At 44.1% G+C, this 144,179-nt stretch overlaps 3 protein-coding genes across 3 annotated transcripts; 2 read left to right on the forward strand and 1 right to left on the reverse strand.

The window, feature by feature from the left end:
- Window positions 1–7,485: 7,485 nt before the first annotated feature.
- On the forward strand, window positions 7,486–47,960 carry RGL3 (ral guanine nucleotide dissociation stimulator like 3). The gene is made up of 17 exons (XM_060759777.2): window positions 7,486–7,569; window positions 16,522–16,626; window positions 17,894–18,108; window positions 21,064–21,281; window positions 26,099–26,229; window positions 29,334–29,549; window positions 32,673–32,776; window positions 33,666–33,750; window positions 34,723–34,815; window positions 36,754–36,831; window positions 37,642–37,674; window positions 37,843–37,964; window positions 39,482–39,571; window positions 41,539–41,683; window positions 45,189–45,338; window positions 46,883–47,009; window positions 47,109–47,960. Exons 1-17 carry the CDS (start codon window positions 7,546–7,548, stop codon window positions 47,678–47,680), a joined length of 2,508 nt encoding a protein of 835 aa, XP_060615760.2. The 5' UTR covers window positions 7,486–7,545; the 3' UTR covers window positions 47,681–47,960.
- Window positions 47,961–63,169: 15,209 nt separating this feature from the next.
- On the forward strand, window positions 63,170–88,117 carry EPOR (erythropoietin receptor). Its single transcript, XM_060763554.2, has 8 exons — window positions 63,170–63,449; window positions 74,849–74,990; window positions 75,415–75,596; window positions 77,314–77,465; window positions 78,056–78,203; window positions 81,819–81,906; window positions 82,183–82,270; window positions 86,194–88,117. Exons 1-8 carry the CDS (start codon window positions 63,269–63,271, stop codon window positions 86,758–86,760), a joined length of 1,548 nt encoding a protein of 515 aa, XP_060619537.2. The 5' UTR covers window positions 63,170–63,268; the 3' UTR covers window positions 86,761–88,117.
- A 9,279-nt stretch (window positions 88,118–97,396) lies between these two features.
- SWSAP1 (SWIM-type zinc finger 7 associated protein 1) lies at window positions 97,397–104,960 on the reverse strand. The gene is made up of 2 exons (XM_060763553.2): window positions 104,628–104,960; window positions 97,397–98,962 (listed from the first exon to the last, which is right to left on the reverse strand). The coding sequence occupies exons 1-2, from the start codon at window positions 104,862–104,864 to the stop codon at window positions 98,417–98,419; spliced, it is 783 nt and encodes a 260-aa protein (XP_060619536.2). The 5' UTR covers window positions 104,865–104,960; the 3' UTR covers window positions 97,397–98,416.
- Between the last annotated feature and the right edge of the window lie 39,219 nt (window positions 104,961–144,179).

Consider the following 144,179-nt stretch of genomic DNA (forward strand, 5'->3'; position numbering starts at 1 on the left):
ACCCCACCAACGATAAAATTGGGCCAAAACTCCCATACAGAACCCCCATGTGGGCCACAGCAACCCGTGGCAGGGGACAGCTAGTTCTAAATAATTTAGGAGTTCACTCCCCGTCCTACAGATACTGATGTATACAGCTGTCACTATCATCAGTCACCTCACTGGAATAGTGTCAAATTAATGCATTGTAAAATCCCGTACATCTATGGGTGAGAGAGTACTCTTCCTCCTCTGACTGCTCTTGCCAAGCTTGCAGTGAATTCGACATAACACTAACACAGATAAGCAACCCATTTGTCTTTGACTTGCAGATCACATGTTTCAATCTTGATACAGACAAAACATGTTCACAGCAAATCAGAAAGTGCAGTCTTGACTCTTAAGCTACTGGGTTACTGCTTTTTTCTCTCTCTCCAATATCACCTTGTAGCTGTAATTGCAGAAAACTTGTAGAACTGCTTCATTTGCTTGTGGTTTCCTTGGCGCTGTTGGGGGCACTTGATTCTGAAGCTTCTGGCCAAAAGGACTTCTAACTCCACACCCCTCTCCAACAGGTCATGTTTTGTACAGCCCTAGATGAGAATCCTAAATTCTTTATTTGTAGCAAGTAGGTTGTGTGGAGTAGAATCTGGCATAAGGTGGAAACACAATTGGGCGGGGGCGGGGAGAAAAAACTCAAGTAGAAAATTATACTGAGCGGAGGAGAAGAGAGAATTTAACCATTTGTTGCACTCCAAGCCAGGAAACACCTCTTTACTTAACCACCACACTCCAGTCCGCAAGGCTGGAGTGTATTTCACTCACAAAAAGAGAGTCTTCAACCTCAGCAAGATGGAGTGGATGAGGGATTTGAGGACATCCAACCCCAAACTGGGAAAGAAGTCGTCCAGGAATACCTGGCCGCTCTTAATGAGTTCAAGTCCCCAGGGCCAGATCAACTACACCCCAGAGTATTGAAGGAACTAGCGGAAGTCATTTCGGAACCATTGGCAACCATCTTTGAGAGTTCTTGGAGAACGGGAGAAGTTCCAGCAGATTGGAGGAGGGCCAATGTGGTCCCAATCTTCAAGAAGGGAAAAAAGGACGACCCAAACAACTACCGTCCGGTCAGCCTCACGTCGATACCGGGCAAGATTTTGGAAAAGATTGTTAAGGAAGCTGTCTGCAAACACTTAGAAACAAATGCAGTCATCGCTAATAGTCAACATGGATTTATCAAAAACAAGTCATGCCAGACTAATCTGATCTCTTTCTTCGATAGAGTTACAAGCTGGGTAGATGCGGGAAATGCCATGGATGTAGCGTACCTGGATTTCAGTAAGGCCTTCGACAAGGTCCCCCATGACCTTCTGGCAAGGAAACTAGTCCAATGTGGGCTAGGCAAAACTACGGTGAGGTGGATCTGTAATTGGTTAAGTGGACGAACACAGAGAGTGCTCACTAATGCTTCCTCCTCATCTTGGAAAGAAGTGACAAGTGGAGTGCCACAAGTGGGGTTCCGTCCTGGGCCCGGTCCTGTTCAACATCTTTATTAATTACTTAGATGAAGGGCTAGAAGGTATGCTCATCAAGTTTGCAGATGACACCAAATTGGGAGGGATAGCCAATAGTCCAGAGGACAGGAGCAGAATTCAAAACGATCTTGACAGATTAGAGAGATGGGCCAAAACTAACAAAATGAAGTTCAACAGTGACAAATGCAAGATACTCCACTTTGGCCGGAAAAACGAAATGCAAACATACAGAATGGGGGACAATGCCTGGCTCGAGAGCAGTACGTGTGAAAGAGATCTTGGAGTCCTCGTGGACAACAAGTTAAACATGAGCCAACAATGTGATGTGGCGGCAAAAAAAGCCAATGGGATTTTGGCCTGCATTAATAGGAGCATAGTGTCTAGATCTAGGGAAGTAATGCTACCCCTCTATTCCGCTTTGGTTAGACCACACTTGGAATATTGTGTCCAATTCTGGGCACCACAATTCAAGAGAGATATTGACAAGCTGGAATGTGTCCAGAGGAGGGCGACTAAAATGATCAAGGGTCTGGAGAACAAGCCCTATGAGAAGCGGCTCAAGGAGCTGGGCATGTTTAGCCTGAAGAAGAGAAGGCTGAGAGGAGATATGATAGCCATGTATAAATATTTGAGAGAAAATCACAGGGAGGAGGGAGCAAGCTTGTTTTCTGCTTCCTTGGAGACTAGGACGCGGAACAATGGCTTCAAACTACAAGAAAGGAGATTCCATCTGAACATGAGGAAGAACTTCCTGACTGTGAGAGCCGTTCAGCAGTGGAACTCTCTGCCCCGGAGTGTGGTGGAGGCTCCTTCTTTGGAAGCTTTTAAACAGAAGCTGGATGGCCATCTGTCAGGGGTGATTTGAATGCAATATTCCTGCTTCTTGGCAGGGGGTTGGACTGGATGGCCCATGAGGTCTCTTCCAACTCTTTGATTCTATGATTCTAGTAAGAGCAGTTGTCTCAGTTACCAACATTGAGCAGACTGGCTAGGACCTCTTTGACTGAGGGTGTGAAGGGCCCCTCCCTAAACTACAAACCACTGAATTCTGCAGGAAGCAGCCACAGGATTTCAAAGGGGATGCATACTCTTTGAACCTTATCACATTGGGATACAGCCTGTTTATATCAGTATGCATCCTGTATTTTTTTAGGCTGGCTCCTCCCAATGTGTTTGAATTCAACCCGTTACTCGCCGATACATCACACAGTCCTAGACACTTGGGAAGTGTCCGATGTGTGATCCAATTCAACAGCCAGCAGAGTGTCTGCTGTGGACTCATCTAGTTGCGTTTCAAATAACAATAATAATAATAATAATAATAATAATAATAGATTGGTTATGATTCCACTATGAGACGAAGCGGATTATTTAGTGTAACTTTATAATTGTTGTATTGTTAATATATTGTTCTGTAATTGCCTTTTGTAAATTGCCTTTTTATGTATGTTGTACACCGCCATGAGTCGCCCTAAAGGGCTGAGAATGGCGGTTAACAAATGCACCAAATAAATAAATAAATAAATAAATAAGTAATCCAATATAACAGCCAGCAGAGTGATCTTGTTTGCTGTGGACTCATCTTGTTGTGTTTCTAATAATAATAATAATTTATTTATTTATTTATTTATTTGCTACATTTGTATATCGCCCCTCTCACCCTGCAGGTGACTCGAGGTGGTTCACAATAATAATAATAATAATAATAATAATAATAATAATAATAATTTATAATCCACCCTCTCTCCCTGAAGGGACTGAATTAATCCAGATTATCTGATTTGAACTGGATTATATGGCAGCGTACACTCATATAAGTAACATAGGGTTTTCTCCTGACAATAAATCCAGTTGTGTCTGACCCTGGAGGAGGGGTGCTCATCTCCATTTCTAAGCTGAAGAGCTGGCGTTGTCTATAGACACCTCCAAGGTCATGTGGCCATCATGACTGCATGGAGTGCCATTACGTTCCCTATTGATCTATTCACATCTGCAAATTTTCAAACTGCTAGATTTGCAGAAGCTGGGCCTAACAGCAGGAGTTCAAGGGGCTCCTCAGATTCGGACCTTTTGATCAGCAAGTTCAGCAGCTCAGCGGTTTAACCCACTGTGCCACCGGGGGCTCCTGTAGATTCGTATAATCCATTTCAAAGAAGATAATGTGGGTTATCTGATTTGATAATCTGGATGATATAGCAGTGCAGAAGGGGCTTATATCCCAATGTGATACCTATTCTTTAAGCTCTAGTGCAGGGGTCTTCAAACTTTTTAAGCAGAGGGCCAGGTCACAGTCCCTCAAACTGTTGGAGGGCCGGACTATAATTTGAAAAAAACATGAATGAATTCCTATGCACACTGCACATATCTTATTTGTAGTGCAAAAAACACTTAAAAACAATACAACATTTAAAATGAAGAACAACTTTAACAAATATAAACTTATTAGTATTTTAATGGGAAGTGTGGGCCTGGTTTTGGCTGATGAGATAGGGTTGTTGTTGTTGTTGTTGTGTGCTTTCAAGTTGTTTCAGACTTAGGTTGACCTTGAGCGAGGACTGGGCAAATGACCTAGAAGGGCTGTATCCGGCCCCTGGGCCTTAGTTTGAGGACCCCTGCTCTAGTGTGACGGTGCATTATCTAGGCCAGGGATCCATAAACTTTTTAAACAGATGGCCAGGTCACAGTCCCTCAAACTGTTGGAGGACCGGATTACAATTTGAAAAAAGCATGAATGAATTCCTATGGACACTGCACATATCTTATTTGTAGTGGAAAAGACATTTAAAAAGAATACAATAATTAAAATGAAGTACAATTTTAACAAGTATAAACTTATTAGTATTTCAATGGGAAGTGTGGGCCTGCTTTTGGCTGATGAGATAGGATTGTTGTTGTTGTTATTGTGTGTTTTCAATGACAACGTCATCTGTGTGCATTCAGAAGAAGACCTACAAGCCACTCAAAACACTTTCACAGAAGCATACGAGAAGCTCAGCCTGTCATTGAACAACGAGAAAACTAAAGTGCTCTTCCAGCAGTCACCAGATAATCCCTCTCTAATGCCAGAAATACAGCTTAATGGTGTAACATTAGGAATTGTTGACCATTTCCGCTATCTTGGCAGCCACCTCTCCACCAAAGTCAACATTGACACTGAACTACAACACCACCTGAGCTTTGCGAGTGTAGCATTTTTCCGAATGAAGCAGAGAGTGTTTGAGGACCGGGACATCCTTAGGGATACCAAGGTGCTTGTTTATAAAGCTATTGTCCTCCCAACCCTGTTATATGCCTGCAAGATGTGGACTGTCTACAGACGTCACATGCAACTCCTGGAACGATTTCATCAGCGCTGCCTCCGGAAAATCCTGCAAATCTCTTGGGAAGACTAGTGAACAAATATCAGTGTGCTGGAAGAAGCAAAGACTGCCAGCATTGAAGTGATGATCCTCCGCCATAAATTCCTCTGTCCGGATGCCTGACCACCGTCTCCCAAAGCAGTTGCTTTACTCCAAACTCAAGAACGGAAAACAGAATGTTGGTGGACCGGAAAAGAGATTTAAAGAGGGCTCAAAGCCAACCTTTAAAACTCTGGCATAGACACTGAGAACTGGGAAGCCCTGGCCCTTGACCACTCCAGCTGGAGGTCAGCTGTGACCAGCAGTGCTGCAGAATTTGAAGAGGTACGAATGGAGGGAGAAAGGGAGAAATGTTAAAAGAGGAAGGCAGGACAAGCCAACCCTGACTGGGGCCGCCTTTCACCCGGAAACTAATGCCCTCACTGCGGGAGAAGATGCAGAACAAGAATAGGGCTCCACAGTCACCTACGGACCCATCAGAACACTTTTTTTTTTGTCGTGTCAGGAGCAACTTAAGAAACTGCAAGTCGCTTCTGGTGTGAAAGAATTGGCTTTCTGCAAGGTCGTTGCCCAAGCAATGCCTGGATGATTTGATGTTTTTGTCATCCTTGTGGGAGGCTTCTCTCATGTCCCTGCATGAGGAGCTGGAGCTGATAGAGGGAGCTCATCCACCTCTCCCCAGATTTGAACCTGCAACCTGTCGGTCTTCAGTCCTGCCGGCACAGGGGTTTTACCCGCTGCGCCACTGGGGGGCTCACTGATCCTGGAAGACTATTCTACTCAGCCAACGAGGGATTGCCTAAGTAAGTAAGAAGTAAGTAATAACCTGGGGGTCCAGTTACTCGATAGCAGTGTAGGTAGGGTTTTTTTCCCAGTTACTGGTATTGTTTTGCGACATATCTACAAAATGAAATCAGTCACCTAAGGATCCACCGCATACTGCACACTGACCCTGGAGGACCATCATCCGCGGACAAGGAGGGATCACCTAAGTAAGTTTTCAAGTTGTGTCAGACTTAGGTTGACCGTGAGCAGGCCCATAGCCAGGATTTTGATTTGGGGGGGGGGCTGAGTTTGATTCGGGGGGGTGAGTTTGATGGGGGGGCTGAGTCTAGGTGAAAGAGGGTCTACCCTAGCCAGGCCCGTAGCCAGGATTTCGTTTTGGGGGGGGGGGGGCTAAAAAAAATTCAGGGTTTTTTTGGGGGGGGGGGCTGAGTTTCGGGGGGGGGGCTGAGTGTGAGTGAAAGAGGGTCTACCCTAGCAAACCTTTTGTATCATTTCCCCAATACCCCCCTGCATATGGGATATATTGAGTAGGGTGATCAGATCATGATATGAATAAACATAACAGTTTAAATAATGCACCAGTAAGGCCTTCTAGCAAACCACCAGGCCTGTAGCGAGGGGGTGGTTTTAGGGGTTCAAACCCCCCCCCCCGAAATGTTTCAGATTTTTTTTAAAAAAAACTGGTTTACTCATGAATTTTAACTGGTTAACCAAATCCCCATGCTAAGTCTATGAGATGCAAAAAATCAAGATTCCCTCCAGAACTGCAAGCACTATCTCAGGCAAATATTGGCAATTTATTCACACTGTCATTACTTGCAGCAATAGCCGATGTAGTGAAGCAACCAAGTTGGGGGTGTGTGTGTTGAATGCTCTCATTAAGGAGGCCAGACTTGGTGGAGGTGGTTGACAGGGGTGGAGCTGCAGGCTATTGAAGGTTGCTCTGCCCCCTGCTGTGCTCTTTGCTTCAGCGTGAGCTAGGAGGCAGGTTTCAACCCCCCCCCCCCCCCCGAAATTTTCAACTCTCCCCAAAATGTTAAACCCCCCCCCCCCCCGAAATTTTCAACCTCCCTCCCCCGCAAAATTGTCAACCCTCCCCGAAATTTTTTTCTGGCTACGGCCCTGCAAACCACCATGAGAATTTCGGGGGGGGGGGGCTGAAGCCCCTCAAGCCCCCCCCCTCCCCAGCTACATGCCTGACCCTAGCAAACCTTTTGCATCGTTACCCCAATACCCCCCTGCATATGGGATATATTGAGTATGGTGATGAGTTCATGATATGAATAAACATAACAGTTTAAATAATGTACCAGTAAGGCCTTCTCGCAGACCACCATGAGAATTTCGGGGGGGGGGGGGCTGAAGCCCCTATAGCCCCCCCCCCCCTACATGCCTGACCCTGAGCGAGGGCCAGGTAAATGACCTTGGAGGGACATATTCGGCCCCCGGGCCATAGTTTGAGGACACCTGATCTAGTCAGTTAGAGGTGTAGAATGAATGCAGTTAGACAGTAGTTTTGCAGCACGTTTTCTCTGTCAAAATGCTCCAAATCTCAGAATTGCATGCAAGGAGACATTCTCAAGTGGTGTCAAGTTGGGTAGATGCAGTCACCCTTGAAGTCTCCTTCTTTGCATGTGTGCTTTCCAGTCCTTAGCTACCAGGAGGTGGGTTTTGTGTGTGTGTGATCAAGATATTGCCCTTTCCTTTACCTGAGTGAGGCTGGGAGAGTGTGACCCGGCGGGCTTCCATGGCCAAGGGAGGCATGGGGAGGTGGGGGGGGGGGATAGTCCTAGGCCCCTCCCCTCCCTCCAAAGGCCGGCCTCCCCGCCTTGCAAAGTGCCCCTGGCTCCCGTTGCAAGGAGCCAAGGCAAAGGTGGACTCCGAAGATGGGCAAAGCGGAGCTGGCAATGGTACGGAGTAGGACGGGGTGGGTGGGTGGTTGGGTGTGCGTTTGTGTAGGGGGGCAGTTTCCCTCTTGATCGGGGCAAGAGATGGGGAGAGGGAAAGTGGGCTTCAACGAACAACAACAACAGCTACTCTGCTTCTGCTTCTTCTTCGTCATCGTTTTCCTCCTCTTCTTCCTCATCTTTTTTCTCCTCCTCTCCCCTTTCTTTCCCCCCTCCTCTTCTTCTTCTTCCTCCTGCTCCTCCTCTTCCTTTCTTCCTCCTCCTCCTCTTTCTCCTCCTCCTCCTTTCTTCTTCTTCTTCCTTCTCTTCTTCTTTCTCCTGCTCCTCTTTTCCTTCTCCCTTCTTCTTCCTTTCTTCTCCTTCTTCCTCCCCCTCCTGCTCCTATTTTCCTCCTCCACTGCCTTTCTTCTTCCTCTTCCTTTCTTCTCCTTCTCCTTCTCCTTCTCCTTCTCCTTCTCCTCCTCCTCCTCCTCCGGCTCCCTCCTCCTCTTTTCTTTTTCTTCTTCCTCTTCTTCCTCCTCCTCCTCCTTTCCTTCCCTTCCCTTCTTCTTCCTCCTGCTCCTATTTTCCTTCTCCTTTCTTCTTCCTCCTCTTCTTCCTCCTCCTCCTCCTCCGGCTGCTCCTCTTCTTCCTCCTGCTCCTCATATTTTTCCTCCTCCTCTTCCTTTTTCCTCCTCTTCCTCCTGCTCCTTCTTTTCCTCCACTTTTTTCTTCCTCCTCCTCCTCCTCCTCCTCCTCCTTTCTTCTTCTTCCTCTTCCCCTTTTCTCTTCTCTTCTTCCTTCTTCTTCTTCCTACCGCTCCTCTTTTCCTTCTCTTTTCTTCTTCCTCTTCCCTTCTTCTTCTTCTTTTTCTTCCTGCTCCTATTTTCCTCTTCCACTGCCTTTCTTCCTTTCTTCCTCCTCTTTTTTTACCTCCTCCTCTTTTCTTTTTCTTCTTCCTCTTCTTCCTCTTCTTTTCCTTTCCTTCCCTTCTTCTTCCTCCTGCTCCTATTTTCCTTCTCCTTCTTCCTCCTGCTCCTATTTTCCTTCTCCTATTTTCCTTCTCCTTCTTCTTCCTCCTCCTGCTGCTCCTCTTCTTCCTCCTGCTCCTCATATTTTTCCTCCTCCTCTTCCTTTTTTCCTCCTCCTCTTCCTCCTGCTCCTCCTTTTCCTCTACTTCCTTTCTTCTTCTTCCTCCTCCTCCTTTCTTCTTCTTCCTCTTCCCTTTTTCTCTTCTCTTCTTCCTCCTCCTCCTCCTCCTCCTTCTTCCTACTGCTCCTTTTTCCTTCTTTCTTCTTCCTTTTCCCTTCTTCTTCTTCTTCCTCCTGCTCCTATTTTCCTCCTCCACTGCCTTTCTTCCTTTCTTCCTCCTCTTATTTTCCGCCTCCTTTTTTACCTCCTCCTCTTTTCTTTTTCTTCTTCCTCTTCTTCCTCCTCCTCTTCCTTTCCTTTCCTTCCCTTCTTCTTCCTCCTGCTCCTATTTTCCTTCTCCTTTCTCCTCTTCCTCTCTTCTTCTTCTTCCTCCTCCTGCTCCTCATATTTTTCCTCCTCCTCTTCCTTTTTTCCTCCTTCTCCTCCCGCTCCTCCTTTCCCCCCACTTCCTTTCCTCCTCCTCCTCCTTTCTTCTTCTTCCTCTTCTTCCTCTTCCTTTTTTCTCTTCTCTTCTTCTTCCTTCTTCTTCTTCTTCTTCTTCTTCCTACTGCTCCTCTTTTCCTTCTCTTTTCTTCTTTGTCTTCCCTTCTTCTTCTTCTTCCTGCTCCTCCTCTTCGCCTCCTCCTCTTCTTCTTCCTACCCCTCCTATTTTTCATATATTGTATCCATTTTTAAAGCTTTCCCAAAGTCCACAAAGTATGATTAGAAATCCCTTCTTGTTTTCCACACGTCTAAGATGTATTGACAACATCTTTATATATATCTTAGACAATTTCTCAGGATTTATATACCTACAATGCACCATTTTATATTAAAAAGCTATCTTTAAAATCATAACATAAAATGCATTTAAAGTTTGTATCCACATAGGTTCCCATTCTTCTAGCTTTTTAAACCCAAATTCTTAATAATAACAACAATAATAACACTTTATTTATATTCCGCCTTTCCCACCCTGAAGGGGACCCAGGGCGGATCACAGTTCTCATAAACAGCAAACATTCAATGCCGTTTTGTATACACGAGACAGACAGAATAGAAGGAGGTGTGTTGTTTTGACTCAATGTCCAGCTTTTTGGTGCCATGGAAGGTTGGGCTCAAATCCAGCCACAGGGGGTTCTGTTGCTCCATCCTCTGTGACAAAGAGCCATCAGGACTTCCTCCTTCCTTTTGGTCACCCAGCATTTTCTAATCTTCTTTCTTTATGGTATCATAAAACACCTCCCCGCTTTTAGCTGTATCTAATTTCTCTAATTATAGCTAAACTATTTTTGAACTGCTTGGGTAAACAGTAAGCTGGGCTGACAGTCAGCAGCTCATGCTGACCCAGGGCTTTGGGCTTGCAACCTTTTGGTTGATAGATCTTGTAACTGCTGATGATTTACCAGCTGTGTTAAATCCCATATTCAATCTTTAACCTGTTCTTTTTCCATATTAAATTTCAACAGAAGTGCAAACATTTTAACAATAAAATGGTTCATCATCCATGCCTAATTGCTTTTCCAACTCTGATATATCTGGTCCAAACCACATCCCTTATTATGTATTTTAAAATTCTTAAACAAAGGTAAATACAATACCTCTCTGATAAGTATTGGTTGTTATGTTTAATTTTATATGCATTTTGAGATTTCACCGATAAATCTTGATAAGTTCACCAGTTTTCTTTTCCTGTCATTTGTCTTCTGTAAAAAAAAAAGAAAAAAGGACATACTCAACTTTTATATTTAGTCCCGATTGTTGTTACAGCATGGCTCTTAAAATCTAAATTCACTTGAATTTTATTATACTGTAAATATCTGTATCCTGCAAATGTCAGGCCATGTCCATCCAACTAATAAGATTTTATTTCTTAATATTTTCTACTCTTCCAACTGTTATGATTCCAACTCTGTAAACCACTTTGAGTCCCTCCAGGAGTGAGAAAAGTGGTATAAAAACACTGCAAACAAATAAACAAACAAACAAATATATGTATTGTCGAAGGCTTTCATGGCTGGAATCACTAGGTTCTTGTGGGTTTTTTCGGGCTATAGGGCCATGTTCTAGAGGCATTTCTCCTGACGTTTCGCCTGCATCTATGGCAAGCATCCTCAGAGGTAGTGAGGTGCATCCTCACTACCTCTGAGGATGCTTGCCATAGATGCAGGTGAAACCTCAGGAGAAATGCCTCTAGAACATGGCCCTATAGCCTGAAAAAACCCTCAAGATCCTAAACAAATATATGATCATCCATCTGATCCAGGCATTTTCCCTTTTAAACCTTATTAATAACTTTTGTAAGTTCTCTACTAGTTATAGTTCCATTCATAATTTGGTTTTGCTTCTTTCTAGTCTCAGGCAAATGTTGTTTTTACAAATACCCATCTATTTAATAATAATAATAATAATAATAATAATAATAATAATAATCGACCCCGGCCTAATTTACCTGTCTGAATGCATCTCCCCCTATGAACCACCGCAGAGATTAAGATCTTCTGGGGAGGCCCTGCTCTCGGTCCCACCACCATCACAGGTGCGTTTGGCAGGGTTGAGAGACAGGGCCTTCTCAGTAATTGCCCCTTGGATATGGAACTCCCTTCCTAATGAGAAAAGGCCAGCCCCCTCCCTCTTGTCCATTAGAGGGATGATAAAAACCTGGCTGTGGGACCGAGCCTTTGGGACTGTGCAATGAGGCAGTGAAAGGAACCCTTAGCATGCCAATCATATTTGACAGGGTTGTTGAGAGAGTTTTAACTAGTGGATTTTAACGTTGAGATATGTGACTTTAATGCTTTTGTATATATGTCTTTTCCTTTTGATTATTTAGCTCCTGCACATGTGCGCATATCAGGATCAGCGGAGGGGCATATGCTCAGACTAAAATAAGGATACATAGGGCAAAGTAGAACCAGGGATAGAAAGTGTCAGGAAATCCATGTAAGAAGATACATTTTAGTTCAAAAGATACATTTTCTTTTGGAAGACTGGATATTTAATTGTCCTTGGAGAGACCTCTGGTCACAGGCTGGGTTCCATGGGATATGTGCTAGTTCTAATCAACACATACTAAAGAGCATGGGCTCTGCAGAATATGTACTGGATTGGAATTTGCACAGAAGAAAGATCCTTAGGGAAGCCCTCGGTGGCATATTCAGCTACATGGGATATGCACTCAATCTTGGACTGGTACAGATTAAGAAGACCAGGCTACCTGGGTCATGCACCAATTCAGACTACCGCAGATTAAAGGAGGAGGAGGAGGACAACTTTATTTTTCTACCCCGCCTCCATCTCCCCGAAAGGACTCGGGGTGGCTTACATGGGGCCCAAGCCCAGGCAGAATACAATTAAAATAAAGCAATAACAATTAAAACAGCATAAAAATAGCATAAAACAACATAACAAAAATAGCTAGCAACAACAATAACAGCAGACTAATTTTGGAGGGGAGGGAGGAAAACCACTATGTGAACTAGTTAAAGGATAAAGTGGTTTAGTAAGATAGATGACAATGTATTATGGCATAGGAAAAATCATGGAAACAGAGCAAATTAACAGGATCAGTTAATATAATATAAGACATCAGATTGAATGACAATTTAAGTCATTATACAGGCCATTTGTCATAGGAGTCGTCAATCGAAAGCATGACGAAACATCCACGTCTTTGATTCCTTACGGAATGTGGCTAGGGAGGGTGCCAGCCTAATCTCCCTGGGGAGGGAGTTCCAGAGACGGGGGGCCACCACCGAGAATGCCCTCTCTCTCATCCCCACCAACCGGGCCTGAGATGGGGGTGGGAGCGAGACAAGAGCATCCCCGGAAGATCTTAAGGACTGCGTGGGCTCGTAAGGGAGGAGGAGGTCACGCAGATTGGCAGGTCCTGAACCGTTTAGAGCTTTATAGGTGGTAACCTGCACATTGTATTGGGACCGGAAACTTATCGGCAGCCAGTGGAGCTGTTTAAACAGGAGGGTTGACCACTCTCTGTAACTTGCTCCAGTTAACAATCTGGCTGCCGATCTTTGCACCAGCTGTAGTTTCCGAGCTGTGTCTAAAAGTGTAAATGTGGAAAAAATGACTTTTTGGGGAAGATTAGCTGCTGCAAGTCATGAGGAGGGCTTCATGTAAAAGAAAGGATGCCGCTTTATTTCCTTCTGGCATAATGTCCTTGGAAAACAATAAATCTTTTGGGGTGGAGGAGTCCTGTGTTCACTAACAATACTGTGGTTTAGTGAAAACACCTGAAATTACTTCATGTAATTTCATATACCAATCATTCAGAGGTGGCACAGTCACTGATCCTAAGGTATTTATTTTTCTGTTACAAGAATAACACTGCAAGAGTGTGTTTCCAATTGATACAGAGCCATAGCGTTTAACAAAACATCAACGAGGAAAGACATTCTTCAGAACTATTGTGCTATGGTGGTTTTGATATGTATGTAAATATACACACACTGTCTAATGACAGCTAATGGAGATGTAGGGGTTGGCTTTGCCTGGCACAGATCAGGCAGGATGTGGGTGGTGGTGGTGGTAGATTTCCATCTCTTGTTAGACCGGTCAGGCCACTCAGCCCAGTAGGAAATGTCAGGGAAGGTCACAGGAGAGAAGTAGAAATGACTGGATAGGGGTAAGGAGACCAAGTGTGCAGAGATCCTGTTCCTGGGGCTCATTTGGGATTACTTTTCCACTTTTTCCCCCCTGTGTCCTTAGGCCCTGCTTTTTCCAGAATTGGAAGGAGATTCGACTTGGATCCTGATTGGTGTCCCAATGTTATTGTCAGGGAATAAGGATAGAGTTACAAGCTGGATAGATGAGGGGAATGCCGTGGATGTAGCGTACCTGGATTTCAGTAAGGCCTTTGACAAGGTCCATCATGACCTTCTGGAAAACAAACTAGTCCAATGTGGGCTAGGCAAAACTATGGTGAGGTGGATCTGTAATTGGTTAAATGGACGAACCCAGAGGGTGATTCTCCCCAAGCCTTCCTCTTCATCCTGGAAAGAAATGACAAGTGGAGTGCCGCAGCGTTCGGTCCTGGGCCCGGTCCTCTTAAACATCTTTATTAATGACTTAGATGAAGGCATGATCATCAAGTTTGCAGACGACACCAAATTGGGAGGGATAGCCAATACTCCAGAGGGCAGGAGCAGAATTCAAAACGATCTTGACAGACTAGAGAGATGGGCCAAAACTAACAAAATGAAGTTCAACAGTGACAAATGCAAGATACTCCACTTTGGCAGGAAAAACGAAATGCAAAGATACAGAATGGGGGACAATGCCTGGCTCGAGAGCAGTACGTGTGAAAAAGATCTTGGAGTCCTCGTGGACAACAAGTTAAACATGAGCCAACAATGTGATGTGGTGGCAAAAAAAGCCAATGGGATTTTGGCCTGCATCAATAGGAGCATAGTGTCCAGATCTAGGGAAGTAATGCTACCCAAGCTCTATTCTGCTTTGGTCAGACCACACCTGGAATATTGTGTCCAATTCTGAGCACCACAATTCAAGAGAGATATTGACAAGCTGGATTGTGTCCAGAGGAGGGCGACTAAAATTATCAAGGGTCTGGAGAACAAGCCCTATGATGAGCGGCTTAAGGAGCTTAATGTTTAGCCTGAAGAAGAGAAGGCTGAGAGGAGATATGATAGCCATGTATAAATATGTGAGAGGAAGCCACAGGGAGGAGGGAGCAAGCTTGTTTTCTGCTTCCTTGGAGACTAGGACACGGAACAATGGCTTCAAACTACAAGAGAGGAGATTCCATCTGAACATGAGGAAGAATTTCCTGACTGTGAGAGCCATTCAGCAGTGGAACTCTCTGCCCTGGAGTGTGGTGGAGGCTCCTTCTTTGGAAGCTTTTAAACAGAGGCTGGATGGCCATCTGTCGGGGGTGATTTGAATGCAATATTCCTGCTTCTGAGCAGGGGGTTGGACTGGATGGCCCATGAGGTCTCTTCCAACTCTATGATTCTATGATTCTAAGGAAGCAATCACCTGTGAGGTGCTTCCTTTACTCAAATCCAAGCTGCTGTCTTGTGTATTGATAACATTAGTAACAGGACACTTGCCTCCTCTCTTGTATGCCTGTAAACAGTAGTCCATGTGAAATTTAAACAGGTTGATGCTTTTGCTAGACAGGTGGGAGGGGGAGCTTCATAAATGCTGCAGTAGCAAAATCTGAAATGCAGGGAAGTCCCTATAAGTCATGCTCCAATGACTCTTCAGTCATTCCACATTTTCACCTGATTTTAAAATGCCCCTATGTGATCAAGATGGCAAAATTTACGTTACGTAACAAAAATTTAAAAATGTTCTGTTCCTGGTTTGAAAGTGCTATTTCCTGTTTAATTATGTGGTACTTACTATGAAAGTTACTATGATACTTCATCTTGTTGATGGGAAGCTCCCCACCGGAGTGGAAATCATCTATCGGACAGATGGCAAGCTATTTAACCTCAGCAGACAGAAAGCCAAAACAGGTTACGACAACATATGTTACAGAACTCCAATATGCTGATGACTATGTCGTCTGTGCACATTCAGAAGAAGACCTACAAGCCACTCTAAACACCTTCACAGAAGCATACGAGAAGTTTGGTTTGTCATTGAACATTGAGAAAACCAAAGTGCTCTTCCAGCAGTCACCAGCCAATCCCTCTCCAATGCCAGAGATACAGCTTAATGGTGTAACATTAGAAAATGTTGACCATTTCCGCTACTTTGGCAGCCACCTCTCCACAAAAGTCAACATTGATACCAAAATACAACACCGCCTGAACTCTGCGATGGTCATGTCAGGGGTGCTTTGAATGTAATTTTCCTGCTTCTAGGTAGGGAGTTGGACTGGATGGCCCACAAGGTCCCTTCCAACACTATGATTCTATGTCCTGTCCCCAAGTTTTTCTTGTTTTGTTTTCTAAGCTCAGGACATTTGAGACTGATGGCAATCTTGTCCATTCAGGCCACCTTCCCAGCATGATGTCCATTCATTAAAGTGAATACACCGGAAAAGTTTTGTGTACATCTCCCACTGAAAAGGGATGCAAACACATTGTAGTATTCACTTTGTTTGTTTTTTAAAAGAATGGATTTTAATCTTAAGAATTTCCCTATCTTCAATTTTCTTTCCCCCTCCCTGCTGGCTTATATTTTAAATACTTTTAATATTACATGATTTTTTAAAAAATTAGACTGTATAGAGATGGGTAGATTTCAGGCTTTCTGGCAGCTGTTTTACATCAGAGTTGTACTCTTTTTTTTTTTTTGATGTCAGGAACGACTTGAGAAACTGCAAGTTGGTTCTGGTGTGAGAGAGTTGGCCGTCTGCTAGGATGTTGCCCAGGGGACGCCCGGATGTATTGATGTTTTTATCATCCTTGTGGGAGGCTCCTCTCATGTCCCCTCATGAGGAGCTGGAGCTGATAGAGGGAGCTCATCCGCTGCTCCCTGGATTCGAACCTGCGACCTGTCGGTCTTCAGTCCTGCCGGCACAGGAGTTTAACCCACTGCGCCACCGGGGGCTCCAGAGTTGTACTAATCAGACCAGGCACAAAATGATAGCTTGTGGTGCAGAATGCAGATAGCAATAGGGATTGGACTGGATGGCCCATGTGGTCTCTTCTCTGTCTATACTAGATGCCCAAGATAGCTAAAGCTATAAATTTGAGTAATTGTGACAATACACATTAAAAATATGTTTTGGGTGGTTCCAAGGTGTGCTTCCAACTCAACTGATTTAGGCATTGTCCCACTCTGCCATGTTTGTTTCTTCATTGCAAGACCCAAGCCCAGGTCTCTTTGCTCTGTTCAATTCTCTGACTTTTCCAGACACCGCTACAACAGTGGGGCGACGAGGTGGAAGATGGGGCTATATACAGCATCATCCTTCAGCGAGTGAAATCAGAACCTACAGCCAACAGACCTCATCAGTTGGTATGTGCCACCTTCCTCCAGGGAACAAATTGTGGGCCCCTTTCTCCAATACCAAACTGGGTTTGAACTGACTAAGAACTTGCACAGTGGTGTTCCCCACCCGCTCAACTGGAGAATTCTGGGTGTAGTTATCAAGTTATCAAAAATGTAACATTTCCCAAGTTCTAAAACTGACGAGCAGTGAGTTGGAATGGAGAATGCTCTTCTGAGGCCCCTTCTACACAGTTGTATAAAATCCAGATTGAACTGGCAGTTTAGACTCAGGGCCCTTCCACACAGCCCGATATCCCGGAATATCAAGGCAGAAAATCCCACATTATCTGAGTGTGGACTCAGATAACGCCGCTCAAAGCAGCTATTGTGGGATTTTCTACCTTGATATTCTGGGATATTGGGCAGTGTGGTACTTACTTTGAAAATAGTTGCTTTACTCCCCAAACTTCATTTTTGTGGCTGCCACAAACTATGTTGAAGTGGTTGAGACTCAGTGAGATATTCACTGAAAAACTATAGCAAAATGTGATGAAGGATTTCCCACAAAAACAAAGTATTTGCAGTTTAAGAAACGTTTCTCATGTTTTAATGATAAAACCAATTAGGAAATGACATTTATAATCCAGGAACAAAAATTGTGCTACATAGTGTTATTTGAGGAACACCCCTAGTGTTGGACCCAACTTCCTATGGGTATCAAGCAACACTGTCATTTGGGCACCAAAATTTCACAATCGCATGTTCCCTCAAATGGACTGGAGATTCCCATAAATATCAACGGATGCCATGAATATCATATGCATTTTTTCAGACAATTAATCTGATTTCAAAGATTAGATTTTTAATAGCCCAGAATGAATCTCCCACACATGAAAACAGGCAGTGGCTATGCTGAATATAAGCAACTTACTTCTATGCCATTGGGATATCTCCATAGAAAGTAAACAGAGGATTGATCTATGTATTGTCGAAGGCTTTCATTGCTGGAATCACTCAGTTCTTGTGGGTTTTTTCGGGCTATATGGCCATGTTCTAGAAGCATTTCTCCTGACGTTTCACCCTGGTCATTCCACAGATATATAAACCCCCTTTTTTCCCAGCTCCAGCAGACCTCACCTCTGAGGAAGCTTGCCATAGATGCAGGCGAAACGTCAGGAGAAATGCTTCTAGAACATGGCCATATAGCCCGAAAAAACCCACAAGAACTGAGAGGATTGATCTCATGTGGTCACTGTGTAGCTTCGCCTCCATCACCACTGTGCTTTCCCTACAGGATGACCCCAGTCCCCCAGAGTGTCCCTTTGTACAGTACCGCACTTGCAAGAGACGCGTGTTGAGGGCTGCCACGCTCCCGAGGCTACTGAAGTGGCTGGTGTCTGCCAATGTGGAGGGCGACGGAGACTGCATAGCCAGCTTCCTGGCCACTTACAAGGCCTTTGCCACCCCCACCCATGTTCTGGAGCTGCTGCTGCCCCTGGGACCAGACAAGTAAGGCAATGGGTATGGGAGGCTGGGTGGCATATCACGCACAGTGGAAAGAAGTCAGAAGGTTGAACACTTTGATAATTTGGGCCGGGCCGTTTAGGGCTTTATAGGCTAAAAACAAGCACTTTGAATGGTGCCCGGTAGCAAACTGGCAGCCAGTGTTGTCGTAACATGGGAATTGTATGCTCCCTTTATGCTGCCCCAGTTATTAACCTGGTTGCCTCTCATTGGACTATTTGAAGCTTCCGACAGGCCCGTAACCAGGATTTTGATTCGAGGGGAGCCGAGTTTGATTAGGGGGGCCTGAGTCTGAGTGAAAGAGGGTCTACCCTAGCAAACCTTTTGTATCGTTATCCCAATACCCCCATGCTTATCGGATATATTGAGCATGGTGATGAGATCATGATATGAATAAACATAACAGTTTAAATAATGTACCAGTAAGGCCTTCTCGCGGACCACCATGAGAATTTCGGCCGGGGGGGGGGGGGGGGGGGAAGCCTGGCTTCCGAGCAGTCTTCAAAGGCAACCCCATGTAGAGTGCGTTGCAGTAGTCTATCCTTGATGTAGTTTTACAAAGCATTTAGCCTTGACTGCCGAAGAGTACTGGTGCCTTCCTGAACTATAATTCCATAGCATTGAGATATGACAATTAAACACTCTCAAATTACATTAATTCTACAATGTACATCAGAGGTCCTCAAGCTTTTTAAACAGAGGGCCAGTGAACTGTTGGGGGCAGGACTATAGTTTGGAAAAAAAATGAACAAATCACTATGCATGTTGCACATATCTCACTTGTATTGCAAACAAATACATAGGTTGACCCTGAGCGAGGGCCGGGTAAATGACCTTGGAGGGCCATATCTGCCCCTCGGGCCTTAGTTTGAGGACCCCTGATATAGTGGATTGAATGACAGAGTAGGACTCCAGAAGACCGGAGTTTGAATCCCTCCTCAGTTATTGTGTGGCCTTGGGCAAGTAGCACTCAATCACCCTCAGAAGGTGGCAATGGCAACCCCTTGGAGGAAATCCTGCCAAGAAAAACCCACGACAGAGCAATAAGCCTTCAAAAAATCTCAAAATCAAAAATGACTGGAAGGCATACAGGCGTAATGTTTGTAAAGGTTTAACTGTCATGGCTGGTTGATTTTCCCTCTTGACAGCTCAAAGCATTTTACTGCTTGAAATGGAGCAGGAAATGGCATCCACCCACTCATCCACATTAAGATCCACAGAGCCCGAGGACAGATATGGATTTTTGGCACCTTCCCCGGCAGAAAATCCCTCAAATACTTTCCCCCATCTCTAGTATTGGAAGCTATTTTAATGCATAAAACACCGGACACCCATTTACAATAATCAAACTCTGCTGCTTGAGGTAGCATCCTAAAAGTAGTCTCAGTCCTACCTGGATTTTGTGAGGTTCTGTGATTTTTTTTTTCTAATTCTGTCTGACTGTACTGGTGTTCCTTTGTCTTTCCAGAGCTAGGATGTATAATTGCTTAGACCATCTAAGGGCCCTTCGACACAGCCCTATATCCCAGAATATCAAGGCAGAAAATCCCACATTATCTGAGTGTGGGCTCAGATAACCCAGTTCAAAGCAGATACTGTGGGATTTCCTGCCTTGATATTCTGGGATATAGGGCTGTGTGGAAGGGCCTTAAATTATGATAATAGTGTCATTTTTAGGCACAAATTTGCCTAAACTACTGCTCACATTCCCAACCACACTCACCTGCCTGTAATAGTCAGGTCTTATCTACATTGCCATATAATGCGGTGTGAAACTGCATTATATGGTCAGTGAAGATTCATATTGATTGCATTGAACTGCGTCATATTTATTTATTTATGGTGGAGCACAGCATATATACGGCAAACGTTCAATGCCAGAACACAAATTCTTATATACATACATAAACATGAAAAACATTTATCAAAATATTAAAATACACCATTTAAAACCATTCTAGTCATCCACGTCAAATCTAATTGGCCTGGTAATGCTTTATTGCCCTGTCCTGAAAGTTTGGTCCCACAGCCAAGTTTTTACCATCCTTCTAAAGGACAGGAAAGAGGGGGCCGACCTGATCTCACCAGGAAGGGAGTTCCATAGCTGGGGAGCAATCACCGAGAAGGCCCTGTCTCTCATCCCCACCAATCGTGCCTGTGACATATGAGTCTCCACTTGTTAGATACCCTAAATTGGGTCTTCTTAGGTCCACATCACGGGAACACGTAAGGAAGGAGACAGTCCCAAAAAAGATAAAAAAACAAGGTTTATTTTAGTTTCTTCATGAAGAGGACGGACAGCCTGGCAGCATACGCAGATGCTACCCTTCAAGTGACTACCGCGCCCCTCCTCTTTTTCTACTGACTTTTATACTCAAGTAATAGGTCATGGAAAGTACTCTCTTTCCAGCCCCCTCTCCCTTGACCTTTTGATGGAAAGTACCTTCTTGTACCTGCAGGCTCTGCACTTAACCACAATCTTTGATCTTAACCACAACACAACTTCCGACCTCTACATGTCACATCTTGTTTCTTAAAAACATTTTCTTCCGTGTTGCTCCTTTTCTACAGAGAAAGGGTATATTTCTCTTTTGCTGTTAATTTCATTCAAAGCCCTTTGCTTAGCATTTGCAAATTTCACTCAAAGACCCTTTCACACTGAGCATATGCAGTATGTAGTTTCAAATTGCATTGTCAGACAGTGTGGATACAGCCAGTGTTACCCATGGCCAAACAGTTTGGGATAACTTTTTTATTGTTCATTGTTTTTATGTTTTTAAATGTACTGTAATGGTTCTTTTTTGCTTTTTATCAATGTATGTATTTTATATATGGCATCAAATTGTGCCGACGTGAAGGCCAGAGATAGCGGGCACAGAACTGAGACAGGAAAGGTGATGGAGAGAGTAAGAACTGATTGCATTTCTCTTCTGGCCATAGGGGAGTGATACAGATCTTGGAGCTCTGGCTACAGGATTACCCTGAGGATTTCTGGGATCCCCCTGAACATTTCAACTTGAAACAAATATTGCATTTTCTGCACCACTCTGCGCCAGCTTCTGCCGCATGTGCTCTGGCCGAAGAACTGCTGCAAACCCAACAGGAACAGAGGAAGGAGGAAGACGTGAGAAGACGAACAACAGGAATGGAGACTGACGGTAGGGATCTAGAATCATGGTTACGTTGGATGTTTACCCGCCTAGTGAGGAGGAGATGCCTTCCTGGCTTTTGGACATGTAGAGATATGCCAAGCAATTACTCTGGGACTAATGTTTCATAGGTACTAAAGAAATGCCCATAAGGAAAAGCATGCCTTAGAATCCTTGCAGTGTTGCCTGTTGCTTGATGCTTAGGTAGGAGGAAGTTTATTTATTTGTTTATTTATTATTCGAACTTATATGCCCCTGGGGCTCAGAACGGCTTACAAGAATGGCTAAAATCTAACACAATTTAAAAACAATTTAAAACAATTTAAAAACAGCAGTATTAAAAATCAAAGGGAAACAGGTATGTCTTACATGCCCTGCGGAAAGCTGATAAGTCCCGCAAGGCACGGCCTTCAGGTGGCAGAGTATTCCAGAGCGATGGTGCCACTGCTGTAAAGGCTCTGCGTCTGGTTGCTGTTAGATGCAAGATCTTGACACTGGGAATTTCCAACAAATCTTGGTCCTCAGACCAGAGGGATCTCTGGGGTTGGTAGGGGGTGAGGCGGTCCCTCAGGTACATGAGCCCCAGACCATGCAAGGCCTTAAAGGTGAGTACCATCACTTTGAAAGTGATCCAGTGCTCAATTGGTAACCAATGCAACTGTAGTAAGATTGGTGTTATGTGGCATCTCATCGGAATTCCCGCAAGAAGCCGAGCAGCTGCATTGTGTACCAACTTGAGCTTCCGGATCACCGACAGAGGAAGGCCAATGTAGAGGGCGTTACAGTAGTCCAGTCTTGAGATGACCGTGGCCTGGATCACTGTAGCTAGGTTGTCCCTGGACAGGTAGGGGGCCAGCCGTCTAGCCTGCCACAGATGAAAAAAGGCGGTTCTGCTAACGGTGGAGACCTGGGCCTCCATTGTCAGCAGAGGGTCCAAAAGGACTCCCAGACTCTTTACCAGCGATGACGGGCGTAGCGCCTCACCATCCAGGGTAGGCAGATGGATATCCCCACTGCCCAGTTGACCCAGCCATAGGATCTCCATCTTTGCTGGATTCACCCTCAACCTGCTGGCACGCAGCCATCCAGTAATGGCCTCGAGGCACATCTTGGTTTGATTCAGGATTTTCTATAACACTAGCCATCCCCTGCCACACGTTGCTGTGTTTTGTTTGTGTATATATGTGTATATGTGTGTGTATATATTTGTGTACATGTGTATATATGTGTGTTTGTGTATGTGTGTGTGTGTGTGTGTGTGTGTGTGTGGTTTTGAGCATGTATTGTAATATATTTTTTGATTTTTGGCTTTTTAAGTCTCTTCTATTGGGGTCCCTTTCAAATCTAGGATACTATATCTCTCTCTGTGTGAATAATATCTATCTATCTATCTATCTATCTATCTATCTATCTATCTATCTATCTATATCTATGGCTGGAGGGCTCTTTGTCAGAAGGACTTTGATTACGTTTTCTTGCCCTGATGAAGGGAGTTGGATTAGATGACCTTGAGTATTATCTCTTGGTCATGGGGGTTCTGTGTGGGAAGTTTGCCCCAATTTTGTCGTTGGTGGGGTTCAGAATGCTCTTTGATTGTAGGTGAACTATACATCCCAGTAACTACAACTCCCAAATGTCAAGGTCTATTTCCCCCAAACGCCATCTGTGTTCATATTTGGGCATACTGAGTATCCCTACTAAGTTTGGTCCAGATCCATCATTGTTTGAGTCCACAGTGCTGTCTGGATGTAGGTGAACTACAATTCCCAAACTCAAGGTCAATGCCCATCAATCCCTTCTAGTGTTTTCTGTCGGTCTTGGGAGTCCTGTGTGCCATGTTTGGTTCAATTCCATAATTGGTGGAGTTCAGAAAGCTCTTTGATTGTAGGTGAGCTATAAATCCAGGTAACTATAACTCCCACATGACAAAATCAATTTTTTGAGTGATGGTTACTCCTTGGGTAGTTAGGTGTCTTGTGGCCAAATTGGCGGCAATTCATCAAGTGGTTTTTGAGTTATGTTAATCCCACAAACGAACATTACATTTTTATTTATATAGATAGAATGTGTGTGTATGTGTGTGTGTGTTTGTGTGTGTGTGTGAGAAAAAGAGAGAGAGAGAGAAATAATTCTGGCCCTTTTAACTACCAAAATTGTCCGATCTGTCTCAGTTAAACCAACAAAATATCCTGATTCAGTAACACCATGATAAAGATTAGGCTTACACGCTCTTGTACATTATATAATTATAGCACTATGGCTCTCCTGTAACTGCTGTGGTTGCAAGCTAGGTAATCCTGGGACGTGTAATTTAGGGAGGATCACTTAGCACTCAAAGCCAGAGAACTCCTCTACTGCCTCCCCAAAATATAAATCCTAGGATTTCACAGGATCAGTCAGGTTAATGTGGAACCATACTGTGTGTAATGTGATAGAGCTCTTGAATTATCATATTTTATTTCCCAAATTAGATGATGTAAATTAGCATATCATTAGAAGCTGTGCTCCCTTTAGAAAACTGTGAGCAATCGCTGTTGATTGGACTGTATTCTCTAAGGCAGGGGTTCTCAGACATTTAAAGCTGCAGAGCCCTTTTTGAAGGAAAAGTTTCTCCTAGACTAGAGCTTCCAAAAATGTTTGGACACAGGAGCTGCCTTGCATTTTAAAATTTGACAGATGGGCCAGGCCAGTGGCAGATGGGTGAAGAACGTTTGTGTGAACTAATTGAAAAAAAATTACAGATTCTTATGTATACATATTGTTTGTAGTGCAAAGAAAGAAAGAACAATACAGTACTGTTTTATTGTTTTAATGATTGTTTTATTGCTCATGGATGCATTTTTTAATTTGATTTATGTCTAATAGTAGTGCATAATTGTAATTGTTTATACTGGCATGGAATTTTTGCCATTACTTATGTGTAAACCGCTTTGAGTCCCCCTCAGGGTGAGAAAAGCGGTATACAAATACTATAAATAAATAATAATAAATAAATAAATGTATTTACAGTATTTATATTCCACCCTTCTCACCCCGCAGGGGACTCATTGCGGTTTACAGTGTACATATACATGGCAAACATTCAATGCCATAGACACACAACATATATAGACAGACACACAGAAGCCATTTAACATTCCAACTTTTCATGAGGGTATTCTGGCCTCCAGGGGAGCTGTTGCTTCACCATCCATTTGTGACACTGATGAAGTACTTCCTCATACTTTGCATGCTTGCTGGAGATTTTTATGGTGTCGTAAATTAGCCTCCCCGCATAAGCAGTACCTAAATTTCCTACTTGACAGATGCAACTGTCTTTCGGGCTGCAAAGGTTGACAGCAAGCTACACAAATTGGTCGGACACTCACTCCGACCTGGGCTGGCTTCGAACTCATTACCCTTTGGTCAGTAGTGATCGTAATGCAGCTGGCTCCCAGCCAGCTGTGCCACAGCTGAAGAACAATTTTAACCAACATAAACTTACTGATGAAGTACTTCCTCATTCTTTGCATGCTTGCTGGAGATTTTTATGGTGTCGTAAATTAGCCTCCCCGCATAAGCCGTACCTAAATTTCCTACTTGACAGATGCAACTGTCTTTCGGGCTGCAAAGGTCGGCAGCAAGCTACACAAATTGGTCGGACACTCACTCTGACCCGGGCTGGCTTCGAAGTCATGACCTTTCGGTCAGTAGTGATCTTAATGCAGCTGACTCCCAGCCAGCTGCGCCACAGCTGAAGAACAATTTTAACCAACATAAACTTACTGATGAAGTACTTCCCCATTCTTTGCATTCTTGCTGGAGATTTTTATGGTGTCGTAAATTAGCCTCCCTGCATAAGCAGTACCTAAATTTCCTACTTGACAGATGCAACTGTCTTTCGGGCTGCAAAGGTTGACAGCAAGCTACACAAATTGGTCGGACACTCACTCCGACCCGAGCTGGCTTCGAAGTCATGACCTTTCGGTCAGTAGTGATCTTAATGCAACTGACTCCCAGCCAGTTGCGCCACAGCTGAAGAACAATTTTAACCAACATAAACTTACCGTAACAGTATTTTATTTATTATTTATTATTTATTTCGAGAGCTTCTACCCCGTCCTTCTCAACCTCCTAGGGGGGACTCAGGGCAGCTTACAAAAGGCACAATTCGATGCCTAACAGTTCACAAAATACAATATAACAACAACAATTATAACTAGTTAAAACAATAAAATTAATACAATAGCAGCAATAAAATCATCTTGTGGTCAACGTTCGCCAATTCATAAATCCATAGTCCATCCAGCATTATCATTGTCCTTTCCTACTCTGGACATCATTGTCCTTTATCCATCTGCCAGCTTACCCAAAAACCTGGTCTCATATCCAGGTTTTTAACTTCCTTCTGAAAGAGAGGAGGGATGTTGATGACCTAATTTCCCCGGGGAGTGCATTCCACAGGCGAGGGGCTACCACCGAGAAGGCCCTGTCCCTAAGTGGAAGATCCCAGGGGCTGCCCAGCCTTTGCAATAATAATAATAATAATAATAATAATAATAATAATAATAATAATAGCAGCAACCCAGAGGCTATCCAGTCCAACCTCCTTCTGCCTTCAGAAAAAGCACACCCAAAGCACCCCAACAGATGGCCACCCAGCCTTTGAAACAACAACAATAACAATACCAATAATAATAAGAGGAACAACTCTAGGGAACATATAGTACAACTTCCTTCTGCCTTGCAGGAAAAGCACAAAGTGGCAGCGGGGAGGCCTTGCAGGGATTTCTCTTAAGGTGTCATTTGTCCCCTATTGCCCATACTCTCGTTTTATGGCACCACAGGAGAACCTGCAGAAATGAGACTGCCACAGGTGACTGGAGAAGCAGTTGGGGCAGTGGGATGTGAAGACATGCCAACCTTGCTGGCCTTTTCCGTGGATGAAGCGGCTGAGCAGCTAACCCTAATGGATGCTGTAAGTAAGATCCCAAGGAACAGGGACTGAAAAGAGACGAAACTTGATATGAAGCTAGCTTTGCTTGTATGGATTAGACCTCAAAACCTGGGTTCAGCTTCCAAACCTAAAAACTAAACTGTAATGGCTGATAGATATCAGGCTTCCAAGCCATTCTTTCAAGTATGTACCCTTTTTCAGAGAAGTAAATTGATGACTGTGTAATGGAATCATGGAATTGGAAGGGACCACATGGGCCATCTAGTCCACCCCTGCCATGCAGGAATGTATAACTAAGGGTGCATCTACACCGCAGAATGAATGTCGTTTAACACCACTTTAACTGACATGGCTGAATGCTATGGAATCCTATCATTGATGAGGCACCAGCACTCTTTGGCAGAGAAAGTTAAAGGCCTTAAAAAACTACAACTCTAGGATTCGATAGCATAGATCCATGCTAATTAAAGTGATGCCAAGCTGCATTTATTCTACAGTATAGATGCACCCTAAGCCACACCATGTAATCTCTATTTAAAGACTTCCAAAGAAGGAGATTCCATCACCAGAGTACAAGCAGTCCCCAAGTTACGAACAAGATAGTTTCTGTAGGTTTGTTCTTAAGTCGAATTTGTATGTAAGTTGGAACAGATACATTTTTGAAGTTTAACTCCAGACACACACATACATGTCCAAAGCTCTTATTTATATACTAGCCGTCCCCTGCCACGTATTGCTGTGGCCCACATGGGGTTCTGTGTGGGAGGTTTGGCCCAATTCTATCGTTGGTGGGGTTCAGAATGCTCTGTGATTGTAGGTGAACTATAAATCCCAGCAACTACAACTCCCAAATGTCAAGATTCTATTTTCCCCCAAACTCCACCAGTGTTCACATTTAGGTATATTGAGTCTTCGTGTAGTTTGGTCCAGACCCATCATTGTTTGAGTCCACAGTGATCTCTGGATGTAGGTGAACTACAACTCCAAAACCAAAGGACACTGCCCACCAAACCCTTCCAGTATTTTCTGTTGGTCATGGGAGAACTGTGTGCCAAGTTTGGTTCAATTTGGCGGAGTTCAGAATGCTCTTTGATTGTAGGTGAACTATAAATCCCAGCAACTACAACTCCCAAATGACAAATTCAATTTTTTTTAGTGAAGGACATACATTGTTAGGTGTCTTGTGTCCAAATGTAGTGTCAATTCATCCAGTGGTTTTTGAGTTATGTTAATCCCGCAAACGAACACTACATTTTTATTTTTATTTTTATTTTTATATTTTTATTTTTATTTTTATTTTTATTTTTATTTTTATTTTTATTTTTATTTTTATTTATTTAGATAGATAGATAGATAGATAGATAGATAGATAGATAGATAGATAGATAGAGTAGCTTTGGATAGCATAGGGAAGGATTAACCCCCTTGCGTTGTTTGTTTTGCTGTCTGTGCCCCTGTTCAGAAGGTGTCACACCTCTTTTTGTCCTTGTGATAATTGGATTTTGAAAAATTTGGCTTGTTGTGGAAACAAAGATTGGCAAGAAAGCTTCAGAGGAGACACCTTTCCCCCCTGATAACTCCTCCAGGAGTAAATTTCTTTTCCTAGAGGTAGATTCCTCTCACTTCCTCTTATCTCATTCCTGCTTGTAACTGACTAATTTGTATGTTGGATGTTTGTAGTTCGGGGACTGCCCGTATTGCACTTTCAGACTGATCCTACTGCCAGAAAATTATTGCTAACTAGCTGTACCCGCCACGTGTTGCAGTGACCAACCTTCCTCTTTTCCCTCTTTCTTTCCCTCCTTCCTTTGCTCCCTCTTTCTTTCCTTCCTTCCTTCCTTCCTTTTCTTTCCTTCTCTACCTCTTTCCTTCCTTCCCCCCTTTTCTTTATCTTCTTCTTTCTCTCCTCTCTTCTTTCTCTACCTCTTTCCTTCCTTCCTTCACTTTTTGCTTCCATCCATCCTTCTCTCTTTCCTTCCCTCCCTCTTTCTATCCTTCTTCCCCTCCTTCCTTTGATCCCTCTTTCCTTCCCTTTTTTCTTTCTCTCCTTCCTTCCTTCCTTCCTTCCTTCCTTCCTTCCTTCCTTCTCTACCTTTCTTCACCCCCCTTTTTCTTTTTCTTCCTCTTTCTCTCCTTTCTTCATTCTCTACCTCTTTCCTTCCTTCCTCCGCTCTTTGCTTCCATGCTTCCTCCACTCTTTCCTTCTTTCTTTCCTTCTCTCTTTGTTTCTTTCTTTTTTCCCTCCCGTTCCTTCCCTACCTCTTCCTTCCCTTTTTCTGTGTCGTCATTTAGCTTTTTGTCATTTAGCTTTTTTGGGTTTTTAAGTCCTTTCCACTGTTTTTTTTTTGGGGGGGGGGGGGGGTTATGAGTGAGGGTCACTTTTTGATCTGTTACGGGTATAGTGTCCAAATTTTGTGTCAATTCATCCAATAGTTTTTGAGTTATGTTAATCCCACAAATGAACATTACATTTTTATTTATATAGATATTTAGGTGGAATCTATATCCTAGTAATTTGAATCCATTGGGCCATGTTCTTTTGCAGAAACAGACACTACGCTCACTCCATTTTCTATGTGAAATCCCTTCTGGTATTCAAAGATGGCTATCATATCACCTTCAGTCTTTTCTTCTCTACCTATGCATACACATTTCCCTAGGCTATACATCATAGACATTACAGCAGTGCTCCTGGTGCCCTTCAGATGTAAGAGACTGCAGCTCATGTCATCCCAGTTCATGCTGGTTGGGATGATGGGAAGGGTACTAGTTTGAAGAGTGCCATCCTATAGAGATCTGAACTTGGGCTGTGAAGACTCTCTGTCTTTGCAATGGCTTGATTTGGGGTGCAATCTGATGGCCCTAGAATCATAAAATCATGGAAGAGACCTCATGGGCCATCCAGTCCAATCCCCTGCCAAGAAGCAGGAAAATTGCATTTAAAGCACCCTCGACAGATAGCCATCCAGCCTCTGTTTAAGAGCCTCCAAGGAAGGCACCTCCACCACACTCCGGGGCAGAGAGTTCCACTGCTGAACGGCACTCACAGTCAGGAAGTTCTTCCTAATGTTCAGATAGAATCTCCTTTCTTGTCCAGATGGAATCTCCTTCTCCTCCTTTCCCAGAATCTCTTTAGAGCAGTAAGGCTCTTCCACTGCCTGGGCTGCGTTTGGTCTCAGCGAGACAAAAAGGAAAATCAGCACATTGCTCCCAGTGTCCGTGCTACTGTGGCCCAGTTCAATGCCGTCACCAACTGTGTCATAGCATCTGTGCTCGGAGACCTGGCACTGCGAAGTCCCCAGCGTGCACAACTATTGGAGAAATGGATCTGTATCGCCCAGGTAGGTCTGGCACAGCAGCAGAGGGGCGGGTGATGTGAGTCATCAAGGATCAGGAATATTCAATTTAGGAAGAGAAAGAAATATAGCAAATGTGAAACTTTAAAAAAAAAATCAGGAGTATCCCATGCTACTTTAGGGGTTTCTAGGATTTGTGTTCTGAAAAATTAATTTTAACTAGCTATGAATAAGCCTAATCTTGGGGAGCAAGGGAATATCAAGCTTTGGAATGATTCTTTGCAATTTTTGTGACACATCTTCTATGATCTGTAAATGATCCAAGCAGGGAATGTTGTGGTGGTATAAGCTTTCCTGATGGTAAAGTTTAAGCCGTAAGTGGAAAGTATAGCCCAAAATGCATGGGGCAGGAACAACGTATTCCCTCTTAGGATACTTCCCACTCAGGCCCGTAGCCAGGATTTTGATTCGGGGAGGGGCATTGAGTTTGGGGGGGGGGGGGCTCAGGATCTACCCTAGCAAACCTTTGTATCATTATCCCAATACCCCCATGCATATGGGATATATTGAGCATGGTGATCAGATCATGATATGAATAAACATAACAGTTTAAATAATATACCAGTAATGCCTTCTCACGGACTACCCTGAGAATTTGGGGGGGGGGGGGGGCTAAAGCCCCTCAAGCCCCCCCTGGCTACGGCGTACCTGTCTGAACGTATCTCCTTCTACGTCCCACCTTGGAGCTTAAGATCGTCTGGGGAGGCCCTGCTTTCAGCCCCGCCTTTGTCTCAAACACGCTTGGTGGGGACGAGGGACAGGGCCTTCTCGGTAGTGGCCCCCCGCCTGTGGAATTTGCTCCCTGAGGAAATTAGGTCATCGTCATCCCTCCTCACCTTTAGAAAAAAGGTTAAAACGTGGCTGTGGGACCAGTCCTTCGGGCAATCAGGTTAAAAGACAATTGATAATGTTTGACTATGGCATGGAAAAGGATTTGGATAAGTTAAGCAGAGTATTCATTAGCAGATGGCTAGCTAAACAGCCACCAGACGGGCAATAGCTAATCAGAGTGTAAGTATACTGTTTTAATCTTTATTTATTAATGTTCATGTTAATTGTTATATTTGTTATTCTGTATTCCGTATTTTATGATGCCAATTGTAAGCTGCCCTGAGTCCCCCCTGGGGTTGAGAAGGGCGGGGTAGAAATGTTTGAAATAAATAAATAATAAATAAATACGGGCCTGTTCCCACTCATGATTTAACATAGAGAGGGAATGAACAGATGACCTTTCTTCAACCCAGTTTTTCACAATGAGCGGATATTCACAATGAGTGACTCTGATGGAGATCATATTGACATGTCATTGTGATGTGTGGTGATAACATAGTTACAGTGTTTTAAATGCAAAATCTGAATCAACAGCTACTTGGTAACTCAGTGTTTATGTAAATATATGTAATTCATTCAGTATATCTATTGTAGTTACAACATTCATACATCTAGGGCTAACATAAGTCAAATAGTAAGCACATTGAATGGTCTTAAAATGAGTATTAACTGGTTAAAGAATTGTAATTTAGTCAGGACGTGTCTTTAGCTGAACCAACACTTTTCAAACTGGCCCAACAGTACAAAAGCTATATTGACATTCTCAAGGAGGGAAGCAAACCCAAGCATATGTGCCTTCATACTGTTCATCAGCTTATGGTAACCCCATGATTTATTGAAGGCAATAAATATTCATATTTGGTTTGCCCCTACTTACCTCTGAATTAAAACGTACAGCTCCTGTTTTTCCTGGGCAGTGCATCAGCCAAGTAATAACCAGATTAGCTTTTAGCATCATAGGGGATCAACTTTCTCCAGGGCATTTAGTCCTATGAAGAAAAACTACAATTTACGTATTAAGTAAAAACAAACAAATACACTATGTAACAACGATTTCTGTAAATGCCATTTCCGTGTTGGTTCTACCATAAAACATAGAAAAAGTTTATTGAACTGCAGGACATCCTGCAGCACATTTTGCTATAGTTTTTCAATGAATATCTCATAGAGTCTCGACCAATTCCACATAGTTTGTGGCAACCATAAAAACAAAGTTTCTGGAGTATAATAACTACTTTCAAAGTAAGCATCAAACAATTAAACAGGAAATAACACTTTTCAAAGCAGAAACAGAAAATGTTTAACATTTTGTTACATAGTGTTATTATTAGAATGATTAGGTGATCTTAATTTGTTTTTAATTGTTAACATACCAGAAATTAAATCACCTATCTAACCAATGTTCCTCCCAGTCCTAATACCCTCCATTAACATTGGTTTAATTTTATTTATTTTTGTCGTGTCAGGAATGACTTGAGAAACTGCAAGTCGCTTCTGGTGTGAGAGAATTGGCTGTCTGCAAGGACATTGCAGGGAATGCCCAGATGTTTTGATGTTTTATCATCCTTGTGGGAGGCTTCTCTCATGTCCCCGCATGAGGAGCTGGAGCTGATAGACGGAGCTCATCCGCCACTCCCCGGATTTGAACCTGCGACCTGTCGGTCTTCAGTCCTGCCACAAAGGGGTTTAACCCACAGGGGGCCTCCTCTGCTATAGATGATATAGTAATATTATATTATATTATATTATATTATATTATTATAATATAATATAATATTATTATATTATATTAAATTATAGGGGTCGTGGTGGTGTAGCGGGTTAAACTGCTAAGCTGCAGAACTTGCTGACTGAAAGGTCGGCAGTTAGAATCTGTGGGATGGGGTGAGCTCCTGTTGTTAGCTCCAGCTTCTGCCAACATAGCAGTTGGAAAACATGCAAATGTGAGTAGATCAATAGGTACTGCTCTGGCGGGAAGGTTAATGGTGCTCCATCAGTCATGCCAGCCACATGGCCTAGGAGGTGTCTACGGACAACGCTGGCTCTTCGGCTTAACCCACTGTGCCTCCGGGGGCTCCTATTGGTTTAATTAATTAATCAGCTAATCAAACCAAACAGGTTGTCAACTGTGCTTCAAACGAAAGGGCTTTTCCTACACTACAATTCAATATGTTCAATGATTATCATGTAAACCTTGTAGAGAATCCCACCCTATTTTACTAAGTGATATCTATTGTTCCCTGTCCGAAAACCTGAAATGCTACCTTGGCCCTCCAGCGGTGCCGGGACCTCCGCAACTTCTCCTCACTCCATGCCATCCTGTCTGCTCTGCAATCCAACTCCATCTACCGACTGAAGCGTACCTGGGCTGCTGTCAACAAGTGAGAAACAGAGGAAATGTTGGGCAAAGTATCCTAGGATATACTCTGCTTCTCCATCTAAAGCAGTGGTTCTCAACTTGTGGGTCCCCAGATGTTTTGGCCTTCAACTCACAAAAATCCCAACAGCTGGTAAACTGGCTGGAATTTCTGGGAGTTGTAGGCCAAAATACCTGGGAACCCATAGGATGAGTACCACTGACCTAGAGCAAGCTCCAGAATCCAGTTTTGCAACCATACTGAGTTTAAACTTTTAATTATATAGTACGATGTGTACAAAGTACAGTTATCTTGTTAGTTACTCGGTCATTAAACATGAAGATGACACAAATTAGATTTGAGATCCCTGGCTCCATCATGCAAAGCCTTTTCATTACCATTTATATTTGCAGTCAGACTTCTTAACAGGAAGTGAAGATGCTGAAATCTATATATATATATTTACATATGGTTTCAAGCACTCTTAATTCATTTTCAGGAATTTACTGACTTATCTTCACAGCCAGCAACTTAAAACTGGCTGTAAAGATTGGTTCCTTGTCTTTGGCAAGAAATAGATCAGCTTCTGTTAAAGGTCAACAAATAAAGCACTTGAACACCTAGTGAAGTGGACATGTTGGTAAAGGTGGGACAAAAAGGTCCGCTGCGGAAATGGAGCCCCGCAGAGTCCCACCAGAAGTGGGCTCCTGTGGGGTTCCATTTCCACGGTGCATGGAAATGGAACCAAAAATCCGTCTGATGAGGTCCTTAGAGATACACAACCTGTATTCTTCACAACTGAAGTAATACATCTGGCTGCCTAAAGAGGTCACTAGACGTCTAGCATCATTATATCCAGGTTGTGAAAAATAGACATTATAATCCCACTGATGAAGTTCTGTTTATCCCACAGAGACTCTCGGGGAGCCTTCCGAAAGCTCTCACAGATCTTTTCCGAAGATGATAATCACTTGAATTGCCGAGAGATCCTGCTGCAGGTAGTTGAAATGTGTCTGTTTTATGGCTCTCTACAGCTGCAATACACCATCGGCCTTCTTCTTGGGTGCACCACCTACCTTCTCTTGAGAACTTGTGATGTTAGTGAGAACAGTTGCAGCTGGCTCTGGACAAGTTTCAGGCTTTCCTCTGATTTAGCTTAAACTGGAGCAAGGTCATATTAAGCTGGATCAGCCATGTGCACCAATCAATGTAGACGCACCCTTTGATTAAGGCAGAATCTAGTGTATTGTCAAAGGCTTTCATGGCCGGAATCACTGGGTTGTTGTAGGGATTTTTCGGGCTATGTGGCCATGTTCTGGAGACATTCTCTTGTGATGTTTCGCCTGCATCTATGGCAAGCATCACTCACTACCTCTGAGGATGCTTGCCATAGATGCAGGCAAAACGACAGGAGATAATGCCTCTAGAACATGGCCATATAGCCCGAAAAAACCACTACAAGTGGTTTGAGCACTGGGCTATAACTCTGGAGAACAGAATTTAACACCCCGCCCCCTGGCCATGAAACTGATAGGGTGACCTTGGCCAAGTTACACTATCATCCTCAGAAACCCCCATTTTTGTTTTTTGGGGGTTTTTTGTCGTGTCAGGAGAGACTTGAGAATCTGCAAGTCACTTCTGGTGTGAGAGAATTGGCCGTCTGCAAGGACGTTGCCCTGGAGACTCCTGATGATTTGATGTTTTATCATCCTTGTGGGAGGCTTCTCTCATGTCCCTGCATAAGGAGCTGGAGCTGGTAGAGGGAGCTCATCCGCCTCTCCCCGGATTCGAACCTGCGACCTGTTGGTCTTCAGTCCTGCCGGCACAGGGGTTTAACCCACTGCGCCACTGGGGGCTCCTAGAAACCCCCATGATGGAGTTGCTATAAGTCGGCAATGAAGGCACACAACAACAAATGTCTGATATTGCCTCAAGTTTGCCTTTTGATTCTCTTGTTTTGTTTCCAACAGGAATGTGGGCTTCAGGGCTCGTGTGATGGTTGTCACAGTCCTCAAATGTCTACACAAGCATCTCTGAAGCTAAAACTTCAAACCAAGCCATTGGTAAGAACTATTTCTCCCAGTCCAGTGTGAACATCCAAACTGGTCCTTTGAGTCCAAGGGGTAAGTTGCATGAAAGGGTTTGGTGTACCCATTAGATTGACAGTCATTGTGACGTGCAATATGTGAACTACAGGGTAAGGCAGCATAATTTCCTTTTTAAAAATGCGCACCATTCAGTCGGTGGAAGACATAGCGGAGCGGTGGTCTCGTTCGAGAGGCAGGAGAATATAGTGTTTTGTCCTGACACAGTTCAGTCGCCATCATGCGTTGGAACAGTGAGGAGCGTGCTTTTGCCATTGAGGCCTACTTTTCGAGCGGATTTGGAGTGGCCGGCCCGCCCTCCAGATTTGGCCCCTTATGATTTTTTTCTATGAGGTTTTTTGAAATCCCGTGTTTATGTGAACCGTCCAAGGACCCTACAAGATTTGAAGACCAACATCCAGGAAGAAATTGCCAATATAACGCCTGCTATGCTGGCAAGAGTCATGACAAACCGTGACAGCAGCTGCTGGAAATGCAAAGCACACACTGGTTCCTTTCTACCTATGTGGTGGAACTGTGTTAAAGCTAGAGATTTCTGGAAGGATATTCATAAAATAATACAACAAGTTTTGAAAATAAGATTTAAGTACAAACCATAATACTTTTTATTAGGTATTTTGACTTTGTTTTAGACCAAAACTAAGACAAACTTTTGATCTACAAGATGACAGCAGCAAGATTAACGTATGCAAAACTATGGAAACAAGAAATCACTCCAACCAGAAGACTATGGGCACTAAGACTATTACATATAATGAATATGGACATATTGACATATCAAATCTCATGTCACTCCCCAAATCCCAAAAAAGAAAACGGACTGGACACCCCTGAAATGTTTTTTGAAAAATGAAAATCTGGAAATAATAGTAGAAGAAGCTATTATATGAATGACACAGAATGACTGAATTCAAACTTTAAAAGGACTAGCACTATTTAAAAAACTCTCTTTTACTTTTACCTTAGACTAGCCGTCCCCTGCCACGCATTGCTGTGGGCCACATGGGGATTCTGTGTGGGAGGTTTGGCCCAATTCTATCGTTGGTGGGGTTCAGAATGCTCTGTGACTGTAGGTGAACTACAACTCCCAAATGTTGTAGTTTGGGAGTTTGGGACTACTCCCAAATGTCAAGATTCTATTTTCTCCAAACTCCACCAGTGTTCACATTTGGGCATACTGAGTATTTGTGTAGAGTTTGGCCCAGATCCATCATTATTTGAGTCCTCAGTGATCTCTGGGTGTAGGTGAACTACAACTCCAAAACTCAAGGTGAGTACCACCAAACCCTTCTAGTATTTTCTATTGGTCATGGGAGAACAGTGTGCCAAGTTTGGTTCAATTCCATCGTTGTTGGGGTTCAGAATGCTCTTTGATTGTAGGTGAACTATAAATCCCAGCAACTACAATTCCAAATAACAAATTCCATTTTTTTAAGTGAAGGACATAGATTGCTTTGTCAGGTGTCTTGTGTCTAAATTTGGGGCCAATTTGTCCAGGGGTTTTTGAGTTCTGTGAATATCACAAACGAACATTACATTTTTATTTATATAGCTATTAATTCTTCAAGGCGAAGATAGGAAGAACTAAATTTCTGTTCCACACTTGCTCTATTTTAGGAATTTTTTCTTTTTTTTCCTTTTCTTTTCTCTCTCTTCTTCTTCTTTTAGAAATTAGTTTCTGACTTTATTTCCCACTTTTCTATACTCATGAAATGTCCCCACTCTTTTATTGTATCACTACAGATTTTTTTTCCTTCAGAATAAAAATTATAATTCAAAAAAATCTTGATCATAAATAAATCTCATCTCTTAAAATGAGGTTGGAATTGCAATGAGATGGTGTGCTGGGGAGAAGAAAAGGAACAAGTGAGTAAATCCATTTGTGGTTTCTTCAAGGCTCCCACCATCCCATACCTGGGCACCTTTTTAACTGATCTCATCATGCTGGACACGGCACTGCCAGATTTTGTGGAGGTGAGTATATATATGTGTGTGTGTGTGTGTTGATGGGAAATGGTTGCTATAGTGCAAAAAGTAACATTTAGTTGGAGCAGACATGGACAATCTTCGGCCCTCTGGGTGTTTTGGACTTCAACTCCCACAATTTCTAACAGCCGGTAAGCTGGCTGGGATTTCTGGGAGTTCAAGTCCCAAACACTTAGAGCAGGGGTCCTCAAACTACGGCCCGGGGGCCGAATACGGCCCTCCAAGGCCATTTACCCGGCCCTCACTCAGGGTCAAACTTAGTCTGAAACGACTTGAAAGCACACAACAACAACAACAACAACAATCCTATCTAATCAGCCAAAAGCAGGCCCACACTTCCTAATGAAATACTAATAAGTTTATATTTAAAATTGTTCTTCATTTTAATTATTGTCTTGTTCTAAAGTGTTTTTTGCACTACAAATAAGATACGTGCACTGTGCATAGGAATTCATTCATATTTTTTTTCAAATTATAATTCGGCCCTCCAACAGTTTGAGGGACTGTGACCTGGCCCTCTGTTTAAAAGGTTTGTGGACCCCTGACTTAGAGGGCCGAAGTTTGCCCGTGCCTGTCTTAGAGAAAGGAGAGGATCTGTTTGTGGGATTACAATTGTGGGCTAGAGATGAATTGCATTGCTGATCTTAAAATGCCTACATGGATACAAATATTGTTAAGAAAAAGAATATAAATGGGGTAAAAGAAGGAGAATGCAAGCTGGAAAAAAGTAGGGGAAGAAGAGAAATAACAACTGTTTAAAAGGACCATCACAATCTTTTTACTTCTCCAATTCTTCAGGGCAACCTCATCAACTTTGAGAAAAGACGCAAGGTAAATGTTAAGCTAAAGCACCTGACACTTGGTGGCAGTTTGTGGGGGCCCGTAATCTCTTTGGGAACAGTAGGGCATGAAAGTGGGCAATAGAGGAAAGCCTAAATGCCAGGAATCAGAAAGGGACTTCAGTGCCCATCCACCTTGCTGGTTTGTCTTCTTCCTCAGGAAGCCGCCATCCTCTTCTTGATCCATCAGCTGCAGGAGTCATGCCAAGGGTACAGCCTCCATCCAAACCCTTCCTTCTGCAAGGCTTTTCATCAGCACCTACAGCTTTCAGAGGAACAGAGGTAGGGAAGAGAAGAAAATGCTTCACTGAAAAAGAAATCATTAATGACAATTTTCAAGCCAAAAAGGAGGAGCCCAGTAGCTCTGAGGGCCAATTTCACCTGTGAAGATGTGAACTCAACGATGGACAGGGTATAGGGATTTTAGCTTTGAAGATCCCCACCGCTATCACCAATTGCGAGGAGGTGCTTGTGTGTTGCTGAGGTTGGCAACGGCAGGCCGTAATATTGGAAGTATTTTACCTCAGGCACTTTTTAATCTCACCGCTGCCACCAATTGTACAGATGTGGATGTTATGGAGGGAATTTACCTCAGGCCTCATTTGTGTAGAAGAGTATATTATGGAGGAGGCCAATTCTTATTAGTAAATTAAGGTAACTGCCACCAACGTGAGGTATTTGAGGTACCACCGATGAGATCTGGCTCTACAGACACAGATTAGTTGAGATGAGACGGTTTTCAACAAAAGATAACAAGTTTATTGTGTACAAAGCTTATAGTTGCAGGCTGTTAAATAACTTATGGAACTTTGAATATCACGTGGTTTATAATACAGTCCACTCTTCCAGATAACACCGCTTGTGGCTAACTTTCACTGAGGTGAAGCTCTCTAGTGAACAATGTTTCACTACTATAAATAGCCTTTCAATTTGATCTTCCCTCGATCAAATCTCTGATCTCTAGTCCTTCCTTAACTAGGGATCTTAACTAGGCTTCCTTTAGTCTTCTTTGACTAAAGAATCTGGCCAGGTTTCTTTCTTCAGCCCTCCTAGACTGAAAAAACACCAGCCGCTCACACACAAGCCTCTCTCTCAGGCCTTTCCAAGCCTCACTCTCCTGCTTTTTAAAAACGCACATAACTTTTCCTGCTTGGCTCTGCCCACTTCTCCCTCTCATGAGCTAGCCAGCCTCGTCTCCTTGGCAACGCTCACTGTGGATTCAAACCAGATGACTCCAGTTTTAGCTACTGTTACAAACACAAATACATACTCTAACAGTTAAACACAAACATAATAACAATGACTTCTGCACACACCCTTAACCTCCAAGTGCTGGCTATCTCTGTCACGAGCTTTAAATAAACTTAAATAAGTGAAGTCTCAAAGATTTGGCTTCTTCAGAATGATAGTATTTGAGGGGATCTACAGAACCAACTGCTAGGCCCTCCACCACTAACTACCATCAACTGCAAAACATGATACATGACAATTGTTCTCCAACCCTTCCTACATATACTGAAATACATGATGATTTTGTAATAATTGTACCTCCCCCACACATCTCTCATCAAGTTCATGGAAGGCTAGTAGAACCCATGAGCTAAGGAGGAAAGGAGCAAGGGAAAGAAAGCTGGGGGGGGGGGGGGATCCCTGACTGAGGATGGGACTCCAACACCTTTTGGGAAATCGGGGATAGGTGTCAGAAGAGACAGGCAAAAAACACCAAAGAAGAAATATGCAAGTGTACACTTGGTGGACTTTTTGGCCAGAAGATATGTGTTTCTGATTTCTCCCTAAAGTTACCGGATTTCCCGTATGATCGAGCCACCGGCAGATTCTTGTCCCAACTCTCCAAAGCTGCATCGCAGCCTGACCAAGCGCTTCAGCTCGTAAGTCAGCTCTCTGTTTCTGGGAGTGGATTCGGGGGAGAATAGCATTGCTTCCTGTTTGCCCTGGCTTGTCTGCACATACCATGTACATCTTTCCAGCAGTTGTCTACTTGCTGTTGTTGTTGAGATAGAAATAGCATCTGACTTGGGCATTGTCCCTCTCCCAGTTTCACGTTTTTTTTAGATGCCCTGACATGGTCCTGCTTTTGCAGTTGAGCCCCTCTTAGACAAAACTGATAAGGGAGGAGTGAACTCTGTAGCCACTTCATCACACTAGGTGAAGAATTCTGGGGTTTGTAGTTTAGTGAGGTTGTTAAAGGTTCCTCCCTAAACTACAAACCCCAGAATTCTGCAGGAGGCAGAAACCGGATTTTAAGTGTTTTTTTTCTCTCTACTGTGATGAGGCTAGTTCAGAAAGCATAACTATGAATAGAGTGTTTCTTTTTTCAGACTCCATTTTCTGAATTAAATAAAAGTAAATGGACCATTTTGAGCAGGCCATTATTATTTCACACCTGAGAATTAGGAGAACTGGAGTGGAAAGGCAAGGCCAAGTGGTGAATTCATTGCAGATCATAACATATACCGTATATTCTGGTGTATAAGACTACTTTTTAACCCAAGAAAAGTCAGGGGTCGTCTTATACACGGGAGTCATCTTATATGCTGGAGTAGCCTTATGCCCCCGGTGGCGCAGTGGGTTAAAGCACTGAGCTGCTGAGCTTGTTGATCGAAAAGTCGCAGGTTCGATTCCGGGGAGTGGCGTGAGCTTCCGCTGTCAGCCCTAGCTTCTGCCAACCTAGCAGTTCGAAAACATGCAAATGTGAGTAGATCCATAGGTACCGCTCCGGCGGGAAGGTAACGGCGCTCCATGCAGTCATACCGGCCACATGACCTTGGAGGTGTCTACGGACAACGCTGGCTCTTCGGCTTAGAAATGGAGATGAGCACCACACCCCAGGACTTAATGTCAGGGGACTACCTTAACCTTTACTAGCCTTATGCATGGGGGTCATCTTAAATGCGGGAGTAGTCTTATACACCAGGAGTCGTCTTATAGAGCGGGTGCTGAAACTTCCAATCCAGATTGGAGAATCTGCAGTTGCCATATATGGTGGGGGGAGCTCAAAAATGGCAGTGGCCGCGTCCCTGCCGTATGCAGCGACTGTATGAAAGCATTAAGGACGATGCTGTACAAGTACGACGGAAGAAAATCCATTCATCAAGATTCGTGGACTTAATGCAGTCCCGATGGTGAAGTGAAGGGGCACCCCATCGGGAAGATGTAAGTGAAGGGCGGAGCAAGTTGCAGGCATCCGAGGCGCCCGGGGTATGGAAAAAAGAGATAGAGTGGCTCTGGGCCCAGAAAAACACAACTCTTTCACCTATCTAGACCGCCCTTGTAACCTATTACTGTACCTCCTCCTCTGCCTCTCAGATCTCACTCCTGAAGACTGCAATGAAGCGGTGCAGGTGCGCATGTGCGAGATCGGAGAGGCAGAGAAGGAGGTACAGTAATAGGAAAATTACCATATTGAAATCAAATCTGATGCATTTTAAATTTTTTATTTGGTGTGTGTTGGAAGAGGGGTAGTCTTATACGGCGAGTATATCCCAAACTCTATATTTTAACTGGAAAAGTTGGAGGTAATCTTATATGCTGGAATATACGGTACTGCTAATTCCAAATTCACATTCTGTACTTTCATTCATGCCAGCCTGGTGCACTAGTGTCTGGTGCCAGGATGCTTGACAATGGAAGAATATTGTGTACTGCTGGCATTAGCCTGAGTAGTGATGATTGAGAGAAGGAGTGAGAGGCTCAGTTTATGATGAAATGCTGGATGTAAGCCTTGTGTCTGACTGTGCTCTAAGGTAAGGCCTGGGAGAAAAAAGTACTTGGAGTGTGTTATCCCCTTCTGCTATTCTGACAGCTATTTCTGCCACCTTCTCCACTTTTTTTGCAGACTCCTCCTTGGCACAGAGACGTCTGCCTCTCTTCCAAGCCCTGAGAAACCTGGAATGTCACCTCTGGGCTCCTGTAGCAGCCCAAACACTGGAGATGTATCCAGTGCCCCTTGCTCCCCAACATGGGGATCGCCAACTATCAAGGTGATGCCTTTATTTGTCTCTAGAAAACGCCTACTGAGGCCCTCAAGGTAAAGGTTTTCCCCTGTCATGAAGTCCAATCATCTCCAACTCTGGGGTGTGGTGCTCATCTCCATTTGCAAGCCGAAGCGCCGGCGTTGTCCGTAGACACCTCCAAGGTCATGTGGCCAGCATGACTGCATGGAGCGCCCTCAAACTGGCCTCTAATTTGGAAATTCACAGGTACAAGTGCATGCAATAACAAGTGCATGGCAACACAAAAGTAGTATTAAAAAAAGAGTCAGCATGTCACTGTAAAAGGAAAAGGGGCAGGCTGTCTAACACAGTAGCTGTCTTGGCAGAGCTCTTCCAATATATTATCCAGAAGACCAAGGTCACTTGTGCCTTCTTCAGGAAGGATTTTCATGAGATCTTGGAGTCCTCATGGACAGCAAGTTAATCATGAGCCAACAATGTGATGTGGCGGCAAAAAAAGCCAATGGGATTTTGGCCTGCATCAACAGGAGCATAGTGTCTAGATCTAGGGAAGTAATGCTACCCCTGTATTCTGCTTTGGTTAGACCACACTTGGAATATTGTGTCCAATTCTGGGCACCACACTTGAAGAGAGATATTGACAAGCTGGAATGTGTCCAGAGGAGGGTGACTAAAATGATCAAGGGTCTGGAGAACAAGCCCTATGAGGAGCGGCTTAAAGAGCTGGCCATGTTTAGCATGAAGAAGAGAAGGCTGAGAGGAGATATGATAGCCATGTATAAATATGTGAGAGGAAGCCACAGGGAAGAGGGAGCAAGCTTGTTTTCTGCTTCCTTGGAGACTAGGACGCGAAACAATGGCTTCAAACTACAAGAGAGGAGATTCCATCTGAACATGAGGAAGAACTTCCTGACTGTGAGAGCCGTTCAGCAGTGGAACTCTCTGCCCTGGAATGTGGTGGAGGCTCCTTCTTTGGAAGCTTTTAAACAGAGGCTGGATGGCCATCTGTCAGGGGTGATTTGAATGCAATATTCCTGCTTCTTGGCAGGGGGTTGGACTGGATGGCCCATGAGGTCTCTTCCAACTCTTTGATTCTATGATTCTATGAGAGGGCACTACTATCAAAGAAATTTCACACTTTTATTACGAGCTATTACATTTGTAATGGTGATGGAGCAAAAGGCGAGTGATTGCAATGAGTAGGCACAATCTCATGAGCATTACTAATGTAATTTCCTTAGTCAATGCCAAAATACAGCATCAGTGTGGTCGGCCGGTTCAATTTTTTGCTACATAAAGTGTCTTGGAAATGAACTGATTTCACACAACTATTTAAGTTAAAAGAAACTATACACACCACCACTATGAGAGTTTTTCAGTATATTTTCCTCCAATATTGAATTATGAGAAACAGGAATGGTACGGGTATGATTTAGTAATAAAGTGATTTGTCACTAGGCTTTCTCCTGTACGGATTAAGGCAAGAAACATTTTAATTTCAGCAGTATCAAATCTGGGATGCATACTAAAAAAGCTGGTAATACTTATCCGCAAATCATGGCTACAACCCTATTCAGGGATTCACTTCTGGGATAGTGTCAGCTGAGGTTTGATTCCAGAACCAAAACACATTGATCTTAGGTCTCATTACACTATGTAATATAATTTGGAAAAAAATCTGTTCCTGGTTTGAAAGTGTTATTTCCTGTTTAAATATGCCGTACTTAGAATCATAGAATCATAGAATCAAAGAGTTGGAAGAGACCTCATGGGCCATCCAGTCCAACCCCCTGCCAAGAAGCAGGAATATTGCATTCAAATCACCCCTGACAGATGGCCATCCAGCCTCTGCTTAAAAGCTTCCAAAGAAGGAGCCTCCACCACACTCCGGGGCAGAGAGTTCCACTGCTGAACGGCTCTCACAGTCAGGAAGTTCTTCCTAATGTTCAGATGGAATCTCCTCTCTTGTAGTTTGAAGCCATTGTTCCGTGTCCTAGTCTCCAAGGAAGCAGAAAACAAGCTTGCTCCCTCCTCCCTGTGGCTTCCTCTCACATATTTATACATGGCTATCATATCTCCTCTCAGCCTTCTCTTCTTCAGGCTAAACATGCCCAGTTCCCTAAGCCGCTCCTCATAGGGCTTGTTCTCCAGACCCTTGATCATTTTAGTCGCCCTCCTCTGGACACATTCCAGCTTGTCAATATCTCTCTTGAATTGTGGTGCCCAGAATTGGACACAATATTCCAGGTGTGGTCTAACTAAAGCGGAATAGAGGGGTAGCATGACTTCCCTGGATCTAGACACTATGCTCCTATTGATGCAGGCCAAAATCCCATTGGCTTTTTTTGCCGCCACATCACATTGTTGGCTCATGTTTAACTTGTTGTCCACGAGGACTCCAAGATCTTTTTCACACGTACTGCTCTCGAGCCAGGCGTCCCCCATTCTGTATCTTTGCATTTCATTTTTTCTGCCAAAGTGGAGTATCTTGCATTTGTCACTGTTGAACTTCATTTTGTTAGTTTTGGCCCATCTCTCTAATCTGTCAAGTAGTTGTTATTCTCCAGAAACTTGGTTTTTGTGGCCACCACAAATTATGTTGAAGTGGTTGAGATTCTGAGGCCCTTTCCACACTGCCCCTATATTCCAGGATCTGATCCCAGATTATCTGCTTATCCCAGATTATATGGCAGTGGAGACTCATATAATCCAGATTAAAGAAAATGTGCTGCAGGATGTCCCGCAAAAAACGGTTTTTGTAGTTTAACAAACTTTTTCCATGTTTTTATGATAGAACCAATTAGGAAATGACATTTATAACCCAGGAACAAAAATCATGTTACATAGTGTTATATACAATTATGCCCCTTATAAAAATGGCAAAATCAAGCTTTTAAGCCATGGATGGTTGAATCCGTTAATACAGAAAGCCTACCACACCTATTAAGTTATAAAGACTCTCTAGGATGCATACTCGGTGGCCTTATTTGAACAAACTAGTTTATGTTTGTGCAGGTACAGCTGTACCAGGAGCTCCAATTTTGTTTGCTTTGCATTGAATGTTTGTTGTAGTCCTAAGTTTCAGGGACTCTGCAGATAGGTGGCTTCTTTTGACTGCAATCATAGGGCAAGCCACCTGTCAATTATTGTTAGGTTCCCTGGTCCTGCCCCCTTTTTGGGTTTTGGAAGGAATAGGAGCCATTTTGGGTTAGTCCACACAGAGAAGCCTTTCATGCAGGACATAATGAGAAGCCACACAGAGAAGCCTTTCATGCAGGAGCTCCTGTAGAAAGCTTCGTCTTCTATGGCTTGGCCAGGAGATATACAGCCTTACAGCTTGGCCGGGGAGAAAAGGCCCCATAGCTTGGCCGAGGATTTTACAGCCTTTCAGCTTCTGTGTGGTAATGAGACCAGCATATCAAATCCATGGCCTCCTCTTTCTGTAAGCAGTTCTGTGCTTATTGCATAATAAGTATACCAGAAAACAAAGATCTCATCTCCTGATGTCATCTATTCCTCTTCCCTTTCCCAGAACCTACCTGCATCTCAGACCAGAGCCTACCCTGTGTTTGAGGTGCCTCTGCCGTCCCCCACCTTGAAGCAGAGAGGGTCAGAAGCACGCATCATCCGTGTCAGTATGGACAATGAGCATGGCAATGGCAACCTTTATCGCAGCATTGTGGTGAGTTGATAAGTGGGATTGAGAGCTTTTGCTGATGAGATAGGACCTGCCTTTGCTGATTAGATAGGATTGTTGTTGTTGTTGTGAGGTTTCAAGTCGTTTCAGACTTAGGTTGACCCTGAGTGAGGGCCGGGTAAATGACCTTGGAAGCTCGTATCTGGGCCCCGGGCCTTAGTTTGAGGACCCCTGGTCTAGAGGTTTGCCACAGTTTGAGTATTTCCTGCACAGAAGGACTCAATTGAGTATAATATTAAAACAAAATATATAAAAATATAAATAGCAACATGTATATGTAAGATTCAGATTATGACCATAGAGAAGGAAAGCTTTCAAGTTTGGACTGGGCTTCCATTTGGCATGCAGTGTCACAGGAATTAGTCTCCATTACAGTACTCCCTCTATATTTTCAGGCTTAAGAGCACAGGGTCCCCTCAAAAATGGGGACAAATGTGAATCTAAATAAAACTTATACTTTTTTTTTACTTAAGAGGACACATCTCAAGGCATTTCTAGATCTTCCAGGAATTGTGCAAGAGGACTTGGATAGCCTTGAAAGATTTTTTTTTCATTTGTGTAGAGGGCAGCGGCAGAGGCAGCAGCAAATACATTATTCTGCAAATTCTAATTCTAATAATTCTAAGAAGAAGAAGAAGAAGAAGAAGAAGAAGAAGAAGAAGCAGAGGCATAACACCTTTGCTCAGATGATTAATTGGAACCTTACTTACTTACTTACTTACTTACTTAGGCAATCCCTCGTTGGCCAAGCAGGATAGTCTTCCAGGATCAGTATTCTGGTGGGTCCGTAGGTGACTGTGGAGCCCAATTCTTGATCTGCATCTTCTCCAGCAGTGAGGGCATTGGTGTCCAGGTGGAAGGCAGTCTCGGTCAGGGTTCTCTCTTTCACCCTCCATTCATGCCTCTTCAAATTCTGCAGCACTGCTGGTCACAGCTGACCTCCAGCTGTAGTGCTCAAGTTCTCAGTGTCTATGCCAGAGTTTTTAAGGTTGGCTTTGAGCCCATCTTTAAATCTCTTTTCCTACCCATGATATGAGGATTTAAAGATCGAACTGCAAAGTCTCTGGCACAAGCCAGTCAAGGTGGTCCCAGTGGTGATCAGCACATTGGGTGCAGTGCCTAAAGACCTTGGCCTGCACTTAAACACAATTGGCACTGACAAAATTACCATCTGCCAGCTACAGAAAGCCACCTTACTGGGATCTGAATGCATTATTCACGGATACATCACACAGTCCTAAACACTTGGGAAGTGTCTGGCGTGTGATCCAATACAACAGCCAGCAGAGTGTCTGCTGTGGACTCATTTTCTGTGTTTCAAATAATAATAATAATAATAATAATCTTTCTTACCTGTCTCTCATTGCTAAAACACATAATCAAAACACAAGATCCTTTAAAATGACTGTAAAATCATGAATGCATGTTCTGCAGAAGTGAGGGGGACAACTGTAGTTGTCTTATTTGGTCTCATGAATGTGTTTGACACTGGATTGCTCCACTGCCATAACTCTAAATTGTCTCCACAGATCACCAGCCAAGACAAGACCACAGCTGTAGTTCAGCGTGCCTTGCAGAAACACAACCTAGAAGGGGACCTAGAAGGGGACACCCCAGGCGACTACCAACTCCTACAGCTTTTAGAAGATGGCCAAGGTGAGAAAAAGGGACATGGGCTCAGAGTGGTGGTGAAGATGTGAAAGCAATGCCAGGAGTCCTCACATCTTTCTTTCTCTTTCTCTTTTTCATCATAAGAACTGCTGATTCCTGGTGGGGCCAACGTTTTCTACGCCATGAATCCTACTGGTCCTCATGACTTCCTCCTGTGCCACAAGAAAGGAGCCACCAAAGCCCCAGTCTTAGGGATTGCACAGGCTAGTCACAAAACTGCCCCACAACGTGCAGTTTCTTTCAAGAACTGTGGCACCAAGATGCTCTCCAGCACTTCATGCCCCACCTCTTCTTCCAGTACCCCAAACCTTTCATCTCCTAGCCCAGAAAGACGCTACCCATCACTCCTTGGTTTGGACCCAGAGTTCAGCCCAAATCTCCTGGCACCCTCATTTCCACCCTCCCCCTCTTGGTCCTTGGGAATCCAGGCTCAAAGTGTCTCCTTGGAGTCTCCACTTCCTTCTCCGACCTTGACTCATTTAGAAACAATGGGCTCCTTCAGGCCAGCCCTGCCTAACACAGATCTACCTTCTTCATTGCAGAACCCAGAAGCCTCTGCTCCTCTGCCCCAATCACCCCCTCACTATTCCTCGGAGCCCTGCTTTTGGTCAAAGTCCTCTAAACAGAAGGTTGTCCATCACCTGTCAGCTCCTTAATCTCTTAATAGCCCAGGCATGAGGCCCCAGGACAAAGAAGTAAATCCCCAGGGGTGGAGTTGATATATCTGCTAGAGAGAAAAATAATATTTCAAATATATATTCAAAACATGGTTGAAAAATGTGTTTTTTGAGTGCAGAAAAACCTTGGGTTGATGAGAATCTTTGTGGTTTAGGAGATATTATGCTCATACATCGCACAAGGGAAAGGTGAGAGGGGAAACCAAATTTGGTTGTTGTAGGTTTTTTGGGCTGTATGGCTATGCCCTTGAAGCATTCTCTCCTGACATTTCACCTGCATCTATGGCAGGCATCCTCAGAGGTTGTGAGATGTAGGTGAAACGTCAGGAGAGAATACTTCAAGAACATGGCCATACAGCCCGAAAAACCTACAACAAGCCAGTGACTTCAGCCATGAAAGCCTTCGACAATACATGGAAACCAAGTTCTTCCTATCTTTTTCCCCAAACTAAAATGATTACTATGTAGTTGTAAACATACAAAAAACAGCCTTAAAAGACAACCATATTAGTAGAGATGATAAAGAGGCTGACTACCCACGAAGGATTACTACTACCACATCAGGTCTGGATTGTTTTCTATGGGCGAGCAGATGGCAACTCCAGGAAGGCATATGTTCTGTAGCAGGAACTAGAGCTGATGTGGTCTATCCAATGCAGTCTTCTGAATCAGCACTCCAAATGACCAAACCAAATCTAAAGATGACCAAAAACTAATTCGTAACTCTTTTGGTACTAATGTTGGAGAGTGGTCTGATCACCATACTCAATATATCCTATATGCATGGGAGTATTGGGGTAATGATACAAAAGGTTTGCTAGGCTAGACCCTCTTTCACTCAGACTCAGCCCCCCCCTGAAACTCAGCCCCCTCCGAACCTCCCCCCCCCCCGAAAAAGTTCACCCCCCCCCCCCCGAAACGAAATCCTGGCTACGGGCCTGATTGCAGCAGATGGTCTGTAGTTTGCTCTTCTCCACACTCGCATGTCATGGATTCCACTTTGTAGCCCCATTTCTTGAGGTTGGCTCTGCATCTCGTGGTGCCAGAGCGCAGTCTGTTCAGCGCCTTCCAAGTCGCCCAGTTTTCTGTGTGCCCTTGAGGGAGTCTCTCATTTGGTATCAGCCATTGATTGAGGTTCTGGGTTTGAGCCTGCCACTTTTGGACTCTCGCTTGCTGAGATGTTCCAGTGAGTGTCGCGATAGATCTTAGAAAGCTATGTCTTGATTTAAGTCGTTGGCGTGCTGGCTGATACCCAAACAAGGGATGAGCTGGTGATGTCTCTGCCTTGGTCCTTTCACTATTGGCTGCTACTTCCCGGTGGATGTCAGGTGGTGCAATACCCGCTAAACAGTGTAATTTCTCCAGTTGTGTAGGGCACAGACACCCCATGATAATGTGGCATGTCTCATCTACTGTTTTAGCGTGGTGAGATGTGTTCCACACTGGGCATGCATACTCAGCAGCAGAGTAGCATATGAAATGCACTGGCAATGATAATAACCTTAACAGTGGCCCTACCTAAAAAGTCTTTATCAGAGATAACATGCACATTATTTTGCTGGTTGGCTGATAAATACATGTAGCTGATTTTAAAAACCCTTAGAAATCAACTGCATGTTGTTATTGACACCCTTTGTTCACACCACAGACAATAGAATGAATGATAGCTCAGCAATTTAGGGCTGAATGATTTCTGGTTTTGAGGTTCCTTTTCTCAAGGAACGTCACTCTGAGATCAGAGACAGTGTGTCCTGGTTAATGAAGTCTTCTCACAGTTGTTTTTTTTTACCACTAAAAGATCATATTTGTGTCCATATTTTCTTTCGGGTAGAGACTCTCTCTTTTTATCAAATGAAGTAGAACCTGACAGACAATTGATGGAAGATGAGTATGTCTATGAACCCCTGAAACTGTGGATGACATTATTTAATCCTGTAATATCGCAACCAGAGTTGGTATCTGGGTTGTGTATACCACTCTGGCAACTTGAGGCATTTAACTGGTACTACATGTATCTAAATATTGTAATAATAAACATTTTAGTCTATGAAATGTCATGTTTGTTGGGCTTTGTTTTCCCACTTTATATGTGTGTGTGTGTGTGTGTGTGTGTATGTATTATTGTACTATGTTAATAATATATTGTATGTATATACACCTTGTAAGCCGCTCTGAGTCCCCTTCGGGGTGAGAAGGGCGGCATATAAATGTCGTAAATAAATAAATAAATGTATGCCAAATGGGGAAGAATACTGTTACAATCTTATAGCATTTGAAGACATGCCAGGAATTAAACTTACATTTCCAAAAGAACTATTTCCTACTATTTTGATTTCAAATGCAGAGTGGGCCAGGTTGCCACCCTCCATATATTGCAATAAATAATAATAATAATAATAATAATAATAATAATAATAAACCTTATTTGTATCCCACCCTATCTCCCCGATGAGGACTCAGTGCGGCCAACAACATATAATGGCAATATACAATGCCGTATAATACAACCAGCTCATAGGTAAATGTAAAGGTAAAGGTTTTCCCCTGACATTAAGTCCAGCTGTGTCCAACTCTGAGGGTTGGTGCTCATCTCCATTTCTTTTTTTTAAATTATTTTAATTTTTTTAATTATTGATCGTAAGAGCTGTTCAGCAGCGGAATTCTCTGCCTCAGAGTGTGGTGGAGAAGCAAAGACCACCAGCATTGAAGCGATGGTCCTCCGCCATCAACTCCGCTGGACCGGCCATGTTGTCCGGATGCCTGACCACCGTCTCCCAAAGCAGTTGCTCTACTCCGAACTCAAGAACGGAAAACAGAATGTGGGTGGACAGGAAAAGAGATTTAAAGACGGGCTCAAAGCCAACCTTAAAAACTCTGGCATAGACACTGAGAACTTGGAAGCCCTGGCCCTTATGTGGATTAAGGGGTGCTCCTATGGGCAGTCTCCTACCAAACATTGACATTTCTCTCCCAGAACCCTGCTTCATGAGCATGGTAATGTTTACATTAATTTGATAATTAGAAATACCGATATTTCATCACCACTTCTTTTTTCCTGTAATTCCTCCTTCATAGTAATCTTGTCTTTTGGAATTGCACTACTGCTAACTTTTAAAGTTTCAGACTTCTGCAACTGAGAGTAATGAAATTGGGAGGAACGGAGAGCAGCCCAGAGGAAGGGGGGGGGGGGATCTGCCTTAAGAACAATGTGTCCTGTCTCCTCGAGGGTAAGTGGATTAGGAGGGAATAATAATAATAATAATAATAATAATAATAATAATAATAATAATACAATCATCTATATATATAAATTTCCTACTGGCGTCCAACGGGGAAGCAAAACTCTAAAACCCCTCCACAAAACTCTACCAAAATTGCCATGCCCCAAGGACAACCCACTAGGTACAAACTAATCCACTCAGAAATCAAAACCACACAACAACAACCACAAAAAAAGGCAAAATAACTGAGCATGCGCACTAGCGCAAGCTCCCCGACGCGCGCGCACACATGGCCCCTCCCCCTCCCCCCCCCCCGGCGCGGCACACACACACACACACATGCGCGCGCGCCCCCTCACCCACCTGGCGCGGCACACACACCTGCACGCGCGCGCCCCCTCACCCCCCCATGCGGCACACACATAATAATAATAATAATAATAATAATAATAATAATAATAATAATAATACAATAATCTATATATATAAATTTCCTACTGGCGTCCAACGGGGAAGCAAAACTCTAAAACCCCTCCACAAAACTCTACCAAAATTGCCATGCCCCAAGGACAACCCACTAGGTACAAACTAATCCACTCAGAAATCAAAACCACACAACAACAACCACAAAATAACTGAGCATGCACTGGCGCAAGCTCCCCGACGCGCGCGCACACATGGCCCCTCCCCCTCCCCCCCCGGCGCGGCACACACACACACACACACACATGCGCGTGCGCGCCCCCTCACCCACCTGGCGCGGCACACACACCTGCACGCGCGCGCCCCCTCACCCCCCCATGCGGCACACACACATGCGCGTGCGCGCCCCCTCACCCCCCCGCGTGGCACACACACACGTGCGCCCCCTCACCCCCCCGCGCGGCACACACACACACGCGGCACCCCTTCTAAACCCATCCCCCTCCCCTCCTCCCTCTTACCCTCCTCACGTTACCTCCAAGCCACGCCCCCTTTTAAACCCATCCCCCTCCCCTCCTCCCTCTTACCCTTCTCACATTACCTCCAAGCCACGCCCCCTTCTAATCTGTCAAGGAAGAAAGGAGAGAAAGAGGGAGGGAAAGAAAGAAGGAAGGAATGAGGTAGAAAAGGAAGAAAGGAGAGAAAGAGGGAGGGAAAGAAAAAGGGCGGAGGAAGGCAAGTTAGAGAAGGAAGGAGAGAAGGAAAGAAAAAAGGGAAAGAAGGAAGGAAAGAAGGAGCGAAGGAAGGGGGAAGATGTAGAGAAAGAGGGAGGGAAGGAAAGATGGAAAGAGAGAAGGAAGAAAAGAGAGACTGCAGAAGAGAAAAAGGAAGAAGGAAGGAAAGAGGGAGCGAAGGAAGGGGATAAGATGTAGAGAAAGAGGGAGGGAAAGAAAGGAGGAAAGAGAGAAGGAAGAAAAGAGAGACAGCAGAAGAGAAAGAAAAAGGGGGAAGGAAGGAAAGCGATAGAGAAGGAAGGAAGGAGAGAAGGAAAGACGGGAAGGAAGGAAGGAAACAGGGAGTGAAGGAAGGAGGGAAAGAAGGGGAGATAGGGGGAAGGTTGGCCACAGCAACGTGTGGCGGGTACATCTAGTATAATTATATATTTTATATTACATGTAATATTACTAATAATATTACAATATATTGGTATAGTACAATATAATGATATATAATACTGATATTGCACTATGCTAATAATATAATATATTGTATGTATATATATCTTGTAAGCTGCTAAGAGTCCCTTCAGGGTGAGAAGGGCGGCATATAAATTTGGGATCTGCAGGTTGCTCCTCCTGTTCGTGTGTGCTTTTGACTCGGATTGGATTGGATTCTCGTGAGTATGGATTTTCCCCTTCCTTGACCTTGGACCCTTGACTATGACGCTGCTTCTGTGGATTTTGGAACTTCGCTACTTCGGATTCTGCTTGCTATGACCCTGGACTTCGCTTGTCTACGCTTTCTTCCCTGCGGCTTCTGTTCTGTCGCGCTCTGGGCCTGTAAATAATTGTCTTTAGAACAGGGCATGCAACCCTTGCCCAGCAGGAAGCCAGGGGGCCCTAAGAGAAGTTCTCAGAGGTTTTCCACTACAAATGATCTTTAGATGGCTTGTGAAGTATAACAAAGTTCTTTATTAACGAACAATCAAACAGAAACTTCTCTTGTCTTCAATAAAGCTAAACAAATGCTTCCAAACTTTATGCAACTGGTGACTTCCTAATCTTGCCCACGAAGGACAGGCAACTGTCTTCAATAACTTCTTCTTTATTTTAAATGGAAAATCCCCTTTTTAACTTCTCCCAGGCTGACTGTAATCTAACCCTTACTGATGTGGGCTCCGCTACTGGGTCGAACTGCATCTCGAAGCACCGAGTGGACCTACCAGTAAAGGCTTAGATGTTCTCCAGCTGGAGTTCTTTGGTCTTTAGGGCTGTTTTCCTGGAAATCTTTGGAGACTCTTAAGACTGTTTTCCCCCGGAAAGTCTTAGATGCTCTTAAGACTGTTTCCCCCCGGAAAGTCTTAAGGGTTGAAGCTTTTGTACGGGGAAGCTTGCACACATCCTATACATTAGCTTTCCTTGCTGAGACTAACTAAAAATGGCTCCCTTACCTTCCCAATTGCCCTGAGCAAGGGGCGGAACCAAACTTAACAATGATGGACAGGTGACTTGCCCTACGACTGCAACCAAAGGAAGCCACCTATCTGCAGAATCCCAGGAACCTTGGACTGCAAACAAACATTTAATACAAAGCAAATAAAATTGGAGCTCCAGCACAGCTTCTCTGTTTTGTTAACCATTTGCGTGCTATGCTTTTTGGTGATTTCGGAGTACTATGTTTGATTCGGTTCTTTTTTCTGGATAATCCGGATTATACTTTGGTTTACCCTTTTGAACCAGGACTGGTTTTACCTTCGAGTTTTGACCAGAGGCATTGAGTTAAGTGTCTCTGAGTCTTTTACTTTGCTTCAATAAACTCTTTTTTGGAACTAACTCTGAGTCTGGCCTTTTAAGGTGTCTGTGTTCTGACAGTCCCCGACTGATGACATATGCAAGAGACAAGATGTAATAATAACAATAAAGTAAAATTATTGTTATTGGTGAAAACCTGGCTTTGGAACCTGGCATTTGATGAGTGAATCAATAACTCTTGACCACACGGACGGATGATGATGAATTATGATTTTATTCAGATGACTTGGCCTTATGTAATTATATGATTATATTTTAATGTGTTTTATAAAGAGTTTTATAGAGTGTGATGTTTTAACGATTGTGTATGAACTCCTCTGTTGTAAACGGGCCTGAGTCCCTCGTCGGAGGTAAGAAGACCGGTATATAAAAGTTCTAAATAAAATTAATTAATTAATTAATTAATTAAAATGTAATAAAAATAATATTAAGAGTAAAATAATTTTAATGTAATAATATTAATAGAGTAAAATAATAATTGTAATAATAGAAAAATTATTAATGTAATAAATAAAACCAAATAAATAAATAAATAAAACTCATGTTTGAAAGAGATCGGGTAAAGTTATATTCGAGGAAGAGTGTGTTTGTGTGTGTAAAGCTAAATAACAGCCAAATGGAAGGAAAGATCAGATAAGAGCCTGTGACTTCAATATCTCTGTGATGATGTTTTCAAGAAGCACAAGTGGTTGGAATAAACAACTCTTGTGCAAGAGAAGCACATTTCGGCAGCCTTATCATGGCCCAACACTTTCTTGTTTGTGCCTACTTTTCTCCTCCAAACCCACACCTCCCACATATATCACTGGCACTAAAAGGAAAGAGACTTGCTTTGAAATGCGCTGGCTGAGCTGCCAGCACATTTCAAGGACTACACATAAGATATTAAGAAAGGAACGATGCTTCCAAAGTGCTGTATTTTGTACTCTGCCAATTGCCTTTCTAAACCTTAAAGCATTCACCCAGACTAACGTCAGATTTGAGAAGAACTTTTGTAATATTTATTCTCAATCTAACTTTTACTTATAGGTTTGGTAAGGTTATCAATCCCCCCCCCCCCTTTGTCTGCTTATCAAGAACACAGCCAACTAATTTCCTTTGCTACAGTTGCACAATGGCAACAGATGACAGTTTAATGTATTGTCGAAGGCTTTCATGACCAGAATCACTAGGTTGTTGTAGGTTTTTCCGGGCTATGTGGCCATGTTTGGAGGCATTTTCTCCTGACGTTTCGCCTGCATCTATGGCAAGCATCCTCAGAGGTAGTGAGGTCTGTTGGAAGTAGGAAAATGGGTTTATATATCTGTGGAATGACCAGGGTGGGACAAAGGACTTCTGTCTGCAGTTTCTAAGGGGCACTGAAATTAATTTGAGAGAAACCTCACTTTCCACAGGTATGATGCTCACACGCTTCTTTTCTCTCACCATTATCTCTTGTCATTTTTTATTCACATGAGCAAAGAAAGGACACCACTGTCAGATAAAGCATTTGCAGATTTCTGGGCCTCGATCGTCTTGTCTAGCTCTCCAGGTGAAAAGAAAGGACCTCAGGGTGAAAACAAGGTCTTGGAAACTGTAAGAGGGTGCAGTCGTCCCTCCACAATTGCAGTTTTGACTTATCAATTTGATTTAAAATGTTCTCTCTAGGTCCTTCAATGTTAATCCTAGATGGTTTCTCTCTCAGATAAAAAAAAATAGCCATTTCTTTGTATTGTCGAAGACTTTCGTGGCCAGAATCACTGGGTTGTAAGTTTTTCAGGCTATATGGCCATGTTCTAGAAGCATTCTCTCCTGACGTTTCGCCTGCATCTGTGGCAAGCCTCCTCAGAGGTTGTGAGATCTGTTGGAAACTCAATTTTATATAAACCCATTTTTCCTAGTTTCCAACAGACTCATAACCTCTGAGGATGCTTGCCATAGATGCAGGCAAAATGTCAGGAGAGAATGCTTCTAGAACATGGCCATATAGCTCGAAAAACCTACAACAACCCAGCCATTTCTTTGTTTGCAGTCTTTCACTTTCACTGGTGGCAGGCCTGTAGCCGGGGAAGAGGGGGGCTTAAGGGGCATCACCCCCCCCCCCGAAATTCTCAGGGTGGTCCGCAAGAAGGCCTTACTGGTACATTATTTAAACTGTTATGTTTATTCATATCATGATCTGATCACCATGCTCAATATATCCCTTATCAGGCCCGTAGCCAGGATTTTGATTTGGGGGAGGGGGGCTGAATTTGAGGGAAAGAGGGTCTACCCTAGCAAACCTTTTGTATCGTTGCCCCAATACCCCCATGCATATGGGATATATTGAGTATGGTGATCAGATCATGATATGAATAAACATAACAGTTTAAATAATGTACCAGTAAGGCCTTTTCGCGAACCACCATGAGAATTTCAAGGGGGGGGGGCTGAAGCCCCCCAAGCCCCCCCCCCCCACCAGTTACATGCCTGGCCCTTATGCATGGGGTTATTGGGATAATGGTTCAAAAGGTTTGCTAGGGTAGATCCTCGCCCCCCCCCCCCCAAATCAAAATCCTGGCTACTGGCCTGACTGGTGGAGCCCCCAGTAGCACAGTGGGTTAAACCTCTGTGCTGGCAGGACTGAAGACCAACAGGTCGCAGGTTCAAATCCGGGGAGAGCGTGGATGAGCTCCCTCTATCAGCTCCAGCTCCTCATTCGTGGACATGAGAGAAGCCTCTCACAAGGATGGTAAAAACATCAAAACATCCAAGCGCCCCCTGGGCAACATTCTTACAGATTGCCAATTCTCTCACACCAGAAGCAACTTGCAGTTTCTCAAGTCGCTTCTGACATGACAAAAACTTTCACTGGTGTACTGTGCTTTAACCACAGTGAATGTGGAGGGCTTATTATGTTGATTAAGTGTTATTTATTTGAACGGCATACTCTCTGAAACTATGGATGAAGCTTCAAGTGGTGTTCCTCATGTCAGGGAGAGGTCATTATTAGATTTCATATTTTTTGCCTTCAACTCTCAAGGCCTGTAAACCCCTAGTCGAATAGGAATGTTGCTCTTTCACGCTGACTTCCAAAGAATGTCCAATCTGTTATCTATATAAATAAAAATGTAATGTTCATTTGTGGGATTAACATAACTCAAAAACCACTGGATGAATTGACACCAAATTTGGACACAAGACACCTATCAGGCCAACAAGTGATCATTACTCATAAAAACACTGAAATACACAGTGGAAGAGACTTAAAAGTCAAAATACAAGATACATTACAACACATGCACAAAACCACATATATACACATATACACAGACTGGGCCACAGCAACACGTGGCAGGAGGTGGCTAATAGAATCATAAAGTTGCAAGGTAACCCAAGGACCATTTTACATCCCATATATCAGTTATGATCCCATCTGCATAACAGAAACTGTGTACTCATTCTGAGGTGGAAGATGGCTCTGAGGACCCTTCCACGCAGCTGAATAAAATCCCACATTTTCTGCTTTGAACTGGAATATATGGCAGTGTGGACTCAGATAACCCAGATCAATGGCGATATTGAGCGATTTTCTGCCTTGAAATCTTGGGTTGTATGGCTGTGTGGAAAGGCCCTTTGTTAGACTAAACCATACTAGCAGAACTTACAGAAATTGTTTAGAAGGCAATTCCCAGAATCCTTTAGCTATCATGGCCACTTTTGCAAACTCTGGCCAATATCCAGCACTATTCTGGAGGAACACAAATCCTAATTAGCATACTTGTACTAGTCATTGTGGGTGGACAAGGACAGTTTAAAGGGGCTGAAGCTATGGAACATTTTGAAGCCAGAAGCCCCTTTGTATATACACGTAGGAGTTTTATTTTTGAGCTCCTAGAGCAGAGAGTGCTAGACATCTCACCTTGCCTTTGTTCCAAAACAGAGCCAATCTGTTGCTCACCTCTCCATTTGTTCCACACATGTAAAATGAGGTTAGAACAGTCAGTGAGAAATCTGCAACCCTTCTCTTTTGGAACTATTGGCAGCTTCACAGGAGAAGAAACTTGTGGATATTTTGGTGTGTGTACAGAGGCGGCCCTAGGTAATTTTCAACGGTAAGCAAACAGTATTTTAGCACCCCCCCCCCCCCAACCAATCCTTGATATATATTTTCTGTTCGTCGTGGGAGTTCTGTGTGCCATATTTGGTTCAATTCCATCATTGGTGGAGTTCAGAATGCTCTTTGACTGTAGGTGAACAATACATCCCAGTAACTACACTTGCCGCACTTGTTCCATTGCCTGGCCCGCTTTGGGTCCGGAGGCATGCCTGTAGACCCCAGCGTGTGCACCAAAAGTCACCTCTTCTCCTGACTATCTCCTCAGCCATTGGGACCAAGAGAGAGAGAGAGAGAGAGAGAGAGAGGTGGAGATGCCCACCTTTCCTGAAGGTAGGCGCAAAAACAAAGGAGGGAGCGGAGGTGGGAGATACCTCCAGCTGGAGGGGCTCTCTCTCTCTCTCTCTCTCTCTCTCTCTCTTGGTCCCAAAAGTCAGGAGAAGAGGCGACTTTTGGTGCGCACGCTGGGGTCTTCAGACACGCCTCCGGACCCGAAGTGGGCCAGGCACGGCGGCTCCACCCCTTGGCCCACCCGCGGATTGGGGAGAGGAGAGGAGGCGGGTGGAGCGCCAGGGGATCGGGAAAGGGAGCCGGTCATGGGGAAGGGATCAAACACTGAGAACGATTGAGCACCGGCTCTGCTCGCGCACCCGGTGGCCGGGTGGAGCAGGAACGAGAGGGGCTAGGCGAGGCTCAAGGGCCCGGCCCCTTTGGGAAGAGGATCGCCTGGCAGCGAGGCAAGAAAGCCAAGGCTCCCCCCGGACTGCCAGGACTATTGTGAACTGAGGGGGCGCTCCTCAAGTGGCGGTCGAGGGGCATTTACAGAGGCGCCTCTGCGCCCCTGGCAAAAAAAAGTGTTCTGCGACCGCTTACTTCGCGTAATGGACGAGCTGCCCCTGTGTGTGTATGTGTGGTGCATCCAGCCTCATTCCTCCCTGGCTCCTTCTCTAATTGTATAACTGTGGCAAACAAATTCCGGGGTCACCAATCAACCATGGGGTGCAGGCCCGTAGCCAGGATTTTGATTTGGGGGGTGCTGAGTTTGATTTGGGGGGGGGCTGAGTTTGATTCAAGGGGGGCTGAGGATCTAAACTAGCAAACCTTTGTATCATTATCCCAATAGCCCCATGCATATGGGATATATTGAGCATGGTGATTGTGCAGGTACAGCTGTACCAGGATCTCCAATTTTGTTTGCTTTGCATTGAATGTTTGTTATGGTCCTAAGTTTCAGGAACTCTGCAGATAGGTGGCTTCTTTTGGCTGCAATCATAGGGCAAGCCACCTGTCAATTATAGTTAGGTTCCCTGGTCCCGCCCCCTTTTTGGGTTTTAGAGGGAATAGGAGCCATTTTGAATTCAGTCCACACAGAGAAGCCTTTCACACAGGACATAAAACCAAGAGCTCCTGTAGAAAGCTTCGTCTTTCGTCTTCTATGGCTTGGCCGGGGAGATACAGCCTCACGGCTTGGCCGGGGAGATATATAGCCTACAGCTTGACCGGGGTTATACAGCCCTAAAGCTCCTTTGCTGAAGGACTTCAGTCAGCCATCACGGAAACCTGAATTCTTTTTCCCCTGGAAGTCTACAAAGCTCTGCTTGGTAAGGGTCACTTGCGGAAGCCAGAAGCAGTTGGTACCGGGTGCAGGGGCTCCACGCCAACAGAGGTAAAGACAGACTGCCCAGATTAGAAGTTAAGGATTTCCCCATTAGTTACAGTGCCTGTTCCCTGTGGACAAGCTTGAGAGAGAGCCAATAGACTGTTAAGAAAGCCTTAAAGTACCTGTTTGTTTTCATTAATAAAGAACTTTGTTGAACCTTTAAGCAATCTAAAGACTCTGTTTTAAGGAAATCCAAAGGCCTTTAATCTGAGGCAGCCCCGGCGTCCCGTTGGGCACACAGAATTTATGTCCTGTCTACAGTCTTATGTACAGGCCCAGCATGCGACAGCACAGTGATCATGATATGAATAAACATAACAGTTTAAATAATGTACCAGTAAGGCCTTCTCACGGACCACCCTGAGAATTTCGGGGGGGGGGGGGTGAAGCCCCTCAACCCCCCCCCCCCCCCCCACACACACACACAGCTACATGCCTGGTGGGATGCATCTGGCCATGTTTTATCTTGTACACCCAAGAAACAAGGAGCAATCTTTATCTCTAACATAAGACTACTACTCTTCCTTTGAGACTTCAAGGACACCCATAATCCACCTGGGTACACTCTAGCACCCAATCAGCGCACAAGAGGACAGAGCAGTACCTGGCTGATATTGTGCATACAAATGAGGGGTATTGCATAAGGAGCTATTGGATACCTCCTTCTGCAACATCCTTTAAAGTGCATACTTGTATATACTATCACAGTTGGATTTGCACAAAAGTGGCCCGCCTACATAATTTCTGGTTTATGTATAGAAGTGACAACAGGCCATGCAATACAAATTTAGTCTCAATTGTACACCGTGTTCCAGATGAAAAATATTATGGCTGAAGGACCCAATAGAAAACCATGTCCCAAAGCAAGACAGGTTACTGTACCAATATTTTCTTGAAATCTAGCAAGGAAGAAGTTTGAAGAAGCCACAGGGAGGAAGGAGCAAGCTTGTTTTCTGCTTCCCTGGAGACCAGGACGCGAAACAATGGCTTCAAACTACAAGAAAGGAGATTCCATCTGAACATTAGGAAGAACTTCCTGACTGTGAGAGCTGTTCAGCAGTGGAACTCTCTGCCCCGGAGTGTGGTGGAGGCTCCTTCTTTGGAAGCTTTTAAACAGAGGCTGGATGACCATCTGTCAGGGGTGATTTGAATGCAATATTCCTGCTTCTTGGCAGGGGGTTGGATTGGATGGCCCAGGAGGTCTCTTCCAACTCTATGATTCTATGATTCTATGAATGTTCTTACAGACAGTCCCAGAGTTACAACCATCATAATTAAGAACAGGGTTAAGAACAGGGATTGGCAGCCAGCTTCACTGGCTGCCAATCTGCTTCTGGGCACAATTCAAAGTGCTGGCTTTAGCCTATGAAGCCCAAAATGGTTTCGGTCCAACTTACCTATCCAAAAGTATCCATACGAACCATCTAGAATGCTAAGATCTTCTGGAGAAGCTCGGCTCTCGCTTTTGCCTTCCTCACAGATGCGTCTGGTGGGGACGAGAGACAGGGCCTTCTCAGCGGTGGCCCCTCGACTGTGGAATGCCCTGTTTAGAGAGATAAGATCAGCCCCCTCCCTCCTGTCCTTCTGAAAAATGGTGAAAACCTGACTTTTCGAACAGGCCTTCCCGAATATGGCATAGATATATGATATTATGGACAACTGATGATGCAACTGGATAATGATTTGAGACGGAGACACTTTGATAATGGTTTAAATGTTGTGTATGACTTTTATGTTTTTATAGTGCGGTTAGTATTTTATAATATTAATGATTGTCTTATTTTGTTGTATCTGCTCTGGCATTGAATTGCTGCCTATTGTTAACCGCTCCGAGTCGCCCTTGGGCTGAGTGGGGCGGTATATAAATGTAGCAAATAAATAAATAACAGGACGTGAGATAAATCTATCCCTTGGAAGCAAAATTCACTCCTGGAAGGTATTATCATGGGGAAAAGGTGTCTCCACTGAACCTTTATCACCAATCCTTGTTTCCGCAACAAGACACATTTTTCAAAATCCAGTAATCCCGGGGACAGAAAGTGAGGTGAAATCTATACAGCAGCACAGACAACAAAACAAACACATAGGTGTTTGCTATCCTTCCTTACCTACAAGCTATCCTTGCTCTTACCTACAAGAAGCACTGCCTGAATATCAAGCATAAAGTGGGTGCTAGAAACAATATCATACGAAAGCTGACTGGCACAACCTGGGGATCACAACCAGATACAGTGAAGACATCTGCCCTTGCGCTGTGCTACTCTGCTGCTGAGTATGCATGCCCAGTGTGAAACACATCTCACCACGCTAAAACAGTGGATGTGGCTCTTAATGAGACATGCCGCATTATCACGGGGTGTCTGCGCCCTACACCACTGGAGAAATTACACTGCTTAGCCGGTATTGCACCACCTGACATCCGCCGGGAAGTAGCAGCCAATAGTGAAAGGATCAAGGCAGAGACATCTCAAGCTCATCCCCTGTTTGGGTATCAGCCAGTACGTCAACGACTTAAATCTAGACATAGTTTTCTAAGATCTACAGAGACACTCGCTGGAACACCTCAGCAAGCGAGAGTCCAAAAGTGGCAGGCTCAAACCCAGAACCTCAATCAATGGCTGATACCAAATGAGAGACTCCCCCCTGGGCACACAGAAGACTGGGCGACTTGGAAGGCACTGAACAGACTGCGCTCTGGCACCACGAGATGCAGAGCCAACCTTCAGAAATGGGGCTACAAAGTGGAATCCTCAACATGCGAGTGTGGAGAGGAGCAAACCACTGACCACCTGCTGCAATGCAACCTGAGCCCTGCCACATGCACAATGGAGGACCTTCTTGCAGCAACACCAGAAGCACTCCAAGTGGCCAGATACTGGTCAAAGGACATTTAATCAACTACCAAACTCACAAATTTTGTATTCTGTCTGTTTGTTTGCTTTGTTCTGTTAGAAATGTAATATAATTGACTGGTTGCCCTTTCACGACAAATAAAGAAAGAAAGAAATCCTTCCTTATGCTATCCAAAGCTAAAAGATAGATATTTTTGGCAGGAGTTACACTGTACCTGTTCCAACTGACATACAAATTTAACTTAAGAACAAACCTACAGAACCTATCTTGTTCGTAACTTGGGGACTGCTTGCATAAGGAAGAAGACATACTGGCATATGTGGCAGCCACCCACAACTGAAGAATGGTAGGACAATGCTCTGTAGGGCCAACTTAGTAATTTTACATTGTGTCATAGCCAAAGGACTCCACTTCCCATATCTACTTGTCATCAGGTTTTTTCCCTCCTTAACCAGCATATTTATTGATTCCTCTTCTTCTGTCTTCTGGATTTCATTTTGGAAACCTGAAACAACCTGGCATGAAGATTGGCATTCCACCCTGAAGGTGGGGACAAGAAGAATACCCAGGATGTGGGCTTTGGGGTTTCTGCTGCCACCTGATCTTGCTCACACCAAGAGACCTTTCCCACACTTCTGGAAAAAAAAGGTGGAGGCTTCACCACCTTATGCTTCTCTCTTTCAGCTTTTACCAGAGTTGCTGTTGCTGTTCTTGCAGCCGTTTTGTTGTTCCCGCTCCACCCCTTATCTAAAGCCTCCAGATGGGGAGCCAAGCAAGGGAAAGCAGCAGCTCCCACAGAGCCAGATGCAGACTCAGGAGGCAGGTGGAAAGACGCTCTGGAAGGAAGACCGCCCACCATCTAGTAAGCCCACCAGCATGGAGCAAGGCTGGAGAAGCATCGCTGCCTTTTTGGTCCTGGCGCTTTGGGCCTCTGGCTCATCTCAGGGGGACACTGGAAATTGGGGGCCTTACTTCAGCAACAAAGGTACCTCCTATGTTTGAAAAGGGCTGGCAAATATAGTCATCATATGTGTGGAAGGGAAATGAACAAGTGGGGAAGCAGTGGTGTCAAGGAGAGAAGGGAATTGTTCCAAGAGGTGTGCTGAGGAACGGTTCCGAAAAGATGTGCATGTGTGTAGTAGAACCAGTAGCCCATGCTATGGTCTGGTGGTGTGACAATGATAAACAGAAGCCTGCAGTAATAGGTCTGCGTCTTAATAGTCCAAATTAGAATAGATTCATTGAATCAGTTGCTGAATGGTGAACAGGCATGTAGCCGGGGGGGGGGGGGGGGGCTCGGGGGGCTTCAGCCCCCCCCCCCCCCCGAAATTTTCATGGTAGTTCGCGAAAAGGCCTTATTGGTGCATTATTTAAACTGTTATGTTTATTCATATCATGATCTGATCACCATACTCAATATATCCCATATGCATGGGGGTATTGGGGTAATGATACAAAAGGTTTGCTAGGGTAGACCCTCTTTCACTCAGACTCAGCCCCCCCCCCCCCGAAACCCCCTGTGAAAAAAAATCCAGCCCCCCCCCCCCCCCCGAAACGAAATCCTGGCTACGGGCCTGATGGTGGATAAACAAAAATCCCGTTGCATCAGTGTGTCTTTTCTGGTCGGGGGTTAAATTGCAGACCAGTGTATCCAGAACTGAATGAATCTATCAATTCTAGTTGATATTTTTCCATATTGTTTCTTATTCATCGTCATTTTATCTGTTTCTCTTGCTAGCCTAGTCAGCATAAAAGTAGAATGAAAACTTTTGGCACTGAAATTAAAAACATTTCAGTTTAGCATTTTGTTTCTCCTCCCATCTGTCAATCAGTTTGGCCAATCAGTTGATCAGTCCATCTATTTTTATCCATCCATCCATCTACTCTCTACCTCTCTCCCTTTATTTCTGATGTGATTGGACGATGTTTTTAATGAGGAGACCCTAATGATACATGTTTTTATTGAATTTATTGATTCTGTTATGGTGTTATTATTAGATTTATTGTCGAAGGCTTTCATGGCTGGAATCACTGGGTTGTTGTAGGTTTTTTTGGGCTATATGGCCATGTTCTAGAGGCATTATCTCCTGACGTTTCACTTGCATCTATGGCACGGTACCTCTGAGGATGCTTGCCATAGAGGCAGGCGAAACGTCAGGAGAGAATGCCTCTAGAACATGGCCATAGAGCCCGAAAAATCTACAACAATCTATTATTTGATTGTTTATATTGAAATTGCATTTTATGGTCTTGGTACCAACTGTAAACCATCCTGAGTCGCCTGCGGGCTGAGAGGGACGGTATATAAATGCAGTAAATAAATAAATTTCTGAGGAACAGGAGAGGATGTTCTTGGAAAGTCCAGTGGACTCTGCTTATACATTGAAGAGATCATGATTTTTAAAACTTTGAAAAGTTACTTTCCGAAGACCTGAATCCAGGCATGTAGCCGGGGGGGGGGGGGGCTTTACACCCCCACCCCCCCGAAATTATTGTGGTGGTCTGTGAGAAGGCCTTTCTGGTACATTGTTTAAACTGTTATGTTTACTCATATCATGATCTGATCACCATGCTCAATATATCCCATATGCATGGGGGTATTGGGGTAATGATACAAAAGGTTTGCTAGGGTAGACCCTCTTTCACTCAGACTCAGCCCCCTCTCCCCCGAATCAAACTCAGCTCCTCCTGAATCAAAATCCTGGCTACGGGCCTGCCTGAATCCTTTGGTTATATGTACAGCCAATATGGTCTGGCTGATCAGAATGAGGAACGATAGGGGAGCCCTTACGACTGTCTTCTTCTGAAGAGTTACAGAGATGGCTGGTTCAAAATAGTTCTTTATCAAACTGAGGAACTGACTGGCAAGCCATGTTAATGGGTTTTGAGATTTTTGCCCAAAGCTTTGAGATCTCGGTTGCCAGCCTGTATGTGTTTTCTGGTGGTAACAGAAACCTTTAATGGAAGATCAATATCAGAGAAGGAGCAGAAACAGAATAAACAAAATTTGCTTCTCTCAAAGGGACCTTCCACAGTGTATCATTACTGATGAAGAACTTTTTATGCCAGACAGAGCGCATACTTTGCTATATGTTGTTTAAACATACTTACTCCAGACTTATCTAGCAAAATCTTTTTGTGTGTCAGAAGTGACTTGAGAAACTGTAAGTCACTTCTGGTGTGAAAGGATCGACCGTCTGCAAGGACGTTGCCCAGGGGACGTCTGGGTATTTTACCATCCTGTGGGAAGCTTCTCTCATGTCCCTACATGGGAAGCTGGAGTTGGCAGATGGAAGCTCACCCTGCTCTCCGGATTCAAACTGCTGACCTTTCGGTCAGCAGTCCAGCTGGCACAAGAGTTTAACCCAGTGGTTCCCAAACTTATTTGGCCTACCACTGCCCTTCCAGAAAAAATATTTCTCGGCGCCCCTGGAAATTTTTTTTTACATTTTAATAGCAATTAAACAGAAACATATATGTATTAATGTTTCTACCTTTTTCGTAAAATATAGTAAAGAAAGGTGTAAATTAGAAACACTGAAGTTTGAAATTATGAAACTATGTATTGAACTCAGAATAGAAAGGTGATACAAAAAAAGTTAAAGCATTTGAAATCATCTTAATGAGAAGGATGAACCTGGTATGCTGCTATCAATTTAGTAATCCTTGGCTCTATTTTCGTCAGCAGTTATTCATCGCCCCCAAATGCACCTGTGGCCATCACCGCCCCCCTGGATCGCTGCAGTGCCCACCAGGGGGTGGTAGCGCCCACTTTGGTAGCGCCTACTCTGGTTTACCCATTGTGCCACTGGGGACTCCACCTAGCAAAGTACGCTCAATACTTCAATACATGTGTGTGTGCATTTCTCATGAGGCAACTGAACACCACTGTTCGCTCCAAAAATCTGAATTTTGCAGCTTAAGCTGATTGTTGCTGTAGTTAACTGCCTTCAGGTTGACTTTAACTTATGGTGACCCCATGAATGCAAGATGTTCAAGGCACCCTGGCATCAACAGCCCTTCTCAGACTCCAGGTCTTAGCTTCCTTGATTAAACCTATAGAGGAAATTTATTTTTATACTAGCGGTCCCCTGCCATGCATTGCTGTGGCCCAGTCTGGTGATCTGGAAAATAAAGTAATGGTTTCTAATATATGTAATTCCTTTACGCTTGTGGGTAAACAGTATTTCTTTGTTTCTATGTCAGTGTTGATGTGGAGATTGTCTGGTTTGCCTACTCTGGAACATGCAACGTATTGGGTTGTTGTAGGTTTTTCCGGGCTATATGGCCATGTTCTGGAGGCAATTTTTCTCCTGACGTTTCGCCTGCATCTATGGCAAGCATCCTCAGAGGTAATGAGGTCATTCCCGTATTATTGCAACGTATTATTGTCCTTCTTTACGGGTCCCTTTCAAATATATCATACTATATCTGTGTGTGAATCATATCTATCTATCTATATCTATCTATCTATCTATCTATCTATCTATCTATCTATCTATCCATCTATCTATCTATCTATGGCTGGATGGCTCTTTGTCAGGAGGACTTTGATTACGTTTTCTTGCCCTGATGAAGGGAGTTGGATTGGATGGCCTTAAGTATTTTCTGTTGGTCAAGGGGGTTCTGTGTGGGATGTTTGCTCCGATTCTGTCGTTGGTGGAGTTCAGAATGCTCTTTGATTGTAGGTGAACTATAAATCCCAGTAACTACAACTCCCAAATGTCAAGGCCTATTTCCCCCAAACTCCACCTGTGTTCATATTTGGGCGTATTGAGTGCTTGTGCCAAGTTTGGTCCAGATCCATCATTGTTTGAGTCCACAGTGCTCTCTGGATGTAGGTGAACTACAACTCCCAAACTCAAGGTCAATGCCCACCAAACCCTTCTAGTGTTTTCTGTTGGTCATGGGAGTTCTGTGTGCTAAGTTTGGTTCAATTCCCTCGTTGATGAAGTTCAGAGTGCTTTTCGATTGTAGGTGAACTATAAATCCCAGCAACTACAACTCCCAAATGAAAAAAATCATAATTTTTGAGTGATGGTCACTCCTTGTGTTGTGAGACGTTTTGTTGCCAAATTTGGTGTGATTTCGTTCATTGGTTCTTTTGTTTTTAAGGTACTCATTATGCACAGAGCATTTATATATATATATATAGATCATTTTAACTTTAACTTCTGCTGTTCTTTTCCATATATTTATTAGTTGCTATTTTTGCTGTTCTTATTTAACTGAAAGTTAAATACATAGAATGTATTTATGGGTGCAAAAGCCAACTTTAAATTCTACAACTTCTAAGAACAACAACAACAAAGTGGAAAAGTTACTGCTTCGGAAAACAGCTCCTAGATTTCCCCATTAGAATTCCCAGAATTCTCCAACTAGTTCTGGCTCTTGAACTCTGTGGTTTCACACTGATGTGGCATTCGGGGCTGTGTGGTGGTGGTGTGTGTGTGGAGAGAGATGGATGTGTTGTTTTGTGGTGTGTGCAGGGGAAGGCATGTATTTTCGTTGTGCAATAGTACATGACAAATAAAGCTAGTCAATGTATTGTCGAAGGCTTTCATGGCTGGAATCACTGGGTTGTTGTAGGTTTTCCCTTGCTATAAGGCCATGTTCTAGAGGCATTTTCTCCTGACGTTTCGCCTGCATCTGTGGCAAGCATCCTCAGAGGTAGTAAGGTCTGTTGGAAGTAGGAAAGTAGGAAAGAGGGTTTATATATCTGTGGAATGACCAGGTTGGGACAAAGGACTTTTGTCTGCTGGAGCTAGGTGTGAATGTTTCAACTGACCACCTTGAAACATTCACACCTAGCTCCAGCAGACAAAAGTCCTTTGTCCCACCCTGGTCTTTCCACAGATATATCAAACCCATTTTCCTACTTCCAACAGACCTCACTACCTCTGAGGATGCTTGCCATAGATGTAGGTGAAACGTCAGGAGAAAATGCCTCTAGAACATGGCCATATAGCCCGGAAAACCTACAGCAACACAAAGCTAATCAATTCTGTGCTTGTTGAGAGACTTGGAGAACAATAGTCTTAAAAATCAACTCTTCAGAAAAGAAAATGTGAGTTACAGAGATCTTGCAACTGAAAAGAGCATGGCAAGTAAGATAAAGCTTCATGTATACACCCTGCCAATCCCTCCTCTGGTGGGATTTCAAATTCATAATGCACGTGTGTGCCTGGATAGTTATTTGTTTGAACAGTATTCACTTAAATATCAAGGTAAATGGGTTCAGATGGTTGTATCACAGATTATAAAACACATGGGATTGATCAGTCCTAAGACATCTTTGTGTACCATTGGTAGGTTAAGTAAGTCATATAGCTGAAAGTAACTTGTTCAGCGTCAATGGAGTAATACTTGCCAATTGGTTTTATTACTGCAGCCAAAGGGAGAGGCAAGTAAAATAAAATTCATTGAATGTTTGCCATATATGTTGGTAACCGCTATGAGTCGCTATGAGGAGGCATTCTATAAAGAAATTATTATTATTATTATTATTATTATTAAATTATTATTATTGATAAATTATTATTATTATTATTATTATTGTATTGTCGAAGGCTTTCATGGCCAGAATCACTGGGTTGTTGTAGGTTTTTCGGGCTGTATGGCCATGGTCTAGCGGCATTCTCTCCTGACGTTTCGCCTGCATCTATGGCAAGCATCCTCAGAGGCAGTGATGTCTGTTGGAACTAGGAAAAAGGGTTTATATATCTGTGGAATGACCAGGGTAGGACAAAGGACTCTTTTCTGCTGGAGCTAGGTGTGAATGTTTCTATTATTATTATTATTATTATTATTATTATTATTATTATTATTAACACAAGATGAGTCCACAGCAGACAAGATTACTCTGCTGGCTGTTGTATTGGATCACACACTGGACACTTCCCAAGTGTCTAGGACTGTGTGATGTATTGGCGAATAAGCCATGCAGATCCCAGTAAGATGGCCTTCTGCAGCTGGCAGATGGTAATTTTGTCAGCGCTGATTGTGTTTAAGTGCAGGCCAAGGTCTTTAGGCACTGGACCCAGTGTGCCAATCACCACTGGGACCACCTTTACTAGCTTGTGCCAGATGATGATGATGGTTTTTATTATTATTATTATTATTATTATTATTATTATTATTATTAGAAATACAACAAGATGTGTCCACAGCAGACAGGATCACTCTGCTAGCTGTTGTATTGGATCACTTTTTATTATTATTAGAGTATTATTATTTGCTTCTTATATGAAACCTTCCTCAAAAGACCACAGAGATAGCAATATTTCGTGCCATTTAAATGCAGGGACTTTCACACAGCCTGATACGAATTGTCAAAAGTGTGGACAGCCTAGGTACTTTCCTATGTCTGAACCAGGGGCTTGTCCATACTATAGTTATAGCACTCTGGTAGCACATATTCCATCTTATATATCATGATTTCATTCTAAGGAATCTACCTAGAAGCAGGAAAATACCTACCTAGAAGCAAGAAAATAGCATTCAAAGCACCCCCGACAGATGGCCATCCAGCCTCTGCTTAACAGCTTCCAAAGAAGGAGCCTCCACCACACTCCGGGGCAGAGAGTTCCACTGCTGAACGGCTCTCACAGTCAGGAAGTTCTTCCTCATGTTCAGGTGGAATCTCCTTTCTTGTAGTTTGAAGCCATTGCTCCATTGCGTCCTAGTCTCCAGGGAAGCAGAAAACAAGCTTGCTCCGTCCTCCCTATGACTTCCTCTCACATATTTATACATGGATCTCATCATGTTTCTACATGGCCCTCATTCTTTGGAAGCTTTTAAACAGAGTCTGGATGGCCATCTGTCAGGGGTGATTTGAATGCAATATTCCTGCCTCTTGGCAGGAGGTTGGACTGGATGGCCCATGAGGTCTCTTCCAACTCTATGATTCTATGGTTCTATGTCTCCACTCAGCTTTCTCTTCTTTAGGCTAAACATGCTCAGCTCTTTAAGCCATATAATCCGGGGCAGAGAGTTCTACAGCTGAACAGCTCTCATAGTCAGGAAGTTCTTCCTAATGTTCAGATGGAATCTTCTTTCTTGTAGTTTGAAGCCATTGTTCCACATCCTAGTCTCCAGGGCAGCAGAAAACAAGCTTGCTCTCTCCTCCCTGTGGCTTCCTCTCACATATTTATACATGGCCCTCATCATAGAACGAGGAGAACAAGCCACTCCTCATAGGGTTTATTCTCCAGACCCTTGATCATTTTAGTCGCCCTCCTCTGGACATCGCTATCATATCTCCTCTTATCCTTCTCTTCTTCAGGCTAAACATGCCCAGCTCCTTAAGCCGCTCCTCATAGGACTTGTTCTCCAGACCCTTGATCATTTTAGTCGCCCTCCTCTGGACATATTCCAGCTTGTCAAGATCTCTCTTCAATTGTGGTGCCCAGAATTGGACACAATATTCCAGGTGTGGTCTAACCAAGGCAGAATAGAGGGGTAGCATTACTTCCCTGGATCTAGACACTTGACTCTTATTGATGCAGGCCAAAATCCCATTTGGCTTTTTTTGCCGCCACATCACATTGTTGGCTCATGTTTAACTTGCTGTCCACAAGGACTCCAAGATCTTTTTCACACGTACTGCTCTCGATCCAGGCATTGTCCCCCATTCTGTATCTTCGCATATCATTTTTTTCTGCCTAAGTGGAGTATCTTGCATTTGTCCCTGTTGAACTTCATTTTGTTAGTTTTGGCCCATCTCTCTCATCTGTCAAGATCGTTTTGAATTCTGCTCCTGTCCTCTGGAGTATTGGCTCTCCCTCCCAATTCCATTCAGAACTTAGAAAAGTTCCTTTTTGGACAATCTCGCAGAATTCCTTGCAAATCTGAGGTTCTTAAGCTGCAAAATTCTGTAACATCTGACTTTCCCTCAATTTACACGCATTCAGGATTCAGTAGAAAGATAAGGAATCTCAAATAGGACATTGTTTGATAGAAACCCAAATAGGACATTGTTTCATAGAAACCTATGAGAGTAAGGCAAACTAGTATGCCAATAGATAGTTAAACCGATCTCTGAATAACCAAAGAACTAAGTATTGTAATTCTCTGATTAAGAATGATAGAATTAAATATGAAGAAACACATCAACAGAGGCAAAGTGGTGTGGAAATAAAATAAAACTTCTATGACCCTCCCCAGCCTTCACCCTTTCTTCTCTCTGCACGGTTACATTCCGATTATTTATTTGGCCACAAAGCAGGAAGGGGAAGATGATGATTTGTGGCTGGCATGTATTAGTAGCCATATAAAAAGGGGTGTCTGGTATACATGAGTGTGTATTGGGGGGGGGGGGGAGGAGAGGCTAAATAAACAGTTTCTCCCTCAACTACAATGGGCACCCTTCTTCCTGTACTCCTTTCCCCAGAGCAGATTCTGCTCAGTGGCGGGAACGGAAAACAGGGCTTGAGGGTGTGCGCACCAGCCCATCCTTATCTCGGGAAACACATGTCAAGCACAGGTTTGTACGGCATGTGTGTGTATGTATAATGCAGAGAAAATACGTCCTAAGAGACATAGTGTCAAATCATGTGACCCTATATATAAGCATGACCATTTGCAATATTTGCCAAATAACAACAAACAGGGGCCCCCTAGCAATATGTTGCAGTGTATTCCAGATACGCATGTATGACCTGAAGCCAGGGGTCTTGTCACACATCATGTTATGATTCCACTTTATCTGCTATGACAACCCAATGGATCCTGGGATTGGTAGTTTAGGAAAGGCATTTAAAATCTTCAGCCTCTGGATAAACTATAAATCCCGGAATTCCATAGGATGCAGCTGTGACATTTAAAGTAGAATCACAGTACAGTCAATGGGTAGTTTGGAGGGGGGGGGGACCCTGAATTGGGCCATGTTGTCCCAGGCCCTTTCTACACTACTATATAAAATCAAGATTATCTGCTTTGAACTGGATTATATGGAAGTGTAGACTCCAAAAATCTAGTTCAAATCAGATAATCTGGATTATCAATTTTTATAATCTGGATTATATGGCAATGTAGAAAGGGCACTGGTTTCCAAATACAAAAGCAAACAAATTGGTAGATAACCTTACATGAATAGTATCCTCCACCATCACTAAGGAACTTTCCACACAGTCATACAAACCAGAATATCAAGGCAGATAATCCACAATATCTGCTTTGAACTGGGTTATCTGTGTCCACACTGCCAAATAATCCAGTTCAATGTGGATTTTATACAATTGTGTGGAAAGGGCCCAAGATCAATGGAGTGCAGGTAGCAGATAAGAATCAGACCTATGGGGCAAAGGCAACTCTGTGCTGTAACAGGCATAGTAAGGAGAGTAAACAATAGAAATGATATTGTCGAAGGCTTTCATGGCCGGAATCACTGGGTTGTTGTAGGTTTTTTTGGGCTATATGGCCATGGTCTAGAGGCACTCTCTCCTGACGTTTCACCTGCATCTATGGCAAGCATCCTCAGAGGTAGTAGTGAGCTACCTCTGAGGATGCTTGCCATAGATGCAGGCGAAACGTCAGGAGAGAATGCCTCTAGACCATTGCCATATAGCCCCCCCCCCAAAAAAAACTACAACAATCCAATAAAAGTGATGTTCTTTCCCCTGCAAGACTCTGAATTTGGAACAGGTTGCTTCACTCTCTTTAAAGGTAGGGCTGGTCCAACCCCATCCTGTGGCCATGATGATTGGAAAAAAAAAATAGTGTCAGATATAGAAGTTCCTGAGATTTTTTGTTGGGTAGAAGATGCACAGAGTTGAGTTGCTGTGAATTTTCCGGGCAGTATGGCCATGTTCCAGAAGCATTCTCTCCTGACATTTCACCCACATCTCTGGCAGGCCTCCTCAGAGGTTGAGGGGTCTGTTGGAACTAGGCAAGTGAGGTTTATATATCTCTGGAATGTCAAGGTGGGAGAAAGAACTCTTGTCTGTTTGAGGCAAGTGTGAATGTCGTAATTGGCCACCTTGATTAGCATTGAATAGCCTTGCAGCTTCAAAGCCTGGCTGATTCCTGCCTGGGGTAATCCTTTGTTGGGAGATGTTACCTGGCCCTGGTTGTTTCCTGTCTGGAATTCCTCTGTTTTTTGAGTGCTCTTTATTTACTGTCCTGATTTTAAAATTTTTAAAATACTGGTAGCCAGATTTTGTTTATTGTTATGGTTTCCTTTTTTCTGTTGAAATTGCCGACATGCTTATGGATTTCAATGGCTTCTCTGTGTAGTCTGGCATACAGTAGTGGTTGCTGGAGTGGTCCAGCATTTCTGTGTTCTTAAATAATATGCTGTGTCCAGGTTGGTTCATCGGGTGCTCTGCTATGGCTGACTCCTCTGGTTGAAGTAGTCTGCAGTGCCTTTCATGTTCCTTAATTCGTGTTTGGGCAATGCTGCATTTGGTGGTCCCTATGTAGACTTGTCCACAGCAGCATGGTATATGGTAGACTCCTGCAGAAGCGAGAGGATCCCTCTTGTCCTTTGCTGATCGTAGCATTTGTTGGATTTTCTTGGTGGGTCTGTAGGTGGTTTGTATGTTGTGTTTCCTCATCAGCTTCCCTATGCGGTCAGTGGTTCCCTTGATGTATGGCAAGAACACTTTTCCTCTGGGTGGATCTTCATCTTGACTCTCGTGGCTTGTTCTTGGTCTTGCAGCTCTTCTGATGTCTGTGGTGGAATATCCATTGGCCTGTAAAGCCCAGTTTAGGTGGTACAGTTCACCTTGACGGAGATGGGATTCGCAGATTCTTTTTGCATGGTCTACCGGGGCTTTCATGGTGCTTCTTTTTTGACTTGGGTGATGGCTGGAGTTTTTATGTAGGTATCTATCCATGTGTGTAGGTTTTCTGTAAATTGTGTGGTCCAATTGTTGATTGGGTTTGGGGATGACTAGGACATGTAGAAATGGCAGTTTTCCTCCATTTTCTTTTTCCATGGTGAATTTGATGTGTGGGTGGATGCTGTTGAGGTAGTCCAGGAACTTGTTAAGTTCTTCTTCTCCAAATGGTGAAGGTGTCATCCATATATCTGAACCATATAGTGAGCTTTTTGTTGCTGTTTCCAGGGCTTGTTTTTCAAAGTGTTCAATGTAGAAGCTTGCTATGACAGGGCTGAGAGGTTCCCATGGCTACTCTACCTCTCTGTTCATAGAATTCATTGTCCCACCAGAAGTATGTTTGGGTGAAATCTCTTTTCTTGTGATTGAAATCTGTTGGTTTGTGTTCTAGTTTCTGTTCTAGTCGTTTTCTCCATCTTCTCCATGGCATCTTCAGATAAATATGGCTATTATGTCACCTCATAGCTTCTCCAAACTAAACATACCTAACCCCATCTCCATTTATTTTGGTAACACTCACTCTGTGGTTCTGTTTTGTCCCTAGTTGCATTTCTACAGAAAGAGAACCTCTCATATCCCAAGTGTTTCACAGAGAAAATGGAAGAGCTGGCCTGCTTCTGGGAGACATCCAGTCCGACTGAAGAACAAAATAATCAGAGCACATACAGCTTTGGCTACAAGTATGGGTGAGTGACTTGCAGGTTATACAAAAAGAGTCAGTCTCGACCGGTTAACCATTTAGTTCTTGGATACTTTGACAATGATTGGCAGATTGTTGGCCCTATGATTGCAAGCTGAGGGAAGCTACCTTATTGCGAAATGAATGGCTTAAATAGATTCATGCAAACTAGCAGTGCAAGAAAAAGAGGTTAAAATCACCTGGCACTGCCGTGCCAGCACACTAGCCGAGACAGGAAGCATTTTAAAAAGTCTCAGGAGTAAACATTTTCATACGGCACAGCAGAAACCATGTAAATCATGTGTTCAGGAATCACTTAAAATAATATCTGCTTTCCTATTTCTGGGGTTTCTATTGGGAACAACAAAGAAAACTTTCAGATTAGTTTTGTTTCCAGTTTTCATAATTTTCTACCATTTCCTTCCACACAGAGAAGACCAATACCTAACACTATGCCATTTGACTGTGGAATACACACCTTGGAACACAACACGTTATACTTGTTTCTTTCCACGGGGAGATGTTTCGGCCTTCGCCCCCATGGAAGTCAAGGTCTTCGATGGGATGAACCATACGATATATAGCAGAAGAGACCTCTATGTGGAAAGGCTGAGTAAGTTCTAAGCATACAATCAATGTAATTAATGACTACATATTCCACTTTATCACACTAGAGAATGAATCCACTTTAAATCCGGTTTCTGTTTCCTACAGAATTCTGGGGGTTGTAGTTTAGTGAGGCTGTTAAAGGCTCCTCCCTAAACTACAAACCCCAGAATTCTGCAGGAGGCAGCAACCAGATTGAAATCTGCCAAATGCTGTGCATAGGAATGTTGTACGGTATAAAGTTGCCCTTCTTGGCTCTTCCAACTCACCCACCTGAGAGCAGCAGGTTAACTTAGGCCAGTGGTTCTCAACCTGAGGTCCCCAGATGTTTTTGGCCTACAACTGCGCCCGTACCTTGGGAAGTCTGACTTGGCCACGGTAGTTCACGCTCTGGTTACATCCCGTCTAGACTACTGCAACGCTCTCTACGTGGGGTTGCCTTTGAAGACGGCTCGGAAGCTCCAGCTAGTCCAACGCTCGGCAGCCATGATACTAACAGGAGCGGAGCGCAGGGAGCATACAACTCCTCTGCTGCACCAGCTCCACTGGCTGCCGATTTGCTACCGGGCTCAATTCAAAGTGCTGGCGTTGGCCTATAAAGCCCTAAACGGTTCTGGCCCAAGTTACCTATCCGAACGTATCTCTGCCTATCAGCCCGCCAGGACCCTAAGATCTTCTGGGGAGGCCCTGCTCTCTATCCCGCCTGCTTCACAGGTGCGGCTGGCGGGGACAAGAGACAGGGCCTTTTCTGTGGTGCCCCCCCGGCTGTGGAACGCCTTTCCTATGGAGGTAAGATCAGCCCCCTCGCTAATGGTGTTCCGAAGAAGATTAAAAACTTGGATGTTTGAACGGGCATTCGCTTAAACAGTGCAATGAATGTGATGATTACAGGAATGGAAATTTGGACGACGGATTGGATCACGACTCTAGTTATGAGATGCATTGTGTTGTCTATTGTTGTGTCAATATTGTATATTCTGCTTTTATGGTTTTAAATTGTATATCGTTGATTGATTCTTATCCTTGTTGTAAACCGTGTTGAGTCGCCTGTTGGGCTGAGAAACTGCGGTATACAAGTAAAGTAAATAAATAAATAAATAAACTCCCAGAAATCCCAGCCAGTTTACCAACTGTTGGGATTTCTGGGAGTTGAAGGCAAAAACATCTGGGGACCTCAGGTTGAGAAGCACTGACAGGCATTAATAGGGAGATATGGGACACACGGCTATGTCTTCCAGCTCCGCATTGCTCCTTGAATCAAAGGATCATAGAGTTGGAAAAACCCACAAGAGTCATCCAGTGCCATGCAGGAAAAGTACAATCAAATCCATCCAACCTCTGCTTAGAAACCTCCAGAGAAGAAGGCTCCACCATGCTCAGAGGAAGCATACTGCTGAACAGCTCTTACCATCAGAAGGTTCTTCCTAAAGTTTAGGTGGAAACCTTTTTCTTGCAATTTGAATCCATTACTCCATGTTGTAGTCTGCAGATCAGCAGTAAACAATTTGCCCTCTCCTCACTCTGCCTAAGGATCAACACAGCCCTGGCAAGAGAGATAGTGCAGGCCAGCTAAGATAGTTAATGTGGACTGCAGCCTCTTGCGTTGCCTCATCTCAAGGGTGGGCATTTCTTGCTCCTGGCATGATCGCCCACCACTGCATTATGTGTAAAGACAAAGACGTCTTTTGAGGTCTGACTCTTCTCCTCTTCCATCCCTTGGCCAGTTTTGTTAGATCCGCCCTCCAACCTGACGGTGCAGCTGTTGGAGTCGTCACAACTGTTGAATGTGAGCTGGTTGCCACCTCCTGTTACAAATATGGACAGCAATCTGCACTATGAGGTGTCCATCTCCCCTGAGGGTTACGAGACCCAGCGGGTAAGTCCCTGGTTGTTGTTGTTTGTTGTTGTTTTTTTGGTTGTGTCAGGAGCGACTTGAGAAACTGCAAGTCGCTTCTGGTGTGAGAGAATTGGCTGTCTGCAAGGACATTGCCCAGGTGACACATGGTATTTGATGTTTACCATCCTGTGGAAGGCTTCTCTCATGTTCCACTGTTGAGATGGGAGCTCACCCCACTCCCTGGATTTGAACTGTCAACCTATTGGTCAGCAGTCCTGGTGGCGCCACCAGGGACTTCTTTCACTTACCGAAACTGCAAGTCGCTTATGGTGTGAGAGAATTGGCCGTCTGCAAGGACGTTGCCCTGGGGACGCCCGGATGTTTTGATGTTTTATCATTCTTGTGGGAGACTTCTCTCATGTCCCCGCATGAGGAGCTGGAGCTGATAGAGGGAGCTCATCTGCACTTTCCTTGGATTCGAACCTGAAACCTGTTGGTCTTCAGTCCTGCCAGCACAGGGATTTAACCCACTGCACCACCGGGGGCTCCTAGTCCCTGGTTATTTCCTCCTGAACTCTGGATGCTGCCTTCCTCTTTCCCTCCCTGTTAGCCCTGTTTTTGTCCTGCAGGTGGAGACAACCATTGGACAGACCTATCACCTTGTCAACCTGAAAAGTGGCATTCGCTACACTCTGGCTGTGAGGGCCAAGGCTCGAGGATCCTACGATGGCTACTGGAGTGTCTGGTCACAGTCCGTGTCAGTAGAGATACCCAGCGGTAAGGATTTTTCAGGTCATTCTTCCATCCATTCATGCTAATTGCCTCATCTGTCCTGTACAATTCTTGGTAGCTTATCATGGCAGCATGGTAAGTTCATTATTAAAAATCAGGAAAATTCAGTTTTTGTCTTCTTTTTTTGCATACTCCTATGCCACCCTGAGTATCCCATGCCCCAAGAAGTACATCCTACAAATTTTGATTACACATCTTTTTTGTTCCTGGGTTATAAATGTCTTTTCCTAATGGTAGAGTTTGGTCCAGATCCATCATTGTTTGATTCCACAGTGATCTCTGGATGTAGGTGAACTACAACTCCAAAACTAAAGGACACTGCCCACCAAACACTTCCAGTATTTTCTATTTTCTATTGGTAATGGGAAAACTGTGTGCCAAGTTTGATTCAATTTCATCGTTGGTGGACTTCAGAATGCTCTTTGATTGTAGGTGAGCTATAAATCCCAGCAACTACAACTCCCAAATGACAAAATCAATTTTTGAGTGAAGACCATACATTGGGTTGTTAGCTGTCTTGTGTCCAAATTTGTTGTCAATTCGTCAATTGGGTTTTGTTAATCCCACAAACAAACATTATGTTTTTATTTATATAGATGGCTGGAGGGCTCTTTCTCCGGAGGGCTTTGATTGTGTTTTCTTGCCTTGATGAAGGGAGTTGGACTCAATGGCCTTAAGTATTTTCTGTTGATCATGGGGGTTCTGTGTCGGAAGTTCCCCCAACTCTGTTGTTGGTGGGGTTCAGAATGCTCTTTGATTCTAGGTAACTACAACTCCCAATTTTCAAGGTCTATTTCCCCAAAACTCCATCTGTGTTCATATTTTGACATATGGAATATTTGTGCCAAGTTTGGTCAGATCCATCATTGTTTGAGTCCACAGTGCTCTCTGGATGTAGATGAACTACAACTCCCTAACTCAAGATCAATGCCCACCAAACACTTCTAGTGTTTTCTGTTAGTCATGGGAGTCCTGTGTGCTACGTTTGGTTCAATTCCATTATTGGTGGAGTTTGAAATACTCATTGATTGTAGGTGAACTATAAATCCCAGCAACTACAACTCCCAAATGACAAAATCAATTTTTTTTGAGTGATGGTAACTTCTTGGGTTAGTAGGTGTCTTGTGTCCAAATTTGGTGTCAATTCATCCAGTGGTTTTTGAGTTTTTGTAATGTTCTCACAAATGAACATTACATTTTTATTTATATAGATGTTAATATGAAGAGATAATTCTATCCTCCTAAAGTCGGCTCCCTACACTGAAAGTGTGCTTGTATCTCTATATAATTTTCTGTTTACAGATGCTCAAATCAGATTTTTTTTCTCAAAAGCACTTTTTTTTCTCATGTCAGGGGTGACTTGAGAAACTGCAAGTAGTTTTTGGTGTGAGAGAATTGGCCGTCTGCAAGGACGCTGCCCAGGTGACACCTGGTATTTGATGTTTACCATCCTGTGGGAGGCTTCTCTCATATCCCCACATGGGAAGCTAGAGTTGAGATGGGAGCTCCCCCCACTCCCCGGATTTGAACCGTCAGCCTATTGGTCAGCAGTCCTGCTGGCACAAGGGTTTAACCCACTGCGCCACCACGGACTTCTTTCACTTACCATATAATATTTGTAATGCACATATATGCAGTTCACTAGTTACTACAAACTATCTTTTCTCTGAAAAGACTCTGTTTCCCCCCTACAGATCAAAATATTCAAGAAGCTTAAAGAGATTAAATTCAAGACTAAATCAGGGATTTTTCCAGTGACTTTGCTGACAACAGAATGTGTCGATGTTTATATTCCTAAGAAATTTACTGTTGGATCTGATGTTTCCAATAATAAAGCTTGTAAAATAGACACAACGATTGTTGAACGTTAATTCGAGTCCTCTTTTGCGAATTGTCGTTGTGTATCCATTTTGTTAGCCCTTTAAAGACTTGGCAACGTAATAAAGTTTACCACTTGTAAAAGCAGAACCATTTCCTTTCATCCTTTAGTAACTGCCTCTTGTGATTCTTGGCTGTTTCTTACTCAGAATATTTTTTATGTGAGATTCTTCTTGTTTATATTGGCCAAATCAGAAAAGGGGGAACTGAATTGCAACAAACTGCAATATGGCAAAACAACTACAAATCAAATACAGGTGTTTTGTTTTCAACTCAAAGGTTCATTTTCTGTTTGCTTTTATCACTTTGAACATGGAGTATACAGTGGGGTAGATTCGTAATTTTACTGGCAGAAAATTTAGGACTTTCTTCCTCTCTCCTTCTCCCTTTTCTCATCACTAATTTGGGAAACATGCTGAGAACTGGAATATAGCGGTGAAAAAAACAACATACTATCCCCTAGATCAGTGGTTCTCAACCTTCCTAATGCCGTGACGCCTTAATCCAGTTCCTCATGTTGTGGTGACCCCCAACCATACAATTATATTCATTGCTTCTTTGTAACCGTAATTTTGCTACTGTTATGAATCATAATATAAATATCTGATATGCAGGATGTATTTTCATTCACTGGACCAAACTTGGCACGAATACCCAATATGCCCGCATTTAAATATTGGTGGGGTTGAGGAGGATTTATTTTGTCACTTGAGAGTTGTAGTTGCTGGGATTTATAGTTCACCTACAATCAGAGCATTCTGAACTCCACCAACGATGGAATTGAACCAAATTCGGTACACAGAATTCCCATGACCAACAGAAAATAGTGGAAGGGTTTGGTGAGCACTGACCTTGAGTTTTGGAGTTGTAGTGCTTTGAGGCCGTTACTAGATGGTTGTGTGCCAGCAGGTTGAGGGTGAATCCAGCGAAGACGGAGATCCTTTGGCTGGGACGTCCAGGTGGGAGGGAGATCCAGCTGCCTACTCTGAATGGCGAGACACTACGTCCCTCACCTTCTGTAAAAAGTCTTGGTGCCTTATTGGACCCTCTGCTCACAATGGAGGCCCAGGTCTCTGCTGCGAGCAGATCTGCGTTTTTCCACCTACGTCAGGCTAGGCGACTGGCTCCCTTCCTATCTAGGAACGACCTGGCTACGGTGATCCAGGCGACGGTCATCTCGAGGCTTGACTACTGTAACGCCCTCTACATTGGCCTTCCTTTGTCAGTGATCCGGAAACTGAAGCTGGTGCAAAATGCGGCAGCTTGTCTTCTTGCCGGGGTGCCGGCGAGGTGTCGTATCACCCCAATTCTACAACAGCTACTCTGTCTACCGATTGAGTACCGGATTACTTTCAAGGTGCTGGTACTAACCTTTAAGGCCTTATATGGTCTGGGGCCTGGAATGCAAATTCAATGGCCTGGAATACAAAGATTCCCCCCAGGCGCTTCCAGGCCATTGAACGCAAATCAAGGTGATCAGCTGAAACATTCACAGCTAGCCCCAGCAGACAGGAGTCCTTTGTCTCACCCTGGTCATTCCACAGATATATAAACCCATTTTTCCTACTTCCAACAGACCTCACTACCTCTGAGGATGCTTGCCATAGATGCAGGCGAAAGGAGAAAAATTGCCTCCAGAACATGGCCATATAGCCCAGAAAAACCTACACCAACCACTATATAGAATTTCCTGTGCATCTAACCTTCTCTTCTGCTTTGCAGATCTGGATCCCTTCATCCTGACATTGTCGCTCATTCTGGTGTTGATCGTTCTGTTCTTGACTTTCATCGCTCTCCTGTCCAAACACAGGTATCATTTAGATTGGTAAAACTTGTGTCTTCTTGCCCATTAGCCTCCATCATTCTGCACATGCAGACCAAGATAGTTAGATCTTGAGGATCCATAACGGCATTTCAAGCTTCAATTTGACCTATGTGGAAATTCTACAGATTGTTTTAATTTTTCCAAGTCCCTAGAGTGATGTAGTGATTCTGGAGTGTGTCCTATGCTCACCCTCCAATATTAATCTTTTGCTTGCTCATATATTCTTACTAATGATTGTTCTGCCCCATTCACTTCCACCAGATTTTTGAAGCAGAAGATGTGGCCTGTAATCCCTTCCCCAGAGCATGAATTCAAGGACCTTTTCACTATTTACAAAGGCAACTTCCAGGTACTACACAAACAGCTTGATCTGTGTGTGTTTGTGTCTCAGGCTACCCATTTTACACTATAGCAGGGCTTGGAGTGACTAGTGGTTTGATATACGAGGGTTGAATGAAAAGTAATGCCTCCACCTTCGTAACTCCTCAACAGATGGCAGTACTGATATGCGGCAGGTACTGGCTTGTTCAGTAGACTCTCCTCTACAGTTCCACTTTGGCGGGAAGCCTTAGCATTGAACAGTTGTGTTGTTAAAGTGTGAAGTAAGGAACCCAGCGCAGTGGTCAGTCAATGCGACTTAAGCAACGTACAGTCGTTGAATTCTTGACAGCAGAAGGTGTCACCCCAAAGGAGATTCATCGGAGAATGCAAGCTATTTATGGTGATTGTGTTGATGTGAGTACTGTGCATCGTTGGGCGCGTTTCAGCATCCTAGGTACCCATCGTGCACAGATCTTCTGATAGCCAAGCAAAGCAATAATGTGACCCACACGTTCTTGTGAAATGCCGATTATGCTTGAAATTTCTGAGTGATATGACGATCATCTTAGAATCATAGAATCAAAGAGTTGGAAGAGACCTCATGGGCCATCCAGTCCAACCCCCTGCCAAGAAGCAGGAATATTGCATTCAAATCACCCCTGACAGATAGCCATCCAATCTCTGTTTAAAAGCTTCCAAAAAAGGAGCCTCCACCACACTCCAGGGCAGAGAGTTCCACTGCTGAATGGCTCTCACAGTCAAGAAGTTCTTCCTCATGTTCAGATGGAATCTCCTTTCTTGTAGTTTGAAGCCATTGTTCCACGTCCTAGTCTCCAAGGAAGCAGAAAACAAGCTTGCTCCCTCCTCCCTGTGGCTTCCTCTCACATATTTATACATGGCTATCATATCTCCTCTCAGCTTTCTCTTCTTCAGGCTAAACATGCCCAGCTCCTTAAGCCGCTCCTCATAGGACTTGTTCTCCAGACCCTTGATCATTTTAGTTGCCCTCCTCTGGACACATTCCAGCTTGTCAATATCTCTCTTGAATTGTGGTGCCCAGAATTGGACACAATATTCCAGATATGGTCTAACCAAAGCGGAATAGAAGGGTAGCATGACTTCCCTAGATCTAGACACTATGCTCCTATTGATGCAGGCCAAAATCCCATTGGCTTTTTTTGCCGCCACATCACATTGTTGGCTCATGTTTAACTTGTTGTCCACGAGGACTCCAATATCTTTTTCACATGTACTGCTCTCAAGCCAGGCGTCCCCCTTTCTGTATCTTTGCATTTCGTTTTTCCTGCCTAAGTGGAGTATCTTGCATCCTGAATCAATCTGTCAACCTTTTCTTGTGAAAGTCGGTGGTTGCTGTCACAGGACGTCCAACTTTTTGTTTGTCACACAAGTCAGATGTTCCCACCTCAACATCTTTAAACTTACTCACCTAACGACGCACAATGCTACCAGTATTCACTTTTCCACATAATTACCAGACATCTGGATACATTTGGGGAAAGTGGAAGGTAAAAGGAAGAGGGGCGGACCAAGGGCAAGATGGATGGATGGCATCCTTGAAGTGACTGGACTGACCTTGAAGGAGCTGGGGTGGTGACAGCCAACAGGGAGCTCTGGTGTGGGCTGGTCCATGAGGTCACGAAGAGTCGGAGACGACTGAAATAATAAACAACAACAAAAACTGGATACATTTCTGCCAATGATGAACAAGTTTTCTGAAGCTGTCATGGAACAAGTTGAGACTCTGTTTCCGCAACCAGCATCTCACAGCATTGACTGACCGTTTGCGCAGGGTTCCATACTTTGCACTTTAACAACACAACCGTTCAATGCTAAGGCTTTCTGCCAAAATGCAACTGTAGAGGAAAGTCTACTGAACAAGCCAGTACCTGCCACAAAGCAGTACTGCCATCTGTTGAGGAGTTACGAAGTTGGAGGCATTACTTTTCATTCAACCCTCGTAGCAGTAGGATCAAACACCTCCCAATTCTTCGTACACAAGTTGGGGAACTCATTAGCCAAACACCCTGTAGTGAGAGCTATCAATTATGTCAAAAGTAAAGGGGACATATGCTTTGTGGAAATTCTTTTGGAATGTATAGATAATAGGCTCCCTTTTCTTTGACCTTCCAAATATTCACAGAACCATAGTTGATAGAGACAACAGAACTGCTCAGTCCAACCTTCTACCATGCATATTGTTGCATTACTATTCCTAGCATTCCTTGCCAATAGCTCTGTTGACTAGGTCTGATTAGAATAGCAGTCCAGCAATTTATAAAAGACTACATTATTCCCATAGCAGGAATACAATCTAATCAAGTACTTTTACAATTGCAAACCGATTTCTATGAGTTTCCCATTGATGTTGCATATTCCATATGAGTGGCGGTTCCCAACTGTTGGTTCTCCAGGTGTTTTGGACTCCAGCTGCCAGAAACCCTAGCCAGTTTGACTAATGGTCAAGAATTCTGGTAGCCGAGAGCCATAGTATCTGGAAGGCCAAAGCTTAAGAACCACTGAGGTAAATGATAAGATGTTGTAGGTTTTTCGGGCTGTATGGCCATGGTCTAGAGGCATTCTCTCCTGACGTTTCGCCTGCATCTATGGCAAGCATCCTCAGAGGTAGTGAGGTCTGTTGAAACTAGGAAAAAGGGTGTATATATCTGTGAAATGACCAGGGTGAGACAAAGGACTCTTGTCTGCTAGAGCTAGGTGTGAATGTTTCAACTGACCACCTTGATTAGCATACAATGGGCTGACTGTGCAATGAACAAAATCTGGCTACCAGTATTAAAAAACTCTAAAATTGCAACAGCACAACAACAGAGAGGAAGCAGGCATGGACATCTAATTACCTGTCAACAAAAGTTTGCTCCAGGCACAGTCAGGCCATTGTATGCTAATCAAGGTGGTCAGTTGAAAATTCACACCTAGCTCCAGGAGACAAGAGTTCTTTGTCCCACCCTGGTCATTCCACAGATATATAAACCCTTTTTCCTAGTTCCAACAGACCTCACTGCCTCTGAGGATGCTTGCCATAGATGCAGGCAAAACGTCAGGAGAGAATGCCTCTAGACCATGACCATACAGCCCGAAAAAACCTACAACAACCCAGTGATTCTGGCCATGAAAGCCTTCGACAATAAATGATAAGATATTTAACCTTGGGAGTCTAATAGGACTACAGTCCTCTGCCACTGTTGTAATGTTTACATTTCCTTTGCCTGACTATGACGGAATGCTCTCCCAAAGGAATTACATTTTAGAGTTGTTATTATGAATTGAGGTGCTACCCTTTAGGTTATACATGTGTGTGACGTCTGAGGCAGAATGTGCATCATATGATGTCTTAGAGTAGTGGTTCTGTCTTTGACCATCCAGACCAGTGGTTCTCAATCTGTGGGTCCCCAGATGTTTTGGCCTTCAACTCCCAGAAATCCTAACAGCTGGTAAATTGGCTAGGATTTCTGGGAGTTGTAGGCCAAAACACTTGGGGACCCACAAGTTGAGAACCACTGCTCCAGATGCTTTGGACTTCAATTAATCATTTACTATTGGCTATGCTGAGGGGGACTTCTGGGAGTTGAAATCCAAAAATGTCAGGAGGACCAAAGACTGAAAAGTGTTATATAACAATGCTTAGGTTTCAGGGATCACTTGACACCCCAAATGAGCCAATTTGGTTCAACTCAAAAGGGACCTGATGAAGTCCCAATGCTTTTAATTACTGCCGCAAACAGACTGTGCCAAGCTCAAATATCTCAAATATAAAGTTGTTATGGGGTAAAGCAGCTCTCAAATGGGGACAGGAAGACTGTGGAAGTAAAGGAAGTGCAAACGGAGCTACTTGGGGGGGGGGGGGACGGGGACTGGGGAAAGGGGGGCTTTCTGTACCATCTCCTTGACACAGCAACACCTCTTTCTTTGCAGCTGTGGATGGGGCAGCAGAGTGCCTATCTTTGGTGGAGCCAAAATTCTCCATATTTGGAGGAGCAGCCATTCCTGGTGGAAGTCCTGTCTGACCGTGATGGCTGGAAGGGGGATGGCCCTCATCTCCCTCCTCCACTTCCCCCCAAAAAGCGCAACATGGTGGAGCTCCCCCAAATACCAGAAGTCTCCCAGGGTGATTATCTCGTCCTGGATGAAGACCTACTGCCCTGCTGCCTTGGTGGGGATGGCACCCTGCTCTTGCCAGACAGCGATGGTAGTGAGGGCCCAGATCCAGCTCTTGGCGAGAGAACAAGATCTCCAGAGCCCAGCCAAACATCCTCCAGCTTTGAGTACACCGTATTCGATCCCAGCTCAGAAAGCCTTTGCCCTCAGGGCCATCCCCAGACAGAGGTCCATCTCAAGAGCAGCTACCAGATGGTTTCCGACTCTGGGATTTCAGCTGACTACAGCCTTGCAGAGTCAAGTGCGGGCCAAATAAGCTTATACACCAACCTCTGTGATGGAGGCCCACAACTGTTCCAGCCTGCCTACATTGTGTGCTCCTAGCGGTGATGGTGGTGAGCACAGAACCAAGACACTCGGCCAAGGAGACAAGAGGCAGTGAGAGAACTAGTCCCCAAGACTGGCACCTTTCCCCCTCCGTTCTCCAGAAGTAACAGAAGCTAGTGGGAACAGATAGGGGCTGTCTCAGAAGCTCCAGATAGCTCCGGTGAAAAGAAGAGAGGTCTGCAAACTAGATGGAGAGGCAAGTGCGAATGAGCAGTAAATGCACAAAAGGGTGCATAATGGAGGGAACATACTTACGATGTTTGGTCCATGATGAAACTGTGGGCCATCTAACAGACTATACCAACATGAAAAGCACTGCAACATCTTTACCTTGTGCACAGTCAAACGTGTTCTGTAAAGCTGACTGTATCCCATAGAAGTCTATGGGTATAATCCAAGATAGGACTGAGCCAAGCTCAGAAAATTTCCTGATGACTGATGGATTCTGAGAGCTGTATGCGATCTTCTTCAGGTTTAAAGCCTAGAATCAAAGATGGAAGAGACCTCATGGGCCATCCAGTCCAACCCCCTGCCAAGAAGCAGGAAAATTGCATTCAAAGCACCCCTGACAAATGGCCATTCAGCCTCTGTTTAAAAGCTTCCAAAGAAGGAGCCTCCACCACACTCCGGGGCAGAGAGTTCCACTGCTGAACGGCTCTCACAGTCAGGAAGTTCTTCCTCATGTTCAGATGGAATCTCCTTTCTTGTAGTTTGAAGCCATTGTTCTGCATCCTAGTCTCCAGGGAAGCAGAAAACAAGCTTGCTCCCTCCTCCCCGTGACTTAGAGCCTGCTTGGAAACTTGAAACTTTCATACGAACCAGCTAGTTAACCAACCAACCATCTACAATTGGAGGAAACCCTCTTGATACTATACGAGTGAGCAGAAAGGTCTTGCCATTCCTTTATCTTCATTTTTGGACTGTAGGCTTAATTAAAATATCTTTTCATGCTGTATTCTAAAACCAAGCCACAAATGTTGTGTAAGTGTTTGGGCTTGAGACAGAAGATCTGAGGAAACATCTCCCAGTCTTGGAAAGAGAGAGTGGAGTTCAGGGAGTTGAGAAGACTATGGAAGAGATCATAGAATCCCAGAACTTCTGTTTCGTTACCATTGGAAATGTGGTTTAAGCAAGTATACAACTCCTGTGTTGTTACAGCTCCACTGGCTGCCAACACATTTTCCTACTGCTTTTAACTATCTTTCAGACCAACACAAAGCAAATGGAATGAAATTGCCTTTGTTTCAGGAATAGGATTTTTCACAAGTAGGTGTAAATACAATTGTTGTTTTTAAAATTATGAGTCAGAATTCAGACAGAAATTGTATATATTTTTATAAACATTTTATTAAGTTTTTAATAAATGAATGCAAATTTTGTTTACAAATGTTTTATTCTAAGATAAATAGATTGCATGAGATTTCTGGATATTGCCTCTTAGACCATGGTTAGAAACAAACTATATTTCAGACAAACCTTGGAAATGACAACCAGCTAGAAAATGTTTAAAAACCTCTGATATCCTCTAAGGCCCCTTCCACACAATTGATTAAAATCCCACATTATCTGCTTTGAACTGGGTTATATCGCTGTGTGGAAGGGTCCTATGCAGGCCCGTAGCCAAGATTTTGTTTCAGGGGGAGCTGAGTTTGATTCGGGGGGGGGGGGGGGTGTGAGTCTGAGTGAAAGAGGGTCTACCCTAGCAAACCTTTTGTATCGTTACCCCAATACCCCCATGCATATGGGATATATTGAGCATGGTGATCAGATCATGATATGAATAACATAACAGTTTAAATAATGTACCAGTAAGGCCTTCTCGCGGACCACCATGAGAATTTCGGGGGGGGGGGGCCTGAACAAGCGCCCCCCCTCGCCCCGGCTACATGTCTGGCCCTATGTTAAACTGTTCCTCACCACCTACAGAGATGTAGATCTGTTCTCAGGTTTTCCCATGACCAGGGAAACCAGAACTTGACCCTTTTGAAGCCAGACTTGGCCAGCCTTCTCCATGATGATGGTCAACATTCCAAAATAAAAGGCTGAAACTAGAAAAGACCAACAACCTCTGAGAACAAAAGCGGTAAAACTTTAATACCTGGGAACCATGAAGGTTCCTCATACTTAGTAGCTCTATACCCATAGGAAGCCTGATTGACAAAAGATTTTTCAAAAAGTCTTACATAACCATCATCATAAATACTAAATTAATTAATTTATTTATTTCCAGTATTTCTACCTCATCCTTCTCAACCCCCAGAGGGGGACTCAGGATGGCTTACATTTGGCAACAATTCGATGCCACTACATATAACAAAGCAATATAACAACAATTAAAACAATAAACAGAGCATTAATTAAAACAATAAAAACAGTATTAACAGCTGTATCACCATTCCAGTCAAATTCCACATCCAAAGTGCTATTTATGTCTGCTGTCCAAAAGCCTGGTCCCAGAACCACAATTTCAATTTCTTCCTAAAAGACAGGAGGAATGAAGCTGATCTTAACTCGTTGGGAAGCGAGTTCCGCAGTTGGGGGGCTACAGCCAAGAAGGCCCTGTCTCTCATCCCCGCATTTGCGACGCTGGTGGGAGCGAGAGCAGGGCTGCCCCGGATGATCTTAAACTACGAGGCGGGACGTAGAGGGAGATGCGTTCGGAAAAGTAAATGAACCCCTTGTTAGCTGGATGTAGCTTGGTAAATAGCCATTGTTTTTTTGTTTGTTTATTGGGTCAGTCGTTTCCGGCTCTTCGTGACTTCATGGACCAGTCCAGGCCAGAGCTCCCTGTCAGTCATCACCACCCCCAGCTCCTTCAAGGTCAATCCAGTCACTTCAAGGATAGCCACTGTAACTAGATAATATCTGAATGTTTTTCAGTTTAATAAACCTTTTCCATATTATCTAATACATTATCTGAACAGCAATCTCAGGTCTTGAGACAAGCTAGCAGGAAAGATTCACACTTATCATGATTTCATTCTTGGGATCTAGGAAAGCAATGCACATGCACCAATAACACTATATAAAACTATTTTTGTTCCTGGGTTATAGATGTCATTTCCTAATTGGTTCTATAAAAACAACATGGAAATGGTTTATTAAATTGAAAAACTTTTGTTTTTTGTGGGACATTCTGCAGCACATTTTGCTGTAGTTTTTCAATGAATATCTCATATAGTCTCAACCAATTCAACATAGTTTGTTGAGATATTCACTGAAAAACTATAGCAAGCTGTGCTGCAGGATGTAATGTGTGTGCGTGCACACACACACACACACATATATATTGCAATTTAATAAACTTTTTCCATGTTTTTATGACAGAACCAAGTAGGAAATGACATCTATAACCCAGGAACAAAAAATGTGTTACATAGTGTAATTGGACATGATCCAACATCCGATGAAACTTCTGGTAGACCCCAGTGGAGGATGTAATCATTTTCATTTCCACTCTCACCAGGCACAGGATAGCCAGAGTGGACTCAGTGACTCCACAGTATTCGTCAGTGTGTGATGCAGCTGTATCACAGCAGTGTGCTAGTCCGGACCATACAGGATTGTAGCCACTGTATGTGTGAAGACTAACATTGAATCTAAACCCTTCCGGACTTCAATATTCATCATCCCCATAGGTTATCACTCATGGCCAAGTATGATTGCCTTCCAAGTGTAGGGTCTTGGCGGTGGGTCCATAGATGACTGTAGAGACCTATTCTTGATCCACATGTTCTTTTGCAGTGATGACATTGGTTTCCAGATGGAAAACAGTCCCAACAAGGTTTGACATGCATTCCTCTTGGCACATTTGTTTCTCTCACCTGCAATTCGTGCCTCTTTGAATTCCACAGCACTGTTGGTAACAGCTGACCTCCAGTTAGAACATTAGGAAAATAGCAAATAAGGACCCACAACAAAAAATTCTAAACACCAATAGAAATGTTTGACTTTTGGAAGACAGTTTGGAATTGGAAGTGTTTAGTGTGGTTCTGATGTATATGTTCTTTCCCACCTTCTTTAAATCTTACCTGTGCTATAAAAGCAACGAAAGTCTAATGTCTGCTCTGATGTAGGATTTCTGACCAAAGTATTTATTTATTATTTAAAACATTTATATTCCGCCCTTCTCACCCTGAAGGGGACTCAGGGCGGAGCACAGCATATATACGGCAAACATTCAATGCCGGGACACAAAATCACATACAATACATAAACATTAAAAAACATTTATCAAAATATTAAAATACACCATTTAAAACTATCCTAGTCATCTGTGTCAAATCTAATTGGCCTGGTCATCTTTCCTATTGCTGCTTTATTGCCATGTCCTGAATGCTTGGGCCCACAGCCAATTTTTTACCATCCTTCTAAAGGATAGGAGAGAGGGGGCCAACCTGATCTCACCAGGAAGGGAGTTCCATAGCCGGGGAGCAATCACCGAGAAGGCCCTGTCTCTCGTCCCACCAATCGTGCCTGTGACAATGGCGGGACGGAAAGCAGGGCCTCCCCGGAGGATCTTAATCTCTGCGATGGTTCATAGGGGGATATCAATTCGGAAAGGTAATTTGGGCCGGGGCCGTTTAGGGCTTTATAGGCCAAAGCCAGCACTTTGAATTGTGCCTGGTAGCAAACTGGCAGCCAGTGGAGCTGGCGTAACAGGGGAGTTGTATGCTCCTTGTATGCCACCCCAGTTATTAACCTGGCTGCCTCTCGTTGGACTATTTGAAGCTTCCGAACAGTCTTCAAAGGCAACCCCATGTAGAGTGTGTTGCAGTAATCTATCCTAGATGTAAAGAGAGCATGGACCACCGTGGCACTGGAGTTGGGCAGCCAGGCAAAAAGAAGAGTCATTCTCCCCTTTATAGTACTGTAAAATGCTTCAGATTTAAGAGGGTGACAGCTGTCCAACTTTAGCAAGACAGCATCTGGGGACCTCTCCATCCCCTTGGACACAGAGGTGCCCCTGATGCTATCATACTACATTTTGCAGCAACAAAAGAAAGCCCAATGCAATGACATTAGTGAAGCTACATGCTCCACCATATTATTATTGGATTTTGGCCTGAGACAGCAAAGGCATTTAGGCAGGGGTGCCCAAATAAAGAAGCCAAGTTCCAGCCAGAACTCAAAAACGTTATGCCCACGTTCACAGCCCAGCAGCGCAGAAGACCCAACCCAAGCTTTTGCCCTGGTGATAAGCCCTTATCGGCAAGACAGCCACCACCTTCTGCAGCTGTTAATCGCACACACAAATTGCAGAAAACGGCAGACCAGCCAGGCGCCTTCTGAGGTTGGATGACATCCAGGACAGAAAGTTCAGAACATAATGTTTGGAAGCTGTCCATTCCAGGCAGAGGGGGAAACGCCTTCTCCCTGCGTTGGCCAACACTTGGGGCTCCATCAGACCTTGGTGGGTTCTGCTTGTTCCTGCGGACACCTGCAAATGCTTCTGTTACTGCGCTCAAGCTCTGCATTATGAGGACTTGGTGGGTAACTGTGGCCCTCCAGGTCTTTTTCCCCACTCCCAACTCAAACTGCCTATACTCTAATTCAGCATTTCTCAACCTGGGGGTCGGGACCCCTGGAGGGGTCATGAAGGGGTGTTCGAGGGGTCACCAAAGACCAACAGAAAACACAGTATTTTCTGTTGGTCATGGAGGGAAGTCTGGCCCAATTCTATCATTGGTGGAGTTCAGAATGCTCTTTGATTGTAGGTGAACTATAAATCCCAGTAACTACAACTCCCAAATGTCAAATTCTATTTTCCCCAAACTCCACCAGTGTTCACTTTGAGCATATTGAGTATTCGGGCCAAGTTTGGTCCAGATCCACCATTGTTTTGAGTCCACAGTGCTCTCTGGATGTAGGTGAACTACAACTCCAAAACTCAAGGTCAATGTCCACCAAACCCTTCCAGTATTCTCTATTGGTCATGGGAGTTCTGTGTGCCAATACTGGGTCAATTCCATCATTGGTGGAGTTCAGAATGCTCTTTGATTGTAGGTGAACTATAAATCCCAGCAACTACAACTCCCAAATGACAAAACTCCACCAGTATTCACATTTGGGCGTATCAGGTGTTTGTGCCAAATTTGGTAAACTGAATGAAAATTTATCCTGCATATCAGATATTTACATTATGATTCATAACAGTAGCAAAATTACAGTTATGAAGTAGTAACAAAAATAATGTTTATGGTTGGGGGTCACCACAACATGAGGAACTGTATTAAGGGGTCACAGCATTAGAAAGGTTGAGAACCACTGCTCTAATCTCTCACTGCTGGCGAGGAAGGCTAGGGCTGATAGGAGCTATAGGCTAAAAGATCACTCCCCAAAGAGAACTGCCTTAAGATAAAAGCTCAAAATCCCGCCAGAAATGGGTTTAGGTGCTGAAAGCGGTCGCTTGATTCCTAAGTTATCTTGCACAAGAAGAATGCTGTTTAATTGCAAATAGGATAGTCCATTATTCCCGTCCCTGTTTGGTGTGGTCCCTCTTCAATGCTGTCAGCACACTATATTTCCAAGGCTACAAAGATTCTTGAAGGAGTTTCTAAATCAGCGTTTCTCAACCTGGGGGTCGGGACCCCTGGGGGGGTCGCAAGGGGGTGTCACCAAAGACCATCAGAAAACACAATATTTTCTGTTGGTCATGGGGTTGTGTGTGGGAAGTTTGGCCCAGTAGTATCATTGGTGGGGTTCAGAATGCTCTTTAATTGTAGGTGAACTATAAATCCCAGCAACTACAACTACCGTCAAGGTCTATTTTCCCCAAAAACTCCACCATTGTTCACATTTGGGCATATTGTGAATTCGTGCCAAGTTTAGGTCTGATCCATCATTGTTTGAGTCCACAAAGCTCTCTGGATGTAGGTGAACTACAACTCCAAAACTCAAGGTCAGTGCCCACCAAACCCTTCCATTATTTTCTGTTGGTCATGGCTGTTCTGTGTGCCAGGTTTGTTTCAATTCCATCATTGGTAGAGTTCAGAATGCTCTTTGATTGTAAGTCCCAGAAACTACAACTCCCAAATGACAAAATCAACCCTCTCCCCAACCCCACCAGTATTCAAATTTGGGTATTTGTGCCAAATTTGATCCAGTCAATGAAAATACATCCAGCATATCAGATATTTACATTACGATTCATAACAGTTATGAAGTAACAACAAAAATAATGTCATGCTTGGTGTCACCACAACATGAGGAACTGTATTAAGGGGTTGCGGCATGAACAAGGTTGAGAACCAGTTCTAAATGGATATAGAACTGTAGATGAAAGAGAGAAGCTGGATCCTGAAAAAAACGATTTCACATGCAAGTGGATCCAAGCTAGTGTGGAACATAGGATGATAAAAGTATGGAACACTAAAGATGCTTCAGCAGAAATCTGCAGTGCTTGGCCAGTCCTTTCAACTCATCATGTATTACAGACCAGGACAATGAGACTGGGGGATCTATACATCAGAGCTTTTAGGGGGGCCACAGCTCTCAGAATAAGGGATATTTGCTTAGGAATTTTCGGAGTCTACAACGGTTAACAAGCAGAGATTGACATCAGGCATTCACAAACTTGTTTTCACTAATTCCCGTGGAGCCCCCAGTGGCGCAACACATTTAAACCCTTATGCCAACAGGACTGCTGACTGAAAGGTTGGCAGTTCGAATCTTGGAAGTGAGGTGAGCTCCTGTCTGTCAGCTCCAGCTTCCCATGTGGAGACATCAGAGAAGCCTCCCACAGGATGGTAAAACATCCTGGCATTCCCTGGGCAATGTCCTTTGCAGACATCCCATTCTCTCACACCAGAAGCAACTTGCAGTTTCTCAAGTCGCTCCTGACACACACAAAAAAGTTTAATTCCCAGTGCTGACAGAAAGATGATCTACTCACACAAAAACAGGATAGAAGGAGAAAACCAACTCCAAATGCTGGGCCTCAGGATAGTTTGGGAGAACACATCTATCTACCTATAAAATAATGTCTCCCAGGTTAGGGGAAACAAAAGGAAAATTCGTAACTTGAATGATTTGCCCAGTCTGGGTTGTTGTAGGTTTTTTTTGGGCTATATGGCCATGTTCTAGAGGCATTCTCTCCTGACGTTTCGCCTGCATCTATGGCAAGCATCCTCAGAGGTAGTGAGGTCTGTTGCAACTAGGAAAAAGGGTTTATATATCTGTGGCATGACCAGGGTGGGACAAAGAACTCTTGTCTGTTGGAGCGAGGTGTGAATATTTCAACTGACCACCTTGATTAGCATTTGACGGCCTGGCAGTGCCTGGGGCAATCTTTTGTTGAGAGGTGATTAGATGTCCTTGTTTGTTTCCTCTCTGTTGTTGTGCTGTTGTAATTTTAGAGTTTTTTTAATACTAGTAGCCAGATTTTGTTCATTTTCATGGTTTCTTCCTTTCTGTTGAAATTGTCCACATGCTTGTGGATTTCAATGGCTTCTTTGTGTAGTCTGACATGGTGGTTGTGAGAGTGTTCCAGCATTTCTGTGTTTTCAAATAATATGCTGTGTCCAGGCTGGTTCATCAGGTGCTCTGCTATGGCTGACTTCTCTGGTTGAAGTAGTCTGCAGTGCCTTTCCTGTTCCTTGCTTTGTGTTTGGGCATTGCTGCGTTTGGTGGTCCTTATGTAGACTTGTCCACAGCTGAACGGTATACGGTAGACTCCTTCAGAAGTGAGAGGATCTCTCTTGTCCTTTGCTGAACGTAGCATTTGTTGGATTTTCTTGGTGGGTCTGTACATAGTTTGATAGTTCTTTGTCCCACCCTAGTCATTCCACAGATGTATAAACCCATTTTCCTAGTTGCAACAGACCTCACTACCTCTGAGGATGCTTGCCATAGATGCAGGCGAAACATCAGGAAAGAATGCCTCTAGAATATGGCCATACTGCCCAAAAAAACCTACAACAAGCCAATGATTCCGGCCATGAAAGCCTTCGACAATACTTGCCCAGTCTGTTTTTATGGTCACAATTAGCATTTGAATCAAGAGATTTTGAAGCCAAAGTTTACCAGTCCCTGATCCAGACTTCACAGTAAGCACGACAGAAAGCCAAAATAACCAGAACCATAATACACTTAACATAATATTAGTGAATGTATAAAGTCCTTAGTTCTGTTGTTCTGGTTTTATTTTATATTATTTTGCTGTAATGTATTTCTAGGCTCGGTCTCATGTAAGCTGCCCTAAGTCCCCTTTGGGGAGATGGTGGCAGGGTATAAACATTATTATTATTATTATTATTATTATTATTATTATTATTATTATTTGTGCAGGCGTTTGAGTAATTTTAGTGCAATCTGGTAATGGAACATAGGAATGGAACAATGGACGACGAACCTGGACTACGCTTGGATGATAAGATTGGGTACGGTTGTTTTTTGTAATAATTGTGCATTGTAATTGCTTATTGTTAATTTATGGATAATGTGTTAAGTCAATTGTTATATGTTATATGGAACCACTGCTGTTTCTACTGTTTTTACTGTTTGTGAACCGCTGTGAGTCGCCTTCGGGCTTGAGATACAGCGGTATATAAGCAAAGTAAATAAATAATAAATAAATTTATTATTATTATTATTATTATTATTATTATTATTATTATTATTATTGGTTTGCTGGGCACACAGATGAATTTCAAAAGTCGTGAATCTTTACAAATAATGCTGTCTCAATAAACATCTTTAAAAACATACTCTTAATTAGGTCTGTCTCAGTCAACTACAAAGGCTGTCCTTTCTGTGAACAGCTGCATTCATGGGAAGATTTTTAAGAACAACATCTACAATGATGTGGCCACTGATCATACCTTCCCCCTAGCAGCTGGCCTGGCATTTTAATGATGATATTTTAATTATCTTATAACTTAATCAAGTTTGAATGTATGTTAGCTCACTATTATGGGAGTCTTAGGATAGTGATTATTGTCTATTTGTGTACGTTTCTGTTTTTAATGTTGATATGGTCAGTGGACTAATCAATAAACTTTGCTATTTAAAAAAAACCAGATCAGGTCAACAAACGATGTACATGACAATTAAAATATCTTGCTTTTACTTCTCACCCAACAGGAGGGCAGTTACACAAGTAGGTAACCCTGGAGAAATCAGAACACAAAGCTCTCACCATGTAGCAAAATAAATTCATACCGTAAAATGGGCCATATACCTCAATAGGTGTAGCAAATGCCCTGCATTCAATTCTTGTGGTACAACCCCTGACTGTTTCAATAGATGTGGAAGAATATCCCAATGGACTGTAAAAAGGTAAAGGTTGTCCCCTGACATTAAGTCCAGTCATGTCTGACTCTGGGGTGTGGTGCTCATCTCCATTTCTAAGCCAAAGAGCCAGCGCTGTCCATAGACACCTCCAAGGTCATGTGACCAGCATGACCACATGGAGCGCTGTTACCTTCCCGCCGGAGCAGTACCTATTGATCTACTCACACTTGCATGTTTTCGAACTGCTAGGTTGGCAGAAGCTAGGGCTGACATCGGAAGCTCACGCCGCTCCCTGGAATTGAACCTGCGACCTTTTGGTCAACAAGCTCAGCAGCTCAGTGCTTTAACCCACTGCACCACCGGGGGCTGTACACGTTAAATCAGCAAATATTCAGGTGGGTTATGTTTTGAGTATTTTATTGAAAGATTTTCGGCTGCACAAGTATATAACAATTCCCATTTCTTCTTTCACTTGGACCTCACCAGTTTACATCCTATTCCTACAGACATACAAAACATACTTATAATACATGGACTTGAATAATTACCAAAGGGGAAAAAACAAGAAAGAGATATACCAAGATGTCTTGAGGGCCACAGGTTAAAGAGGCCTATCTACAAGAACCTATTACTCACTTGGAATGAGAGATACACCACCACCACACGGTGTTTCTTGTGTTTGGGCCTGGCTTTTCGCTTTATTAGAAAAAAAACCAAGCTTCTTTCTGGACAAACAACAAATTTTACAACCTCTAGAATGGCTATCAATAAAAAATACTGAGAGTTGTAGTCAAACATGAGGGAAGAGTCCTACTGATGAGGGTTGTCCTTCACGGAAGGGCAACCCATGTGTTCAGGTTGATGTCTGAAGGATAATATTCAAGCCTCTCTCTGTCTTATTCCATCTACTATACATTTTTTCATCTTTTCATATGCTCTAAGAAAATATTGATATTCCATGGGAAGCAGCACAAGCATGTTTGGCAATGAAGCAAGGTTTAACAACTTTGCGCAGGGTGCACTGGAATCATCTGAAAACACAGATAGTTGGCTGAGCTCAGACAATAACCTGTAAGATATAACACATATTATATGTAACTTATAAAAAGCATTTATCTCAAGCTCCTTTAACTGTAATGACACTTTCCTAAGGAATCCTAGGATTTGTAGTTCACTGAGGCCCAAACACCAGGAGGGCTGCAGGTTGAAGAGGCCTGCTGTAGGTCAAGGGACTCCTATAGGCCAGTGGTTCTCAACCTGGGGTCCCCAGATGTTTTTGGCCTACAACTCCCAGAAATTTCAGCCAGTTTACCAGCTGTTAGGATTTCTGGGAGTTGTAGGCCAAAAACATCTGGGGACCCCAGGTTGAGAACTACTGCTCTAGAAGAAGACAACCCCATAGCAAATGATCACCAGAGATCTAACATTGAGAGCCAGGTAGAAATACCTGGGCTTCAGCCCCAGCAGGTGTGTCATTCTGTGCAGCTGCGCCACGGCTATCTTCACCTTGGCATGGAAGTGAAGAGATCTTCATTTTACCTTCAGGCTCAAATCTCAGCAGCCATTCTTGATCTTGAGACCCGGGCTGGGAGAGACGTGCTCTAACCACCTTGGTGACACCATGGCTCACTGGATCTGAGCTCTCCTCTGGGTGCAGCCACATCTGGGCCTGGAAGTAGCGCTCAACCACTGAAAAATGTCCCCCATCTTCCCCAGCTTCTCCTGGAGATTTCATGGAAACGAGGAGCTGGCAGGCTGAAGACACACGGCTGAGCTTCTGGCTGAAATGATTCACCGTGTCCAGCAGCAAAGCCACCAATTGAGCAGCCACATTCGGTCCAGAGCAACTGCTCAAATACTCCTCCAAGTCATCCACCACTACTAGGGCAGGGCAACTGGTCTGCTGCAGGTTGGCCAAAACCTGAAACAGCAGCTGAGAGGATGGTGGGTACAGGAACTGGATTCTCTATGGACAGAAAAGGAAGATTGTTCATGACTTACGATGGGAGGCATGAAGAAGCTGCACTGGAAGGGGTCAGATGTTAAGCTATCCAGGGCTATGGCAGACATTGAGAACTGGTTGCAGCTTGATTCTGTTGGATAAACATGCTGTAGAGTGACAACATATTTACTCTACAGATAAGCATACCACACATGATGAGATGTATTATATGACAAGCTTATTACGGTCTGCCCTCAGCTGCCTAAGAACAGGGGCAAGCAACTCTGGGCTTATACAGGGTGAGGCAGCATAACTTCCTTTTTTCAAAACTTAATAACACCCATTGTATGAATCAGAATTTTTTTAATATAATGTTGGCGCATACCTAAAGTTTTGTTTTACGTAGTTTTGAAGATCAAATTAGGTAGGTGACGTCCCCCATTCTCCATACACTGAGTAAACCGATTTCTGGCCTTTGTCATGACTCTTGCCAGCATAGCAAGCGTTATGTTGGCAATTTCTTCTTGAATGTTGGTCTTCAAATCTTGTAGGGTCCTTGGACGGTTCACAGAAACACGGGATTTCAAAAAATCCCATTGAAAAAATCACAAGGGGCCAAATCTGGAGAGCGGGCCGGCCACTCCAAATCTGCTCGAAAAGTAGGCCTCAACGGCAAAAGCATGCTCCTCACTTTTCCAACACATGATGGCGACTGAACTGTGTCAGGACGAAACTTTATACTCCCGCCTCTCGAACGAGACCACTAGCGCTCCGCTACGTCTTCAACTGATTGAATGGAGTGCATTTTAAAAAAGGAAGTTATGCTGCCCACCCTGTAGCTGTTTGCGAAGGTTGAACATGCTGGCTGGAGTTGTAGTCCAAAAAGAAAGGAAAGAAAGAAGAATCATAGAATTGGAAGAGACAAGTAGCATCTAGTCCAAGCCCCTGGCATGCAGGAAAAGCGTAATCAAAGCACCCCGACAGATGGTCATCTAGCCTCTCTTTAAAAGCCTCCAAGGACGGTGCTTCCACCACACCCCGAGGCAGAGATTCTCACAGCTCTTACAGCCAGGAAGTTCTTCCTAATGTTCCAGTGAAATCTCCTTTCTTGGGATTGGAATCCGCTGCTCCATTGAGTCCTAGTGTCCAGGGCAGCAGAAAACAAGCCTGCTCCCTCTCTTCCTTATGACATATTTTCAGATATTTAAACATGGCCATCATAGCTCCTCTATAGTCCAGCTATAGACAAAAAAAGATCTGGGAAGACATAGATGCTCACTTTTACTCTGGAGCAGTGGTTTTCACCCTGTGGGTCTCCAGGTGTTTTGGCCTACAACTCTCAGAAATCCAAGCCAGTTTACCAGCTGTTAGGATTTCTGGGAGTTGAAGGCCAAAACATATGAAGACCCACAGATTCTGGTAATGTAGTTTGGGAAGGCTTGTCCTAAATTACATTTCCCAGAATTCTGCTCCAAATCAGAAAGCTGCAATCAAGATAGGGGAGAGATTTGACCCTGGCAGCAGCAGCAGCAGCCGCCAGCCAGAGTTCCAACAAATGGTTGAAACTGCAAAGAGGAGGAATGTCTGATACTTCTAGTAAGTAAATCTCTGTGCTGGGCTGGGAGGAAATCCCTAAACGGAAGTTTTATTGGTTAACTAGCTGTGGCTTCCCTCCCTCTTTCCTTCCTTCCTTTTTTCTTTTTCTTCTTCTTTCTTCCTTATCTACCTGTTTCTTTTCTTGTATCCTTTGCTCTTTGATTCCTTCCTTCCTTCCCTCCCTCCCTCTTTCTCCTTCTCTTTCTTTCCTTCTCTCCTTCCTTCCCTCTTTCACTTTTTAAATTCTTTCTTTCTTTCCTTTCTTTTCCATCTTTCTTTCTTCTCCTCACTTTCTTTCCCTCTTTCTCTCCTTCCTTCCTTCCTTTCTGTGTATGTGTTTTGTGTGTGCATACACGTGTGTATATATGTATGTTTGTGTACACATGTGGTTTTGCGCATGCGTTGTAATGGGGTTTTTTTTGGCTTTTTAAGTCTCTTCTGCTGTATTTTCAGTGTTTTTATGAGTGACCAGCTGTCTCCTGCCACGCGTTGCTGTGTATATGTGCTTTGTGTGTTTGTATATATTTGTGTGTATGTGGTTTTGTATATATGTGTGTGCGCGCGCGCGTGTTTTTGCGCATGTGTTGTAATGTATTTTTGTTTTATGGCTTTTTAAGTCCCTTCTGTTATGTTTTTCAGTGTTTTATGAGTGATGGTCACTCAGTAGCCCAAGAGGTGTGTTGTTGTTGTTGTTGTTCATTCGTTCAGTCGTCTCCGACTCTTCGTGACTTCATGGACCAGCCCACGCCAGAGCTCCCTGTCGGCCGTCACCACCCCCAGCTCCTTCAAGGTCAGTCCAGTCACTTCAAGGATGCCGTCCATCCATCTTGCCCTTGGTCGGCCCCTCTTCCTTTTGCCTTCCACTTTCCCCAGCATAATTGTCTTCTCCAGGCTTTGCTGCCTCCTCATGATGTGGCCAAAGTACTTCAACTTTGTCCCCAAGAGGTGTATTGTGTCCAAATTTGGTGTCAATTTGCCTAGTGGTTTTTGAGTTATGTTAATCTCACAAATGAACTCTACATTTTTATTTATATAGACTAGCTGTACCTGCCACATGTTGCTGTGGCCAACCTTCTTTCAAGAAAGATCTCAAAACCCATCTGGTTACTTCCATTTACAGCTGCCATCAGAATAAAGCACCTTCCCCCTGCCCTCTATAAAGGCCAAATTCCATTACATTTTTATTTATATAGAAGATATGAGAGACATTCAATGAGATAGCTGTTGTGCCTTAAAAAAAAATTTTATTTTAAAAAAATCCCAAAAAATCAACAGATGTATGAATATTTCTGAAGCATGATGGGAATGATCCCCTGTTTGTCTTGTGTCTTTGTAAAGAAAATTCCAAGGAGATAGCTCTTGCAGTTTTCTTTTAATCTATATAAATAAAAATGTAATGTTCATTTGTGGGATTAACATAACTCAAAAACCACTGGACGAATTGACACCAAATTTGGACACAAGACACCTCTCAGGCCAACGAGTGTCCATCACTCATAAAAATACTGAAAAACACAGCAGAAGAGACTTAAAAAGCCCAAAAATATAAAAAATACATTACAACGCATGCGCAAAACCACATATATAAACATATACACAAATATATACACACGTAAGACACATATACACAGACTGGGCCACAGCCACGCATGGCAGGGGATGGCTAGTGTTGTATATAAAAACTTTGGAAATTTCCCAAAAATCAGTGGTTGAGTGAAACGTTCTGAAACTTGGTGGGCTAACAGTGGCCTTGCTGCTGTTGGAGTCAGGGGGACAGCTTTAAACTGGCTGTCCTCCTTTCTTCACAACCGTGGACAGCGAGTGGAGAGGGGAGGCCTGGTCTCTGAGAGGTCCCCTCTATCTTGTGGGGTTCCTCAGGGGGCCATTCTCTCCCCTCTGTTGTTCAACATCTATATGCGACCACTTGCTCAGCTGGTTCGAGGTTTTGGGCTTGAGTGTTATCAGTACGCTGATGACACTCAGCTGGTGCTGAAGATGGAAGGCCGACCGGACTCTGTACCCGATTGTTTCCATCAGTGCCCCGAGGCCGTTACTGGATGGCTGCGTGCCAGCAGGTTGAGGGTGAATCCAGCAAAGACGGAGATCCTATGGCTGGGTCGATCGGGCAGTGGGGATATCCAGCTGCCTACCCTGGATGGCGAGGTGCTACGCCTGTCATCATTGGTAAAGAGTTTGGGAGTCCTTTTGGACCCTCTGCTGATGATGGAGGCTCAGGTCTCCGCCGTTAGCAGAACCGCCTTTTTTCATCTGCGGCAGGCTAGATGGCGGGCCCCCTACTTATCCAGGGACGACCTAGCTACGGTGATCCAGGCAACGAACATCTCAAGACTGGACTACTGTAACGCCCTGTACATTGGCCTCCCTCTGTCGGTGATCCGGAAGCTCAAGTTGGTACAAAATGCAGCTGCTTGGCTTCTTGCGGGAATTCCAGTGACACATAACCCCAATCTTACTACAGCTGCATTGGTTACCAATTGAGCACCGGATCACTTTCAAAGTGATGGTACCCCAGGTCTCAGCGGTGGCCGGGAGAGCTTTTGCGCAATTAAAACTTGTGCACCAGTTGCGCCCATACCTCGGGAAGTCTGATCTGGCCACGGTGGTCCACGCTCTTGTTACATCCCGAATAGACTACTGCAATGCGCTCTACGTGGGGTTGCCCTTGAAGACTGTTTGGAAACTTCAACTAGTCCAGCGAGCAGCAGCCAGATTGCTCACCGGAGCGACATACAGGGAGCATACCACCCCCCTGCTGTGCCAGCTCCACTGGCTGCCGGTTCAGTTCCGAGCACAATTCAAGGTGCTGGTTTTGACCTACAAAACCCTGTACGGTTCCGGTCCAGTGTATCTGTCCAAACGTATCTCCCTCTACGTCCCACCTCGGAGTCTGAGATCATCTGGGGAGGCCCTGCTATCGACCCCACCACTGTCACAAGTGAGGCTGGTGGGGACGAGGAGCGGGCCTTTCTCAGTGGTGGCCCCTCACCTGTGGAACTCACTCCCGGGGGAAATCAGGGCATCATCATCCCTCCTCGCCTTTAGGAGAAGGGTGAAGACTTGGTTATGGGACCAGGCCTTTGGGCACTCCGGCAATTAAATCAGACAACCAGGTGAGTAAGACCAGCAGGATTGATGAAGTGGAACGTAAAACTAGATCTATGAGTAGCGAACGCTGACCATGTAAGAGGAGAATCTGGGTTTGTATTTGGTTTTATTGATTTTATGGTTATAATGTATATTTGGTGTTAACTGTGTATTGATGTAATTTTGTGTTGATTGTTTTTATGATGCAGGCATCAAATTGTGCCTTGCTTTTGTAAGCCGCCCTGAGTCCCCTTCGGGTTGAGAAGGGCGGGGTAAAAGAACCCCAAATAAATAATAAATTTAAGGCCTTGCATGGTCTGGGGCCGATGTACCTGAGGGACTGCCTCACCCCCTACCAACCCCAGAGATCCCTCCGTTCTGGGGACCAAGATCTATTGGAAGTCCCCTGTGTCAAGACCTTGTGTCTAACAGCGACCAGACGCAGAGCCTTTACAGCAGGGACACCATAACTCTGGAATACTCTGCCACCTGAAGTCCGTGCCTTGCGGGACTTACCAGCTTTCCGCAGGGCATGTAAGACATACCTGTTTCGACAGGCCTTTGATTTTTGATATTTCTGTTTTAAATTGTGTTAGATTTTAGTCCCAGGGGAGTGGTGGCATATAAGTTCGAATAATAATTAATTTTTTTAAAAAAGTGTTTTATCTTTGTAGCAGGTTTCACTCCAATAGCTGTAAAAATGAGAGAGAAAGGAGCCCCCAATGTTTCCCCACTTGCACAATTACTTTCACATAGTCCAAACACCTGGAATGTCTGCATGCTATAGATCAGGCCTGGGCAAACTTGGGCCTTCCAGGTGTTTTGGAGTCCAACTCCCACCATTCCTAACAGCCTCAGGCCCCTTCCTTTTCCCCCTCAGCCGCTTAAGCTGAGAGAGAGGACTTCAATTCCCACAATCCCCAGCCAGGGAATTCTGGGAGCTGAAGTCCCAAACACCTGAAGCAGCAAACGTTTGGGGGATGATCACCTGCATCGCGATGGCATCGAGGCCTCCCTCGCAGGGCAGGCGCTGCAAGGGCCTTGGCGCTACGAACATCACGGAGGCCGGAGCCGCGGCCACGCCGGAGCCGAGCAGCGCCGCTCGGAAAAGCAGAGCCGAGCGGCCCGAAGCCTCGGGGCCCAGCACCACCAAGGGCCGCCGCCGCTGCTGGGGAGGAGCCCCGGGGACGACGCCCAACAGCGCCGAATACAGCGCTCCCGCCATCTGCGTTCAGAACGAGTCGAGATTGCTGCGTCGCACCCAATCAGAGACCGCCCCCCGCGCCAGGCAGCCAATCGGAAGGGCGGATGAAGTATTCCTTTTCAGAACGTTCTCAAGCGCGCTCGCGAAGAGGAAACCCTGGAGTGAGCCAATGGGGGTTCGCGTGGCCGTTCCTTCCGCGTTCGGAAACTTCCCAAGGGAGGGAGGGGCAAAGCGCGGTTTCGAGTGGGCGGGGCGTGTGCCCCAAGCATCTTCAACCTGGTTTGAAATTGTCTTGTTTTCAGTTCTCAATATGTTTAATGCCCCAGGTACCTGACAACAGATAAGGATATAAATATTGTATTTTATTTAAAAATACAGTAATAATATTAATAATAATAAGATTGGGTTGTTGGAGGTTTTTCCGGGCTATAGGGCCATGTTCTAGAGGCATTTTCTCCTGACGTTTCGCCTGCATCTATGGCAAGCATCCTCAGAGGTAGTGAGGTCTGTTAGAAGTAGGAAAATGGGTTTATATATCTGTGGAATGACCAGGGTGGGACAAAGGACTCTTGTCTGCTGGAGCGCTGTGAATGTTTCAACTGACCACCTTGATTAGCATTTAATGGCTTGGAAGTGCCTGGGGGGAATCTTTTGTTGAGAGTGATTTGATGTGCCCGATTGTTTCCTCTGTGTTGTTGTGCTGTTGCAATTTTAGAGTTTTTTTAATACTGGTAGGCAGATTTTGTTCATTTTCATGGTTTCCTCCTTTCTGTTGAAATTGTCCACATGCTTGTGGATTTCAATGGCTTCTCTGTGTAGTCTGACATGGTGGTTGTTGGTGTGGTCCAGCATTTCTGTGTTCTCAAATAATATGCTGCGTCCAGACTGGTTCATCAGGTGCTCTGCTATGGCTGACTTCTCTGGTTGAAGTAGTCTGCAGTGCCTTTCATGTTCCTTGATTCGTGTTTGGGCAATGCTGCGTTTGGTGGTCCCTATGTAGACTTGTCCACAGCTGCATGGTACACGGTAGACTCCTGCAGAAGTGAGAGGATCCCTCTTGTCCTTTGCTGAACGTAGCATTTGTTGGATTTTCTTGGTGGGTCTGTAGGTGGTTTGTATGTTGTGTTTCCTCATCAGCTCCCTGTGCGGTCAGTGGTTCGCTTGATGTATGGCAGGAACACTTTTCCTCTGGGTGGATCTTCATCTTTACTCTTGTGGCTTGTTCTTGGTCTTGCAGCTCTTCTGATGTCTGAGGTGGAGTATCCATTGGCCTGGAGAGCCCAGTTGAGGTGGTTCAGTTCATCTTGGAGGAGGAGGGGTTCACAGATTCTTTTTGCATGGTCTGCCAAGGCTTTAATGGTGCTTCTTTTTTGACTTGGGTGATGGTTGGAGTTTTTATGTAGATATCTATCTGTGTGTGTGGTATACGGTAGACTCCTGCAGAAGTGAGAGGATCCCTCTTGTCCTTTGCTGAACGTAGCATTTGTTGGATTTTCTTGGTGGATCTGTAGATAGTTTGTATGTTGTGTTTCCTCATCAGCTTCCCTATGTGGTCAGTGGTTCCCTTGATGTATGGCAAGAACACTTTCCCTCTGGGTGGATCTTCATCGTGACTCTACATAAAAACTCCAACCATCACCCAAGTCAAAAAAGAAGCACCATCAAAGCCTTGGCAGACCGTGCAAAAAGAATCTGCGAACCCCACCTCCTCCAAGATGAACTGAACCACCTCCACTGGGCTCTCCAGGCCAATGGATACTCCACCTCAGACATCAGAAGGCTGCAAGACCAAGAACAAGCCACGAGAGTCAAGACGAAGTTCCAGTAAAGGTGGTCCCAGTGGTGATCGGCAAACTGGGTGCAGTGCCTAAAGACCTTGGCCTGCACTTAAGTACAATCGGTGCTGACAAAATTACCATCTGCCAGCTGCAGAAGGCCACCCTACTGGGATTGCATTGCATAATTCGCCGATACATCACATAGTCCTAGACACTGTGATCCAATACAATAACCAGCGTAGTGATCTTGTTTGCTGTGTACTAATCTTGTTGTGTTTCAAATAATAACTTTATATATATCCCACCCCATCCCCACAAAGGAACCCGGGGCAATTTACAAGACAGCAACAATGCAAACAAGAACAACATAAAATATACAATAACATAACATCAATTTCCCAAGTTCAAAACTTTCTAAGCATAATCCGGACAAAGTTTTTGGAATTATCTAAAGCAACCCTTCCACATGGCTGTATAAAATCCACATTGAACTGGATTATATGGCAGTGTGGACTCAGATAATCCACTTCAAAGAAGATATTGTGGATTATCTGCCATGATAATCTGGGTTATAGGGTCACAAAGCCCCTGCTACAAAAATATATAATCCTGATTATCAAATCAGATAATCCAGATTATCTGTTTCGAATTGGATTATATAAGTCTACACTGCCAGTTAATCTAGTACAAAACAGATAATATGGATTTTATACAGCTGTGTAGAAGAGGCCTTAGTATAGGTAACCAAAATGCTTATATTTTGTATTTTAGATTTTGGAATATTTGCATTTGCAAAATCGAGCAGTTTAATGCACTAACTTACTTACTTACTTCCCTCCCCTGTTCTGTGTATGTGTTTTGTGTGTGCATATATGTGTGTATAAATTTCTATATATATTTGTGTATCTGTGTGTATGTGTGTTTGTGTACATATGTGGTTTTGCGCAGGCATTGTAATGTATTTTTTGTTTTTTGGCTTTTTAAGTCTCTTCTTAAAAAAAAAAGCCAAAAAACAAAAAGTCTCTTCTCATCAGACTGGCAACAAAGATCCGCCTAGTCAAAGCCATGGTATTCCCTGTAGTCACCTACGGATGTGAGAGCTGGACCTTAGGGAAGGCTGAGCGAAGGAAGATCGATGCTTTTGAGCTGTGGTGTTGGAGGAAAGTGCTGAGAGTGCCTTGGACTGCGAGAAGATCCAACCAGTCCATCCTCCAAGAAATAAAGCCCGACTGCTCACTGGAGGGAAAGATACTAGAGACAAAGTTGAAGTACTTTGGCCACATCATGAGGAGACAGCAAAGCCTAGAGAAGACAATTATGCTGGGGAAAGTGGAAGGTAAAAGGAAGAGGGGCCGACCAAGGGCAAGATGGATGGATGGCATCCTTGAAGTGACTGGACTGACCTTGAGGGAGCTGGGGTTGGTGACAGCCGACAGGGAGCCCTGGCGTAGGCTGGTCCATGAGGTCATGAAGAGTCGGAGACGACTGAACGAATGAACAACAACAACAAGTCTCTTCTGCTGTTGTTTTTCAGTGTTTTTATGAGTGATGGTCACCCGTTGGCCTGAGAGGTGCATTGTTTCCAAATTTGGTGTCAATTTGTCAAGTGGTTTTTGAGTTATGTTAATCCTACAAACGAACATTACATTTTTATTTATATAGATTATTAATAAAGCAGCATCTCTTCATTTCCCCCCCTCTATAGTTTTATTCCTTTACACCTGCATTGTCTTTTTCTCAAGCTAAACATCCCTCAATGTTATCGTTCTGCCTGGCAGAGGGATTTCTGCCCCTTCTTCCTCCCCAGGCTGAAATTTTGAGGGATTTCTCACTGTTCTTTCTGGGGATAGATACACAAACTGCTGTGCCAATACGTTGTTTGCCTGGCTTCCCTGAGTTTGGGTTTCAAAAGTCATTTGGAGACATAAGAGGCAGGCACCAAGGGGGTTAATTAAAATATTTAGCAGCTACTAAACGCTGGTGCTTTCAGCAGGCCGGTGCTACCATCTGTCCCTTCACTTGCCCGTGCGGAGACAGGGAGCTGTACACAAACTCTTGCCATCTGTTGTGCGTTGAAGGAGTTCATGGAGAGAATACAAGGCTACAAGCGAGAGAGGATTGGGTTTCTCCCCCCCCCCCCCAATTCTAGGGCATGATAGAACCTGAGGCCCCTTCCACACAGCTGAATAAAATCCCACATTACATGCTTAGAACTGGAATATATGGCAGTGTGGACTCAGATAACCTAGTTCAATCAGATATTGTGGGATTTTCTGCCTTGGTATTCTAGGTTATATGGCTGTGTAGAAGGGCTCAGAGCTTAGAAATGGAGATGAGTTCGAAAAAAATAAATAAAATAAGGTATGGGCGCAGCTGGCACACACGTTTTAATTGTGCAAAAGCTCTCCTGGCCACAGCCAAGACTTGGGGTTCTAGGCTCTGCGATGAATCCAGGATTACTCCCAAGCTGCTAACCTGCATCTTCAGGGGGAGTATAACCCCGTCCAACACAGGCTGGAACCCTATGCCTTGTTCGGCGTTTTGACTGACCAGGAGAACCTCTGTCTTGTCTGGATTCAGTTTCAATTTGTTTGCCCTCATCCAGGCCAACACAGCAGCCAAGCACCAGTTCAGGACTTGCACAACCTCCTTAGCATCAGATGGAAAGGAGTGATAGAACTGAACATCATCCGCGTACAGATGACATCTGACCCCAAAACTCCGAATGATCTCTCCCAGCAGCTTCATGTAAATGCAGGACTCCACAAATCAATGGTTGTGAGGATGAGCAGATGTCCCCCAGCAACACCTTCTGGGAACGACCCTCAAGGAAGAACCGGAGCCACTGCAAAACAGAACCTCCAAGTCCCATATCCCTGAGGCATCTCAAAAGGATACTGTGGTCGATGGTATTGAAGGTCGCTGAGAGGTCCAGCAGAACCCAACAGGGACACACTCTCTTAGATCATCCACTAAGGTGACCAAGGCTGTCTCGGGTACCATGTCCCAGCCTAAAACCAGATTGTGCCGGATCCAGATAATCAGTGTCTACCAAGAATCCCTGGAGTTGTGAGGCTACCACACATTCTAGGACTTTGCCCAAAAAGAGGACATTGGAAACTTGCCAAAAGTTGTTCAATTGGATGGGGTCCAGTGATGGTTTTTTCAACAGCAGTTTTATAACAGCCTCTTTTAGGCTGGTTGGAATCTTGCCTTCCCGTAATTAGAAAAATTGGGTTTGTTGAGGAAACAAGGACTGGTGATAAAGCTTCAGTGGAGGCACCTTTTTCCATGATAACCTTTTTCAGGAGGTAATTTCTCTTCTGAGGGGTCGATTTCTCAACTTGTTGTTTCATCCCTGTTTGTAATGAATCATTGTATGTTGGATGTTTGTAATTTGGATATTGCCCGTATTGTTATCTGCAATCTACTTTGTGAAATCCCATTTACTTGCTGTAAGAGTGAATGGGTGAATTGAGAGAAAATAAAGTTTTAGTAAGAATAACTCAAGTTGCAGCTACACTGTCAAATTAATGCAGTTTGACGCTGCTTTAACTGCCATGGTTCAATGCTATGGAATCTAGGGATTTGTAGTTTGGTAAGGCAACATTTTGGAAACCCACGGTAGCACAGTGGGTTAAAACGCTGAGCTGCTGAGCTTGTTGACAGAAAGGTCGCAGGTTCAGATCGGAGGAGCGATGTGAGCTTCCGCTGTCAGCCCCAGCTTCTGCCAGTTCGAAAACATGCAAATGTGAGTAGATCAATAGGCACCGCTCCGCGGGAAGGTAATGGCGTTCCATGCAGTCATGCCAGCCACATGACCTTGGAGGTGTCTACGGACAACACCGACTCTTCTGCTTAGAAATGGAGATGAGCACCACACCCCAGAGTCGTACACAACTGGACTTCATGTCAGGGGAAAACTTTTGCCTTTACCTTAAGGCAGGGGCGGCCCTAGGTAATTTTCAACGGTAAGCAAACAGTATTTTGGTGCCTCCCCCCCCCCCCCCCCCACCAATCACTGATATATATTTTCTGTTCGTTGTGGGAGTTCTGAGTGTACCATATTTGGTTCAGTTCCATCATTGGTGGAGTTCAGAATGCTCTTTGATTGTAGGTGAACTATACATCCCAGTAACTACAACTCGTATATGTCAAGGTCTATTTTCCTCCAAGGGCGCCTCAAGAGCGCCCCTGGGCAAAATCAACTATACTGCAAATGCTTACTTTGCGTAATGGGTTGAGCCGCCCCTGCCTTAAGGTAACAGAGAAGGCTAAAGGCCTTGTAAAACTACAACTCCATAGCATTGAGCCATTGTCGGTAACTATTTGACAGTGGTATCAATTTGACATTTTAGATGCAACCTGTGATGGGCTAAAAGAATTGTTTTAGTCCGATATCTGTACCCCAATGTGTTCATATGACATTCTTTGTATTTTCTTGCCTGAGAAAATAGAGTTTGGAATATGTTCACTGCTAAGGGAGAATCTCCAACTTCAGTAACCTACTGCTCATTATAACACTAAAATTCACACCCTCAGGGCTGGATCTGCTCTGCTAATAAAATAATTACATATATGGCTATTTTGAGATGTTAGTAGACTGTGGATGAAGAAATATGATTAGCGAAGTAGCAGTGATGTAATGTAAAGATACTGACTATATTGGATTGCATAAATGCTCGCACCTTTTCCTTGTGTTCTCTAGGGCTGATTTGTGATACACTCTTCTACACTGCCCTATATCCCAGGATCTGATCCCAGATTATCTGCTTTAAATTGGATTATATGAGTCACCACTGCCGAATAATCCGGGATAAGAAGATAATCTGGGATCAGATCCTGAGATATACGTAGGAGCAGTATGAAAGAGGCCTCGGGCATCACTTGACTGCAGCCAACAAAAGGCATGGATCTGGGATTATTTAAATCCCAGGCTTTCTAGGCAACAAGAGTAGTGCTGGAAGCTGTCTTATTTTTGTGTCCTTCAGTTAACATGGGTAATTCCTCCCACGGTTGGCTAAGATCTGTGCTTTCTTTCTTCCCAATTCTCGCTCAAAATCAGACCCCTCAACCAGAGTTTCAGTCGGGTTGAGAAACCAGCTTGAAACTAATGGGAGAAACTTTGAGAGCTAGATCTTTCTCCCTGGTCCTTTTCCATTTTAAAATAAATAAATAAGTAAATAAGTAAATAAATAAGTAAAGAAGTAAATAAAGAAGTAAATAAATAAATAAATAAATAAATAAGTAAGTAAGTAAGTAAATAAATAAATAATAAATAAATAAATAAATAAATAAATAAATGCTACTCTGAATATATAATCTAATAACACTGGTTAAGTATATTTTAAAAAAATGGTTACCTTCTTGTCTGTACCTTTACAGTTTTCTCAGTTCCGATTACAAATATCTTAGGGAAACACATCCATCTGGCATGCTACTGTATTTTTAGCAATATCCTGATAAGCAGAAATGAGCTGGTGACACTTTTCAAGCCCTAGAGGTAAACACAATCACTGATTTAATATCTGCAGATCCAACGGCTATTAAAAGCACAGTAAGCAATGGGATGTTTTTAAAGTTGGCAACTCTACGGCACCAGAGCTCTTTGCTTCCTTTTATTTTATCTTATTTAACATTCTTGATTTCATGCCCACTGAGAATTTTCAGCACAGAATCATAGAGGTCCCCTGATGCCATCTAGTCCAACCTCAGGATGGGGGATGCCTGGCTTGAGAGCAGTTTGTGTGAAAAAGATCTTGGAGTCCTCGTGGACAACAAGTTAAACATGAACCAACAATGTGATGTGGCGGCAAAAAAAGCTAATGGGATTTTGGCCTGCATCAATAGGAGCATAGTGTCTAGATCTAGGGAAGTAAGATGACCAGGCTAATTAGATTTGATGTGGACGACTAGGACGGTTTTGAATAGTGTATTTTAATATTTTGATAAATATTTTTTAATGTGTATGTATGTGTATGTGAATTTGTATCCTGGCATTGAATGTTTGCCGTGTATATACTGTGCTCCGTCCTGAGTCCCCTTCGGGGTGAGAAGGGCAGAATATAAATGTTTTAAATAAATAAATAAATAAATATTTCCTTCAAACAGTTTGTCAGCTTATGGTGACCCCATGAATTTCAGAGGGTTTTTCTCTGGTAAGGAATCCTCAGATGATTTTTTGCAAATTCCTGCCTCAGAAATGTAGTCTACTGCACCCAGTATTCAATGGTTGTCTCCCATCCAATTACTAACCAGGACTGACCCTGCTCAGCGTCCAAAATCAGATGGATCTGGTGGTTTTAGAGTCACAGGCTGGAGCTTGGAAAAGTTTCTTTTTTGGAGTATAGAGTGCAGAATCCACAGCCAAAATAAGCAATAGTCACCCTGATTGGTGGATACCGGGAATTATAAGGTTTGTTCATCAATAACAAACGATGAGTTAATCACGGGGAGGAGCAGATAGGAAACTAGATGTGTGTGCCATCATGCAATAGGGACTTTTTGGCGACAGTCTTGCTTTAATGCCAATTTGCTTCTTTTGTGCAATAAAGTCCCAATAGCTTCTCTTTCATCTGGATTTTTCAGTCTGAACAGCTGACAAAGACCTTTTGACCATACCGGTATATGCATTTTTCTGGGAATTAGTCCCATTGAACCATAAGAGGCCAGTTGAGACAACAGGCGGGGCAGGTTTTCAAATATGAAACTAGAGCGAGAAAGAGATTAGATCTCAAAGCTGTGCAGTGGTTTAAGTGGCCCATGTTTATGAATAAGTTACTACAATCCTATTAGACTATGCAAGAAAGTGGATGCATGTTATTGTGTAATGTTTTGTGCCATTCCCTTCAACATTTAAGACATGAAAACTGGGGAATATTTAGTTGAGGAAGATGACAGGATATTCAGAAGGGTGTGCCCAGAGAACAAGTGGACAAACGCGATTCATGTGGGAAAACACACAGAGCTATCTTGAAATATATGTATTAGGTTTAGGAGAGCTAAACATTACAGAAAAGCCTCCTGGGAAGAAAAATATTAATCTCTTCTACTGAGTAAATTGAGAGAAGAACATCTATTCTACACAATAGAATTAATGCAGTTTAACACCACTTGAACTGCCATAGCTCAATGCTAGTGCATTCTGGGATTTGTAGTTTAGCGAGGCACCAGCTCTCTTTGGCAGATAATCTATAGATTTTGTAAAACCACAACTTTCATGATTCCATAGCATTCAGCAGTGGCAGCTCAAACTGGATTAATTCTACACTGTAAAAACTAATTTGTTTTGTTTTGTGTGTGGGTGGGTTTGGTTTGTTTGTTTTTTTTCGGACTCTGGGTCTCCCCAACTTCCCAATTCTATTTTCCCTCATATACACAAATAAATCCATACACATACAAAATACATATACACAAACTGGGCCACAGCAACGTGTGGCAGGGGATGGCTAGTATTTTATAATAAGCAATGTGTTAATGTATTGTCAAAGGCTTTCATGGCTGGAATCACTCAGTTCTTGTGGGTTTTTTCGGGCTATATGGCCATGTTCTAGAGGCATTTCTCCTGACATTTCGCCTACATCTATGGCAAGCATCTATGGCAAGGTGAGGTCACCTCTGAGGATGCTTGCCATAGATGCAGGCGAAACGTCAGGAGAAATGCCTCTAGAACATGGCCATATAGCCCGAAAAAACCCACAAGAACTGAATGTGTTAATATGTGCCCATGTGCAATTTTAGAAGAAGCTCAGTCTGTTCATATAGAATCCAGCTTACATGTACAACATGCATACTTGTATGTTTCCAAAAACCTCTCCTGAGCCTGATTGCGTACATGCCAAACCTTAGAGTAAATTAGTCTTTAAGAATGCATGTTATTTTGTATTATACATTGTATGAATGTATCATTGCCATAGCAGAATTCACTCTCTTGGGATGTTTATGATTCCCTCCTGCTTAGATAGGAAAGGGCTGCAGCCTAGTGGCAGAGCAGATGTTTTGCATGCAAAAGGTTCTGGATTCAGTCTCTCCTGAAGTCCTCGTGGACAAGTTAAACATGATGCAACAATGTCATGTGGTGGCAAAAAAAAGCCAGTGGGATTTTGGCCTGCATCAATAGGAGCATAGTATCTAGATCTAGGGAAGTAATGCTACTCCCTTTGGTTAGACCACACCTGGGATATTGTGTCCAATTCTGGGCACCACAATTGAACAGAGATATTGACAGGCTGGAATGTGTCCAGAGGAGGGCGACTAAAATGATCAAGGGTCTGGAGAACAAGCCCTATGAGGAGCGGCTTAAAGAGCTGGGCATGTTTAGCCTGAAGAAGAGAAGACTGAGAGGAGACATGATAGCCATGTATACATACGAGGGGTATTTTTTAAGTAAGGTCCGTTTTGTTGTAGACACTAGTAGTTCGCGCGCATACCGCAACGAGCGCGTGCGTCGTGTACCGGCATGCCTCGGGAACAACTGTGCTCAGTTCCTGCTCTGTAGCTAACCTGTACGGTTCTGTTCTGTGCTTTAAAAATGTTTAAGACTATCAACTCACCCTTCGCATGTGAGGTTCGCTCAGTGATACGGTTTTTGTCAGCAAGGAACCTGCCTGCTGCAGAAATTCATCGACAGATTTGTACGGTGCAAGATTTGTACGGTGATACTGTTATGAGTGAAAGCAAAGTGCGTAAGTGGGTACGACAATTCAAAGATGGTCGTGACAACGTCCATGATGAGGACCGCTCCGGTCGCCCTTCTTTGATTACAGACGATTTGGTTATCGGAGCAGGAGGCAAGTTTTTATGAAGAGGATATTTTAAAATTGGTTCAGAGGTATGATAAGTGTTTGAACAAACTTGGCAACAATGTCAAAAAATAGAGTGAAGTATGTACTTTCTGAAAATAAATTTCCTTTTTTGAAATAAATTTTCATTGTGTACTTGTGTTCAAACGGACCTTACAAAAATATCCCTCTTATGTGAGAGGAAGTCACAGGGAGGAGGGAGCAAGCTTGTTTCCTGCTCCCCTGGAGACTAGGACGTGGAACAATGTCTTCAAACTACAAGAAAGGAGATTCCATCTGAACATGAGGAAGAACTTTCTGATTGTGAGAGCTGTTCAGCAGTGGAACTCTCTGCCCCAGAGTGTGGTAGAGGCTCCTTCTTTGGAAGCTTTTAAGCAGAGGCTGGTTGGCCGTCTGTCACGGGTGCTTTGAATGCAATATTCCTGCTTCTTGGCAGAATGGGGTTGGACTGGATGACCCATGAGGTCTCTTCCAACTCTATAATTCTATGAGTCAATTTACATGGAAAGCACTGGCAGGAAAGGAAGTTATGAACTCTTCACAGGCATCATATCAGAATGCTACAGCATTGAGGGAATCACAATCTTGCATTTAACAAAAGCTGTTAAAAGGAAAAAGACAACAATTAAATAAGGACTGGGCCATGCAGAACCTTTCAGCCTATTCACCACATGTCAGAGATTTTAAAAATAATTCACATTCACACATTTCTACTTAGGAAACTTAGAGGGCTCTCCTCTATCCATTCTGGAGTCAAAATTGTCCATATGAGAAGCTGAGACAGTGACACCTTTGCTTTCTTACGGTTCAATGTACATGAACTATGTTTTATGTACAACATTATTTAACTTTTATGAAATGACCTTCAAGTTGTGTATATAAGGTGTACATAAAACATAAGTGAATTTTGTGTTTAGAGTTGGGTTCCATCTCTAAGACATCTCATTATATACATATATGCAAACATAAGTATTCCAAAATCTGAAAAATATCAAAAATTCAGCACATTTATAATCCCAAGAATATTGGATAAGAGATACTCAACCTGTTTATCTATTATCACTTGAAGGCCCCTATGGCAGAAGAGACATGATAAGATTGTGTTCATTTATTCCTTTTCATAGAATCATAGAGTTGGAAGAGACCTCATCGGCCATCCACTCCACATCCCTGCAAAGAAGCAGGAAAATCACATTCAAACTATCTCCGACAGATGGCCATCCAGCCTTTACTTAAAAGCCTCCAAAGAAGGAGCCTCCACTGCACTCCAGGGCAGAGAGTTCCACTGCTGAACGGCTCTCATAGTCAGGAAGTTCTTCCTCATGTTCAAGTGGAATCTCCTTTCCTGTAGTATGAAGCCATTGCTCTGCGTCCTAGTTTCCAGGGCAGCAGAAAACATGCTTGCTCCCTCCTCCCTATGGCTTCCCCTCACATATTTATATATGGCCTTCATCAAGTCTCCTCTCAGCCTTCTCTTCTGCAGGTTAAACATCCCCAACTCTTTAAACCGCTCCTCATAGGGCTTGTTCCTCCAGAGCCTTGATCGTTTTAGTCGCCCTCCTCTGGACACATTCCAGCTTGTCAATATCTCTCTTCAGTTGTGGTGCCCAGAATTATCTACTCAATCATTACAATGAATAAATGGTACAGTATAATTTATCATGAACACAAGAAAAAGAACCCTGGATTCTATTTTGAGATTCCTGAGTTTGATTCCTTAGTTGTGTTATACAGTTTAGAGCTGGATAGGGAAAGAAACCCATACAACTTTGTCTAAAAATTAAGGATGTAAGTTTTAAAAAGGACAGAACTCCAGGACTTTTAATGTTCAGTTGGGTTGTCATGCGAGCTCTAGCTACTGGAATACCCTCTTCTTTGCTGCTACAAAGCCCTAAACGGTTTGGGACCCACCTACCTTCGTGACCAGTATCTCTCTCCACGTACCAACCCAGGCCCTTAGATCTTGGGGAGAGGCCCTCTTTTCACCCCTACCAATCTCACAAGCTCATCTTGTGGGCACAAGGGAGAGAGCCTTCTCTTCTGTGGCTTCCCAACTCTGGAACTCATTACCTGGAGAGATCAGGAAAGCCCCTTCTCTAGAAACGTTCAAAAAGAACCTTAAAACCTGGCTCTTCCGCTGTGCCTTTGGCAAGTAGGTGCGCAATATGACACCATTGCACCCCTCAACGCTCTTCCCACTGGAATACATGACCTTCAAATGGGAAGTTTAGCTTCACAACTCTGTGTGTTTTTATGAGTTCCCTGCAGATAACTTGCTCTTATTTTATCTCATTAGAGTCTTTGAATCGTTTTTATCCTGTACATGTGGCCCGCCCATTGTCATTGTGATTGTGCTTATTGGAATGTTATTTTATGATTGTGTTTATATTTTTTCTGTTTATGTAATTTAATGTTGTTTATTGTTTATGCTCTGGTTTTATCTTGTTGTAATATGTTGTCCGGACTTGGCCCCATGTAAGCCACTCCGAGTCCCCATTGGGGAGATGGTGGTGGGGTAGAAATAAAGTTTATTATTATTATAAAGTTTATTATTAAAAGTATTAAAGTATTAAAAGTATAGGGAGCGGCTGACCAAGGGCCAGATTTATTTATCGTGTCATCAGCAACCATACCATTGTATTACATTTCTAATAGAACAAAACAAACAAACAGATAAAAAAACACAGATTTTGTCAACTTTGTAGTTGATTAAATGTCCTTTGACCAGTATCTGGCCACTTGGAGTGCCTCTGGTATTGCCACAAGAAGGTCCTCCATTATGCATGTGGCAGGACTCAGGTTGCATGGCAGCAGGTGGTCTGTGGTTTGCTCTTCCCCACACTCGCATGTCGTGGATTCAACTTTGTAGCCCCATTTCTTAAGATTGGCTCTGCATCTTGTGGTGCCAGAGCACAGTCTGTTCAGCGCCTTCCAAGTTGCCCAGTCTTCTGTGTGCCCAGGGGGGAGTCTCTCATCTGGTATCACCCATGGATTGATGTGCTGGGTTTGAGCCTGCCACTTTTGGACTCTTGCTTGCTGAGGAGTTCCAGCGAATGTCTCTGTAGATCTAAGAAAACTATTTCTTGATTTAAGTCATTGACGTGCTGGCTGATACCCAAACAAGGGATGAGCTGGAGATGTCACTGCCTTGGTCCTTTCACCTTGAAGGGCCAGATGGATGGATGGTATCCTTGAAGTGACTGGCTTGACTCTGACGGAGCTGGGGGTGGTGACAGCAGACAGGGAGCACTGGCGTGGGCTGGTCCATGAAGTTGCAAAGAGTTGGAAGCAACTGAACAAATGAACAACAACAAAATTAAAAGTATATGAGTCCTGTCTTACTTTTAAAGTGGCAACCCTATCAAAAAAGGAAAGGCAATTGCACACCAGCAGAGCATAAGGTAAAATTGAAATTCTTGAGAGCTTGGACAGTGGTCTGACTTGATATAATGGCACTTCCTTTGCTGCCACTTCTCTTCTTGGAAATCACTCCTCTTGAAGAAACATCCATGAGACCACATTCTCGCTCCCCTTTCCTGATACGGATACAAATCATCCGATAATTGTGGGGTACCTCTTGCATTCAGGATCCTACTTTGTGTTAGATAATTTTTAAATAACCGTCTCTCATTTTGAGTTAATAAGATTGGATCCCTAAGCCATAGGAAGTCATAAATGTCTTCAGCCGCCATCATAATTATTATACTAACTGTATAATTGTAGTAAATGAGTCCCAGATGGCAGCTAGGAAAAGGATAAGGCCATGGTTCCTTTATCTCACTGCAGAGCTACTTACAAATTGAATTATGTGTTGAAATAAACCACTTCCACCGAAAGAGTAGCTCTGCATCCTTCTCCAAATGATTTCAGAACTCAACTTCTAGCCAAAAAAAAAAAAAACAAGTATCAGAATGGGGAATAATTCATTTTTATGGTTTCTATAAATCTTAAGAAGGGATAGTCTCAGCACAGTTCAGTAAAATGGAAACTCCCTGCAGAGCTTGGAAACATTTTTGAATGAGTTTACAACCAACAACCATGACCACATCTTCCGAAATAGCAACAACTTGTCACCCAAAGAAATGTAAGAAACCGTCTTATACTGAATCAGACTCTGGTTCCATCTAGGATAATATTGTCAATGCTGACTGTCTGGAAAAGGTCTCTTCATGAGTTTTCGGCTGCATTCTTTTTAACTACCAGGAGACTCCTGATATTCCCTGCTGGTCATCTATCCAAGTGCAAACCAGGCATGACTATTTCACATCTGACACCAGATAAAAATTACCATATATTCTGGCGTATATGACTACTTTTTAACCCAAGAAAATCTTCTCAAAAGTCAGGGGTCATCTTATACGCTGGAGTCGTCTTATATGTGGGAGTAGTCTTATACACGGGAGTCATCTTATGTGCTGGAGTAGCCTTATGCATGGGGGTTGTCTTATATGCGGGAGTAGTCATATGCCGGGAGTCGTCTTATAGAGCAGGTGCTGAAATTTCCAATCCGGATTGGAGAATCTGTGGTTGCTGCATATTGTGGGGGGAGCTCAAAAATGGCAGTGGCCGCATCCCTGCCGTATGCAGCAACTGTAAGAAAGCAGTAAGGGCGACGCTGTACAAGTATGGTAGAAGAAAATCCATTCATCAGGATTCATGGACTTAATGTGGTCCCGATGGTGAGGTGAAGGGGCGCCTCATCGGGAAGGGGTAAGTGAAGGGCATCCGTGTTGCCTGGGGTATGGAAAAAAGAGATAGAGTAGCTCTGGGCCCAGAAAAACACACCTCTTTTACCTGCCTGGCGCGCCCTTGTATCCTATTACCGTACCTCCTCCTCTGCCTCTCAGATCTCGCTCCTGAAGACTGCAGTGAAGCAGTGCAGTTGCGCATGCGCGAGATCTGAGAGGCAGAGAAGGACGTACAGTAATAGGAAAATTACCATATTGAAATCAAATCTGATGTTTTTTAATTTTTTATTTGGTGTGTGTTGGAAGAGGGGTCGTCTTATACGGTGAGTATATAGCAAACTCTATATTTTAACTGGAAAAGTAGGGGTTGTCTTATACGCCCAGTTGTCTTATATGCCGGAATATACGGGTAAATATGCCCCTGGCTTGTCCAAACCTCAGGGTTTCAATGGTGATGTTTAATCTTGCAGAAATGGTGTCCTTTTCCTTCAGACCCAGCACGATATGTACAAATCATTGATAGGGAGAGATGTCAACAGTAAATGGAACCACATGCACAATGATGTAAATATCAGTAAATACAAATATTTAAAATCAATAAATGGAGCCACATGCACAATGATGTAAATATCAGTAAACACAAATATTAAAATTCAGCATATCACCCTTGTTTACAGAGGCCTTGTCACTATTTTGTGTTAAAAAACCCCTGTACACTCAATTACTAGTTTTTGCACCCAACATTTTAGCCTTTTTTCTCCCCCTTTTTTCCCCAATCACGCTTCTTTCCAAGAGGTTCAGATAGGTCCTGGGTAAATGGCTTGCAACCCTCCCATTTCATAGTTCTGCTTGAGAATTTCCTCTCTCAGAGATCATGGAGAGTATAAGCTCAATACTGGGAAGCAATCACTTTCTTTCTCTTCACAAGGAGCATCAAGAATCAGTGAAGAGGCCCTTCCACTATATCCATTCACCAAGGTTTACCTGATGAATCTTGGAGATATTTCCAAAGAATTTATTTGCTCAAGTTTTCCTAGAGTTCCTTGCTTCTCCCAAGAATGGGTGGCACCAGAGTACAAGTTTGTTCTGTCGCGCGCTGGGCCTGTAAAGAATTTCCTTTAGAACAGGACGTGCAACCTTTGCCCAGTGGGAAGCCAGGGGGCCCTAAGAGAAGTTCTCAGAGGTTTCCCACCACAAATGACCTTTAGATGGCTTGTGAAGTATAACAAAGTCTTTTATTAATGAACAATTAAACAGAAACTTCTCGTGTCTTCAATAAAGCTAAACAAATGCTTCCAGGCTTTATGCAACTGGTGACTTCCTAATCTTGCCCACAAAGGACAGGCAACTGTCTTCAATAACTTCTTCTTTACTTTAAAGGAAAACCCCCTTTTTAACTTCTCCCAGGCTGACTGTAATCTAACCCTTACTCATGTGGGCTCCGCTACCGGGTCGAACTGCATCTCAAAGCACCGAGTGGACCTACCAGTAAAGGTTTAGATATTCTCCAGCTGGAGTTCTTTGGTCTTTAGGGCTGTTTTCCTGGAAATCTTTGGAGACTCTTAAGACTGTTTCCCCCCGGAAAGTCTTGATGCTCTTAAGACTGTTTCCCCCCGGAAAGTCTTAAGGGTTGAAGCTTTTGTACAGGGGAAGCTTGCACACGTCCTGTACATTAGCTTTCCTTGCTGAGACTAACTAAAAATGGCTCCCTTCCCTTCCCAATTGCCCTGAGCAAGGGGCGGAACCAAAACGTAATGATGATGGACAGGTGACTTGCCCTATGACTGCAACCGAAGGAAGCCACCTATCTGCAGAGTCCCTGAAACCTAGGACTGCAAACAAACATTTAATACAAAGCAAATAAATTTGGAGCTCCTGGTATAGCTGTACCAGCACAAATATCTATGGGAGGAATCTCTGAATGACCAAATTAGTTAGCTCTTTCAGAGCAAGATTGATATCTACCCTTTAGGATGGTGTAGTGAGCATCTCCGGTCTCTCTCCCATCAGACTACTGTGCAACTTACTGTCCTCCAAGTTTTTCTCCCATTTTGTCCTCAGAATCCTGCAAAGGTCTGGATGTCCACAAAAATATGACTTAAGCATGTCAGACATAGATCTGGACAGGAAAAACAAAAGTCCAGTTAAGGCCAAAGAAGCATTGAGAGTTATCCCAGAGGCATACAAATATGGTAATCATAATATTATTCTTGTCAAAAGCAGGTTGAGAAGAGCTGCACTGTATGTTCTGGAATGACAGAAAGACAGAACAGAGAAACAGACACACAGAGAGGGCCCGTGCTCCATTAACCGCTGAGACGAACCAGCATCCTCTCAACTACGCGTATTCTCAAGCAATAACAACGCCATCTGTATTATATACTCAAGAATACCCGTTATCGAAGGGAGCTAGTCAGTTAGCCATTCCGCTGGATCTTTTTCAGCAAAATCCCACTGTAAGGACTGTTTCGAGTAAGACATCTTAACCTGTAAACACATGAGAGAAGAAAAGAGAGATATCACACATAGGCATACCCTCAGATAACTTTAGCATTGTTGTTAAGGGGGAAAGTGCACAACCCTTGGCAAATTAAGCCAAAATTTCTAGTTCTGCTGCCTCTGCATTCCCACTGGAGAACACGCCCTATGAAGAGCGGCTTAAAGAGCTGGGCATGTTTAGCCTGAAGAAGAGAAGGCTGAGAGGAGATATGATAGCCATGTATAAATATGTGAGAGGAAGACACAGGGAGGAGGGAGCAAGCTTGTTTACTGCTTCCTTGGAGACTAGGACGCAGAACAATGACTTCAAACTACAAGAGAGGAGATTCCATCTGAACATTTGGAAGAACTTCCTGACTGTGAGAGCTGTTCAGCAGTGGAACTCTCTGCCTCGGAGTGTGGTGGAGGCTCCTTCTTTGGAGGCTTTTAAACAGAGGCTGGATGGCCATCTGTCAGGGGTGCTTTGAATGCAATATTCCTGCTTCTTGGCAGGGGGTTGGACTGGATGGCCCATGAGGTCTCTTCCAACTCTTTGATTCTATGATTCTATAAGAAGAGGCCTAGGTGAGTGATTTTAAAAAGATAATGATAATAATAATAATAATAATAATAATAATAATAATCTTTATTTATACCCCGCCACCATCTCCCCAAAGGGGACTCGGGGTGGCTAACATAAGGCCATGCCCAACCACCACTTAAGAATGCACAACTGCATATACAACAGTTATGCTTGTGGAACTGTGAATTGCACAACTGTGAATTGAATGCAGGTATTATCCCATGGCCAAAAACCACTACAGTCACATGCATGAAGGAACCTATTGTGTGGAAAGCATCAACAGGATCCCAGTTGTTGCTCAATTGGATGGTAAGAAGCAGGCCCATAGCCAGGATTTTTATTCGGGGGGGGGGGGGGGGTGAGGATCTACTCTAGCAAACCCGGTAAGAAGTTTTCCAGTAGCTATGCATCACTTAGGCCTGTTCTACACTATGAAAGCAGATAGTCCACATTATCTGCTTTGAACTGTATTATATGAGTCTACACTGCCAGATAATCCAGTTCAAAAAACAGATAATTTGGATTTTATTGGGCAGTGTAGAAGCAGCCTTAGTTCTGATCAATGCAGCCACACAATAAAGCACCATTACCTCCACCATTTACCATACATTTGGCACAATGATATCAAAGGACCATGCTACCATGTCTACAGTATGGTAACCAGCCATGAGATCCGTGGACCATTTTCATTCACACAACATGATTTTTGTACAGCAGAAGGTAATACAAAATAAGCCCCTGGGGCAGAAACTTTCACAAACATGCAGTAACCCCAACGGTACACTGGTATCTTGCCACTTTGGAGCTTTACTTTTTTCAGCATCATAGCACTATGATTTCACTATACCCTCATGGTTCCATCCTATCGAATTCTGGGACTTGCAGTTTAGGGAAAGATGCTTAGAATTGGATTGCTGTGAGTTTTCCAGGCTGTATGGCCATGTTCCATCATTACCCCAATACCCCCATGCATATGGGATATATTGAGCATGGTGATCAGATCATGATATGAATAAACATAACAGTTTAAATAATGTACCAGTAAGGCCTTCTCGTGGACCACCATGAGAATTTCGGGGGGTGCTGAAGCCCCTCAACACACCCCCCCCCCCCCCGGCTACATGCCTGCTTAGAGGTGAGGTCTGTTGAAAACTAGGCACATAAGTTTCCTATATAATGCTCACTTGCCTAGTTTCCAACAGACCTCATCTCTGAGGATGCCTGCCATAGATGTGGGCAAAACATCAGGAGATAATGCTTCTGGAACATGGTCATACAGCCCGGAAAATTCACAGCAACTGATTTATGAGGCCATAAAGAAGACTCCAGCAAAGCATTCCAGTGGGGAAGCATGCGGGGAATGCGGAAGAGCTTCATCAGCGTCGCAGATGGACGATGATTCCAGCTATGAAAGCCAGCTATGATTCCAGCTATGAAAGCCTTCAACAACACATACTTTGAATTCTCAGTTACTCTGGTGTCTCCGGCCAAACTACAAATCCTAGGGTTCCATAGGATACAGCCATAGTAGTAAAAGTGGGATCCTACTGCTATAATGGCATGGTATGAAATGGTATAATGGCATGGTATGAAACGTTGTCAGCCATAGCTTCTGCCAACCTAGCAGTTCGAAAACATGCAAATGTGAGTAGATCAATAGGTACCGCTCCGGCGGGAAGGTAATGGCGTGCCATGCAGTCATGCTGGCCACATGACCTTGGAGGTGTCTATGGAAAACGCCTGCTCTTCATGGAACCCACCTAGAAAGTTGCATAAGCACTACATGCACCCCTCAACTCAGGGAATGTCCAAACATTAGTTAACATAATCCTTTCACAATACCCTGAGAAGACACACAGAACACATAATAGGCTTAGGAAGAGCCATGGGGTTTTCTTGACACTATCTGATTCTATTTCTGGGAATGTTTCCTCACATCTATAACTAGATTTGAGCCCCCGGTGGCACAAAGGGTTAAACCATTGATCTGTTGAACTTGCAGACCAAAAGGTTGCTGGTTCAAATCTGGGGAGTGGGGTGAGCTCCTGCTGTCAGCCCCAGCTTCTGCCAACCTAGCAGTTCGAAAACATGCAAATGTGAGTAGATCAATAGGTACCACTCTGGCGGGAAGGTAACGGCGCTCCATGCCATCATGCCGGCCACATGACCTTGGAGGTGTCTATGGACAACGCCGGCTCTTCGGCTTAGAAATGGAGATGAGCACCACACCCCAGAGTCAGACATGACTGGACTTAATGCCAGGGGATAACCTTTACCTTTTTTTAATGAACTGGTCACTGGACAATTGAGCAAGATGGGTGGGGTTTTTAATTTATTTATTTACTCTTTACTTACTACATTTTTATACCGCTCTTCTCGGCCCTCAGGGTGACTCAGAGTGGTTCACAACCACAATACAATACATAAAACATGATAAAAACAGTTAAGAAGCATTTAAAAGGATAAACACTTATAACAATCAATAAGCATCAACATCTCATATCGTCTCATAGTTAAAATCAAGATCCAGTCTCGTCATCCAATTGTTCCATATTTCTATATTAGTTACACTGTCTATTCAAATGCCTGCTCAAACAACCAGGTCTTCAATTTCCTCCGAAATGCTAGCAGAGAGAGGGCTGATCTAATTTCTGTAGGGAAGGCGTTCCATAGCTGAGGGGCCACCACTGAGAAGGCCCTGTCTCTCATCCGCGCCAACCGTACTTGTGATGCAGGTGGGACCGAGAGCAGGGCCTCCCCAGATGATCTTAACGTCCTAGGTACTTTTTTGCACTTGACAGATGATATAACATTAGAATCAGAATTGAATTCTCTACTTTCTTGAGTACACTTTCCCTTGCTGTTCTCTTCCCTACCTGACAAGGACATATACATACACTAGCTGTCCCCTGCCATGCGTTGCTGTGGCCCAGTCTGGTGATCTGGAAAATAAAGTAATGAGAAAGTGTTGGTTTCTAATATATATAATGTCTATATGCTTGTAGGTAAACAGTGTTTCTTGCTGTTTCTTTGTCAGTGTTGATGTGGAGAGTGTCTGGTTTGCCCACCCTGGAACATGCAACATACCATTGTCCTTCTTTAAGGGCCCTTTTCAAATCTATGATACTATATCTCTCTGTGTGTGAATCATTATCTATCTATCTATATCTATCTATGGTTGGATGGCTCTTCATCAGGAGGATTTTGATTATGTTTCCTTGCCCTGGTGAAGGGAGTTGGACTGGATAGCCTTAAGTATTTTCTGTTGGTCATGGGGGTTCTGTGTGGGAAGTTTTCCCCAATTCTGTCATTTGTGGGGTTCAGAATGCTCTTTGATTGTAGGTGAACTGTGAATCCCAGTGACTACAACTCCCAAATGTCAAGGTCTATTTTCCCCAAACTCCATCTGTGTTCATAATTGGGCGTATTGAGTGCTTGTGCCAAGTTTGGTCCAGATCCATCATTGTTTGAGTCCACAGTGCTCTCTGGATGTAGGTGAACTACAACTCCCAAACTCAAGGTCAATGCCCACCAAACCCTTCTAGTGTTGTCTGTTTGTCATGGGAGTTTTGTGTGCCAAGTTTGGTTCAATTCCATCGTTGATGGAGTTCAGAATGCTCTTTGATTGTAGGTGAACTATAAATCCCAGCAACTACAACTCCCAAATGACAAAATCATAATTTTTTGAGTGATGGTCACTCCTTGTGTTGTGAGACGTTTTGTTGCCAAATTTGGTGTGATTTCGTTCATTGGTTCTTTTGTTTTTAAGGTACTCATTATGCACAGAGCATTTTTATATAGATAGATATGCACAAACCACACCACAACCCGCCAACTTTTCAAACCTGTTTCCAGACACTTTGAAAGATTATTTCCTTCCCAAATATTCTGCTTGCTGGTTGGAGTTTTCCTGGATTTGTTGAGTCCATGTAATCTGTGCTGGCCCATCAGGAATGGGACCCAAATGCACCCATTAACAGCAACATTTTGACCAAAACTTTTTTTACTAGTGTTGCTGCACAACCCACTCACAAACCTGGGCCCTCCTTATCCCTCTGTCTCCCGCAAATACAAATTATGCTACCTGAAACAAGTTGCTCTCCCCTGCTGCATGGCCTTGGGAATTGAATAAAAGGTGCAATTTCAGGTCCAGAAGTTTCCCCTTTGGCTGGTCGCCTACCTGCTGCCGCTTTCTTCCAGCACCAAGGCCAGCTCCAAAGAGCATCTCCATAGTAGTCATGATAACAGTGCCTGGTTGCAAAGCTAAAGGCGTTGGCAGCAGAGTCCGTCCATGCAGAGACTTCAGATCATGGCTCTAACATCCAGTCTGCTGTGCTGACATCTGTTACCAGATGGGAGTGGGACACAATGTAGGAGATACTGGAGATACTGGGACCATTTGGAAACTGGCTGCGCTCAGTCTTAGATCTGTACCTCCTTCCCTCCTCTTTTCAAAGCAGAAGGAAGAGGCTGTAGTTAACTTCAGATCCACACACATAAAACACACTGATTGCTGATCAGAAGCAATGTGATTTTTTGATCCAATCTATATAAATAAAAATGTAATGTTCGTTTGTGGGATTAACAGAACTAAAAAACCACCAAATTTGGACACAAGACACCTAACAACCCAATGTATGTCCTTCACTCATAAAAACACCTAAAAACACAGCAGAAGGGACTTAAAATGCCCCCAAAAAGCTAAATGAGGAAAAGCTAAATGACAATACAGAAAAAAGGGAGGGAAGGGGAGGGGAAAAAAAGAAAGAGAAAGAAAAAAAGAAAAAGAAGAGGGAGGGAGGGAAAGAAAGAAAGAAAGAAAGAAAGAAGGAAAGGGAGAAGGAAGGAAGGAAGGAAGGAAGGAAGGAAGGAAGGAAGGAAGGAAGGAAGGAAGGAGAGAGGAAGAGAAGGAATAAAGTAGAGAAAGAGGGAGGGAAAGAAAAAGGGGGAAGGAAGGAAAGTTAGAGAAGGAAGGAGATAAGGAAAGAAAAAAGGGAAAGAAGGAAGGAAAGAGGGAGAGAAGGAAGGGGGAAGATATAGAGATGAGGGAGGGAAGGAAAGAAGGAAAGAGAGAAGGAAGAAAAGAGAGACAGAAGGGAAAGAAAAAGGGGGAAGGAAGGAAAGTTAGAGAAGGAAGGAAGGAGATAGGAAAGAAAAAAGGGAAAGAAGGAAGGAAAGAGGGAGCGAAGGAAGGGGGGAAGATATAGAGAAAGAGGGAGGGAAGGAAAGAAGGAAAGAGAGAAGGAAGAAAAGAGAGACAGAAGAGAAAGAAAAAGGGGGAAGGAAGGAAAGAGATAGAGAAGGAAGAAGAGAAGGAAAGACGGGAAGGAAGGAAGGAAAGAGGGAGCAAAGGAAGCAAGGAAAGAAGGAGAGAAAGAGGGAGGGGAGGTTGGCCACAGCAACATGTGGCGGGTACAGCTAGTCTATATAAAAAAAAATCTAATGTTCATTTGTAGGATTAGCATAACTCAAAAATCATTGGGCGAATTGACAACAAATTTGGACACAATACACCTCTCAGGCCAACGAGTGACCATCACTCATAAAAACACTGGAAAACACAGCAGAAGAGACTTTAAAAGCAAAATAAATAAATAAATAATACATTACAACACGTGCGCTAAACCACATATATACACAGATACACAAATATATATATATATATACACACACACAACACATATACATAGACTGGGTCACAGCAACGTTTGGCAGGGGACAGCTAGTGATCTAAATAAATAAAAATCTAATGTTCGTTTGTGGGATTAGCATAACTCAAAAACCACTGGGCGAATTGATACCAAATTTGGACACAATACACCTATCAGGCAAATGAGTGACCATCGCTCATAAAAACACTGAAAAACACAACAGAAGAGAATTTAAAAGCCAAAAATAAAAAATTACCTTACAACGCTTGCACAAAATCACACATACATATACACACAAACACACATATACACAAATATATACGCACACAAAACACATATACACCGACTGGGCCACAGCAACACATGGCAGGGGGTGGCTAGAGGGAAATAAAAAGGGAAAAGTTGGGATGGTGGGAAACAGAGCAAATCTATAGATCCTATACCCATTTCTGATTTGTAGCATGACCCATATCACATCCCTTGTTTTCTCAGTTTTGTAAGATCCCTGCCCCCCCCCCCCCCGAACTGACTTTAGATGTAACTTTGAATGCAAGCATTACTTAAGCCTAAATATCTCACCCAACCTATTTATTTGGACCCCAAGACAAACAACTCTATGAAATGATTGTGGACGACCCCCATCCATCTCCCTAAATATCAGTGGCTGAGTTGGGCAACTGAGGCCACAGTTGAACAAAATCTAACATTATCTGCTTTGAACTGAGATATTTGCTTACTTACTTACTTAGGTGATCCCTTGTGGTCCAAGTAGGATAATCCTCCAGGGTGGGTCCGTAGGTGACTGTGGAGTCCTATTCTTGACCTGCATCTTCTCGTGCAGTGAGGGCATCGGTTTCCAGGTGGAAGGGGGTCCCGGTCGGGGTTGGCTTGACACGCCTTCCTCTTGGCATGTTTCTCTCTTTCGCCCTCCATTTGCGCCTCTTCAAATTCTGCAGCACTGCTGGTCACAGCTGACCTCCAGCTGGAGTGCTCAAGGGCCAAGGCTTCCCAGTTCTCTGTGTCTATGCCAAAGTTTTTAAGGTTGGCTTTGAGCCCATCTTTAAATCTCTTTTCTTGCCCACCAACATACCATTTTCTGTTCTTGAGTTTGGAGTAGAGCAACTACTTTGGGAGACGGTAGTCAGGCATCCGGACAATGTTGCCAGTCCAATGGAGTTGATGGTGGAGGACCATCACTTCAATGCTGGTGGTCTTTGCTTCTTCCAGCACTCTGACATTTGTCCGCTTGTCTTCCCAAGAGATTTGAAGGATTTTCCGGAGGCAGCGCTGATGGAATCGTTCCAGGAGTTGCATGTGAAGTCTGTAGACAGTCCATGTTTCGCAGGCATATAGCAGGGTTGGAAGGACAATAGCTTTATAAACAAGTACTTTGTTTATACGGATGTCCCGGTCCTCAAACACTCTCTGCTTCATTCGGAAAAATGCTATGTGTGTTTACAGAATCTTTAAAAACAGACACACACAAGCGAGAGAGCAAAGCCAAACCATTTCCTATCAACACACACACACTATTTTCCTCCAGGTATCCCTATGGATATCCCGGTCCTCAAACACTCTCTGCTTCATTTGGAAAAATGCTGCACTCGGAGAGCTCAGGCGGTGTTGTATATCGGTGTCAATATATGGCAGTGTGGACTCAGATAACTCAGTTCGAAGCAGATACTATGGGATTTTCTTGATATCCTGGGATATATGACTGTGTGGAAGGGTGATTCTCTCCTATATGTGTTTACAGAATCTTTAAAAACAGAAACACACACAAGAGAGAGAGCAAAGCCAAACCATTTCCTATCAACACACACATACTATTTTTCTCCAGGTATCCCTACGGCTGTTCCAGTCCTCAAACACTCTCTGCTTCATTCGGAAAAATGCTGCACTCGCAGAGCTCAGGCGGTGTTGTATATCGGTGTCAATATATGGCAGTGTGGACCAGAGGTGGCCCTAGGTAGTTTTCAACAGTAAGCAAACAGTATTTTGGTGCCCCCCCCCCCACACACACACCAATCACTGATTTATATTTTCTTTTTGTCGTGGGAGTTCTGTGTGCCATATTTGGTTCAATTTCATCATTGGTGGAGTTCAGAATGCTCTTTGATTTTTTTTTTGTTGTGTCAGGAGCATTCTGTTGTGAGAGAATTGGCCGTCTGTAAGGACGTTGCCCAGGGGACGCCTGGATGATTTTGATGTTTTATCATCCTTGTGGGAGGCTTCTCTCATTTCCCCGCATGAGGAGCTGGAGCTGATAGAAGGAGCTCATCTGCCTCTCCCCGGATTCAAACCTGTGACCTGTCGGTCTCCAGTCCTGCCAGCACAGTGCTTTAACCCACTGCGCCACCAGTGGCTCCTGCTCTTTGATTGTAGGTGAACTATACATCCCAGTAACTACAACTCGCATTTGTCAAAGTCTATTTTCCCCCAAGAGTGCTTCAAGAGCGCCCCTGGGCAAAATCAACTATACTGCGAATGCTTACTTTGCGTAATGGGTTGAGCCGCCCCTGGTGTGGACTCAGATAACCCAGTTCAAAGCAGATATTGTGGGATTTTCTTGATATTCTGAGTTATATGACTGTGTGGAAGGGTGATTCTCTCCTATGTGTGTTTACAGAATCTTTAAAAACAGACACACACACAAGCGAGAGAGCAAAGCCAAACCATTTCCTATCAACACACACATACTATTTTTCTCCAGGTATCCCTACGGATGTCCTGGTCCTCAAACACTCTCGGCTTCATTCGGAAAAATGCTGCACTCGCAGAGCTCAGGCGGTGTTGTATATCGGTGTCAATATAGGGCAGTGTGGACTCAGATAACCAGTTCAAAGCAAATACTGTGGGATTTTCATGACATTCTGAGTTATATGACTGTGTGGAAGGGTGATTCTTTCCTATGTGTGTTTACAGAATCTTTAACAACACATACACACACAAGAGATAGCAAAGCCAAACCATTTCCTATCAACACACACATACTATTTTTCTCCAGGTTGGAATCCCGCCCTTTGGCCCATCAAAGGCCTCTAATGTGGCAGAGCAGAATAAAAGCAAAGAGAAGAAGCCACTGAAGAACCAATGGCAAAAGATAAACAATCTTGAGTAATGTTTCAATGGATAGGTGATGGGGAGGCTTCTTTGCATCCTAATGCATGGAAGGGGGGGGGGGGAGTGGAATAACCTGAGTGTTTTCTTTTTCTCTCATGGGTCTCTTGGGCAAACTGGTGGTGGAAAGAGCAAGTAAAGATGGGGGATCTTTCCTATGTTTGAGGTCGGGGGAAAAAGTCACCCTAAAGCCAAGCTATAGGCGTGAAAGGGGAGATAGGGAAAGAGCTGGGGGGGGGGGGGTGAACTAGTGCGCGTGTCTGGAAAAAAAGGGGGGTCAGTCAGTCAGTCCATGGAGCCCTGCTCGCTCCCCCTTTGCCGGCCACACCTTAAAAGCCCAGGAACCCCAAGAAACTCTTCCAGAGCAAGCCATTGGGGAGGAGATCCAACCCCACAACATCCCTCCCTGAGATGCCACCCAAATAGACAGACAGACGGACAACTCACCGGGGAAAGGGGGGTGTTGGGGAAGAGGGGCTTTTCCTTCCTTGCCCCCTTCTCTCCACGATCCAGCTGAGGAAAGCCCAAGCTTCCTTCTGGAATCCCATCCTGATGTGTATGATGATCACACCCTCCTCCTCCTCCTTGTTCTCCCTCCTTCCCTCTCTCCCTTCCTTCTCTCTTCCCTCCCCTTTCCCCCATCGATGCTTCCTCTTCCCCACACCCACCCGCGGTCCAGAAACCTCCATGTTTCTGGGATCCAGAGAGAGAGAGAGAGAGACTTAGGGAAGCAGAGAAAACGCAGCCCCTCCTCCTGCCTCTTGGATGCCATCCTCGGATGAGACACCCAGGCACAGCCCGCCTGCCTCCCCCAGGTCGCCTCTCAATACTACGCTGCCCAGGAGGAAACACGATGCTCTACCTTGGCAGGGAGAGAGAGAGGGAGAGAGGGAGGAGAACCCACCCAATGGAAAAGCTGTGTGTTTGTGGGTGAGAGAGTGACGTGGGAAGCCCGGAAAGATGCCAAGCAGGGCAAGGGTCCCACTTGTCCTCCTCTCCCATGGCATCCACCCAAAGGAGGGGCCCACAAGGAGCCACACAAGGCTCCCAATGGAGCAAGAGGGGTGCCAACAAGGAAGGGGGTCCAGCTGGGCAGGTGGGGGGCACCTCTGCTCTCTTGGGATTGGAGTGGGCGTAGGCAGACTTGGCAGTGAGCAGCTGGGAAAAGGAGGAGGAGGACTAAAATGATAAAGGGTCTGGAGAACAAGCCCTATGAGGAGCGGCTTAAGGAGCTGGGCATGTTTAGCCTGAAGAAGAGAAGGCTGAGAGGAGATATGATAGCCATGTATAAATATGTGAGAGGAAGCCACAGGGAGGAAGGAGCAAGATTGTTTTCTGCTTTCTTGCAGACTAGGATGCGGAAAAATGGCTTCAAACTACAAGACAGGAGATTCCATCTGAACATTAGGAAGAACTTCCTGACTGTGAGAGCCATTCAGCAGTGGAACTCTCTGCCCCAGAGTGTGGTGGAGGCTCCTTCTTTGGAAGCTTTTAAACAGAGGCTGGATGGCCATCTGTCAGGGTTGATTTGAATGCAATATTCCTGCTTCTTGGCAGGGGGTTGGACTGGATGGCCCATGAGGTCTCTTCCAACTCTATGATTCTATGATTCTATGAGGAGAGAAAGAAGAAGTGAGGAGGAGGAAGAATCATAGAATCAAAGAGTTGGAAGAGACCTCATGGGCCATCCAGTCCAACTCCCTGCCAAGAACCAGAAAATTTGCCTTCAAAGCACCCTCGACAGATGACCATCCATCCAGCTTCTGCTTAAAAGCCTCCAGAGAAGGAGCCTCCACCACACTCTGGGGCAGAGAGTTCCACTGCTGAACCGCTCTCCCAGTCAGGAAGTTCTTCCACATGTTCTTCCTCATGTCCAGAGGAGGGCGACTAAAATGATCAAAGGTCTGGAGAACAAGCCCTATGAGGAGCGGCTTAATGAGCTGGCGGCAAAAAAAGCCAATGGGATTTTGGCCTGCATCAATAGGAGCATAGTGTCTAGATCTAGGGAAATCATGCTACCCCTCTATTCCGCTTTGGTTAGACCACACCTGGAAAATTGTGTCCAATTCTGGGCACCAGAATTCAAGAGAGATATTGACATGCTGGAATGTGTCCAGAGGAGGGCGACTAAAATGATCAAAGGTCTGGAGAACAAGCCCTATGAGGAGCGGCTTAAGGAGCTGGGCATGTTTAGCCTGAAGAAGAGAAGGCTGAGAGGAGATATGATAGCCATGTTTAAATATGTGAGAGGTTAAACATGAGCCATCAATGTGATGTGGCGGCAAAAAAAGCCAATGGGATTTTGGCCTGCATCAATAGGAGCATAGTGTCTAGATCTAGGGAAGTCATGCTCCCCCTCTATTCCGCTTTGGTTAGACCACACCTGGAAAATTGTGTCCAATTCTGGGCACCAGAATTCAAGAGAGATATTGACATGCTGGAATGTGTCCAGAGGAGGGTGACTAAAATGATCAAGGGTCTGGAGAACAAGCCCTATGAGGAGCGGCTTAAGGAGCTGGGCATGTTTAGCCTGAAGAAGAGAAGGCTGAGAGGAGATATGATAGCCATGTATCAATATGTGAGAGGAAGCCACAGGGAGGAAGGAGCAAGCTTGTTTTCTGCTTCCTTGCGGACTAGGACGCGGAACAATGGCTTCAAACTACAAGAGAGGAGATTCCATCTGAACATGAGGAAGAACTTCCTGACTGTGAGAGCCGTTCAGCAGTGGAACTCTCTGCCCCAGAGTGTGGTGGAGACTCCTTCTTTGGAAGCTTTTAAACAGAGGCTGGATGGCCATCTGTCAGGGGTGATTTGAATGCAATATTCCTGCTTCTTGGCAGGGGGTTGGACTGGATGGCTCATGAGGTCTCTTCCAACTCTTTGATTCTATGATTCTATGAAGAGAGAAAAAAGAAGTGAGGAGGAGGAAGAATCATAGAATCAAAGAGTTGGAAGAGACCTCATGGCCCATCCAGTCCAACTCCCTGCCAAGAACCAGAAAAAATGCCTTCAAAGCACCCTCGACAGATGGCCATCCAGCCTCTGCTTAAAAGCCTCCAGAGAAGGAGCCTCCACTACACTCCGGGGCAGAGAGTTCCACTGCTGAACAGCTCTCCCAGTCAGGAAGTTCTTCCTCATGTTCATCGTCATGGCATAATACTGGGTACAAGTTAACTTGCAAAGAAAGTGGGATGATGGTCACATTGGGAGTCAAGGCTCTTCTGGACTCTTGGACCAGTCCTTAAACACGCTTCTGGAATGAGCTTCACGTATTCCAAGTAGACTGGAGCGTACTACGTCCTAACCTTTTTTGTTCCATCTCCCAGGAGCCTGATTTGCCTTATTTTATAGTTGCTTGAGGTTGCTTCCTCTTGCATTTTCTCCCAGGGCTGCTGCATCTTTGCAAGAGTCCTAAAAGTTAATAGTATCAGAGTCTGCAGGTCTCTTTGCAACCATTGGCTTAGAGAGCAGCTCTTTGAGTTTAGGCACCGCCTTTTCTCCCAGGGAAAGATCTCCATTTTAGATTCACCCCTGCCTTTTTAGTTTGAGGAAAGATTTCAGACATGCTGATGGCTAAACAGTTAGCTCTGGGAAAACCATTGCAAAAACTACACTATAGATAAGTATTAAGCTAAACTGAGTAAGCTATATTGAGTTAATATAGATAGTATATTGTGTATTGAGCTGCATTGAGATATTTTAGACAGATAAGCTTAATTGAGAAGATTGAGTTATATAGTTATAGAGAGAGAGTCGTGACTGCTTTGTCTCCAGAACTAACCTTAAATTATAGATAGGGGAAAAACCTGCTTTTTTCTAAACCACAACAGCTTTAGGTTAGGGTGTTAAGATTCCAGAATCCTATCTGCCATCTGGAGAAAGGGTTGCCTCTGTAACTATAGGAAAGAAAGAATATTTTTGTAGCTTCATCTATTGACTGTTTGTTTGCAACTGTATGAACTGTGCCAAGTCTTCATGGACTTTGTGTAAATAAATATTCTTTTTTGATGTTTAAAGCCAGTACTAGTCTCAGTTGCTTAGTATCTTAAGTTTTCAAGATAGACAACTGCAGTTCACTCAGCTATAGAGAGAAGCACGTCATAGTCTTATTTTTTATAGTGTCTGGGCGGACGGCACATTTTTAATGATGGTTTTAAACCACTTCATTGGATGTGTTGCAATAGCAGATTCCCAGATTAGTTTAGTGATTACACCTTATTTTATTTTTCTGGTTATTTAATATTCAGTTTTTATTTTACCTGATATTTGTCTGTTCTAATGTAGCACAAATCCTATGCAATATCTTTTCCTGTAGTTTGAAGCCATTGTTCCACATCCTAGTCTCCAAGGAAGCAGAAAACAAGCTTGCTCCCTCCTTCCTGTGGCTTCCGCTCACATATTGATACATGGCTATCATGTCTCCTCTCAGCCTTCTCTTCTTCAGGCTAAACATGCCCAGCTCCTTAAGCCGCTCCTCATAAGGCTTGTTCTCCAGACCCTTGATCATTTTAGTCGCCCTCCTCTGGACACATTCCAGCTTGTCAATATCTCTCTTGAATTGTGGTGCCCAGAATTGGACACAATATTCCAGGTGTGGTCTAACCAAGGCAGAATAGAGGGGTAGCATGACTTCCCTGGATCTAGACACTATGCTCCTATTGATGCAGGCCAAAATCCCATTGGCTTTTTTTGCCGCCACATCACATTGTTGGCTCATGTTTAACTTGTTGTCCACTAGGACAAGCTAGGAGACACCTGCTCGGACCCCTGGCCTTTGACCTGTGGGGTCCTGCAAGGTTCCATTCTGTTTCCCATGCTTTTTAATATCTACATGAAACTGCTGGATGAGGTCATCCGGAGTTTTGGAGTTGGTTGCCATCTCTATGCAGATGACCGGGATTGTGGCGCAGCTGGCTGAGTGTCAGCTGCAGTAAGATCACTCTGGCCAAAAGGTCATGAGTTCGAAGCCAGCCCGGGTTGGAGTGGGTTTCCAACCAATTGTGTGTAGCCTGTTGTCGACCTTTGCAACCCGAAAGACAGTTGCATCTGTCAAGTAGGAAAATTAGGTACCACCTTAAAAGTGTGGGGAAACTAAATTAACTGATTTATGAGGCCATAAAGAAGACTCCAGCAAAGCATTCCAGTGGGGAAGCATGCGGGGAATGCGGAAGTGCTTCATCAGCGTCGCAGATGGACAATGAAAGCGACAGCTCCCCTGGTGGCCAGAAAAAGTTGAATAGCCTCTGTGTATGTCTGTATATGTTTGTATGTCAAAAATTGGCATTGAATGTTTGCCATATATGTGTACCCTGAGTCCCCTGTGAGGTGAGAAGGGCAGAATATAAAAGTTGTAAAAAAATAAAATAAATAATGACACACAACTCTACTACTCTTTTCCACCAAACTCCAAGGAAGCCCCTTGGGTGCTGGACGAGTGTCTGACCGCTGTGGCTATCTGGATGAGGAAGAACAAGCTGAAGATCAATCCCGACAAGACTGAGGTCCTCCTGGTCGATTGTAAACCGGATCGGGGTATAGGGTGGCAACCTGTGCTGGACGGGGTTACACTCCCCTTGAAGTCACGGGTTCGCAGTTTTGGTGTCCTCCTGGCCTCATTACTGTCACTTGAAGCTCTGGCGTCGGCGGTGGTTGGGAGGGCCTTCGCACAATTAAGACTTGTGCGCCAACTGCAACCGTACCTCGTGAAGGTGGATCTGGCCAGAGTGGTCCATGCCTTAGTCACCTCCAGATTAGACTACTGTAATGCACTCTACGTGGGGCTGCCCTTGAAAACGGCCCGGAAATTCCAACAGGTTCAACAGGCGGTGGCCAGATTGTTAACTGGTGCTCCTTACAGGGAGAGGTCAACCCTTCTGTTTAAGGAGCTCCATTGGCTGCCGTTCATTTTCCGGTCCTAATACAAGGTGCAGGTGCTTACCTACAAAGCCCTAAACAGTTTGGGACCCGCCTACCTGCGTGACCGCATTGCGGTGTACAAACCCACACGATCTCTTCGATCTTCGGGGAGGCCCTGCTCATGATCCCATCTGCATTGCAAGCGCGATTGGTGGGGACAAGGGATAGGGCATTCTCTGTGGTGGCTCCTCGACTCTGGAACTCACTCCCCAAGGATATCAGGCAGGCCCCGATGTTGGCAGTCTTGAGGAGGAGCTTGAAGACGTGACTGTTTCAGTGTGCCTACCCAGAATAGGAAACTATAAGCACTTTGTCCCAAATGCACTTTACTAGAGATTTAGGTCTGTCTGCATGCCCTATTCGCCAAAATACCTATCAATTTTACCCGGTCATGCCCAGCTTTTTAAAATTTTTAACCTTTACATTTGGCCCTGACATTGTTGTATTGGGTCTCGGCCTATTGTAAGCCGCACTGAGTCCTTTGGGAGATGGTAAGGTAAAGGTAGTCCCCTGACATTAAGTCCAGTCATGTCTGACTCTGGGGTGTGGTGCTCATCTCCGTTTCTAAGCCGAAGAGCCAGCGTTGTCCGTAGACACCTCCAAGGTCATGTGGCCGGCATGACTGCCTGGAGCGCCGTTACCTTCCCGCCAAAACGGTACCTATTGATCTACTCACATTTACATGTTTTCGAACTGCTAGGTTGGCAGAAGCTAGGGCTGACAGCGGAAGCTCATGCCGCTCCCCGGAATCGAACCTGCGACCTTTCAATCAACAAGCTCAGCAGCTCAGTGCTTTAACCCACTGCGCCACCGGGGGCTCCTTGGGAGATGGTAGCGGGGTATAAATAAAGGATTATTATTATTATTATTATTATTATTATTATTATTATTATTACTCTCTGCCTATTGGCCACTCTGGTTGGTGTCTGTAGGCCCACATTGAAGACTGAAACAACTGGAGGACCACAGGTCTCCTCCATCCCCGTTTGTCGCAGCTGTGCACAGCATGGGGTGGAAACATTGTGAGGGAAGGAAGTGTTCCTGAAGGAGTCCAAGCATCTCCCTGTTGCCACACGTCATTTTGATGGAACTAATGTGACAATTAAGATGAAGAGGGAAGCTACCCACCAGGAGGCTAGTGATTCAGGCCTTTAATGCAGCATCAGGAAGGAGAGAGAAAGAAAGGGGCAAGCAAGGCCAGTCTTCCCATGAAGAAGGCAGGCGTCTCTGGCAATTTCATCCAGCTTCTGGAGCCAAAACAAATCCACTGCTTGCACCAGCTCATCTGAGAGTTTTTTTCCTGGCAATTTTCATGTTGAACCTTTATTGGATATCCTAATATTCAATATGATTGGATAATATCCTATACCAAATTTGAACAGCTTAAGCTAGTTCTCTCATACACACACTTTCCCTCCTCCCGCAGTCCCTCTCCTCATCAAGGTCTTGCAAGTGATGGACAATGAGATATGTAAAACAATATTTAGGATGCATCTACACGGCAGAATTAATGCAGTTTTTACACTGTATTGTCAAAGGCTTTCATGGCCTTGTAGGTTTTTTTTGGGTTATATGGCCATGTTCTAAAGGCATTCTCTCCTGACGTTTCACCTGCATCTATGGGAAGCATCCTCAGAGGTAGTGAGATCTGTTGGAACTAGGGAAATTGGGTTTATACATCTGTGTAATGACCAGGGTGGGACAAAGTACTCTTGTCTGCTGGAGCTAGGTGTGAATGTTTCAACTGACCACCTTGATTAGCATTTGATGGCCTGGCAGTTTTTTGGTGTGGCTTGTTAGTGCCTGAGGGAATCTTTTGTTGAGAGGTGATTAGCTGTCCCTGATTGTTTCCTCTCTGTTGTTTTGCTGTTGTAATTTTAGAGCTTTTTAATACTGGTAGCCAGATTTTGTTCATTTTCATGGTTTCCTCTGTTCTGTTGAAATTGTCCACATGCTTGTGGATTTCAATGGCTTCTCTGTGTAGTCTGACATGGTGGTTGTAAGAGTGGTCCATAGACACTGAGAACTGGGAAGCCCTGGCCCTTGAGCGCTCCAGCTGGAGGTCAGCTGTGACCAGCAGTGCTGCAGAATTCAAGGAGGCACGAGTGGAGGGTGAAAGAGAGAAACGTGCCAGGAGGAAGGCGTGTCAAGCCAACCCCGACTGGGACCGCCTTCCACCTGGAAACCAATGCCCACACTGCGGAAGAAGATGCAGAGCAAGAATAGGGCTCCACAGCCACATGCGGACCCACAAGGAAACCCATAATGGAAGACCATCTTACTCGTCCAACGAGGGATCGCCTAAGTAAGTAAGTAAGTAAGAAGTAAGTAAGAGTGGTCCAGCATTTCTGTGTTCTCAAATAATATGTTGTGTCCAGGTTGGTTCATCAGGTGCTCTGCTATGGCTGACTTCTCTGGCTGAAGTAGTCTGCAGTGCCTTTCATATTCCTTGATGCGTGTCTGGGCGCTGCGTTTGGTGGTCCCTATGTAGACTTGTCCACAGCTGCATGGTACACAGTAGACTCCTGCAGAAGTGAGAGGATCCCTCTTGTCCTTTGCTGAATATAGCATTTGTTGGATTTTCTTGGTGGATCTGTAGATAGTTAGTATGTTGTGTTTCCTCATCAGCTTCCCTCTGCGGTCAGTGGTTCCCTTGATGTATGGCAAGAACACTTTTCCTCTGGGTGGATCTTCGTCTTGACTCTCGTGGCTTGTTCATGGTCTTGCAGCTCTTCTGATGTCTGAGGTGGAGTATCCATTGGCCTGTAGAGCCCAGTTGAGGTGATTCAGTTCATCTTGGAGGAAGTGGGGTTCGCAGATTCTTTTTGCACGGTCTGCCAAGGCTTTTTTTTCTGACTTGGGTGATGGTTGGGAGTTTTTATGTAGATATCTATCTGTGTGTGTGGGTTTTCTGTAAACGGTGTGGCCCAATTGTTGATCTGGTTTACGGATGACTAGGACATCTAGAAAAGGCAGTCTTCCTTCATTTTCTTTTTCCATGGTGAACTGGATGTTTGGGTGGATGCTGTTAATATGGTCCAGGAACCTGTTGAGTTCTTCTTCTCCATGGCTCCAAATAGTGAAAGTGTCATCCATATATCTGAACCATATCGTAGGCTTTTTGGTTGCTGTCTCCAGGGCTTGTTTTTCAAAGTGTCCCATGTAGAAATTAGTTATGACTGGGCGGAGAGGGCTCCCCATAGCTACTCCATCTTTCTGTTCGCAGAATTCATTGTCCCACTGAAAGTAGCTAGTGGTGAGGCAATGGTGAAACAGAGCTATGATGTCTTCTCCAGAATCCTGTTTTTACACTGCTTCAGCTGCCATGGCTAAATGGTATGGAAACCTAGGAACACTAGTTTTACAACATTTTTGCCTTCTCTGTTTATGAGTGCTGAGATCTCACCAAACTACAACTCCCAGGCATCTATATCATTGAGTCATGGTAGTTAAAGTGGTGCATCCTCAGACTGACCTTCCTTGGAGTGAATTCCATGGCTACAGAATTATAAAATCATAGAATCGTAACATTGGAGGAGGCCACATTGGACATCTAATCCAATTCCCTGTCATGCAGAAAAAGCACAATTAAAGCACCCCTAACAGATGGCCATCCAGCTTCTGTTTAAAAGCCTCCAAAGAAAGAGTCCCCAAAGAAGGAGTAATGTAGTATCTGATCCCAGATTATCTGTTTTGAACTGGATTATATAGCAGTGTAAACTCATATAATCCAGTTCAAAACAGATAATCTGGAATCAGATACTGGATTACATGGCAGATGAAGGGTTAGAAGGCAGGATCATCAAGTTTGCAGATGACACCAAATTGGGAGGGATAGCCAATACTCCAGAGGACAGGAGCAGGATTCAAAACGATCTTGACAGATTAGAGAGATGGGCCAAAACTAACAAAATGAAGTTTAACAGTGACAAATGCAAGATACTCCACTTTGGCAGGAAAAACGAAATGCAAAGATACAGAATGGGGGACAATGCCTGGCTCGAGAGCAGTACGTGTGAAAAAGATCTTGGAGTCCTCGTGGACAACAAGTTAAACATGAGCCAACAATGTCATGTGGCGGCAAAAAAAAGCCAATGGGATTTTGGCCTGCATTAATAGGAGCATAGTGTCTAGATCTAGAGAAGTAATGCTACCCCTCTATTCTGCTTTGGTTAGACCACACCTGGAATATTGTGTCCAATTCTAGGCACCACAATTCAAGAGATATATTGACAAGCTGGAATGTGTCCAGAGGAGGGCGACTAAAATGATCAAGGGTCTGGAGAACAAGCCCTATGAGGAGCGGCTTAAGGAGCTGGGCATGTTTAGCGTGAAGAAGAGAAGGCTGAGAGGAGACATGATGAGGGCCATGTATAAATATGTGAGAGGAAGCCACAGGGAGGAGGGAGCAAGCTTGTTTTCTGCTTCCTTGGAGACTAGGACGCGGAACAATGGCTTCAAACTACAAGAGAGAAGATTCCATCTGAACATTAGGAAGAACTTCCTGACTGTGAGAGCCATTCAGCAGTGGAACTCTCTGCCCCAGAGTGTGATGGAGGCTCCTTCTTTGGAAGCTTTTAAACAGAGGCTGGATGGCCATCTGTCAGGGGTGATTTGAATGCAATTTTCCTGCTTCTTGGCAGGGGGTTGGACTGGATGGCCCATGAGGTCTCTTCCAACTCTTTGATTCTATGATTCTATGATTCTATGTAGATCCAGCCTGAGACTTGCTCATGTGAGGGCCACTCTGTCAGTACTTTTGGAATCTGACAGTCCCAATATTTTTTTATACTTTAATCTATGGAGCAGCCATAGCTCTCTGACCAGTCAGGCCTGTTCTTTTATCTGGCTGAGCTCTTCCTTCCCATCATCCCTGCTTTCTTTGCCAGCTTTGGCAGAAACAAGAACCTTGCCACTAATTCCATTGTCACTGATTCAGAGCGTAAATTATTCATGCTGAAGCCGAAGGCTGCGAAAGGAGCAGCTCCCATTGATTACACACAGATCAAAGGTTGGGGTATGCGCTCAGTGCTCCTCCTGCCCACGGACAGCCAATGCCTCATCTCACGGACAGCCAATGCCTCATTTGGTGTGTCATTTCACACGCACCAACAAATCAAGGTGAAAGGTGCCATTGGTCTGAAGTTCCCCTCAGCCCTAGGCAGAATAGCTACACTTGCTTTACCTTGGGTTAAGGAACCTGGAAAAAGGAACAGAAGCTGGGGCAGGAGTCGACACTTTGATACTCCCCTTCCTTTACCACCTCCCCCCTTTCTCCTCCTCCCACTCCTGCTCAGACATAAACACGCAATTCATAAATTTAGAGTTGCTTCATGTTACAATTCTTTTCATTCATGGATTCAGGCATCAAAGAACCAATGCAGCAAGTTTTGAAAAATGCCATGCACAGCAGGGTGGCAGAGGAAAAACTGGAAACGGCTCCTGGATCTTTAAGGGTTGTTTAGAAGAGGATCGTAATCTGACAAGCAACATCTGCTAATATCCCCTCTTCGGCCCCATTATGGGTCCCAACCTCAAATGAGGTCTCCTTAGCTTGGCTGGGGTTCTGAAAAATTTGACAACAGTAAAAGATTTTTTAACACCACTTGCAATTTTTGCCATTTTTGCCAGCAAGCGTGCCACTCCAGCACTAGTTACATGGGGGAAACATCACCCAACTGAGGTAAAAGTGATGATGAGGAAGCATCCTAGGTTTCCAGTTGGGGATGGGGCCTTCACCAGAAGTTGAGGGGCTAAAGGCCCATCCGTCCCTCAACTGGCTGCTAAGCATCCTAGGCAGGCATGTAGCCGGGGGGGGGGGGGGGGGGGCTTGAGGGGCTTCAGCCCCCCCCCCCCCGAAATTCTCATGGTGGTTCGCGAAAAGGCCTTACTGGAGCATTATTTAAACTGTTATGTTTATTCATATCATGATCTGATCACCATACTCAATATATCCCATATGCATGGGGGTATTGGGGTAATGATACAAAAGATTTGCTAGGCTAGACCCTCTTTCACTCAGACTCAGCCCCCCCCCGAAACTCAGCCCCCCCCCTCCAAAACCTCCCCTGAAAAAAATTCACCACCACCCCCCCCCACCCCCCGAAACGAAATCCTGGCTATGGGCCTGATCCTAGGATACTTAAATTGGTAAGTGTAATGAGGTCCTTAGTGGCTGTTTGTGACATTTACATGAATCATTTGTGCAGTGCTTACACTCGACTCTGCAGAAGATGCTTCAGCCATACTTCAGAAACAAGAAAACCAACCTGTTTCGCAAGCCTTGCAATTCCTAAGTTGTTATCAGTAAATGTTTGATTT

The sequence above is a fragment of the Anolis sagrei genome, chromosome 2 (genome assembly GCF_037176765.1).
Source record: "Anolis sagrei isolate rAnoSag1 chromosome 2, rAnoSag1.mat, whole genome shotgun sequence".
In the NCBI taxonomy this organism is placed as follows: Eukaryota; Metazoa; Chordata; class Lepidosauria; order Squamata; family Dactyloidae; genus Anolis; species Anolis sagrei.

Bases quoted from the DNA above. Each gene is read 5' to 3' on its own strand.
- RGL3 (XM_060759777.2), top strand. From the start codon at position 7,546: ATGGGCAAAGCGGAGCTGGCAATG. The intron at 29,550-32,672 runs GTAGGTCTGGCA...TTGGCCCTCCAG, and splicing joins AATGGATCTGTATCGCCCAG to CGGTGCCGGGACCTCCGCAA. The intron at 34,816-36,753 runs GTAAGAACTATT...GGTTTCTTCAAG, and splicing joins AACTTCAAACCAAGCCATTG to GCTCCCACCATCCCATACCT.
- EPOR (XM_060763554.2), top strand. From the start codon at position 63,269: ATGCAGACTCAGGAGGCAGGTGGAAAGACGCTCTGGAAGGAAGACCGC. The intron at 74,991-75,414 runs GTGAGTGACTTG...CCTTCCACACAG, and splicing joins AGCTTTGGCTACAAGTATGG to AGAAGACCAATACCTAACAC. The intron at 78,204-81,818 runs GTAAGGATTTTT...TCTGCTTTGCAG, and splicing joins GTCAGTAGAGATACCCAGCG to ATCTGGATCCCTTCATCCTG.
- SWSAP1 (XM_060763553.2), bottom strand. From the start codon at position 104,864: ATGGCGGGAGCGCTGTATTCGGCGCTGTTGGGCGTCGTCCCCGGGGCT. The intron at 98,963-104,627 runs GTGATCATCCCC...TTCTGTCCATAG, and splicing joins TCGATGCCATCGCGATGCAG to AGAATCCAGTTCCTGTACCC.